The following is a 130367-nucleotide window of genomic DNA, read 5'->3' on the forward strand; positions in this document are numbered from 1 at the left end:
TCAGGAACAGGGAGAGAGAGTCAGGGGCCGTTTCCAGTGACCCAGAGAACTGATACCAAGGAAGAGACCGATTCTAGAGTTCTCCTGGGGCGCTTCACCCAACATTTATGCCTTTTCTGACAATACCACTCATTGGGATCGATCTCACTAGGGCTGTATTTGTTAGACATCCATTTTTAATATATATATGTATCATGTCTCCTAAAATAAACTACAAGCTCCTGGAAAACAAAACAAAGACTTAAAATAGTCCATTTTATGCAATGCACATTTTGCCTCCGTTAAACAGAAAACAGGTGCCAGCAAGGATGGGATGGTGCTTGCAGACTTCATGAACACCTCCCCGACTGGCTGAGCCAGCCCAGGACAGCGCACACTGCCTGCCTCCCCGCTCGCAGCGCTAAGAACAGAGCGCCTGGTCTTGGCTCTGCCACCAAATGCCATCAGACCTCAGACAAGTCTCCTTTCCCCTACGTGGGACTCAGTTTCCTCATCCAGAAATGGGCTCCTGGGCAGGACAGTAAAGCGGCTGGAGCCCAGGCTCTAGAAGGGGACAGCCCTGGGTTTCATCGGCTGCACCACGCCCTTGAAAGAGTTGAGAGCAACTGAGAACTCTGTTTGCGGAGGGCCACGGCTTGGCAGCTTCGCAGTAAGGGTGCGGGCATGCTCATCTCAGCCCCAGCCACTCCTCACGACGTGCTGAGAGACAGGGGCCACTTACAAATGGGGAAACTGAGACTCAGAGAGGTGACACGACCAACGTCACACCGCAAGTAAGCTGAGGAGGTGGGATTTGAGCTCAAGTCTGTCTGCACCAAGGGCCCGCTAACTCATCGATGGCAGTCTTATTTAATTTCCAAACACCCCACTGATGAAAACAATCCCTCTAGTGCTGGAGAAAACCGAGGGAGGCCGACAGGCACTGATCCACTTTCCCTGTGCCCCCTTCACAGACAAGGAGAGAGGCGATGGGACGGCCCCCAGTCACGCAGCCGAGAGGGGGCCCAGCCAGGATGCGAGTCCATTTCAGGCTGACCCAAAGGCCCTTCTCACTCCCTCGCACGTAGAAGGCCCTCCCTAAGTATTTACTGACCGTCCAACTCATGTGCTGGCCTGCCCGGTGCCTCCCATCCCACCGGGGGCCCATCTTATCTCCTCCCAGCCAGGACTCACCTTCAGCCCAGTACAAACGCTGACTCAGAGCACTACGACAGGCAGATACAAATACGTCACAGCTGGGAGGGTATAAAAGTTTTCCCCACCGACGTATGTCCCCCCAAACTTTCCCCCTAAAAATGCCTGGGAACCCCCTTTAGAACATCACTTCTATAGGGCAAGTCTTTATGGAAACAGGTTGTTATTGGTGTCCAGTAGCGCCCAACTACACTACTTAATACTGTGTGGCTGTGAGGAAATCACTTTCCCTCTCTGATCCAGTTTCCTCATCTGTGAAGTGGGAATATTAACTGGCTCACTGCAGTTGCTGTGAGGATTAAATGGAAGGACGCATATAAAGTGCTCACTGCAGTGCTGGGCCTGTGCCACCACTGGGTGTGTGGTAAGGATGCAGTAAAAGTGGCTATTGTTAGTATCATTATCTGCAAAGTAGGATAAGTATGTCACAAGGCTGGGGGGAGAACCAATGAGATGGCAGGGGTGAGGGGCTGGCCACAGTGCCTGGCAGGCAGTAGGTGCTCAGTAAATGTCAGAGGTCAGAGCCCCAAGGGGAGGCCACTGAAAGGAGGGGCAGGTCCCTTGCAGACACTAGCCTCCCACTAAGTGAACCTCCCAATTCTACCTTGGGCCAGCCCTGTCCCCAGGCACCCAAGATGTGGAGGGAGGGCAGGTGTGGGCAAGAAACCTGGACCAGGAATCAGATTTTAATCCTGACTGTACGGTTCCCCATGCTTTCACTGTGCAACCTTAGGCAAGTCAGCTAACCTCTCTGGGCTACAGGTTCCTCATCTCACGAGGGTTTGAGAAGACCTGTCAGGTGCCTTCCGGTCTCAGCACTGTAGGATTCTATGACTCAGAAACCAGCACTTGGCTCCAGAGGGAACTCTCCACCCACCTTTCAAAGATGATAACAATAGCTCCCATTTGGAGCACTCGCTATATGCCAGGAACCGGGCAGGGCACTTTCCAGTCTTCCCAACAGCATTACAAGGGAGGCAGAGGGAGAGACAGAGGCCCAGGGGACTGGCAGGTCTTCTCTCAACACCCACCACGCCCAGGCCAGCCCAGTCAGATGGACATCTGGTCAACAACCAGAAAGCTCTCCCTCCTCACCAGGAAGCAAACCCTTCCTGGGCAGACGCAGCCCAAACCTTGGTTTCGGGGTGGGATCTCAGGGACCAGCTCTTGATTCCTACACAGACACACGGACACACGGACACACACACACACACGCACTTCACAGATGGGGAAATGGAGGCCCAGAGAGGACAAGAGTTCCGTCCAGGGACCCTCTGTACAGCCTCTGGGCAGACAACGAAGCATTCTCAGAAAATGGCTGTAAAGTCAATCTCTAGATGCCCCAGCTCGCGCCTCGACACCAGCCTCCTAACACACACACACACACAACTCAGAGACAAAGGAAAGTAAGTCCTGGGATTCGGCAGCCGGCAGCCACCAGACGCCCCTCTTCCTCTCTTCTCCTCTTTGTTCGGGGCAAAGGGGGAGGGGGCTGCCTGAACGAAGCTCGGGTTTAATGAGGGGAAGAGGGAAGGAGAAGGGGCCTCCGCCAGGGTCTGGCCGAAGCTCCTCCCCGGTGCTGGCTGCCCCCCAGGTCCCCGAGCCCAGGCGACCAGGTACTCCCTCACCCCACGGACCCCAGCCTCCCTCAATTCCTGGGTTTTTCAAGCCAGAGCTGGGCCCGGGCGGCACCCGCACCCACCGCACGGAGGGCGGCTTAGAAAGGCGCAAGGGGCTTCCTCCACACCCCGCACTGTGGCTCCGGGGCCCAGAGGGGAAGTGTCTGGGGCTCGCTGGGGAAGTGGCCAGGAGTTAGCCTGAGCCAGACTGAATGAGGCAGACACACGGACGCAGAGAGACAGACAGACTGGACGGGCGGACAGACGGACAGACACCGAACCATAGACAGACAACGACAGATGGAGAAGCGATGGATGAACAAAGACAGTCGGACAAACGAACAGACAGGGACAGCCATCAGACAAATACAAATGGACAAACGGAGGCAGACGAACAGGAACAGACAGACTGACGGACAGACTGCCAGAGGGACAAAGAAGGACACACGGTGGAGAGAGACGGGGAGCAGGCAGCCCACAAAGAGTCAGAGCGTCCGGGAGAGAGATGGGAGGCGCACGGCGAGGGTGTCCCCAAGTTGGACGAAGTGAAGCCACAGCGCCCACTCCCAACCCGGGCTCGGAGCCTCAGTCTCCCCAGCTCCCCGCAGGGGCGCCGGCCGAGGGCACTCCCCTCCCCCGCCCGGGCGCGCCCCAACCCCTCCCCCGCGGTAACCCGAGCCCGGGACACCAGCTGTCGCCGGCGCCCGCAGGCCTGGGACGGGGACGGGGACGGGGCCCGAGGGAGGGGGGACCCGAGGGGCGAGGAGGCGGGCTGCGGGTTCAGAAAGACAAGTTTGGAGGAAGGAAAAAGAAGAAACTATTTGGAGGAAGAAGACGGGACACAAGCGCAGGAAGGAAGAAGGCGGCGGCGGCGCGGGGCGGACGCGGGGCTGGACTCACGCAGCTGAGCAGGGAGCAGGCGCCCAGGCAGGCCCCCATGGCGGCGGCGGCGCGGGGCGCGGGGCGCGGGGCGCGCGGTCTGCTCGGGATCCTGCCGCCCCGCCGGGCCCCGCCCCCAGCCCCGCCCCGCCTGGCCCCGCCCCCGCCCCGCCCCGCCCCACCTGCCGAAGCCGCTGGTCACTTTCCGGCGACTTTCTGGGCCTCCCGGGACTCACCTGGAGCAGGTGCATGGGCGGGACCCGTCGGGGAAGTCGGGGTGCCTGGGATCCCCGCGGCCACGAGACCCGCGCAAGTGGTCCCAACTCTGGCCCAGGCTCGTGTCCTGGTCCAAAGTGAGGGTTTGGAAATGGTGACCCCTGGGTTCGCAAGGCCACAGCTTGAGCTCGTAACGCTGTTACCCCACTTCAGGGGGCAGAATCCAAGAGATAGTCACCCCTGACTCGGCGCTTGACGTAGAGTCTCTGCCCAAGGCGCAGGTGTTGAATAATGAATAATTGGAGAAAGAAACGGACAAGCCACTTCGCCTCTCTGAGCCTCAGTTTCCCCATCTCTAAAGTGAGGATGCCTACATTATAGGGCTGTTACAACACGTGGTAGATGCTTGACGAATGTGAGCTCCCTGTCGTCCCTGTTTCTCCTGAGACTCCTCAGCACTCTTTTCCTGTTCTCCCCTCCATCCACCTGCTCCTCAAGCCCTACTGACTCCTGTCTTGGGCCACATGCTCCCCCGAGCCACCCTACTTGGTGGCTCATTGCTCCCCATGGATGCCCTAACTCTGGGCCCCAGCTAAGGGGATCAGAAGGGGTGGGTGTGTCACATTCCTGGCAGCCCATCCCACAGGGGTAGGTGGGAGAGACCCAGGGGCGGGCTCTGTAATTAGTCTCTGTCCCCCTCTAGCCCTCTCCTCGCTCAGCCCTCGACAGGATAATGTTAGGGAAGGAAGTCTGGGTGCCTCGCAGCTGACCCCGGGGCCAAAGATCCAGCCTGACTGCATTCTTGGGTGATTCATAATTAATGGGGCCAGGCTTAGCCATTAATTGTGCCAGGACTGTTCTAGAAACATACCCTACAGTTTCCTCCCTCCACACTTTGGCCCACAGGATACCTCTCCCTGGAAAGCCCTTCTTCTCCTTGTTCCCTTTCCTAGCCATCGAAGCCTTGCTCACATGCCATGTCTTCTTGGTGAAGAGAACCACCACCCCAAACCACTGCTTGGCCCCCTTAGGAATGAGTATCCTCCAGTTTCTCTGTGTTTCAACATGGGCCTCCGTTATGGCCTCACAAATAAGTAAAGTTACCACAAAGCTTGAGCACGAACCAAACCCTGTCACCTGCATGGTCCCATCCAAGCCCCCACAATAACCCTGAGAAGTAGGTTAATTCCCTACCCCGCCCCAATTTGCAGATGAGGACACTGAGGCTCAGAGAAGCACAGTGACGTGCTAGTCATAAACTGAGCTGTGACTATTGTCGTTGCTGTTATTGTTGCTCAAGGACACACGGCTCAGAAGGCAGAGCTAGAGGACCACCGATCTGGCCTTGATCTCAGAATGCAAGGCCCGTCCCTGACATTCCACTGCCTCTCCTGGAAAGTGGAGGTGGCAATACCCAGTCCCCCTCTTTTGCTGTCCAATAATGTGTTCAGTCCTTCCCAAGTCTGAGACCCTTAGGAGGCTGTGAGCCGCCCAAGGACTGTCTGATTCACCTCTGGCTGCTCCCTCCCCTGCCCTGGGTATAGCACGGGGCCTGGCGTAAACGTTTGATGAATGAATGTCTGAACTTTTACCACAAGCCCAGGTTCCTCGTTCTGCTGTGACTGACAGTCTGATCTAAAACCTGCCCCTACATGTCACCTTCTACCCAGCAACCCTCCGTGCCTGGAATGCCACCCAGCAGTTGCGGTGAGCCTGTCTCACAGCCCCCCACCCCAGGGGTCAGCTCCTTTTGACACTTCTGCCCCAAGGGCTGAATTTTCCATCCGTCAACACCTCCCTTTCCCATGACCTGGTCCAGAGAAAGTGCCCAAGACGAGATGAGCAACGCCTGAGACTCTTGCTCTGTCCCAGCCTCTCACACCCTCTGCCGTCCTAGGGGGGGCCACTTCCCCTCTCTGTCCCTCCATCCCCCCCCCAGAGATGGGGGTGGTTATCCTGCTTAACCTCCCAGAGCAGTTGGGAGCCTCGAGAAAGCGTTCCAAGAAATAGGCAGTGATCTGAACGGAGCAAGGGGTTAACATAACTCCGAGTGTAAAAGACGGCCTCCTGGTTTTAGATTGAAATTTTCCAGAGCAGAGTGACATGCTGCCATTGTCCTGGCCTCCCCCACCCAAGACCGAGGCAAGCTGGGCTCTCTGGTCCCCATGTCACCACACACAGGGGGGCAGACTCTGCAGATGACTCACGGTGTGCCCTTGTCCTGGTGACTGTTGCTCTTTCAGCCTCACACTTCTCATCTGTGAAATGGAGATAGTCATTTTTGCCCCAGCTATCTCAGGGGATTATTGGGGAGATGAAATGAGGAGGTGATAAAGAGGCTTCATTGCTCAGTGTCCAGACCAGACCACCCGCCTTTCTCCCAGTCTTGAACCTCAAGCATGGAGCCAGAATCACTCTCTCTCACACCTCCAAAGGCAAGGTCACAGTCAGCCCCTCCCCAGCCCCCGGATCTTGGCAAGTCACCCAACCTCTCTGAGCCTCGCTGGAGGGTTGGGATTCAGGGTCACCACAGCCCTTCCAACTATGTCACGTCATGTAAACTATGTCCACGGAGAGAATCATGCAGGGGTCCTTTGGTCCAGCCCCCTGTGCCTGTCACCCAGCCCAGACAGATGCTCAACTCCCCAGGTCCCAGAGGAAGTAGGCTCTGGCTTCTTGGGCCACTCACTCCAAGGGTTCTCTAATCTGATCTCATTGGGCCTCAGCTTTCAAATCTGCAATATGGGAACGATTCCCTGCTCAAGCCCCCAGGGCCCGCCAACACCCCCAGTTCATTCTTGCCCTATCCCTTACCATCCTGCCGTCCATGGGGACTCAGATGCACTCTGGCTTTCAGCCTCCCGTTCCCTGGGCCTTGCTGTTGGCACTGGCCTCCACTTCCTGCTTCTGACCCATTTACAGAGAGGGCTGAGGCTGTCCCTTATGAATATGCATGTGGGATAATGAGGGTTTGGGATTGGGGGAGCATCTGGAGAGAGGCATCCACGTAGGCCCCATCCACCCGCTCTCCCCATACACAGACCCCCGGCGAGGGCACCCTCCTCCCAAAGTGTGCATGCGAATTTGGGGCAAAGGCTGAAGAAACAACAATAATAATATCCACAGTAACTATTTTTAAGTGCTTACAACTTGCCAGGCACCCTGCTAAGAGCATCTCCCTTAAGATGCTTTTAAGGTGAAAACTATTTTCCCCATTTAACACATAAGGAAATTGATGCTCTGAGAAGTTGGGTGACGTGCACGTAGACTGGATGTGGAACGTGCACGTGGTTATGTGCAGGGCGAGGATGGAACCCAGGTTGTGCCGGACTCCACAGCTGGCACTCTTAACCTCTGCCACCCAGGTGTACAGGGCCAAGCCAGGAGCCCTGAGCGCGTGGTCCTGGGGCCACATCTAGAGCTCACACTCCAGCAGACGAGCTCACAGTGGCCTTAGGCAACCCAGACTTTAGGAAAGAACCCCAGGTCCCGCAACTGACTCCATCTGTGCAGTATGGAGATGGGCATACAGGTGTGTGCATGCAGGGCATGTTCACATGTGTGTAGACACACGTACCCACGGTGTGTTGTGCATGTTCGGATGTAAACATGTGTGACAGGGGTGTCCCCGAGGCTGCCAGGTGTATGCACTCCTATGCCACTTTTGTTCCTTCTTCAGCCAACACTTAGAGAGGAACCGCTGCGTGCCAGGTGCTGGGGATGTGGTGTGAACAAGGCCAACGGGGTCTCTGCCCTCCTGAAGCGACAGCCCGGTGGGCTTTGTACCCATATGTAGTAACACTCCAGAGGGAATCTTTGTGGGAGGTTTTCTTTGTGGGAGGTGGCTAGGAAGTGAGAGAAGACAGTGGTGAAGGTGGAAAAGGTGGGACACGCGGGGTGGGGAACTCCAGGGGAGCCCCTGACATTTGCCAGAAATGAGTGGTGGGGGGGAGTAAGCCAGGACCTGGCATGGACTTCACAAGGGTCACAGGTCTGAGGATCCTAAAAGGTCTCTGGATGCTTCCTTCACAGACATCAAGGATCTGCCGTGAATGCACATGTGGGCACCGTGTGTGTGTGTGTGTAGCTTTATATGTGTGTGCACAGGTGATTGTGCGTGGTGTCTGCATATGTGGATACATGTGGATATGCGTATGGAGTGGACATGTGTGAATTGGGGGACATGGGTAAATCACATGTGGTGTGTGCACATGGGGGTTTTACATGAGGGGTGTGCGTGTGAACATGTGTGCAGCAGGGCCTGTTACTGTGAGGGAGAAGGAGAGAAGAGAGTGCCATTTGGCCCAGGCCCCACATTCACAAGCCTCAAAAATGCATTGAAGAATGAGATGGATAGATGGCGAGATAGAGAGACAAACAGATGGAAGAATGGATATGGATGGAGGGATGGATGGATGGAAAGAGGGATGGGTATGTGGCAAAGCAAATATGCACAATGTTCATTGTAGATTCCAGGCGGTGAGGATTGGGGTGTTCACTGTACAATTCTTTCAACCTTTCTGGGTGCTGGAAATTTTTCATAATAAAATGTTAGAAAACAAGGTACACACTCAAAGGGGGCTGGATGTCTAGTCCCAGAGAATCACGCACAAGATGGAAAGAGCAGCATGCTCATCATACGATTTGACACTTAGATCCCACCTCCAGACCACACAGCACTGTGAACGCATATCTTTTATAATTCCTGCAATTAGCTTATGAATCTCTCAATTGCATTGCATTGTGTTTGTGAGTACGTGTGTGTGTTAAAGATACTAATTTATTAAATAAAAACAATGAAACAAAGCGCAATTGTGACCAGCCTTTCTTCATTTCTTCATTTTTAACTTATGAAGAGCCTCAAAAATCAGAATTGCTTGGGCCCCTCTTGGCCTATGAGGGCCCCCGCTGTGGGAGGAGTGCGTATGCGTTTGCACGTGAGGATGTGAGAGCACGTGGGTGGGGGAGGCCGACTCCCGTGAGAGAGCCCACCGCAAGTCAGCCTCCTCCAAGCCCCCATGAGGCCAGCACCCTTCCTGGGGGGGAAGGGATGTCTTGGAACTGAGGAAGGGCAGCCACCAGCCCCAGGGAAGCCTTGGGGACCAAGAAAAATGTCATCTGAGGCTTGGACACGCTCAGGCCAAGCGGCGTCCCCTGGCAGCAGTGGGCGTGTGGGCGGCTGAAAGTGGGGTGTTTCCGGGAGGAGCATGGGGCCAAGGCCCCGCGGCTCCTCCTTTCCTCCCCATCCATGTGTTACCTCCTGTCTAAAGCCACTCCTCCTCCCCGCCCAGTGCCTATACGCCCCAACTCTCAGCACCCCCTCATTGTACAGATGGGGAAACTGAGGCCTGGAGAGAATAGAGCTGCCCAGGCCACACGGCAAGTCAGCAGCAGAGTCAGAACTGAGGGCCAGGCTAAGTCTTGTTCTCTGTACCCACTGTCTGCCACCTCTGCGTCTCCTGCCTTCAGTCACTGTAGGAGGGGGCCAGGCCCAGGGTACCCAGCAGATGAGGCCCCAGAGTTTCCTCCTGTCTGGGTGGGTCACATACAGGATGCAGGAGGCCCTGTGGGCACCAGAAACAGTGCATGGCTGGGAGGCAGGACCATGGACCCTGTCCGAGGGACCCTGGACAGCTCCCTGCCCCTCTCAGGGCCTCAATTTCTCCATCTGTAAAATAAACAAGGTGAACCACAGCAGTAGCTTCCACGTAATGTTTCGAGGCAGAACCCCCAGCAGCTACAAGAGCTGCCGCCCTGGTCGATGTAGGGGAGGCAGGTAGATGTCCGCGCCCTCGGCCTCCTCATCTGCCCTCCACCAAGAAGCTCACCAGAGGAGGTCCCATCCAGTCGCAGAACCAGTGGATAAGAGATCAGGCTTCAGGACAGAGGGGCCCAATTCCAGCCGGGCCACTTCCCAGCTGCGTGGTCCCAGCCAAGGCTCTCCAAGCCTCAGCTTGCTCCTCTGGAAAATGGGGTAACAATACCAACCTCCTAGGACCGTGTGAGATGAAATGAGATCATTCGTGTCCAGTACTTGGCACGTGAATAACGTATTAAAACTTGAAGCCACAGTGGCCGTTATTACTAGTTATCACCAGATGAGAACCATGTGTGAGCCCATTGGCTTCACAGCCAGTGGTGTCTGCTGTTCCAGACCCTAAAGCCAATGCATTTTGGCAACTGCTACCCCAAATTCCTCAGCCCACCTCTCTCTGCAGCTGCTCCAGGACAGCTGGGCCTGCAGAGGCTGCTTCGAGGCCAGGCCCGGGCCCCAGGGAGAGGAAGCACAGGGCTCCCTATAATCAGGACAGGCCTCAGGGAGACTGAGGCCCCAGAAGGCCATCATTAGCTCCCCCACCCCTGCCCTGCCCCAGGCCCTGACCTGGCTGCTGAAGCCCCAGAGAGAGGGCAGTGAGTATTTAGCCAAAGCCTTTCATTTCCAAGGGCCTCCCCAGGCCGCAGGGTTCAGAGAAGGGTGCCTGGTGACACAGGCAGGAGGGAGAGCCTGTCTGGATCCAGGGTCCCCATCCCCCCAGGCAGCTGTCGGCCCCATGGGAGGACAGAGTCGGCACTGAGAATCCTGCAATGCTGGAGCTAAAGGAAGCTCAAACCACCTAATGTCTATATGTACCGTGGAATATTATTCAGTCTTAAAAAAGGAAGACAGTTCCCATACAGGCTACACCATGGACGAACCTTAAGGACATTGCGCTGAGGGAAATAAGCTAGACACAAAAGGACAAATACTGTATGATCCACTTCCGTGAGGTGCCCGGAGAAGTCACATTCAGAGAGACAGAAGTCGAAGGGCGGCTGCCAGGAGCTGGGAGAGAGGGAAACGGGGACTTATTGAAGACAAACACACAAAAAACCACGTCGAGCGTCTCCTCTCACTTAACAGATGGGGAAACTGAGGCCAGAACAGGGGAAGGGACTCCCCAAGTGCACACATGGGTATGGAGAGGTGTTCCCTGGCTTTCTGCTCCCCCTCAAGTGAGCCCTGTCCCACACCCTAGTCTGCCCAGCTGCTGCGACAGCCTGCTCCCTGGACCCCAAGCTTCCAGCTGGTTCCTTGGCGCACCTACCAGAGCAATTTTATTCGTCTTTTTAAAAAATACTTCACAGGGCCTGCCTGGTGGCGGAATGGTTAAGTTCGCACACTCTGCTTTCATGGCCTGGGGTTTGCAGGTCAGATCCCGGGCGTGGACCTACACACTGCTCATCAAGCCATGCTGTGCTGGTGTCCCACATACAAAACAGAGGAAGATTGGCACAGATGTTAGCTTAGCAACAATCTTCCTTAAGCAAAAAGAGGAAGATTGGCAACAGGTATTAGGTCAGGGCCAATCTTCCTCAACAACAAAAAAATCTTTTTACTCCTTTACTCTGGGTTTCATTTCTCCCACTTACAAAATCATACCTGTTCCAGGAAAGCAGGGGCCTCATCTGTCTGGGTCACCACAGGACCCCACCTCCCAGATTGGCCTCTGACAGGATATTGCACAGGTTGAGCATGTGAATTTCAGGAAATTGGGAAAATAGAGGAATGCTTGAAAAAAGTAAAAAATCACCTGTGGATTCCCACCCTCAACATGTTTTAATGTAGCTTATTCTAATCTATTTTAACACTTAAACGCTTTTTAAAAAACAATCCGGACTCACACTACATAAATCGTTTTGTTCCCGACTTTTCCGTGTAACATCTACCATGAGCATTTTTCCTTGCCACTAAAATGCTTTCTTAACAGCGTTGAGAGTGGCTTTGTCCGTGGATGTCGCCCCTCGGAAGTCACCTTCTCAGCAAGGCTCCTGGACCACTCAGGCTAAATTAGCCCTCCACTCGCATCACTGTGCGTTCTTTGTGACATTTGTCACTATCGGAAATTACCTGATTCTGTTCACTAGTGTGTTGTCTGTCTGCTTATTAAACTGTCCGTGGGCCGGCCCGGTGGCGCAGCAGTTAAGTTCGCACGTTCCGCTTCTCGCTGGCCCAGGGTCCACGGGTTTGGATCCTGGGTGTGGACATGGCACCACTTGGCAAAAAGCCATGCTGTGCAGGCGTCCCACGTATAAAATAGAGGAAGATGGGCATGGATGTTAGCTCAGGGCCAGTCTTCCTCAGCAAAAAGAGGAAGATTGGCAGTAGTTAGCTCAGGGCTAAACTTCCTCAAAAAAAAAAAAAAGTCACTCATCATCAAATAAAATCAACTCCTTTTGAACGTGCCCCCTGTCGACCATGTGGCTCAGAGGACCCCAACACACCCCCCCAAGTACCTGGGAGGACAAGGGCACAAGCCTGATGTGTGTGGATTAGTCATTTCCAAAGTTTTGATATTGCAAACCACACTTTTTGATAATAACCAAAAAATTACTTTTGTTTTAATTTGTTTGATTACTAGTGAAGTTGAACTTTTTTCACACGTATTTTTATTTTTGTAATATATATATATGTATTATTATTTATATTTTTCATATGTTTATTATTTGTATTTCTTCTTAGGTGCCAGAATGATCTTTTTAAAAGAAAATCTGATCACACCCTTGTTTAGGACTTTTGGTGGTTCCACACTGCCCAGGGAATAAAGACCCAACTCCCCAACACGGTCCACAAGGCCCTGCGCCATCTGACCTCTGCCCCTCCTCTCACCATTGTCTGGACAACTGGCAGTTTCCAGAAAGAGTCCTTCAATCTCTCTCCTCCTGCCTTTGGCAATTCGTGAACATCACCTCCTCCTGGATGACTCCCAGGTTTACCTGCCACCACACGCATCCTGGTTCTCACACAGGATAATACACTCCTTGACCTCAGCGTCTGTCCTACCCCCTCTGTGCCCCCAGTGCTTGGCAGATGCCAAATGATGAATGCCCAAAGCGTATGAATGAGATGAATGAATGGATGAGAAGGGAGGGAGGGAGGGAGGGAGGAAGAAGACTGGAAGAAATTAATCTGTTGCATATTCCAAGGAGGCCCTGGGAAATGGGGAAATTTGGTTGCTCCGGCCCCAGCGGAAGCCCCAGGACCTGGGGAGGCGGGAGGTGTAGGAGATGTGCCTGGTCTCTGGAAGGAGCTGCTTCCCTGACGGGGGCAGAAGAGGAGGGCTAATTAGTGGCCTCGGAGGGGAGTGGGAGGTCAGGCCAGGAAGTGGAGGGGAGCCAGTGGGACAGCTTGGCTAAGGTCCAGGCCATCAAGGTTGGGCGATCTTAATGACTCCAATCAAAATGGCTTTGCCACCACTGGGCCAGTCCCCAGGGCCTCTCACTCAAAGGTTAGCACCTCCCACCTGGAACCCCATCAGCAAAAAGACTTCTCTGGGCCCAGGCCCTTCACCCCAGCCCACCCTTGGCCCCTTTACCCCAGAAGCTGGATGGTCTTCAGGGTCCCAGGACCAATAAGAGGTTAGAAGAGGCCGCAGCAGCGGGTGACCCAGCTGCCGTGGGGTGAAGAGATAATGACCTCTTGGGGTTTATGGGCATAGGGCTTGGCCCTGCCTGGCTCAAGGGAAGAGGCCTAGATGGTTGCACACCCATTACAGAGTTTTATCTTGCCAATATGGGCCCCTCCACCCCACCTTTCGGTCCCTCTGCCTCTCTCTCCTTCATTCCCACCCTCCTCGCCACAGTGGCTTTCTTTCCAGCCCTTCACAAGTCAAGCTCTTTCCCATCTCAGGGCCTTTGCACTTGCTGTTCTCTCTGCCTGCAGTGCTCACCCCCAGATCTCGGCACAGCTGCTTCTTATCATCAGGCAGGTCTCGGCTCAGAGGCACCTCCTCATCGAGGAAACACTGTAAGCATCCTCCCCAGCTGGATGCATAGCCGTCCCTTCTCTACTCCATGACCTTGTTTAGTTTTCAGTCTGCCCAGGTCAGAATCTCGCCCCAATTATCTACCAGCTTGGGTAAGTTACTGACCCTCTCTGTGCCTCTATTTCCTCACCTCTGAAATAGGTGTAATAGCAGCACTTATGTCGTTATGTTGTTGGAAGGAGTGAATGAGCTGACACAGGGCCTGGCACATAGTAGGGCTCCATAAACGGCAGTCTGTATGACCATCACTGTCTGCCCCCTCCAGCTCCCTGGAGAGGAGGCCTCTGTCCACTTGCTCATAGCTGCCACCCCCGGGCCTAGAGCAGTGCTTGGTCCACAAGAGATACTCCTGAAATAGGTATTGAGGTCATCGATGTGCTTGTTTCTCTCCTGGTGTTTTGCCCTTTTCCTACTTGTGCCCCACCCGGTACAAGCAGGTGGGCTGTTCAGCAGACCAGAGGCCTCCCCAGGCGGGAAGGAACAGAAGGATGGAGCGAGTGGTGAGGGCAGAGACATCACAGGCCCTGAGAGGGCCCCGCAGATGGCAGCCAGAGCCCAGAGGGGGACTGACCAGAATGACCCCAAACCACAGTGTGACCCCCAACCCAGCAGAACGACTCTAGTGCCCTCCTCCAGTGTAACCCACACATGGAGAGCCATGTGGGCCCCAGAAGGGCCATTCAAAGCAAAAAGGACAACGGTGTCACTGAGGTGACCCAGGAGGACCCCTGGCTGGGAAACACACAGGCCTCCCACGCCTTAGCTCTGCACAAATTCATCTCCCACCCCAGCTTAGATAAAAGCCAGCACTGAAGGAAAAGAAAGTTCCGCTTCGCACACCCTGAGTCATGGCCCAGCAGTCATAGCTGGCGCTCAGCTAGAAAGTTTCCTTGTTGTTGCTCACGGCCTGGCCTCTCGGAGCCTCAGTTCTGTTGCCTGTAAGCAGCAGGGCGTTTCATGGCCCCCAGGACGCTGGCACAGGTTTCAGTCCTGACAGACAGCTCCCCAGGGCGTGCTGTGCCATCTCATTTAATCCTCTCAACAGCCCTGTGAGAAAACTCCTCTAATGTCTGCTTTACAGATAAGGAAACTGAGGCACAAACAGAGGTCCGAGGCTGAGTGGCTGGTCTGGCTGGAGCGGGACTGTCTAACCCCAGGCCCGCCCTCTCCACGCAGACGAAGCAGGTCACAGAGAGTGTGACGGTGTTTCCCAAACCACAAAGACCCGTGCGGATGACAGGAGGGCGGCGGGGAGGGTGGGGCCCCGGACGGAGCAGCGGGGACCGGCAGGGCGTGGCTCAGCACTGGTCAGTGTCCAGGGGCAGGTGCAACGCTTTGCCGGCTGGGAAGGGATGGAGCAGCCCCGCCCCGCCCCCTTCAGCCGCGCAGCGAACGCTCCTGATTGGCGTCCAGGGGCGCAGGTCAAGTGTCGGCCTTGGCTCTGGCTCTCACGGTGACCTCGGCAAGTCCCTGTCCTTTCCCGAGGCCTCGGTTTCCCCGTCTGGCCCGAGAGCGGATGAACAGTCCCGGGACGGAGACAGCGGGAGGCCAGCTCTCCCAGCTCTGTGCTGCCCTCTGGTGGACAGACGGGCGCACGCCTCCATCGGCTCCAAGACCGGGACCCGCCGAACCAGCCCACTGTCTTGACCCCTGGCCCTGAGCGCTCGGAGGAGGCGCCCACAAGACTCATTTCCAGGCCCCAGACGAAGGGGAAGGTCCCGAGGAGATCTGCGCGGGCCAGGAGAATTCCCTGGTTCCCAGGACTCTGGTTCTGCCCCTCACCTGCTATGTGAGTCTGTGCTCACCTTCCTCTCTCTAGGCCTGTTTCCCTGTCTCTAAGAAGGGAGTTAATAGGATGAACCCTGGGGTCGGACAGCTGGCGTAGTGGTTAAGGTCATGTGCTCTGCTTACCCTGCTGGGGTTCACCGGTTTGGATCCCGGAGGAGACCTATACACTGCTCATCAAGCCATGCTGTGGTGGCATCCTGCATACAAAAGAGAGGAAGACTGGCACAGATGTTAGCTCAGGGCCAATCTTCCTCAGGAAAAAAAAAAAAAAACAGCAAAAGGATGAATCCTAATCTGGGAGGCATAAGGCTTGGTTTCCATCCTATTTATGAGTCGTGTGAGCTTAAACAAGTCCCTGCCCTTCCTTGGGCCTCAGTTTCCCCATCTGCACAAGTTGATGTGACCAAATGACCTCAGGACCCCTCTGGCTCTGACATTCAGGGGTCCAAGTGGGAACTATGTGTTTAGGGAAATAAAGAGGAAGTGCAAGGGGCCCCAAGGAGAGCTTTCTTGAGGGAGGGACTGGGTCAAAATCATCTCCGAGGACAGGAGGCCACATGGCATTAAATATATATTCAGGTTTTTAAATTTGACATATTTATGGAGAATACATGGGGTGCCAGACCCTGCACTGGCCACTGGCCACACGATAGCATACAAGACAGACACAGTCCTTGTCCTTGAAGGAAAATTTACAGCCTAGTCAAGGGCACTGATTAGTAAACAAACATTCACACTCTTGTTTGAACAAGTAATGACAGGAATATGGACAAGTCATACAATAGCACTGTTGGAAGGGGAGAAATCAGAAGGGAGGGGTCGTGTGAGTAGGGTTTTAAAGGATGAAGAGGAGTATAACAGGCATTGCACTCTTTTAAATTTAAACCGTTTTTCCTGTGACATTGGCTTGTGCAAGGATATCAATGACCTTAGTGAAAGTTCTGTCTTTCCCTGGGAAAGAGGACAAGCAAGTTGTCACGGGGATGGAAAAATCTAACAAGAAAGTCTGCTCCTCTGGGGTGAAAACAGGGAACTACTCACCGTGATGAGTAGGGGGAGTCTCAGACACAGAGTGGGGTGCAGAAGGGGCTGGGGCCAAGGGCCAGGGAAGTCTGTTGTGCACTTATTAATAAAAACAACAATCTCCCATTTTAATGTGGAGGAACCAAAATGGCCATGTCAAACTGGCCATGTTGATGTGTGCTGCCCTTGAATTTGACAGTCATTGCTTCAAGTTTCTTCCTCTGCTCCAAGGCATAAACCAGCTCAAATCTTCCAGGGGCAAAAGGCTTCACCACAGTCTCTCCAGGCCTGGGGACTCCTCTGTTGACGATGTCCCCGGGATGCCTTTGGGTGGAGACAAGCCCAGCAGTGCGCCAGAGCTGGGCTCACCCCAGCTGGCAAGAGCCTGTGGCTAATGTTTCAGGAATTTTGCAAACCAGTTGTGGAACAGTCATTATTAAAAATTAAATTGTATAAATTTGCAATTAAATAAAATATATGAAAATAAAGATAATACTCAAAACTCATCACTTCCTGGTGATTTTACTACATTTCACTATTATCTATTCTCTTGAGGTTGTCTACAACTATCGTGTCTGGATAGTGGAACGCTGACATCACGTGGGCTTCTGACAGCTCCTCCCCACTCTGTGTTCGGTGATAATTACATTGGTGACTTGAAATCAGCCAGGGTGGGAGTATTTACAACACAGGAACGGGCAAACACCACAAACCAAGACTTGATTTATTGTTTTGTTGACTTTCTTTGTTTTTTTTTTTTAAAGATTGGCACCTGAGCTAACATCTGTTGCCTGTCTTCTTTTCTTTCTTCTTCTTCTTCTCCCCAAAGCCCCCCAGGACATAGTTGTATATTCTAGTTGTAGGACCTTCTGGCTCTGCTCTGTGGGACGCCGCCTCAGCATGGCCTGATGAGCGGTGCCATGTCCGCGCCCAGGATCGGAACCTGCAAAACTCTGGGCCACCGAAGTAGAGCGCGTGAACTTAATCGTTTGGCCACAGGGCCGGCCCCTTTATGACTTTCCAGACTAAGAAAAGTGATGGACAAAATGCTAACAGTGCAGACTAGACTGAAGTGCTGAAGCTGGGAAAGGCCTCAGTTTAACAAATATATTTATAGCAGAGTGAGAAAGAGTGTAACGGTAGATGATATATCAGATTTAATGACAATAAATTTATTGGGAAAAGAGTTAATAGACTGGAATGCAACTCCATTTCAAATTTTGGTTGAATTGCAACCATAGGTTAACTACAGTTACAAGAGTTTATCAAAAATTAACAGAAGCATTCTGTGAGAATCAATTGACCGCCTGGGACTTACCATCAAGAGTTCATACATTGTGTTGTTATCAGTAAAATTTGGGCTACACATCCTTTATATCAGTAAAATTTATAATAAACATATGTACATATATCACGTATTCCTTGGGATTTCTGAAGAGCCAGCAGTCAGACCTTTGCCAGCACACCACTGCACAGATCCAAGTTTAATAAAGTCCTTTTCCAAGCTATTTTCTTGGGGGGGAGGCCATCTCCACTATGGGAAATATCTTCAGGACAGAGAGACAGGTGACCTCATGCTTCCACTGAGGACACTCCCGGGACACAAGTAGCTTTGTGGCTTTGGGGTCTGTCATTTTCAACAAGGACAATGAAACCAACACCTTCAAGAGTTTTGTGGTACTCCATTTTCTTTGACATCTTCCAGTTTAAGTGCCTTAAATAAGGCTATGGGACTACAAGTGACAGCAGCTTCTCAGGGTAACTGAAAGGAAAGCGGGAGTGCTAAGGATGGGTGTGGGGGAGGAGCAGCCACGGTGGCCATCAGCGGGAGCGCCCGCAGCTCCCTCCTGCTCCCTGTGTCTTCATCTCCACTTCATTCTTCTCTTCCCCTGTCCACAGCTTCCTTCTTTCCTTTTGTGCAAACAGCAGCTGCTTTGCAGTCAACAAGTTTACCTGTCCCCAGGACAGGGACCAGCTGGAGCCAGCTGACATGCCATCCACATTCTGCAGACAAAGGATTGGATTGGCCCTTTTGGATCAGGTAGAATTCCTGGACCAATGAGTCATGGCCAGCAGGTTGGAGGGGCAGGGTCACAAGACAGAGACAGGGCCTCAGGGGCCACAGCGAGTGGGACAGGCTCCCGAAAGTCTATGATATTGAAGGAGGTCACACGTGAGGCCAGAGGGATGCCCAGGACTCACTAGGTAGGGTGGGTTTTCTTTCATTCCTGCTAGGGAGAAACTCCTCTAGATAACAGGCCACCATGTGGACTGCCCATTACGCAGCCATGCTCCTTGTTATCAGTGAAAACGCCTCAGTGATATAGTTGACATTTTTGTTTGTAAAAAGTTTAAAAGGAATACGTCTCTCGCTCAGACATCTTCCAAATATTGAGATTGTAATATAAGAAAGTCATCTGTTTCTGCAGTCTAGTGGCTACGCTGGGGCTCCCGGGGTCGTCCATGATCCCAGTCAAGGTGATGCTGAGTCAAAATCATCTTTCTCTTCATTTCACAAGAGGTCCTGAGCTCTCAGGCGCAGGCTCGGGAACCACTGGGTCCACTGTGCCTGACACGCTCCTGGTACCGAATGATCGCAACAACTGACAGAGCAGGCTCTGTGGAGCAGATGGCCTGGGTTCAAATCCCGCTCCCTTACTAGCTGTGTGATCTCAGACAAGTGAATCAGCCTTCCTGTGTCTCAGTTTCCTTATCTGTAAAATGGGGACAAGTAACAGTCCCTACTTCATAGGGTTGTGAGGATGAAATACGTCAGTATCTATAAAGTGCCAGAACAGCACCTGGCACATGGTAAGTGTTCGACAAGTGTTAGGTATGATTATCATTATGATTGGCATCTCACTCTCAGCACCGCCCCTGCAGGCTGGCACAAGGAGTGGGCAGAGGGGCTGGCATTGCCCTCTCCTCTATCATCCACCCCCAAACCAGCAGGCAGGCTGGTATGTGTGGGGAGGAGCTGTGTGGAGCAGGAGAGTAGAAGAGAGCATGGCAGCCCAGACGAGGGGTGAGTGCAAGGGCACTGTGGCCACCCTGGTGGGGGCGGCTAGACCCACCCCGCTGGGAGGGGCTCTGGCTCACGTGAGGCTCCAGCAGCACAGGGGCTGGTATGGCTGTGTGCTCCTCAGGGGAGGGCAGTGTGTGCTCTCAGTGGGGGTGGGTCTAGGGGTGTGAGTGCCTGTCTCTGGGTAAGCATGTGGCTCTAGCAGGATGGTGTGTGGGACTGTGGGTCCCCAAGGGAATGGTTTGAATGTACTGGGGATGCGACCAGCTTCGTTGGTATGAGACACATGCAGCTGAACAGGGCCCTACGCTCAGAAGGGCCTCGCTCTTGGTTAATGCTCAGCTGTCACCATCTTGAACTTCTTCAGAATTTTTGAACAGGGGGCCTACATTTTCACTTCGCACTGGGCCCCACCAGTTATGTAACCAGTCAAGAGTGGAGGATACATGTGTATGTGTGTGGTGTGTGTGTGAGGTCGTGTGGCTTCTATGTGTGTGCGTGCATGTGCGTGTCTGGGATGTCTCTTCCTCTGGGCTTGGGGACCAGAATGCTGGTCTCTGTAGGAATTCCATAAATTACAAAGCAAACCTACCCCATCCCTACCCCAGACCCAGGGAGAAACCTCAGTCTTCGGTTCCTCCCTGTGTCACCCAGCCCAGGACCCCTCTGTCTCTGCAAAGTCCCAGTGCCCACTGCACCCTGATCCCACCCCGTGGGACGATGGGAAGGGCAATTGGAGACCTCCGAGATCACCAACCCCGGGGAGAGCGCAGGACAGGCAGAGGGAGGAGAGGAAGGGTAAGTGACGCTGGCCAGGCACACACTGGCACCACACCCTCCACAGGGGTCATCTCCATCCTCCCCCGCCCGCACCCAAAGGTCAGGGAGGGGTCAGTCTCCCCACTTCCCAGACAAGGCCACTCCCTGCACTTCCCAGTCAGGGCTCCCTGTGAGGAGAAGCTGAAATGGTGGTCAGGAGGCCTAGTTCTGATCCTGACTCCGCCCACAAGCTCTTCTGGGACCCTGGACAACTGGGCACCCCTCTTGCCTCTGTTTCCCCATCTGTAAACCCAAACTGTTGAATGTAATGGTCCCTAATTTCCCTTCAGCGCTCACATCCTACAACTCTCAGGTTTCCCCCGGCCGTGAGAGCCAGTGACTCTGCACAATGGGACCCAGGCCCAGGGCCAGCACCAGACCCCTGCCCCAGACACAGTCACTGACTCCTAGACTGAGAGCATCTGGTCCCCTTAGACAAATGAGGAAAGTGTGGCCCTGAGAGGAGACAACACACACCAACTTAGCCTCAGAGCCCAGGCTCAAAAGAAGTCTTCCTGCCAGTTCCGCCCCACCTGCCCCGACGCCCTCCATGCCTCTGATGCTGTGCCCACCATCACTGCCTCTGAACTTCCAGCAGGATTCCATCTCTCTCAAGAAACTCAGCACCTACAACACAATCTCCACCCCCTCTCCACCCCGTCTTTCCTCCAGCCACAGATGAGAAAGGGTTTGAGGACATCATCACATCCATCCCTTATTGTGCAGATGGGGAAGCCGAGCAGATCACTTAGCCCAGTGGCATCAAGTGCCTCTTGACTCCCAATCTCGTGTTCCCCCTCATTTCTCCTTTCCTCATCCTCCTACTCAGGACTCCAAACCCTGCTAACCCAGAGGCCCTGGCTCCTGAGGGACCCAGGGGCTTGGGGTGAGACCACCATATTTTCTTGGGTAGGGCCGGCTCCCAGGGATGGGAGGGTAACCTGGGGAGGGCGCTGCCTGCTCTTTGCCACAGCTGCTTGGGCACCCACACCCCCCACCACTCCTGCCCAGGCAGGGGTGTGCCAGCCAGGCCTGCTGAGGCCCAGAGATCCATTTCGGCCCTCTTTACAAGTGCCTCGCCCCACATAGGTAGGTCCCGGCTTCCACCGGTACAGCTCCCTTTTGTTTGTTTCATCTCCTGGATTTCCACCCAAGAATTTGTTGGAAGACAGATCTCTGGTGTAAAACAGCTCTCAAACCAGGGCCCCCGGCTCCCGTTACTCAGATGGGGAAACCACGTCAGGAGACAAGTGGTTTGTCCCCGATCACAGAGCAAGGCAACACGGGAGGCTCGCCTGGGACCCAGTCTCCTGCCGCCCAGCTGGGCCTCCCCGCCCAAGGCTGCCTTTCAGATCTCCCCGGAAGCAGGGCCTGGTGGGGGGCTTCGTGACTGCCGCGGCAGGAGGCTGAGCCTGGAGTTCAACCAACGACCTCTGACAGCCCAACTGTTTTGTGGGGGCCCAGGTGGCGCCCTGGGAAGGCGGCAGAGGGAGGAAGAGGGCACCGCGCCTGCCCTCGGCAAGCTCTGCATCTGGGCCTGAAGATGGGCAGAAGGGGTCCCCCCAAAGCTGACTCTAGACCCCTCCCCGCTCACTTTAAGCTCCTCGTTTTCCCTGCCCACGAGCCCTCAATCTTACCACTCTGCCTTTTCCCTGACGTTGCTGTGTCTCCCCCGCTCCTCCCTCCCGCCCCAATCCTCCTGGGCTCACTTCCTCTCCTTCCCACATCAGCTCTCCTATCTCACCCTGTTTTACAGCCAGTCGCCTGGGAAACGGAGCGCAGGCCAGAGGAGGGAGAAGGTAGGAGGGGCAAGCGGCTCAGCAGGACGAGCTGCGATGCTCCCCCTTCCCAGGAGGGGGCGCCCTGTCGTGGGCGTGACCCATCCCTCCCAGGGCTCCGCCCCGCAGGTGCAACCCACCTCCAGAGCCAGGACCGACCTCTTCACAGTCACGGGGCAGGAGGGCAGGGATAATGAGCCCCAGCTTCCAGATGGGGATCCCCAGGTCCAGAGAGGGGCCAGTGGTGGTTGGGGGTCTGGGGTCACCAGCAGCTATGAGTCTGAGCCCTGCTTCCGGGGCCCTTGACTCAAAACTAACCACCTCCTGCTGGTCCTGGGAGAGCTGCTATCCTGCAAGAGGGCGGGGCTCCGGCTGGGCTTCCTCTGAAACTCCTGGGCCCACGCCTATCTTTTCTTGGGCCATCTAGTCTTCTTTTTTTTCTTTTCTTTCTTTTTTTTTTTTTTTGAGGAAGATTAGCCCTGAGCTAACATATACTGTCAATCCTCCTCTTTTTGCTGAGGAAGACTGGCCCTGAGCTAACATCTGTGCCCATCTTCCTCTACTTTATAGGTGGGACGCCTGCCACAACATGGCTTGCCAAGCGGTTCCATGTCCACACCCAGGATCCGAACCGGCAAACCCTGGGCCGCCAAAGTGGAACATGCGAACTTAACTGCTGTGCCACCGGGCTGGCCCGCTGGGCCATCTATTCTTGAATTCCCTCCAAAATGGACCTTTCTTTTCCCAGGATTCCCATGACCTGCTCCCAGCACCCTCTGCCTCAGCCAACCACTGGTTTGAGGGATGGGGGCGGAACGGTCCCGGCTGCCCCAGCCATGCGTCAGCCCCTGTGGGTGCCTCAGCTCTGCCAGGGGACTCAGGCTGCACCTGCCCCCGAGCACCCCCATCTCTCAGAAACGAAAGCCAGCTCTGGGCCCCGCGATGTGCCAGGCTCTGCTCTGAGACCCGGTGTGTTGGCTCACTGTACCCTCAGAGGAGGCAGCTGAGGCCCAGAGAGGGTAAGTGACCTGCCCACATGGCTGGTAAGCCATAAGGTGGCGCTTAAACTCAGGAGATCTGATTTCAGAGAGAGACTTTAACCACCCTGTCAGAGACCTCCAGTCCCCTGATAACCATTCTCTCCTTTTTCTAGACCAACAGGCAGTCCAGAATAACGTCCGTGTTTCCCAGTCTCGCTTACAGCTAGACATGGTCAGGAGCCTAATTTCTGGCCAAGAAAGAGATGTGCACAGTTGCCAGGTCATGCCTTTAATTGGGAGAGGTGTGTCCCCCGCCTTTTCCCTTCCGGCTGGCTGCAGCAGGGGTGAGAAGCCCGGGACAGCAGCCGCAGCCTCCTAACCGGTCTCCAGTCCAGCGTCCACACAACAGCCGGAGAACTCTTCCCATGATGCGGGTGAGATCAGGGCGCTCCCCTGCCCCAAGCCCTCAGTGACTCTCTGTTGTCTTCAGAACAAAGGGCAGCCTCCTCGATGATGGGCAAGGTCTTTTCGTCTCTGGCCCTAAACCGTCTTCCCAGTTTCATCACTTGCCACTTTTGTCCTCTGCCCTCATCCCAGATCAATCATCAGGAAAATCTCATCCTTCCTTACCTACCTCTTCTTCCCCTGCCTTCCCAGTTCCTCTCCCCACATCTGGCACTCTCCTACGTATCCTTCAAGACCCAGCCCAAAGGGCACCTCCTGTGTGAAGCCTTTCCTGACCCTCCTGGCAGAGTGAGCAGCTCCCTCCCTGGTCTGCCGTGGTCGTTGACAGCCCTCTGAGATAGTGATAGCCTTTCTGTATTGTCACAGTCCACAGACACATTCACCTCTCTATAAGAGCAGGGACCAAGTCTGGTCATCTGTTGGTAGTCAGCACCCAGCATGGGGTCAGGCACCAAGCCAGTGGCAGTCAAGTTCAGTGAGTAATAAAGGAGAGAGAGGGAATGTGTGTGTGTCTGTCCCCTAAGCTGGCTGGAGGCCCAGGCCAAGGAGAGAGGGAGGACATCTAGAAATAGCCACATCCCCAGGCCCCAGATCAGGCCTAGTGCCCAGATAAACTGACTCTGAGTCAGGGGATGGTGGCCCAAAATGGGCGGGCGGAAACTAAGAGGTGTGGCTCAGGCAGCCCATGGCCCTGCAGCCCTCTGGGGTCTGCTAGCCAAGGCAGATGGGCCCTGCCTGCCTGTTGGCATGCAGTCCTGGCACTCAGACCTCAGTGACCCTCAGTGACAGTGAGTATTTCAGGCTGGGGCTGAGCATCACCTGTTCCCTTGGCCCCACAGCTTGTAGGGCAAAGGGTAGCCTGCCAGCCCCCCACTGTGGAGGGGGCAGTGTTGGGGCAGGGACACTGGAAACATTTGTCCTCTCCCTATTCTGGCCCACCTCACCCTCTTCCCCACTTGGAAGTTCCTTTCCTGAACTACCAGTTGCCAATGCTTAAAGGATTAGTGGGATCATCTGGTGAACCCGCTACCATGGAGCTGGGGACACCGAAGGGAAGAGACTGGCCCAAGGTCACGGAGCAAGGCAGGGCGAAGACTACGACAGGGAAAGGCAATGTGGAACAGCAGTATGCCGCAGAAGATCTAGAGCCGGTCTCCCTGGGTCCAAATCCTGGCTCTCCTCTGTAAATTGGGGATGGGAGCATCACCGAGTTATGGTCAGATAACTAGAGTTGAAAGAAAGCTGCTACGTCCAGTGCCTGCACTCGATGAGTGCTCATCGATCATTAGCGATCATTTTCCGCACCACACTTTACAGCATACAATGCTTCTCTACACCCACTATCTCCCTTGTTCCTCCCAACAGCCCTGAAAGGTAGACAGTACAATCCCATCACACAGCGGAGGAAACAGGCAGAGGGACTGGCTGGCCAAGTTCACACGGCTGGTGTCATGTCCCCCAACTGCCCTGCCCGCGGTCTCTCCACCTGCTCCCCCTTGCTGCCCGCAGCTCATACGCTGCTTCACCCAGCGGAGAGGGTGACTGGGCAGGAGCCAGCCCTTGGCTCCAGATGCCACCCTGGGCTCCTCTTACCCTTGCACTGGACAACCCCATTACTCATCTGCCATCATCCTCCCCTGACCCTGATCCCATCCTTCAAATCTCCTGGTCTTCCCACTTCCCACCTGTTGAAGGGGAAATCTCTCGCCATAGGCTCCGGTCCTGGTCACCCCTCAGCCCACCCAGACCCTCCGCAAATGGCTCCTTCCTTTTCCTATCTAGCGTCTCTGTTTACTACAGAGCCCAGAGAGGCTGCCCCCCACCAACTCCCAGCCAGCCCCAAGATCCCAGGTCCCCAAAAAAGCCCATGCCAGGCTGACAGCCTTGGCTCTGCACCTGCTTCCTGGAACACACCTGGCCCCAGACTCCTGAGGCCAAGGTCTACTTCCTGCCAGCCCTCCTGCCATGGCTTGCCAACTCTCCTCACCTAAGGACACACAGTGGTCACCTGTCCACACCAGCCTGGCTCATCAGGCTCCCAGAGCTGCCCGAATCTTTCCAGAATCTTGAACAGGCTGCTCCTGAATGAAGCACACTCTGGGAAACGACCATTGAACCATCGTTTGGTGGCAGGTCACATGACACGTGAACACGCCACAGACCTCAGGTGAGGTGCTGTTTTATAAGCATTAAGTTTACTTTTCTAATTCAACTTTACCTAATCCAGTATTGTTTGTATTTTTGCAGAGGCAAACTTTTCATTTGAGAGAGGAGTAGTTTGGGGAAGGCGCCAGGGGCAGCCCTGAGTCTGGGATCCAGTCTGATTACCTCCTGGGAACGGCCCTGTCCCCAAGAAAGCTACTGTTGAGACTCGGGCCTCACTGATGCACCCAGGGCAGTGCTCACCTGGGAGGACGTGGGCCCCAGGGCGCAGCAGAAATGGCCCAGTCTCATGGCCCTCGAGATGGAGTGAAAAAGAGACAGGATACTTGGCAGGAGGACAGTTGAGGTGGGGGGCGGGCAGAATTTTCAAACAGAGAAAACACTGAAGAGAAGTGACTTTCTTTGCTCCAGAGACTGTCCATCCCACAAATCCGTGCCAGGCCCTCTACCAGGCTCTGTGGACACGGCAGAGAGCTCTCGCAGGACTTCCGGTGTAACAGGAAGGACAGACTCCGAAACAAATGGACCACGTGAAAGCAGGACAAAGTGCTAAGATAGGAAGATGGGGCTTCCTGGAGGAAGGGACGGAAAGCTAAAAAGTGAATAGGAGTTAACTAAAAGAGGAGGGGCAAGGGAGGAAGAGTATTCTAGGCAAACGGCCAGAGAGAAACACGGCCCCTCTTCAAGGTACAGAAAGGGCAGAGTGGCCACAGGGTGGAGAGCTTGGAGAGGCAGGCAGGGGCAGAGCCCGGGAGCCCTGGGGCTGGGGCAAGAGATGTGGGTCTGGTGTGGAGGGCCATGGACAGCCAGGAAAGGAAGAGAAACAATTAACCTCTGTACTGCATTCCCAAGCTTATCCCACCTTATCTTCCCAGAGTCTTGGGAGGCTGGCTGGGTGGGAAGCGTAATGTGCTTTTTGCAGAGGAAGAAAACGAGACCCAGAGAGATGGTGACTTGCTCGAGATCACACAGCTGGTATGTAAGTCACCGGGCAGGACTGGAACCCAAGTAAGTCTAACTCTGAACCCCTAAAGCTAGAAAGGTAGATAGAGTCACTCACTCACTCATTCATTCAATACACTCATTCATTCAATGTCCAATATTCATTCCTGCCTACTACCTGCCAGGCACTCTTCCTGGAACAGGATTTCAGCGATGCATGAGACCAATGAAACAGACGGGACAAGGCTAGAGTTTGGACTTTATTCTGTCGGTAGCAGGAGTGAGGGCGCTGGTTTCTGGGAAGGCAGAGGTGACTGCCCCTCCACTCTGAGCTGCCCACGCCTCTCCTCCCTGCGCAGGGAGAGCCACTGTTCTTCCAGAGAGCATCCTGCCCCAGGCAGCAGTTTCTCAGAAGCAACGGGTGTGGAGTAAACCTCTGTCTTTGCCAACATTTGTTCTCTCAGCCCTACAGTACCTAGAACTCCTGGGGAATAAGGAAGCGATTTCCTGGTGGCAGAAAGAACGCTCCATTCCACCCGCTGTGACTGCACTCCCCCCACAGGTCCAGGGAAGGCAGGCCCTCCCGTTCACCCTGGCTCCCCACTGAGCCCGCACAGCGCCTGGGCGCCTGGGCGTAGGAGGTGCTCAGTGAAGATTGATAGAAGGGATGGATTATACAAAGAGAGAGAAAGGGAGAGCTGAGGAAACTTCTCTGCAGTGTCTGCAGGCACGTGATGACCTCAGTGAGGAGGAGATGGAGATATACGTGGGCCGTTTCCTATTGATTCAAGAGAGAAGGCTCATTCTTGTGTGCCTCTGGGACAACCGCCCTGGGGAGGACACCCAGAAGGGAGAAGGGAGTCACTGTTCATTGAGTATTAGTGTGTGTTAGGCTTTCTGTAAGTTCTCTCTTTTAATCCTCGTGACAACCCTGAGAAGTACACGGCCTTCATCCATTTGGGCGAAAGGAGACTCAGAAGGCAGAAGGGACTTGCTCTGCGTCTCTAGCTAGTAAATGGCAGGCTTGGGATTCAGAACCAGGACTCTTTCCAAAGATACTCCTTCTGAACATACATGAACCAAGGAAGGGTATGGAGGGTGTGGAGAGAGGGTTGTCTAAGACTTGATTCCACGGCAGAGACAGACAGCCCACCAGCACTGTCAGCCAAAGAGAAGAATTCCCAGTTGTAGGTACTGGGGGTGGGGTGGGGTGGGGATGGTCAGCATTAGGTCACAGACTTAGGCCCTGAAGGGGGAAAGGGGGTCTCCATATTCCTGGGTCACTGGAGCCTCCAGCTCAGTTTCTTTGGCCTCTGTCTCTTGCATCTCTCCCCGTGCCAGCAGCACATCCCCTAGTGGAGGCGTCCAGATGGCAGGGAGGGTCCAGGGAACAGCTGAAGATGCTGAGTAGGCCTCCCGCTCCCCTCCTGCTCATGGCCCCATGGATCATCCGGTGCTGCCGGCCCATCTCATTGGCTCTCTCCTGGTTACTCATCTCTCCTCTTCTCCATCGTCCCAGCCTGTGGTTGCCGTGGAAACATAGAACAGTGACATCACCATAGGGCGAGGGCTGGGGAGATGCCGCTCTTGGCAGCGACTGGTCCTGCTGCCTGCCAGATGTTATTATCAATATCTGGATCTGCCAAGGGCAGGACAAGGGACAGGGCTCACCTTCCCTCCCCTTTCCCCCTTTTTCCCCAGATAGTGAACATAACAGGGCAAGGAGGATGCGGGTAATCAGAGGGATGAGAAGCTGTACACACTTAGAAGGGAGAAGGAGGAAAACCAGGTGTAAAGGAGATAGGGTGCAGCTTAGGAGTCAACTTTGGTGACCAGGTCCGAGGGGTGGGGAGATGAGGGTGGGGCAGCAAGAATAGTGGGTCTGGGGTTTGTCTCAAGTTCCTCAAAGCACCCTGCCGCTCACCTTAGGCAGGGCCCAAGAGAGGGAGCAAAAGGACTTTGTGGCAGTGTCCCTGCCAACCCGTCCTGAAGACCTCTACAGCCCCTTCCTCACAGCTGCAGCCATTTCTAATCCTGTCTCAGGAATAAGAAAACAGGATTAGAGAAGCAAGGCAACCTGCCTCGGTGGCCCGGCAGGTGAGGGCAGAGCTGCGAGCAGGTCTGGGATCCTGCACGGCCCTCGGAGACAATGACGAAAACAGCAGCAGTGGAAGCAGCAGGGAACATGCAAGTCTGTCACGCTCGGCATTTGAAACATCTTATCTCATTGGATCCCCGATCGCCTCTGTCAGGGTAAACATCGTCATTATCTCCATTTTCAAGATGAAACTGAGGCTGACAGTGGCTTAAGTGAATTGCCCACAGCCACCCAGCTAGCACCCGATGGAATGAGAACTGGGACACAGATCCACCTGCCGGCAGCTGTCAGCCCAGCCCCAGCTCTCCCCCACGGCGATAAAGGGAGCACGCGGAGGCAGCTTTGGTCCCTGGGGCTCCAGCACCCAGTCCTTGGGAGAGGAGGCCCTGTGTCCAGTGGCTGTGACCTTCAGTCACAAACCATTCCACACCCCTCCTCCGCCTGCACCTGCTCCGGCAGTGAGGTCACCAGGGCTCCATGCCCAGCCCCAAGGCCTGTCCCTGCAGCTTTGGCAGAAATAGGCCCCTCGGCATTCTGGCAGGTGGACCTGTCCAAAAGAACCGAGACATTGGGGGAGAGAGGGCTCTTCCTCCCTGGCCTCCTTTCCAGAGAGTCAGGGGAAAGTGAGCTAGGGGCAGACGTCCTCCACTTCCACACGGAGAAACAGAGGCCCAGGGAGGAGGGAGGAGGGGGGAGGGGGGATGGAGGGCCCGCCCCACTGTAGGTGTGCGGCAGAGCTGGCGGGGCCCCATGGCTCCCGTGCTGTGGCTCCTGCCTGCCCCCTGGATGCACCTCTGTCGGCTGAAGTTCAGTTGGGTGTGACTCCTTATGTTGGGCCTCCTTCTATCCGTCAGGACTTCGCTGGCACCACACTTCCCCTGGGAAGTCTCCCTGAACCCTCAGATCAGGACAGGTCTCCCCCTAGTCACCACACTAGTTTTGGGTCTCCCCACCCAAAGGGGAGCTGTCTGCGTCTTATTCATGGTGGTCTCCCCAGAGCCCAGCCAGGGCCTGGCACAAAGTAGGTACTTTAATAACTGCTGGATTCAGAAATGAATGGACTCCTCCAAGCTTTGGTTTGCTCATCTGTAAAACAGGGAGAATAACAGCAGCTGCTTCATGGACTTTGTTTTACAGGTTCAACAAGACAACATATTTAAAGCCCTCAGCATGCAATAAACATCAATACAAGGTGGATCTTATTATATTAAAGGTGCTTTGTAAGCTCTAAAGTGTCAAACGCCTTTGGCAGGCTCTTTAAAGCAGGTGACTGACGGTCTATGGAAGCGCAGGAGGCTTGCCAGGGGCGCAGAGGTCAGAGAAAGGGCGGCAGGTGGGGGCTGCGGCAGCCAGGTAGGTGGGGAGCTGCCCTTGGGCCTTGAAGAGCTGGCTGGTGGGACAGAATTTCCGAAGGAGGGTGACCTGACCAAATGCTGAGAGCTGTGCACAGAGCTCAGAAAAGCCTCGAGCACTGGCAGGTGGATGGGGAGCTGGACTGCAGGGCGGAAAGGCGCGCGCAGGAGACATTCCGAAGGGAGGGGCGAGCACGCGTGGGGTGGCGCGGCGCGGCGGGAAGGGTCACGCTGCCGCCGGAGCAGACAGAGGGCGCAAGGGCAGCTCAGCCGCCCACGGTGCCCCTGGTGACTCTCCCCGCCAGCGGGCAGTGGGGAGTGGCAGGAGAGCGCGAATTCTGGCGCAGGCTGGCCCAGGTTTGCAATCTGGGCTCCAATCCACTCTCTCCTTATTTCCTGCGACCTTGTTAGTTCCCCTTTGAGCCTTGGACTCCTCACCTGTAAAATGAGGACCAAGATGCCTGCCCCGCGAGAGTCAGCCAGAGCCTTTCCGGCGTGGGCATCCGCTCGGTGCGAGTTTCCTTTCTCCTCTAGTCTCTCATCTCTGCTCTAACGCCAGCCTCGGTGACTGACGATGTCCGTGGCGTGCGCCCCAGTCTGCCGGCACCGTGCCCCCAGCTGCTTCCTTCTCAGATTCAAGAGCTCCTTGAGGCCGGGAAAGAGAGCAGGTCCGGCCACCCCAGGGCAGCGCCTTGGAGGCCGGGTAACCGCGCCGACGCAGGCGAGCCGGGCGTTAGTGACTGCCCCCTCCCCTGCTCGGCCGGTTGGGGGATGGGCGGCCAGCCCCGGGCGAGTGAGCTGCAGCCTGCGGCTTCCTATTTCGGGAGCCCGGGTGTGGGCCACGCCTCATCACGTGATACAAGGGCTATTTAAAGCGGCAGCGCGGGCCGAGAGCTTCGGGTCCCGGAGTCCTTACACGCCTGCTCTCTTGGCTCTTCTTTGTTGACCTAGGACAGCCTCACCATGGTGGACGCCTTCGTCGGCACCTGGAAGCTAGTGGACAGCAAGAATTTCGATGACTACATGAAGTCAATCGGTGAGCGCAGCTTGGGATGCTGGGCTGGGGAGGGGCTGGCTGCGTGCCCAGCCCAGCGCAGCCCTCCCGCCCTGACTAGTACCCTGCTCGCCGGCTGCATCCCTCCCGGTCAGGGCTGGGGAGTAGGGAGACGCGGAGAAGGTGGCAGCCTGGGCCAGGGCATACGAGGCCTGTTGAGAGGGGGCTTTCACAGTCTGAACCTGGCGTGAGGGATTCCCAGGTAAGGAGGAGCGAGGAGGAGGCAGATGTGCCGGGCGATGTGGGGGCAGGGAGGCGCTTTCGAGGAAGAGGGGTATATGATCTGGAGGAAGCGGGTGGGTCTGGATAAAAAGAGCATTGATCGCAGAAGGTGGAAAGCTGGCTAGGGGAGGAAAAGAAGAGGTGCATGGGTGGTTTAGGAATTGGAGATGGAACACAGAAAGGGAATGGGGCTGATAGGGAGTGTGCTGTGGCTCAGAGAAGTCGGGAATCCCCAAGAGGAGGGGGAGGAAGAGTGGGGAAGCACGGGGAGTGGGATGTGAGGAGGGGGTGAGATGGGGCCTGCACAGTTAGCAACAACCCCTGCCCCTCCATGTTGGGTTAGGGAGAAGGATTGTCGCTGGAGGATGCCCTCTTTCTCACCAGCCGGCCTCTGACCTGGCCCTGCAGTGGTGTGTAACCAGGCTTTGATCGCTGTCAGTGAGCCTAGTGGTAGGATGGGGCTAAGGGCCCATGACCAGCTACAACCCAAGGCTCGGGCTGCTCGTGGGGACGGACTTCTGGGGTGCAGCACAGAGCCGCAGAGCAAGGCCAAGACCTGTTAAAGGCAAGGAGGGTCTTTGGTGTAGGAGAGTGTGGCATTGGGATGGGGAAGAATAAAGTTTCAAAGAACCTTACAGGTGAGGTCCTTGGAGATTCCCATACCTTGCCTAGTTCAACAGATGGGGAAACAGACCCAGAGAGAGGTGAACCTTGTCATATCAATTCTGCAGCAGAGCTGATATGAAAACCCAGATTTCTAGATCTACAAGGCAGAACAGGTCCCACTATGGGCCCTGGGGCTGGGAGTGGTAGGGACTGCTTAGCTAATGATTGACCTCAGCCCTTCCCCTCCTGGAATGGGCTTAGATGGAGCAGGTGATACTCTCTGAAATCCTCAGCTATGAGATTATCCTAGTCCCCCAGGCTGGGACAGGGAAAACCAAAATGTTGTGTATGGTGGAGCTAGGTTCCATACCTTCCTCCCAGGGAAGGGGGCCTGGATTGTGACAGATACCCAAAGAAGGGGGGGGGGGGTCCACTCCAGACACCTCTCACCTCTGTTCCTAACCCTTTTCTGAAATAGGGACCAAAGCCCTCCACTGCCCCTACCCTATGCTGGGCACTCTGCCCAGTGACTCCAGGAGCGGAGCCATTCTTTAGAAGCAGGGGGCCCCAGGCAGCTGTTGGGCAAGTTGGGATGCCCGGGGTTAGTTCCTCCTCCCCAAACAGACATTCTAACTGAAGACCTGAGCCCCTGAAGTGGCTGCAACATCCTTGTCACCCTTGTTCCATTATTTTGCCCCAACTTGGGCTAGGGGGCTGAGAATCCATCCAGCCTGCTTTTCATGTGTACAGATGGAAAGGATGAGGCCATGGGGGAGAAAAAGACTCCCCTCGGCTCTCTCAGTAAATAGCTTCAGCTTCATTTTTGAGTAGAACCCAGCTCTTCCCGAGTCTCCTAAATTCTGTAGCTCAGTTTTCGGTCATAGTTTCTCTTAGCTTAGTCCCTCACTCACCCCCAGTGGCTTCCTTCCTCAAACACTCCATACCTCTGGGTAGGTCCTAAGCAAACAGAGCTCCTTGTGCGTTGCAAGGCCCTGCTCTGTGCCGGGGAGGGGACGGGCCTGACTCACTGTGATAGCAGGGGCAAGGCTAAGTCCCTCACTGCCAGGCAGGGCAATAGCACACTGCAGAGCTGCCCGTGCTCCTCTCGTTTTAGACCAAGGGTTCTGAGGGGCAGAGGCCCAGCCTGGTTGGTACCAGTGACCACAGGCACACCCGGTGGCCTCAGTGCCCGGATGAAGTATGTGCTGGCAGGCAGAATGGTCCAGGATGAACAATGAAGTTTTGGAGCCTAGACTCAAACTGAGATCACTCTTTGACTTTGGGCAAATCACTTCACTCTCCAAGTCCCATTTGTAAATAGGAGAAAATAAAACCTGCCGTTGAGGGCCGTTAGGAGCAGTAAGTAAAACCACCTGTGTACCGCACAGGCCAAGTACCTAGCTTCCAGCAAGCACTAGGTAGCCAGGCATGTGCGGGGACTTCACACACACCACATCGCCACACTGGGCTGCTCCAGCCTCACCTCTGCCCTGGGGGACAGCTCAGCATAGGCGGCTGGGGGCAGAGGCGTGGGGCAGTCCTGATGGGAGGTTAGAGGCAAAAGGACAGATCTCAGGGAAGCCACAACCTGAAGGGCTGAAGGCTTTCCTAAGAGCTCTGTTCCACACACTGGCAGGACACTGAGGGCCTCGCCCAGCACCCAGGGAAGCCGAGCTTGGGTTGGGAGGGGAGTCCCCGCAGGGCCTTAGAATAAGAGCCAGGAGACCTGGATTTGAGTCCTGACCACGCACCACTTTAGGCCTCTCCTACATCTGTACACTGAGACAAACACTCCCGTCTGCCTCCCTCCTAGATCATGGATAAGAGGCTTTGAAAACATCTTGTTGCCATATATGGGGGACAAGGGCACCAGTATGTCTCAGGGCAAAAAATTCCAAAGGTGGAAAATTCTTATCCCTAAGGCTTTTGGAAGCCAAAGTCCACATTTCTCTTCTTTCCTCAGCCTGTGGCTTGGAAGCTGCTCAGGTGCCCTGGAAGGGAGCCCTGTGCTCCAGCCTTGGGACGCTGGACAGCTGAGCAGTTAAGTGAGCTCTGCCGTCAAACAGTTCTGGGTTTGAATTCCAGACACGTGATCCTGGGCTTCACCTCTCAGTGTCTGCATCTGTAAAGTGGAGATCAACCCTTCAGGGAGACTAGGATTGAGTGAGAAAACACAGTGCTCACCACACAGAAAGCACTTTAGCAGCTTATTCTAATCTCAGCTCTGCCAAGACCTGCTGTGGCATGCCTGTCCCTTAAGTTTCTCATCTGTCTAATGGGCTCAATAGTGTCTCTTCATTGCATAAAGCTAACAGGAAGACTGAATTTAAAAATGGCCCGGTGGCGTAGTGGTTAAGTTCATAGGCTCTGCTTTGGTGGGGTTTGCAGGTTCAGATCCTGGGCGTGGACCTACACACTGCTCATCAAGCCATGCTGTGGCGGCATCCCACATACAAAATAGAGAAAGATGGGCACAGATGTTAGCTCAGCAACACTCTTCCTCACCAAAAAAAAAAAAGCCACGCAAAGTCTTTGAAAGTTCTCATCCTCCTTTTCCCTCTGCCCCACACCCAGGCCTAAGAGTTGTTCACTGAGCTCCCTGTACCCTGCCTCTCCACTCCAGCTCATACACTCATAACCTTCCCTCTGCCCTCAGGTGTGGGTTTTGCTACCAGGCAGGTAGCCAACATGACCAAGCCTACCACAATCATCGAAGTAAATGGGGACACTATCACCATAAAAACACACAGCACCTTCAAGAACACGGAGATCAGCTTCAAGCTGGGGGTGGAGTTTGACGAGACAACAGCAGATGACAGGAAGGTCAAGGTGAGTCAAGGAAGCAGGCCTGGGGAATGGAGGGTGTTGAGACTCTGAAGGCGAATAGGATGGTAGTCTTGGCGCCCTATTTTTGCAACCTGAGGGGTAGGCTATTATGCAGGATTAAAACAAACAAGGTCCATAAAGCCTGTGCAGTGCTGCAATGTCCTCAGCACTAAACGCTGAGTCCTGTCCTCTTGTTTTGCACCCTCCATTCTTGGGAAGCATCTGCTAGCTGCTTCAGAGAATGGGCAGCACAGGGCCAGCATGTTCTTCTGACCTCAGTGTCTGCTCCAGCTCCAGCCGGGTGACCTTGTGCATGGCACGCAATAGCTCTGGGTTTCTTTCCCCTTCCATAGATGGGGGAGTTATGTTGCCATGGCTGTGACCTCAAGTGCTTTAGGAATGACACCCAGGGGAATTCAGAGCTCTACACTGAGTGAGCAGGTCATCCTGACTTCCAGAAGCAAAGGAGGCACCTGGGGACAAGAGGTTGAGACCTACTCAGATGCTTCCTCTTCTCCAACCTCCACCTCCCAGGCTTGGCCAGTGACGCTGAGGAACTATTTCTGATGCTGCTAGCCCACAGGCAGGAAAAGCTACCTTCTGGACGGGGCATTGTCTCTGGTGTGTTTGTAGTGTCTTCCCGCTGAGTCTTGGTGCCCCTCCTCCCAGGGAGGGAGGGGATAGCCACCCCCAGTCTCAGGGCTTGTCAGGCTGCAATGGCTATCTTGACAGCTTGCCTCAGGCCTCCCAGCCCCTGGGCCAGGCATGGGAGAGAGAGAACTAAGGGCTTTGACCTCTACAGGGTGTCCCTACAGCAGTGTCCTCCCACCAGACCCTGTCACTCAGCACTTCAGCTGTTTCCTCTTCCTCACGGCTGCCCCCCAGGAAGGACAGGGGAGGGTCTGGTCTCCTCCTTGTGGAGGAAGCTCATTCCAGGATCACATAGGATCACATAAGGAGGCGGGCAGCAGAGCTGGGATGGTGCCCAAAGATGGCAGCCTACCTTGGAGAGGTAGCTGCCCTACCACATGCCTCTACCTCCTTGGAAAAGCCCACCTTCTTGAGGGACAAGAACCCCAATTAAACACAACAGTAGTTCCCTGGGATGCCTAGGCTAAAGTAATCTGCTCTGAGTGGGCAAAAAACTAGAGGCATGGGAAGGAGGAGTAAGGTGGTGGTGAGGATGCACACCCAGCCTCCACCCAGCCCCAAACACACACACAGCCTTCTCAAGATTCTCCTACTGAATCCTGCTCAGTTAGGGTCCCCTAGCCCGGCCTAGAGCCCCCAAATTCCTCGAGGAGAGGGACCTGGGAGAGCTACCAAATGAGAACCAGCTGATGTAGGCTGGCAGCACCCAAAGACTGAGTGGGCATTTGACCTGGGCTGTGGAACACACCAAGGGCACCCAGTCCCAGGACCTGGCAGTCGCTGCCCACTTGTCAGCTGAAGGGTCACGTGATGTGGACAGAGAAGAGGGGTAGGAATACAGGGCAGGAAGTCTAACTTTCCAATACCTCCCATCCCCAAGCCTACTTGAGACATTATGTGTGGTCACCACTAGGCTGGAGAGTCTCAGGACTCCTCCTCACCAGTCTTTCTTGGGGATCTAGGCTAGTACATGCCCCCTCCGTTTGGGGGTGTGGGGCTGTGGGCATCACCTAGAGTACAGGCCAAGTGCCCATCTTGAAGGTTGGTGGTGCCTTTCAGAGCGAGGCTGTCTGGCTCCACAATACTGCCTGCCTCTGCCTACTTGTCCAACACCTGAAGGCCCCTCCCCCGACCCGGTAGTAGTGGAGCAGAGGCTGGTGGGGAACTGAACATCCTGCAGGGTTGGGTTGGAGGTGGGCTGCCTGAGTTCTGTCCTAGCACCATCATTAGTTTGGGTCAGAGGCTGAGTCCTCTGTGGCCCCAGTGGCTGAACCTCATGCTGTCCCTCAATTCTGGCTTGGATCACAGCTCAGGCTCTACCCTTTTTCCACAGTCCCTTGTGACACTGGATGGAGGCAAACTTGTCCATGTGCAGAAGTGGAATGGGCAAGAGACAACACTCGTGCGGGAGCTAATTGATGGAAAACTCATCCTGGTAAGATGGACAACTGTGGAGCCTCACCCAACTGGTTACTACTACTGCCCTTTCAGCCAAGCCTGCTGTAGAAAGCCAAGGCCTCTCCCTGAGAGCAGTGGAGGCTGGGACGATGGAGGGGGAGGCAGGGTCGGGTGGTATAGGTGGGAATTTTCTATGTAGTGGCTTTGGACTCAACCAGGCCTCGGTTCAGATCTCAGCTTATAGGCTGTGTGACTCTGGACAAGTCACCCTCTCCAAGCCCAACTGTAAGGAATGGGTATTACTAACATCAGCCTTGCCGGGCTGCTGGGAAGTCGAGGAGACAGCGGAGGCACAGCACAAGGCATCCCTGAGTGGGAGGATCCAGCAGGTGCTCCAGAGCCTTAGCTTCCTCCTCTGTGTTGCCGCCCTGCGTCACCCCAGGGAGTAGAAAGCAGGGCTGACTGGGATCCCAGGCCCCGAGGAGAGGCTCCCATCTCTATCCCAGCCTTCCCTTCCCTCCTCTCCCTAGGACTGCACTCCCCAGGCAGAGCCTTTGGGTAGGGACAGGCTGGTGACGGGGGGCACTGACTGCCAGCACAGTCCTTCCACTTCACTCCAGCCCCCCCTCCTCTCAGTGCTTCCTATGCCTGGCCTACTGCAAGTACCTGACTGCAGCCTGGAAGGAAGTAACAACCAGGCTAGCAGATCTCTCTCTTTAGGGACAAACTTGGGGACTTCACTCAGAGAATGTAGCCTTGACTGAACACCCCCAGACCCAGGGGCAGAGACAGCAGCCACCTGCAGTCTGCCTCCTAAATCTGTAAGGCCTCAGAATCTTCACTGCAGACCTCCTTGGGGCAGTGTAACCTGCTCACTGCATTCTTGCGTTCACAGGGGGCAGGGGCCCGGCAGAGTGAAGACTGAGGTGCCTGGCTTTGGTGGGAATATGATATGCAGGACCAAACACTCACTGGACAACTGGGCTATGGGTGGCCGTGGGCCTGGCTCTGCAATGCCAGGCTGGATGGTGGGGTTCAGGCCTCTGGCCCTGGCACTACCCTAAGTAAGGGAAGGAATGGAGAGTTGGTGCCCTAGCACAGTCCCTCCCCAAGAGTGTCTGGACACTTTTATTGACCTATTGTCTACTACGTGCCAGGCCTCACCTTGAGCACTGGGGATGAAGGGAGAGGAGTAGTGCAAGGGAAAAAGAAACGCTGCAGTCTTGACCAAGTGATTTCCTCTCTCAAAGCTCATTTTCCAAAATCTCTGAAAGAGGAACTATAATGCCTAACTTAAAGACCTGGGGTAAGTATTAGAAAAAATACATGCAAAGTATCTGGCATAGCAGGTAGTAAATGAAGACTTAGGATAAAGGTAGGGGACTCTCCCCACGAGAACGGAGAGTGCTCCCAGTACCTCCGGTGCCCTCACCCTGCCCTAACCTGTCTGTCTTTCCTTCCAGACACTCACCCATGGCAGCGCAGTGAGCACTCGTACTTACGAGAAAGAGGCCTGACCTGCCGGCTCCTTCACTGACTGCGCCTCTGCCAAGTGGCTGCCTGTGGACTCAGCACCAGATTGCCTCATTTTTTCCTCTGGCATTTTGTATAAACCCAGCTTGGTTGGGGAAGTTCTTCTGGGCTCAGGGGGCACCAGCCTGGATCTAGTTCCAGTTCCCATTGTGTATGTGTGTTTTTTAACTGCATGCAGAGTGTGCTCTGAAGTCAATAAAGCAGAGCTAAGACCACCCGGTTGCCTTTTTGCCTTTGGTGACATGACTCTGGGAGTCTCAGTTTCCCTGTGTGTCAGAGAGTGGGCAGAAATGACTGCCTGAAGGCCAGTCAGGAAGAGCACTGGAGACTGAGATGGATAGTCTCAGGGACAGTGGTAGCTGACCACCTTACACATGATGATAAAACCGCTGGACCTACACCTCGCCTTTACACTGTCCCCTCCCCGTGGCCAAATGAGCTGGTCCAACCTGGGGTAATCAACCAGTGATGGGGCTTCCCCTGGCTTGGCTACCGACCTGTCCCCGCAGGCCCATCCCGCACTGAATGCCCCTGGGTCTGGACAGTTGCTCCCTCTGTGGAATGCTGTGGTCTCTCTCCAGAAGGCAGGCTCAGGACACAGGATCCAGGCTTGTACCATGGTGGTGGGAGAAAATGCCCACTGGCCAAGACGACTGCTGAGCTCCCACCCATGCCCCAGGCCACTGCTCATGGTTACAAATGCTTACTGGTTCTCTAAGAGCTCTGAGGGCAGAGATCATCTGATCATTGCAGAAGGGAGGGGCTTATAAGTGATCTCCTGAGAAGACTGTGACCTGCGGGTGCCTCTGGCCCTGTGCCTTAGCTGGGCTTCCGTCCAAGGTCTAAGGTAACATATTAAATGCTTTTCTGTCAACTAATGCAGACTCAGTGACTTTTAAGTCTGTAAGTTACCCGGGAAGAGGGATTATATCAATAAGAACTTGCAGTAAATTTAAATCCAAACACACGTCCATTTAGTGCCAGGGATTGAAGCAGAGGCCTGACGTGGAACCAAGTGACTCACAGCAGTAAATACAAAGGGAAGCAATGATCTTGGCTTGAGCTGCCTGGTTCAGTGGTCTGGCAGAACGTCACACACAAGCGCAGTCACTGCAAACAATAGTCCTCTGGCTGTGACCACTGGCTGTCACTTCTAGCACAGAGGAATCATGTTAGGGGGAATGGAAAAAGTGAGCACCACTTCTTCCCATGTTCTCCCTCATACTGGCAGTCTCCCTCTGCCCCGACGCTGGATGCAGCAGCGATCAGCCACCCATCAGCCCACGGCAGACCAACAGGGAGGGCCAATCACTCTGCTCTCCACCCACAGCCAGACGCACCTCCACAGCAGACCCTGTGGCTCCCGCCTGGACTCCTGTGCAGGAATCTGGCTTTGGCAGTGGCAGCTGGAGAGGGTAATAGGACCGCCTGCTGAATGAAGGAAACTGGGTGAATGAATGGGTGAGCTGCAGGGGTCACTTGCAAAGGGACCAGGGGTGATAAGGAAACAATTCATTCGGGCAGATGCTTTTGACATCTAACTCCCAAACCTGCCTGCTGCATGAGGGGAAGCCACCTCCCATGGGAGAAAAGTCAGTGGGGTGGGAGGCCATATTCTCACTATCGAGTCTTTCCAGGAGCCAGGGCTTCAAGGCACAAGGCTCCTGATCCCTCTTCTCTCAGCCACCCCTCCACTCTTTCCACTCTCATTCCTTGTGCTTCTTCTTATGCTTCTTCTTCTTTTTCTTCTTCTTTGCTGCCTTGCTGTCTTTTGATGTGTGTCTTGCCTTCTTGCCTGTATCACTCTCAGAGTCTGAGCTGTCAGAATCAGATGATTTCCTGTCTCTATGTTTCTTTTTCTTCTTTTCCTGAAAAGAATTTAAAAAACCAACATTGTTATGTGTACATTTGCTTTAAAAAATCATGGCATGTAATCAGTAGGGGACCACTTAATAAATTAGAAAATGTTAATTTGAAACAATAAATTAAATTTTCAAGTAATGCCCAAAACAAGTTAAGTGGAAGGATAAGTCATAATACAGTATGTATTTTAGATTGCATTGTTTAACATATATATGTGTGTGTGTGTGTATATAAATACACACATAGATACATGCATACCATATAATGTGTGTGTCTGTGCACACGCGTACACATATATATCTACCCATTGTTCTTGTTAGTGCCGTTGAGTCGATTCTGACTCCTAGTGGCCCTGTGGACTACAGGGCGGAGCCCCGCTCAGGCTTTGTGCACCATCCTCTCCTCTCCCAGCGCTCTATCAGACAGTGCTCCGCTGCTATGCAGAGGGTTTTCATGGTCAATGTTTTTGGAAGTGGGTGGCCAGGTCCTTCTCCCAATCTGTCTCAGACGGGAAGCTCTGCTGAAACCTGTCCACCATGGGTGACCCTGCTGGTATGTGAAATACCAGTGGCATAGCTTTCAGCATCACAGCAACACAAGCCGTCACAGCATAGCAACCCACATACAGGTGGTGTGGTTCCTGAATGGGAAATGAACCCAAGCCACAGTGGTGAGAGCCCCGAACTTTAACCACTAGATGACCAGGGCTGGCTATCTTTACACACGGCTGTATATATTTAAAATACACAGAAAACAATGGAAAGGACACAAATTGGCAACAAGCGTTACCGTGGGAATTAACTGAATAGGGGGAAGGATAGAGGTCTTTCACTTTTTACTTCATAAAATTCTGTTCAGTTTGATTAAAAATCAAACAAACACATTTATTACTTTCATTTTTTAAAAGCACAGGATATTAAAGCTGAAAGGAGTCCTTATAGATCACGTAGTCTATCTACAGATAGGGCCTCACCTGCCCAAGGTCACAGGATAAGAGTAATAGATTTAGGACTCCTGACTCACAGTCTGGTTTCTATTAGACTCTGCTGCCGGGGAAAATAACTGCCATCAATTAATAAGGCTCTACCTGCTCCCCTTGAATATTTATCATCTCTAACCTTCACAACAACCTTATAAGATTATACTGATAAAGAAAAAAGGTCAGAAAGAACTTTCTCAAAACTATACCCTCCACACCATGCTGTCAAAGTAACAGCACAAACTCATACAAAGGATGGGAGGCAGATTCCCAGGCTTCTCTGGGGTGCTCTGTTTTTTAAGCACTGCACAAGTCTTTTCCTTGAACTGCAAATGTTTATATTGCCTGAGTAAGGTTTCTAAGAAGGAGGAGAGATTACAGGAGGAGAAAGAGACAGAGCAGAAGAGGGCAAGGCTCCCGCTCCCCCTATAGGCTTCCAACCAGCAGCCTAAGAGCTGTAAGTTTGCCTGACTGATACAGCAGGTCTTAGGAGCTGGCTGTGAGAAATGGTGGACAGAACACTGAATCAGACCTGAGTTCTCACACTGTCACTTACTATCACTATTCTGTAACCATGGGCATGTCATTCCACCTCACCTCAAATGTCAAATGGAGATAGGAATAGCACCTATGTCATATGGCTGTGGTGAAGATTTAATGAGATAGTATCCGGCTGGAGAAGTTGAAAGCCACTTGCCCCAGAGATCACACAGGCAGGGTTGGGATCTGCATGTCGATTATACGACTGGAGATGTGAGTTTTCCTCTGCAGCCCAGGGCCCCTCTTCCTGTAGAGAGATGGGAAGCCTCATGCTATGGTAGTCAGAACAATTTTGGGATAAGAGAGAATTAAGTTCAAATTCCACCTCGGCCACTTACTAACTATGTAACTTGGAACAAGAGACTTTAACTTTTTTGAGCCTCAGTTTTCTTTTCAGTAAATTGCAAATAATAAACACCCATTTCAAAGAATGCTATGAGGATTAAAGAAGAGAAGTACTTACTATAGTGCCTGATACATGGTAAGCACTCTGTGATAGCCAGAAGTACTGTATTATTCTCTCATTTCAGAGAACTCCCAGAATGTTCTGACAGTCTGGCCAAGTATCTACAGCAAATGACTCAAAGTTTTGAGAGGACATTAAACCAAAATTGTTCCTTGGAGTCTCCAATGGAGTAGAGGGGGGAAGCTCCCCAGACTCACATTACTAAGCTGTAGGAACCATGGCTGGGAGGAGCTGAGAGCTGGCAAATCAATGGTTTGGCTTATGATGTTGCACCCTCCCAGATAGCAAGACCATGGAGCCCACCAAAGGCTACATAGGCGTGGGAGCCTTACCAGGTCCAGCCCCGTAGGTAGGCCAGGGTCCTAGGAAAGCAGATAAGCAAATGCAGAGTCTGGCACCAGTTCCCCCCAAGCCTGTCCCAGCTAGGATAAATAAATGAGGAAGGAGAGTAATAATACTTCCTCGCATCCAAATAGCACTTTAGTTTATCAAGATTTCTGTGTCCCTTATCTTATAATAATAATCTGGTACGGTAAAAATTCAGGAATTATTATTTCCATTTCACAGATGAGAAAACTGCAACTCAGAGAAGTAAAGCAAACTGACCACACTAAAGCGACCTGAATGTGCACATTCTAACTCAGAGTCTGGCGTTATTTCTGTTCTGCTCTCTCTCAAAGACAAGGGCTTAGGAGGAGAAAGGAGAAAAACAAAACACTAGAGAAGCCTGGCATACTGGAACGTGGACTCTGGCTAGCAAGGGGGACTGGGACAGGTGGTCTTCTAGACCTCAAGCCAGATGCAAAGGCTCTTTTGTAACCCGAACAAAGAAAATCCAGTTCTCCAGCAGATGGCGTGCTTTTCATCGTATATTTAACCTTGAGCTGGAGAACAAAGAACAGTGACTTCCGAAGTTGCAGACCAACAGGAAAGCCGAGAGTCAGGGTGAGGGGAGAAGATGGAAAGCCAGAGGTGAAACTAGCTTTTGGTGCCTCGACTGCATTCAAGGGAGAAGTGGAGCAGAAGATACAGGGTAAAAAAAAATGACCCAGGGGTGTAAGCCACGGAAGACAGGCCAGGAGGGGCATGGGAAGCAAGTCTTTACTCAAAACTGCTCTCTGGGAAAAGCACACGCCCTGCACTGCAGCAGCTAGCCCACTGAGTTCCTCTACGTTCCGAAACAGGAGAGCAGCAGCCCTGCTGGAGAGGAAAACAGAAGCAAACCTGAGACAGAGGAGTAACAGCAGCTAGGATTTACTGAGACCTTAGTTTTCTAAACGCTGGGCTGGGCACTTCACAGCCATACCTCATCTACCTCCACAACAAACCTGTTAAGCGGGCATAATTATGCCTATATTTTCAGGAAAGAAAATTATAACTTCAGAGCAGTTGACTGAAATAAAATGACTTTACCACTTACTTGCCCAAGTGGTAGAACCTGGATTTGACTCAGGCCGGGTCCCAAAGTAGGTGTTCCTTTTAGCCCTGCCAGTATTAAAGGCAGCACCTAACTTAGCACCTCCCAACTAAAATACACTGATTTGGCCAGAAACCAATCAAGCAAACATTTTTTTTTTAATTTATTCTTAAGAATTATTCTTGAGAAATGACTATTCTTTTATTCCTGAGAAATGACTGATTGTCAAAAGATGATTTGATTCTCAAACTGACTCTCTGGGGTGAACTTTTGGGAAGTAGGACAGAGGGCAATTCCTGGCTAGAAATTTACCTATAAGGCACCAGTTCATCATAGCTTGGAGAGGGGAAGACCAGAAGAAAAAGGTATATTAATCAACTCACAAATATTTACTGAACTTTAGTTCATACAAAGCACTTTAGAGAGCCCTAGTTACATACAATGTTGCTTAGGAGACAAGGAGAACACACAGATTTTTAATAGAATTCAGACAAACAGAGAGTACCCACCAGTGAAAAGCAGTAGTAGGCGATGCAAAGTAAACACACTCCACAGTAGAGCCTGGCGCCATTCCTCCAAACACGAGCCAAGTTCATCACACAAGGGAAAGAGCAACTCCTTATAACCACACAGTATACTCATTCAACAAATACGTACTGAGTACCTTCTAGGAGCCAGGAATTATCTATTAATTAATTTGTCTCTTATAATGGTTGAGTGAGGTAAAAAATCAGGGATCATGAGCCTTCAAGGAACAAATTATCTAATTAAGAAGAAAGACTAATTAAAAAAGTACAAAAAACATGCCATGGACACACAAGGGAAAGAAATCGATTATGTCCGAGGAATTGGAGGATGGCTGCATGAAGGACACGTCACGTGTTGTACTTCTGAAGGATGAATATGGTTTTGGCAGGTGGAGTGGTGGTGATAGTGCTGATGCAGAAGGAAAGTGAGGGCCTTCCAGCCAGAAGGAAGACAGGATGAGGCAGAGGCTTGAAAGACCTTTCAAGGAGTGACCAATTATCCTGTGTGGCCTACTGACTAGGCACTGGATCCCACCCCCTCTCTACTCAAAGACATTGGTCCAGGAATTGTCCCCTTTCTCCTGCATCACTTTTTCCCTTTTTACTGGCTCATTCCCAACAATAAAAAAATATACTATAATAGTTCCCATTTTTAAAAAAACTCTCCTGAACAATTTTAACCAGGTTGTCACCCTACCACTCTAGTGAAACAGCTCTTGTCAAAGTTACCAATGACCTCCACATGGCCAAATCCACGGTCAATTCTTGGGTCTCATTTACTTGATTGATTAGTTGAATTTGACACAGTCCGACTTCCTTGCAACACATTCCTCACTTAACTTCCAATACATTCTCTTATTTTTCTGCTGACATCCCTGACTGTTCCTTTTCAGTCTCCTTTGCTGGTTCATTCTCATCTCCATAACCTCTAAAATTTGGAATACTCTGGGGCTCAAGTCCTCGAATCCCTTCTCTTCCCTATTTTTACTCTCCAGGTGATCTCATATATGAACTTAAATACCACCTATGTGTAGATGACTCCCAAATTTATATCTCTTCCCTGGGCTTCTCCTCTGAACTCCAAACTACACATCTAACTGCCTCCTCTACATGGCCACGTGGATATCGGATAGGCATCTCAAGTCTTATGGCCGTCCCCTCCCAAACTATTCCCCTGCAGCTTACTCTCCCATCTTCACAGACAGCAACTCAAACTAAACCCCTGGCTGCTCCCCACTCATGCTTACTCCTGCAATCCTTCTCCTTCTAACTCAAATCTTCCAGTCAGTCCCAAAACCTTACAGTCATCTCCAACTCTTCTCTTTCCTACCTCACAGCCAATCACTCAACAAATTCTGTCAAGTCTACCTTCAAAATAAATCCACACTTCAACTCTCTTCTCACCACCTCCACTGCTATCATTCCAGTCCAAGCCACCATCATCTCTCACCTGGATTATCAATAGTCTGCTAACTAGCTTGCTGCTTCCAACCTTGCCTTCTGACCACCTAGTTTCCACAGAGCAGCAAGAAAAATTCTCTTAAAAGGTAAGTCAGATCATGTCATCCCTCTAGTCAAAACCTCTAATGACATCCATCTCACTCTAAGTGAAAGCTCGAGTCCTCATATTCTCCTGTAAGACCTTCCATGATCTGGTTTCCTTGAACTTCCTCTCTTATTCACTTCACTCTGGCCACAATGGCCTCCTTACTGTTCCTTAAACATGCCAAGCTCATTCTCAACATCCGGCTACTGCACTTGCTGAAATGCTCTCTCTCCACTTATCTGAGTAGCTTGTTTACTGTCTTCCTTCAAATATCCACTCATATGATGCTTTATGAGAAAGGCCTGCGCTTACCACCCTATCTAAAATGGAAGTCACCTATGCCCCCAACCACCAGTCCAGTCCTCCCTATCTCTCATAACCAAATTAATTTTTCTCCACAGCACTTATCACTATTTGACATATTAGTATTATTTGATATTTGTTTACCAGTTCATTGTCTGTGACCCCCATTAGAATATAAGTACCATTAAGATAGGGATTTTACCTGTTTCATTCACTATTTTGCCTGCAGCAACCACAACAGAGCCTAGCACATAGTAGAAGCTCTTTTAATGAATGAGGTTGGAGGACAGTGTGTGTGGGAAGGGACTGGTGAGAGATGATGCTGGGAAGTCGACAGATTGTGAAGTCTTAAAGGAACTCAGTCTTTATTCCATAGAAGAAAGGGAATCACTGAAGGTTTTTGAGCAGACTACACTGGACAACTCTGTGCTCTATCAGAACAGGCCCAGGACTAGCAGCCTCTCTCTCTCAGATAGGTACCAGAAGAAGTTCTCTGGATAACAGGACAGAGCCAGCGCTGTAGCCAAGGAATGGCATTCCTATTTCTGTTCTATATACAGTACAGCAAAGAGTAATTATCGTAGCCACATCAAAAGAAGAAAATCATGTTCTGGATCAAATATAGCTAAACTTCACTATAATCAGTGGGCAGCCTGATTCCCGAGGCAAATGCTTTTCATAAGATAGCACTGATTCAGAAAGACCCATAACGGCATATGATAGGCGAAAGAAGTTAGCAAAGCACAGACCACAGGTTCATGGAAAGATTACCCAGGGCTTCACTACAAAAACGTCTATTCCTATTTTACCAACCACTTCATATCCCATTTCCATTTTCATTTGCACAATCCTGCCCAACAAATATGACTTTCACTTTTCAGACACAGGGACAAAAACTATCATGGTACTGAATAGGTATATAGAACTAGACCAATGCATACTCGATTTGTGGACAAGGGTATGCCTTCAATGCATGCATCTTTGATAAAGAGGTGAGGGGCTCAAGGCTAGGAAGATCTCTTACTCCTGCCCCTCCTCCTTCACTATTACCTACCGGCAGCAGCAGGAGCCAGTCCCTATTACTCTCCAAACTGAGGGCAAATCTCACGGAGTGAAAGAAGCTGAGGAGCTACAGATAGCAGAGATTATGGAGTCTATCTATTCAAAGGTAGCTAGCACATGCCTATTATGTGCCAGGAATTATTTGGAACAAGTGACATCCCTTCTCTATCCTGGTTCCCCAATATGCCTAGCACCTACTCCCGTCTTAGAGTTTTTACATTAGTCATTCTTTTCCAGGAGACTCCAGAAGCAAGTGAGACAATGAAGAAACCTTGTGAAGCAGCAGAGATGAGAACCCAAGAGCCTGTTTCCAACTTTCCAGTTCCAGTTCTGGGTGGCCCAACCATACTTTATTTCCTGTCATTGGACTTCTATGAGATACAATATCCCCCTTGGAGTGAGTGTCTATCCTTTGCCACCAGATATACCTTGAGTGCTTATCTTTCTCCTTATGCTATTAGCTGCTTGAGTGTAGGTGCTATGTATAACCTTTATTTCATGTGACTTGCCTGCCACACCCTAGGAGTTCCTGCTACCAACTGACCTATTCAGCAACATGGACTGCTGAAGGCATTTCCCTCCAGATGAACCTATTCGGTTCCACATTTGGCGCCCAGAGGCAACTAGTGCTGGGACAGGTGTCAGAATCTGCCACTCTCATACACTCCAGAACATATATCTGGGGTAGAAGATTTTACTGGTAAGGAAAGCCAACCTTCTGCTGGAATCAAAGATTTAGAGGGTGAAAGGAAATAGACAGGAGGCCTGAAATCTTGACTTATGGTTGTGAACAGAAATAGATCAACAGCTAACATCAGATGGTTGCCAGGGGTAGCTGGTGACAGAGCAAGAACTGGCAAAAAAGTGACCTTATGAGCCCTGTTAAGTCAAGCACCTAACACAACGCACAACAGACATATATGAGACACTCAATACACATTATTTGTTGAGTAAATAAATAATTGAAGAGCTAAATGAATTAATGGTTGAAGTGTGGTATATAGAAAAGAATACTGAAGACCTGGGTTCTCGTTTCAGTACTATTTCTTATAGTTGTATGACTTCAAGTGAGATCATTTCTCTTAATCTCCATTTTCTTAATGCGTAAAATGGGAGAATAATAATATTTACTCTGGCTACTTCACAGAATTGTATAGGATAAAACAAAATAAAAAATATAAAGATATTTTATAAACTATAAGTACTCAGCAAATATAAGGCATAAAAGACAACGAAGAGATTAACAACGAGGTGAAAAGACAACGATGCTAGATGCTATCTTGGTAGAAACAGTGGGCATCAAAGGGGAAGTTTTAACGGTGTCAACTCCCTAGAGCACTTTTTAATCAAAGAGAACTCATGAGTTAGAAGTTCATACACACAAAGGTACTTTAAAAAATAATAGGGCATGGTGATTATTACTGCCATTGTTCATCAGACCATTCCTCTCCTAAGTGAAGACTGATGGAGGCTAGGACAAAGGGTTGACTAAGCAGGTCTACAGAGCCTCATACCTAGCAGATGCTTAATAACTGCACTGGTGAAGTGAAAGACGTATCTCAAAGCAGCTTTAGAAATAAAGCAATAACTACTTTCACCAGATGTATTAAACAATACAAAAACAACTTAACCAAAGACCCACAGAAGTGAGATATCCACAGAAACGCTTTAGAAATCTGACAAATATAATTTACCCTCTAAAAGGTTAAAAGAGAAAGAAAAATGCTTGGAACATATAAACAGAATCATGGTAAAAAATCTAGCTCTACTAAAGAAGTAAATTTACCTGTTTGCAGACAGAATCTTATGTGTAGAAAATCCTAAAGATTCCACCAAAAAAACTGTTAGAACTAGTAAATGAATTCAGCAAAGCTGCAGGATACAAAATCAACACACAAAAATAAGTTGCATTTCTATACACTAAGAATGAGCAATCTGAAAAGAAAATTAAGAAAACAATTCCACTTACATGAGTATCAAAAAGAATGAAATACTTAGGAATAAAACTTACACTGAAAACTACAAAACACTGCTGAAAGAAATTAAAAACAACACAAATAAATCTCAATGACATTTTTTGCAGAAATAGAAAAATCCATCCTAAAATTCGCATAGAATTTCAAGGGACCCCAATAGGCAAAATAATCTTGACAAAGAACAAAGTTGGAGGACTCACATTTCCTGATTTCAAAACTTAACACAAAGTTAGTGTAATCAAAACTTCAAGTGTGGCACTGGCATAAAGACAGATACAGCCCAATGGAACAGAATAGAGAGCCAGAAACAAACCTCACGGACACGGTCAACTTTTAACAAGGATGCCAAGACCATTCAAGGGGAAAGGACAGTCTTTTCAACAAATGGTGCTGGGAAAACTGGATATCCACATGTAAAAAAATGAAGTCGGAACCTTATTTTACACCATATGCAAAAAAACCTCAAAATGGACCAAAGATCCAAATGTAGGAGTTAAAACTGTAAAACTCTTCGAAGAGAAGGAAAAGCTTCATGACATTGGATTTGGATTTAGCAGTGATTTCTTGAATATGACACCAAAAGTACAAGAAACAAAAGAAAAAATTAATAAGTTGGACTTCAAGATTAAAAATTTCTGTGCATCCAAAGACACAATCATGTGAATAAACTTAACACTACTACTGAACCGTACGCTGAAAAATGGTTACGATGCTAAGTTTTATGTGTATTTTCACCACAATTTTTTTTAAATGTAAATCTGGAAAAAAAAATAGGCAACTATCAACAGAGTGAAAAGGCAATCCATAGAATGGGAGAAAATATTTACAACAAGTCTCATACCTGATAAGGGATTGATATCCAGAACATATAATGAACTCCTTGAACCCAGCATCTGTACTTGAGCGCAGTCTCTGACTCCAAAGCATCTGTTTTTAAGCAACACCTACTAGCAGCGGACACACACTGGGCTTTGCTTATGCACGGCACTGTGCTCAGAGGTTTACAGGCATCATCTCATCTTAACAACCTTAAGAAGTAGATGCTTATTATTCCCATTTTATAAATAGGGAAACAGATTCAGAGAAATCTAGTAATTAACTTAAAAAGTTCCACAGTGAGGAGGTGACCAAGCAGAGATTAGAACCCCGGCAGTCTGTCTCCACAGCTCAGGTTCTTAATTACCATCCTCTACTGCCTCCAAAAATGCAATTCCTCAGCATCCATCTGATGTAATATTTTTAGACATCACAAATGACTATTACAAGACTGAATGGCAAAAATGGAAAGATGCCTATAACAAAGGAAAACAGTAGGCAACAAAACTGTCCATACATTTTGATTACATCTAGTAAAACATGCATTTGAAAACAGCTGGTAGAAAACATGTGCCATCATAACATAGGTTCTGGTAAAGTAGTGAGATTATGGGCTGCCTTTCTTTTGTTTTATATTTAAATGAGGTTACATAGCAGAAACTTCCCTTTTTCCTCCTTAAATCAAGTCCTCAGACCTCTATGAGGAAGGCTCTAGAATCACTAGCATCAAGAATAAAGGTATGTAAGGCCAAGCCGTGTACTCAGAAATAAGTGACACGGCAGGCAGGGTGGGCCTGGGGCTGCCTCTGAGAGGACGCTGGGCTGCATCCAGCAACGCCGAAGGTCTGCAGAAGGCTTCCAGAGGGCAGCACTTCGAGCAGGGGCTTTCATCAATTTCTATTTCTTTGGTCCACAGGAGAATAGTACCAAACTAAAATAATACCTCTACTGCTCTAAATCAGCGTTTTCCAAGTGCCACTCATTCCTATAAATTGCCACAATTTCTACTCCATGTGTTTACAACCTACTTTCTTAACTTAAATTTTTTCTTAAAATTTGATTGTTTCTCTTTTTACTTTAAACAGTTTTACTTAAAAGGGAAACTGTATAACACAATTGTAAATAGAAAGCTTGCACCCCTTGCCTTAAGTAGAAGGTAACTGTAAAAATAAATACTGTATATGAAAAAGACAAAACAAGGTTTTAGCTTACATAACTTACCGCCTGCTAAAGGCAGCGGCTGAAGAGGTAGGGTTAGACAGTTTGTTTTCACAGGAGGCAGTTCGGATTTTAAGTACAATGGGGAATCACTGAAGGATTTTAAACAGGAAGAGACATGGTCTGACAATATTTTAACAACCCTCTCCCAGGAATTAAAAAAAGAATAAGAAAAGACACAGAACAACTGAACAACACCGTCATCTACTTTTACCTGTTTATAATTGTAAACACCACACCCTACAAGAACCCTTGTGCACTCTTGGTGGGAATGTGAAAATAGTGCAGTCACTGTGAAAAACAGTATGGTGGTTCCTCAAAAGATCAAAATAGAATGACCACATGAGCTAGCAACTCTACTTCTGGGTATACACGCAAAGGAATTAAAAGCAGAGTCTCAAAGAAATATTTGTACAACTACGCTCATAGCAGCATTATCCACAATAGCCAAAAGGTGGAAACAACCCAAGTGTCAACGACAAATGAATGGATAAACAAAATATGGTATATACGTACAATGGAATATTCTTCAGTCTTAAAAAGGAAGGAAATTCTGACACATGCTAGTACATGGACGAACCTTGAGCACATTACATTAAGTAAAATAAGCCAGTCACAAAAAGACAAGTACTGTATGACCCACTTACATGAGGTTCCTAGAGTGGTCGAAATCACAGAGACGAAAGGAGAGTGGTAGCTACCAGGTTCTGGGGGTTGGGGGTGAGGGTGGTAGACGAGGAGTTACTGTTTAATGGGTATAGAGTTTCAGTTTTGCAAGATAACAAGAGTTCTGGGGATGGATGGTGATGACGATTGCACAACTATATGAATGTACTCAATGCCAAAGAAATGCACACTTAAAAACAGTTAAGATGGGGGCTGGCCCCATGGCCTAGTGGTTAAGTCTGATGTACTCCACTTCAGCGGCCAGTTCTGTTCCCAGGTGTGGACCTACACCACCTGTTAGCAGCCATGCTGTGGCAGTGACCCACATACAAAATAGAGGAAGACTGGCATAGATGTTAGCTCAGGAGCACATCTTCCTCAGCAAAAAAGAAAAAATAAGGGGGTTAAGATGGTAAAATTTATGTCACTTATATTTTACAATCAAAAAACCCCACTGGGGCCGGCCCAGTGGCACAGTGGTTAATTGCACACATTCTGCTTTGGCAGCCCAGGGTTCGCCAGTTCAGATCCCGGGTGTGGACATGGCACTGCTAGGTGGGCCATGCTGTGGTGGGTGTCCCACATAGAAAGTGGAGGAAGATGGGCACGGCTGTTAGCTCAGGGCCAGTCTTCCTCAGGAAAAGGAGGAGGATTGGCAGCAGTTAGCTGAGGGCTAATCTTCCTCAAAAAAAAGAACCTCACAATTTAGGGGCTGGCCCAGTGGCACAGCAGTTAAGTTCGCACGTTCTGCTTCGGCAGCCCGGGGTTTGCTGGTTCAGATCCCGGTTGCACACATGGCACCGCATGGCAAGCCATGCTGTGGTAGGCGTCCCACATATAAAGTAGAGGAAGATGGGCACGGATGTGAGCTCAGGGCCAGTCATCCTCAGCAAAAAGAGGAGGATTGGCAGCAGATGTTAGCTCAGGGCTAATCTTCCTCCAAAACAAAAAAAAAAAGCCCCACTGGGGGCTGGCCCCATGGCTGAGTGTTTGAGCTCTCACGCTGTGCTTTGGTGGGCCAGGGTTTCACTGGTTCGAATCCTGGGTGCGGACATGGCACCGCTCATCAAGCCATGCTGAGGCGGTGTCCCACGTGCCACAACTAGAGGGACCCACAACTAAAAAAAAAAAAATACACAACTATGTTCACGGGGGCTTTGGGGAGAAAAAGGAAAAATAAAATCTTAAAAAAAAAAAACCCAAGGGCTGCCAATTTGGGCTTCAGCATCTTGGTGAATGGTGATCTATTCACTAAGATAGGGCAGACTGTGGAAGGCACAGCTTTGGGAAAATTAAAGAGTTTTGAGATGTGTTAAGCTTGATGCAAACTCAACAATGAGATGCAGATTTCAAGAAGGCAGCTGGGTATCTAAATTTGAAGTTCCAGAGAAAAAGTCAGGGACAGTATTACAGATTTGGATAAAAATAAGAATACAAGTACTTAATTTGGGGATTATTAGCATATAAATGGTACTCAAAACCAAAGGACAGGATGATATTACTTAGGGAGAAGTTAGAGAAGAGAAGGGAGTGACAAGACAGCCTCGGACACTCCAACATTCAGAGTCAAAGCAGAGGGTGAAAAATCATAATAATGAAGAGAATCCAGCAGTAAGATAAAGACAGTGCTTTTAAAAAAAGAATCAGATGCCAGACTCAGGCCCTGTGAACTTGGCAATAAGAGGTGGAGGGCAAACAGGTATGTTTAAAGTCTCCCTAGGCTAGTTCAACAGTCCAAATGTGAGGGAGAGGCACAAGGGATGAAATGCACAGTAGCAGTGGGAGTGGAAGGAAGAAACAGAAGCGAGATACTTAAAAGATCCCACCGACAGGACTCGATGACTAACCAGACGTGGGATGGAAAGGGGAGGAAAATAAAGGACATACTGGTTTCTTTCTTGGGAGACTGGCAGGTTATTGCTGTCATTAAAATAAGTAATACAAGACAGAAGGCTAGAAACCAGAGTTTTGGTTGTTTTCATAGTGGCAGGGGTGGGGGTGTGCAGGGAGAAAGGCTGAAGAAGAGATAATGATAGTCATGACAGATAGCATTAATTAAGCACTTACTCATTAGCGCTTTCTATCTGTTTTTGGGACTTGGGCATCCCTCTGCAAGGAACACTGTCATCAGAGATCACAGCACCCTCACTTTGAAAATTAAGGGACTGAAGTTAGAGAGCCCAAAGTTACACGGCTGGTCAGTAGCACAGAAGGGCCTCAAACCTAGGTCTGATGGACTCCAAGCCAAAGTGTGAGGTACCTGTGGGATACCAGTTAGGAATGGGGAAGTCATCAAGGCAGCTGAAGTCTTAGGACAGGTGTGATCACCCAGGAAGAGAATACACAGATCAACAAATTATTATTCATATACTTGGCTAATTCTTACAATGGCACAGCGGGCTTTTTTCCTCACCTATAAAATGAGGAATACTTAATTTGTAGATAACACCCACTGAGGGCAAGGACCTTATCAGTTTTTGTATTCCAACGTTTGCAATGCCTGGAACAAAATGATGGCTAACAAAAGTTTGCTGAAGCTTTAAAAAAACACAGCAAAACAAAACTCCAAAACTTAGTAACTGGCCACAATTAGAAAAATACTACACAACATAAGAACTACTTCCTGATCAACTGTAGCATGGTTTTTTCATTTCATCTCTGTAGCAGGCTACAAATGCACTGTTTTTTTCCATACCACAATAACGTCTGTTTTACAAATTGTTCTGCTGTAAGTAGTCGACAGGAGACAGAACCCAGTGAGACAGGCTCTCTCAGCCACTGCTCAGTGCAGATGCGTACTTTCTGGAAAGACAATTTGATAAAATGCATCAAGAGCCTTAAAGCCCTAACTCTTATTTAGGAATCTAGCCAAAGAAAACAATCACAGATGTGGCCAAAGATTTAGGTTGAAAGTAATCAAAAATATCCAATAGTAGAAAAATTATTAAATAAAACATCATACAGCCATTGGCTACAATATCATATGTTGCTCTTGAATCAAGTTTTTGAAGAACATTTAAGGATACCAGAAAATGCTTTTGATAAGAATAATGAAAAAAGCAGGATATAAACTACACCTAGTAAGACTGTAATTTTGTGTTTATATGTATATATAGTCAAATATACATACACAAAATTATTATTACCTAGAAAAAAGGTTGGAATATACCAAAAAATACTATAAGAGTCCCTCTCGGTTGGAAAGATTACAGAAGATCTCAATATTCTTTATGTTTTTCAGTATTTCTAAAATTTCTGCAAAAAGTACCTCTTCGTTTTAAAACTCAAAAAAATGTGATAAAATAAAGGCAAGCCAGCACTCACCTTCTTTCTTTTTCTGGAAGAGTTCCTTGTGGGGTCAGGCTTCTCCAGCTCCGCCGACTCTGCCTCTTCCTCCGCCTCTTCCTCATCAGGTATCAGAGAGTATTTGGTCCCACCTGGCTGCATGAAACAATCCTTCGCAAAGTGGCCTGCAAGAGAAGCAGACGAGGTGGGGAGGGGAGAAGCAGTCTCTCCTCTCAGCAGGTGCGCCTTCCCCAGTGGCTCCCGAAAGGGGCTGGCGGGCTCAGGAGATGTCACTGCTCACTCAGAGCAGCTGCTGGGTTCAGGGCAGATTTCCTGTCACTTCAAGATGGCACTGCTCACTCAACCAGAGCCAGATCAGCAGCTGGTCCTAGAGCTGTGGGCGCCACTGGCACTGATTTGGAAATGGCAGAGGATATGAGGATGCAGGCTTGCGTTGCCCTCCATTAGCAAAGGGGCTTAGTATTTTTTAAAGGTCTATAGTAATTTATAAAGGTCTGAAACGCTGCTCCAGAGAGCAGAATGCTTAGCAGAGGGAGCTGAGTGGCAGGCCAAGCCCTAAAGGAAGATAGCTCTTAGGCAGCTGGCAGGAAGGCAGCACTCACAGCCAAGCTAACACACAGAGAGACGGGCACAGTCACCCGGGGACACTCAACATTCACAGACTGTCAGGTCTGGCAAGGGCCTTAGTGATCATCAAATCCAACAGTGTATTTGCAGAGGATATGAAGGCCCAGAGCAGAGAAGTAGCTCAAGGTCACACAGATAGCAGCAGAGCTAAAACTTACCCGGGGTCTTGTGCCTCCCTGCCCTGTGCTCTTTCTGCTGCACCAAAACCAACCACCTTTGGCCTGACCTTTGCTGACTGGGCCAAATTCCATCTCTCATTATTCTTCTCTGCCTCATGTAACACCTGGTGGACACAAGTTGAAGGTAAGAGGACCCCACCCTCCCTGAGCCTATAGTACTATCAAGGGGCCCTTTAACAGATGCTACAGAGCTGTTTTCGTCTGAACTTCTTGTAGATCTGGTCACAGGGACACAGAGCATTTGATGAGATCATCAACAAGCTATGTGTAAATTACTTTGCAACTCTGAGTCCAGAAGCTGGACAGTGCTTGGAAGGGAAATACAGCATAAAGTTCTCCAAAAATCTGGAATGTTTCCACAACTCCCCCGAGGAAGTATTCTTCTCTCAATCTCATTTTTCCATTCCTCCCTCTACATTAACAATAAATAGGGGCTTAAACCCCACAATCTCAACCAGGACACAAACCTGCTACCAGTCATTGCAGAACAATCAAGACAGCAGGGTAAATGGAAGGCTAGGGAGAAGGGGTGACAAATTGAGGTCACTTTGAAAATGAGAAGCCTGGCAGTCCCTCTCATTATAGCTCCAACAAGGGAAGGGAGGCTGAAAGAGCTCTTTAATATTTGAGTAAGACTAGAAGAAACCTGAGGAACAGAGCTAAAAGGAAGTGACTAGCTTGTATTCTTTATTACTAAAAGGATATTGTGTTCAGAACTCCGAAGTTAAAGAGAAAAAGATGAGCAAGAAAGAGTTGGACATGGATCCTTAAGGATTATATTTCCATTTAATTTTTGTAGCAGAACAATAATGGTCCTTAGAGATAAAAATTTAGAGTGTTAATCCTAATCAACCCTCTTCCCCCGCCTGGCCTAGTACGTGGGGACCTTGCCGAGGCAGGGCATCCGTGCAGAGGCAGGAGTGGTGGTGGTGGGGGCGGGGTGCTATAGTATCCAGAGGGCCAGCATTCAGAAAATGAACCAGAAAAAGCGTCAAGCCACAAACTCGGATTTGAGTCTAGTAGGAATAACAGCATGAGCAGGTGAGGCCGTCACTTGACTAAAAAACAGGGTGGGCAAAACTCACACTAGCTGCCTCCTTCATCCAGTAAGGGGTCTGTCCACAAGGAGAGAGACGGAAGTGACAGAGGCGTCACCTTACCTTTGCAGCCACACTTCTTGCAGGTAGTGTTCAGGACAGCCTCAAGGGTGATCTTCTGCCCGGTGTAATCCTGGAAAGACCGCCTCCGCCTCTCTTCCTGCCTGTAACGAGAAAGATTCTGAGTGTTGGCCCTCTTAAGAGATGTGGCTGGAGATACTACAAGGTAATGCTGCCTGTTGGTTTTTTGTTTTGTTCTGGCAGGCAGAAGAGAGAAAGAAGGAAAAGCACTGGGCACAAGGAGACAGGCAGTGAAAGCAATGACGTGAAATAGACAATTTTTTCATTCAGGTCAAGGCTGTGAATTAATCACTGAGACTAGACCTCATGTCACAGAAGCACAAAGGATGAAGATACACTCACCTCACTAAGCCCACTACAGCCCCTACAAGGTCACTCCTGGGTTAAAAGACTTCCAAAGATTTCCTTGAAAATCAAGTCCCAATTCCTTACCTTGGTGTTTGAGGCCTTTCCCAGTCTCTCTCTAACCTATTTTCCAGCCTCATCTTTACCTGTACAACGTGCTCCAGCCAAGCAGACTATTTTACCTCTCGAGATGGCTCACTGCTTTTGCTCAGGCAGCTCCTCTCTCTCAAATGCTCTGCTTCCCCTCTTTACTTGACACCTTGCCACTTCGCTACACTCAAACATTTCAAGGCTCAGCTCAGTCACCACCCCTCCTCCTATCAAGTCTTCTTCCCTGAGCCCCTCAGCCAGAATTCATCTCTTTTTTCACATTCCCACAGCACTTTTTTATCATTCTAAACTGCTGACCAAAGTATTACATACAGAAAAGTGCTCATAAGTACACAGCTTGACTGATTTTCACCATCTGAACACGTCCACCAGTACTGAGATCAAGAAACAGAACATATCAGCACCTCACAAGCCCCTCCAGTAACGCTGCCTCTCCCAAGGGTAACCACTATTCTAATTTCTAACAGCATAGATTCACTATACCTATTTTCGTAAATTATATAAATGGAGTCATAGAGTAGGCACCCTCTGTGTCTGGCCTCTTCTGCCTGTTTGTGAGATCCAACCATACTGTTGTGTGTAGTTGTGGATCACTCATTTTCATGCTGTAAAGTACTCTGCTGTTGATGGATATCAGAGTAATTTCTCTTATAAACACGGCTTCTATGAACTGTCTAGCACATGTCTTTTGGTGAACATATATAGATGCATTTCTTTTGGGAGATGCCTCCTTCCCAGTGGGGAACCCAGAGCGGACCACTGGGCTGTAGGACATCAGCTTTAGCAGACACTGCCAGATAGTTTCCACAGCGTGTTTACCAATTACACTCCTACCAGTAGGGCCTAAGCGCCCCAGCTGTCATAGCTCTTATTTTTACCTTTACTATAACACACAGTCCCTGCACACAGTAGGTACTCAGAAAATGTTAAATTGAGGAGTATCACCCTCCATCACTCTCTTTCAAACTAACTGTATCCTAAACACCCTTCGATCCTAGCACATATCCCACTTTATTGCACCATATATTTCTGTTTCTTCTCTAGCTCAGGAGCCCTTTTTATAATATCTGACTCGTATTTGTCTCCCTCACACCTCAGCCCAAGGCTTGGCAAGCATTAACAAATGTTTGTTGAAATTTCTTTGCTCTTCACTCAAAATATTTTTTCTTTACCCGAACCTCTTTAACCTTGAACTCTGAATTTGCCTAAGATTTTTCAATCATTCACCAGGTCTCTATATATATAGAGTCCAGCAAAAACAGAGAAATGTTCTGCCAAAAGAACCACATTACCCAGAGAAATGCAGGATAACAACGTCAAAGCAGAACAAAGCTACCCACTTCACATATCTTAGCCAATAGTTTCATAGGATATGCGGGCTCAAGAGAGGAAATGCAGAGGACAAAGTTACTCCATGTTCTGTCCCATTCATTCTTCAAAGTTCAACTCAAATATCGCATCTTCTATAAAAATCCCTGCTGCCACAGGCAGAGTTAACTACTCATTTTATTTTGCCAGATTTGTCTACATTTCGCCTCACTCTCTGTCCCATGAGCAGGACTTCAAAGGCAAAGTCTATGTCTTATTCTTCTCTCTACCTGAGCAGGGAGCACACCATCTAACACACCATTGTACAACAGAATGCAATGATGGATATATTCTATAAACATGTCTGTTCTACTGAACATTTATGTCTGATTATTTATGTCTGTGGCTATTGAGCACTTAAAATGTGGTTAGTGTGATTGAGGAATTAGATATTACATTTTAATGTTTAATGTTTGGATATTAATTGGATATTAAATTTATTTAATTTTAATTAATTTACACTTAAATAGCCATATGTGACTAATGGCTACCCAATTGGACAGTGCTGGCAAGCATATGATTTAAGTTCTGAAAATGTCTGCTCAAATTTCTAGTTTTTGCTCTAGAAGAATCTTACTCAAAGAATAGGGGGTCATCTGTCTGGTACGGGTCATAGGAGAGGGTTGTTCCAAAGAGTGAAGCTTGAGTAACAAAAACCAAGGTGCAGGGTGAGGAGGTGGAGAGAAATGGGGAATTACTTATCAACTGGCATAAAGTTTCAGTTAAGCAAGACGAATAAATTGTAGAGATCTGCTGTACAACATTGTACCTATAGTCAACTATACTGTATTGCACCCTTAAAAATGTAAGAGCGTAGATCTCATGTTAAGTGTTCTCACCACAATAAAATTTTTTTAAAAAACGAGGCAGGATCTTTGGGACATAATTTGAACAAGTCACCAACTCCATGGCTTTCAGGCATCCTTATTTGTAGAGGTGAATTTCAAGTAGCTGTGAGTCGCATAATAAAACCCTCATTATAATCAATTCCAATATTCTGTGGATTCTAACATACTACAAGCCAAATCATACCTCTCACCTAACACTCAATTCCTCACGTCACTCGCCACATCTCCCTTTCTGTCCTCAGTGCCACCATGCTAGTCTAGGTTTCATGACATTTCACCTAAACAGTAACAATCCCCTCATTGGTCTTCCTGCCTCCAACTTTCCTCCTCCAATCCATCCAGCACACAGAGTTGGACTAATCTTTCTTTTTTTCAGTTCAACGAATAAGTGGCCAGCGCCAGTGCTAGTACCAGTGATATGAGTAAGTAGATTCGAATGATAGGACGTGGTCCTTTTCCTCAAGAAGCTTATAGTCTAGCAGCAGAGGCAGACATATAAATGGGTAATGATAGTGTGGTGAATCACAAATGTTCTTTCTAAAGAATATGTTATGCTGGCTAAAACCAACTGGAAACTGCCTTTAGCCCCTTTCCATTTGCAGACTTACTTTTTCAATTACCTTGTTAACACTTCGGGGCCTGAGGGAATGAAATATATGAAGGCCAGATTTTGATGGAAAATGAAAGGTAGCTGACAAACTGTGGGTGGCTAGAGACAGCCTAAGGATATTGATCATAACACGGTGAGGCCAGAGAACGGGGTACTCGGAGAGATTAATCTGATCAGGAGCCCCTCCCACTCAAAGGCTTAAGAAAAATTCATATTCTTTGAACTTCTTCTTCCTTTAAACAAGACTCCCAAATGTGCCGTGTGCTTCCCTGACTCAAGGCTTTCCTCAAGCCCTTTCTTCTGCCTGGAATACCACTGAACCAGGGAGCCCTTTCCCTTCCCTACACTTGTTCTGAGAAAGAGAGGCAGCTCTTTTATCTTACTTGTTTTATGTTTTACCTTTGTGAAGGTGGCTTTGGGAAATGTTACTGCTTTTTAATGAGTCTGTATAGCAGAGGATTCTTTAGAGCAGGAGCAATTTATTACAATGCAATCAGTAAGTGCCAGACTTAAGTAACATTTCTGAGCTCTGAGTTATAAAAGATTTCTACTGTAACTGGAAAGTATTTTGTCAATAATCAGCTCTATAAACATGTCAATATTTAAAGGCTAAACTACAGAAGCACGAAAAACTCTCTAAGTCACATGCAACATCTAGAAGCATCACGTGGTGAAAATTCCACTAGCTTTACTGGCAGGGAGACCTAGATTCAAGTCCTGACCCACTATAATTTACTGTATAACCACAGGCAAGTTATTTATCACCAAGCATCACGCGAGAAACTAGGACTATAAAGCAAAATGGAGATAAGATCCATTTTGCAAGTTGTTACGAGAATTAGATGCACTAAAGTATATAAACTGCCTTCCGTGACGCCTGGCACTTGGTATGTATTCAATAAATATCACTTCTCTTCCTTTTAGGTAAAATTCCTTCACATCCAAAGTGATTTTGCTCAGAACTATAAACATAAGGGTTTCCAAACTTTTCACCACCAAGATCCCACTCAAACAACATTTATTATTTTTAATTTGTTTTTTAAAATTAATCAATAACATAGCCACTGAGGGCACCTGATTAGCATGATAAACAATGACATTTTATCATTAAAAGCCACAAAATAATGTCATAGTTAACCTGAGGATAAATGTATGATTTGGGTTGGCTTTCTATAACACTGGAAACAGTTCATAAGCCCCCAAGACTCCTTCAAGGGATCTAGGGATCTAGGAACCCCTGGTTAGAAATCACTGGAATATATTCAAGAAAGACTTTGAGACGGACAGCAATTTCCCTCTATCACGAGACACTATCCTACATAGACAGAAAATCTTCCATTTCTAAATGAAAGGTCAGAAGAGCCAATGAAAGTAAGGTGTTGTGTTCAGAACACAGTGTATCCCAAGACGCAGGAGTCTAAACCCCACTGGACTTGCTCCTAGATTACCCTACCCTCCCACGTGGTCTCTGCCTCTCTTCAACCCCAGTTTTGAGAAGCAGGTAACAGGTACTTCATGAATGCTTGCTGGCTAACTGGCTAAAGGTCAGAAGCATAAAGAGAGTAAGGGGAAGGAAACAAAACTGCTGATGGAGCATGTCTATGCTGGGAGGGTTATATGGTAGCATTTCATCTTAGAACTCTACGTGGCAAAGTGTTATCTACAATACTCTATACCTCTAAAAACCAAAGATCACAAAGGTTACACACTCATCAGTGTCAAAGTCTATAAATGGTAGAGCTCCCAGGTCAGCCTGATTCTCTGGAGCATTCTGTGGTGTGAGAGGAAGTAGGATTTTAGCCTTTCCAAACCTTTTACCTACTCAATGATAACGTTGTTGGGGTCGAGGTCTTTCCCAGTCCCTTGGTTCACAACTTTCATAGAGAGGGATACTTTTATCCTATCATTTTTCATCTGAAAAAGACAAAGCAAGGTCACCAAAAGCTCAAAGTACATCATTTAGACTGTTGATCTAAAATTATCTAAGAATCGAAGCTTTTATTATCATAACAAACAGTGAGCTCCTCTCACAGCGGCGGTCCTGGGTTAGGAACCTTGGGGGTGTTAACAGGCATAACAGGCAGATCCTGTGGCAGAAGCATTTTAGTTAGGAAATGGTTTTCATCTCACTCTTGTCCCCCTGGAGGGGAAAGACAGAGTGGTTGCTCAGAAATCCAAGGTCTGTGGAGATAACTAGGCAGAAAACAAAAGCTGTTTCTTCCAGTAAGTTCAGCATAATGATCGGTTCAGAGATCCAGGAACCCAGAATGGGTTTCAGAACATTCCAGTAGACTAGATCTCCTTTTGGATTTTGCTCTAGAGCTTCTTTAAACATGAAGACAATTTTTAGCCACCTTGGTCTTCTTTCGCTTCCTCTAACACTTGAAGCCCATCTTCACTTCGGGGTCTTTGCATGAGCTGTTCTCTTTGCATGGAATATTCTTTTTTAATCTTTTTTCTTTTTTTAAACATTTTATTTTTTATTTTCCCTTCTTCTCCCCAAAGCCCCCCCAGTACATAGTTGTCTATTTTAGTTGTGGGTCCTTCTAGTTGTGGCATGTGGGACGCCGCCTCAGCATGGCCCAACCAGCGGTGCCACGTCCGTGCCCAGGATCCGAACTGGCGAAACCCCAGGCCACCGAAGGGGAGCGCACGAACTTAACCACTCGGCCATGGGGCCGGCCCTGCATGGAATATTCTTATCCCAAATTTTCATGATTCATTCCCTTTCCTTCAGGTCTCAGCTCATACACCATCCCCTCAGAAAACCTGTTCCTGACCACTTTATTTAAATCTACCTCCAATATTGTTTGAACCCATTATAGCACTTACTATAATCTGCAATTATTTTTTTTTCTTAAGATTGGCACTTGAGCTAACATCTGTTGCCAATCTTTTTTCTTTTCTTCTTCTTCTCCACAAAGCCCCCAGTACATAGTTGTATATTCTAGTTGTAGGACCTGGCTCTGCTATGTGGGATGCCACCTCAGCATGGCTTGATGAGAGGTCCTAGATCCGCACCCAGGATCTGAACCGGTGAAACTCTGGGCCCCCAAAGCGGGAGTGTGCGAACTTAACCCCTTGGCCATGGGGCCAGCCCCTGCAATTATTTTTTAATTATTTTAGTTTGTTTACTTTTTATTTGTCTCTTCCAGTTATATTCTATATAAGCTCCACAACAGCTGGGATCATTTACGCCTGGTTCACTCTCGTATCCCTCAGACCTTTGAGGACACATTAAGCACTCAAATATTGTTGAGTAATGTCTCTCTCAGATCTGTCTCCCCGGCCACTCTCTGGTACAAGAGCAGGCCTTGGCTACGTGCACATTCTTCTGTGGTCTGTCCACACACGGCCCGCATGCCCTCAAGTGAGTTGTAGTTAACAGCGTCCTTCAGTGCTTTCTCACTTCCCTCATGCTGCACGGTGCCAGGTGTTAGGAACAACGACTGTAAACTCTATGTCCTTTTTCAGTTGGTCCAAATTGAAGTGTCCCTGGTAGGTATTCCTTGAAGTTTGTAATAAAGCCTGGTCCCAAGATTAAGTTTCCCTTCTCTCTTTTTGGTTCTTTACTTTTTTGGTTTTTCCTCCCATCCACCACTCGGGTCAACTTCAGGGAGGGAAGTTTTATAAACATGCACCTGTGCACCACATTTACTGTAGTTCACAGCGTTCCTTCGGAGTCTGCAGGACAGACAGCCAGAAGGCTGAAATTCAGGTCCGATTATAGTGGTAGGATTCAAAATAATGTTATGAGCCACACTTAACAACATATACACACTTACCATTATAAAATACCAAGAAAATCTCAGCTTTTCCCCATCTTTTCTAACCACACGAAAGTTGCCCAGAACTTTACCTCTCGGCCAATAAGCTTCACCCACACCTTGTCTCCGACATCGACAATCTCAGAGGGCTTATCCACACGACAGGACGACATGTGAGTTCGATGGACCAGACCTGGGCACAAGAAGAAGAAATAAAATAAAGCACAGGCTGCGTCTGGTATTTATACTCTAAATAACAATGTAAGAAGAAGGTGGGAGTTGGGGATTCACTGAATCGTTAATTTAAACCCAGTCATTAATTTAAAACTGAAAATTAAAACAATTTGAGACTGCTTTTCATACCTAATCAACTAACAAATATTCTTTAAAATAATGGCCAATGTTTGTAAAAATGTGATAGAGTAACTACACTTATGTAATACTGATAAAAATACAAGTTGGTAAAATTCTTTGAAAGCAGAGGGCATAAGAATATTTATACTATCTTTGATGCAACAATATCACCATTGGAATTTCTCCAAAAGAAAAAATTCAATAGAGGCAACAACCTATAGGCATACAAAAATACTTGCAGTATTGTTACCTACAAAGGTTAAAAATAAAAATTACAAAACAAACTAAATGACCAATAATTGGAAAATAGCTTGGTAAACTATGATATATCTATCATAAGGAAGAATAAGCAGCCATTTAAATTACAGTCAAAGAAAATAATTACCATAGATGCTAAGTTAAAAAGTAAATATAAACAAGATGCCATTTTTAATCTATTAAATTAGCAAGATATTTAGAAAATAGTAATAAGCAATGTTGATGTGAGTAAAGTAAAATAAGAAATACTGCTAGGGCTAGTATAAATTTTTAGAAACCATTTAGCAACAGCTATCAAGAGTGACAAAAATATTTAATAAAATTAATTTACAATGAAATAGTTAAAATATAAACTAATTATTAAATAACTTCCTGCCTGTCCAAGGTCCCTTCCCGGGAGAACCACCTTCCTCATACTCTAAAATAATCTGGTCAGTCCGTGTGATTGGTTGGAGCTGGCCTAACCCCCAACCGTGGACGCATGACAGTCTTGGTCAATCAAGGTACTTCATCCCCTGGCCACAGTAAGCAGTTGGTTCAGGGATAGAAACTAGCTAATCATACCATCGTTCTCAAGACTTTTGTCAGGATTATAAACTGCAGACGCCAATGCCCATCTTTACCACCAGATGGCAAGAGTCAGCCAGAGGGAAGCGAGAAAGAGCATCAGCAAACAAGAGCCCTGGGGGTGTGAGCTGAGCACCTGATACAGCCCTGGCAGAAGCAAGGTTTATCCTGCACTGCCCAGCAAAATTAGCCAAAACATAGCTCAGCTGTTTCTCTCCCTTGCAACCAAAGAGTTCTGACTAGTAATTAATTTGACAGTAATCACTTCTGGAACTCTGTCCTAAGAAAATAATCTTTTACATGGAAAAAGCTGTATGTACCTGGAAAAGCAACCTACGTCAAAACATTCGTTGTATTTTTGAGACAGAAAAATTAGAAACAACCTAATATCCGACAACAAGGTAACAGTTCAGTGAACTATGGTATAGCCACTTGGTTCATTAAAAACGATGTTCAAAAGATTATGTAAAACACATCAATAATTCATTCTTTAGTAAATATTTATTGATGGCCCACTATGTGCCAAGCACTGTAGGCAACTAGCATTTTCCCCTATAAATAACAAAAATACAATGAAACATTATATAGTATGATTATGAATGCTTAAAATGGATCTTAAAAATTAGAAAGAATGATCCAAAATGCTATAACAATGGTTATACTAGGGTATAAGATTACAGGTTAATTTTTTTCTTTTGTTTATTTTCAAATATTTTAATAGAGAAAACCCGTCTATTCTGGGGGAAATTAACATAATAAACAATTATTTTGAATGAACATAAACCAGGAATCTAAAGCAAAACCTGATATGACAAAGACTTATGACTACAATAATCGCCCTCCTTGAAGTTACTTAGTAGAATTACTAACCTTAATTCTTTCTCTCAATTTCTCTCACACTCATGCATCCACAAGGATATTGGCACATGCCCATAACTCAAAGTATCTGCCCTCTCTGCTTACCAGAAGCCACTGCCTTCTATGACTACGGTCACTTAGTCTCACAGACCTCCTTCAGCTGATCTGGAGGTCGATAGCCCATCTATCTGAATAACTCTGGGGCCTCTAAAATACTTTATATTATTATACTATCTATGTTTTTAATTTTAGACCATCACATAATCTCCAAATTGGGTAAAATTCATGAAGCTGGGTTTTTTTGTTCCCCATGATAGTGTAATGAGCAGACCAGCCTAATTGGAAAGTCTGGAGAGGAAATTTAGATGCCCTAAAGGAAAATCTTTCATTTTGACATTTTTTGGCTGTAACTGTCCTCTGATTCTAAAATTCACTTCTTTTCTCTATTGCTAATGGAAGTTGTGAAATTACTGTTGAACCTAATATACTTGAAACAAGTCTATTTATTGGAATACCACAAAGAAAGAAATAAAGGCATTAACCATTTGTCCTTCTCCAACCTGATCCCAAAGTAGGATTTTTTGGTCCAGGCATTTCTCCTGGTTAAATATGGCATTTCTCAAAGTAGTCATAGCAAAAAATTGGAAACAAAAGGGAATACAAAGTTATGCTAGGGTGCAGGATTTTTATAGTTGAGACAGTAATGGCTTACTAACAAAAGGCCTTGGCTTATAGGGTAAATTAAACAAGGGGAATGGTCTAGCCCTCAGTCTTGAATGCAGATGTCAGATAGGCAGTTGGATATGCAAGTCTGTAGCTCAGAGTTGGGGTATGACTGAAGATGCCAACGTAGGCATCTTGGGCATGCAGATGTTTGTATACCAATATATTAATCAGACTGTCGATTTACTGATTGTTTTAGGGAAAGACACAATTCACAAATTTATTAATTTACAATAGAGGATACACTTTCCTTACACCTGGAAAGTTCCCAGTCCTTATCTAGTTAAACTACCCATGGCCCCCAGTATCAAACACTTGCAAAGTTAGTGATCAGAAATTGCCTCAACATGGAATCAGAAAAAAAGGGAGACAAATGTTGTGAGACACATTGCCAGTCCGTGAAGGTTTAATGGACTATCACTTCCTCATAAAAGAATCCATCTTTCTAGTCTTATCATCAGATTCATTTCTGCCCTAGATAAGGCAAGAAAAACAGTGCCAACTTCAGACTCTCAGCCTTTCTTATACTCTGTTCCAGGCTGACAACTCCCCACCTGTTCATATAATCTCTCTCTAGACAGAACGATGTAATCAACTGGATTTCAGTCTCCTAAATTCCAATTTCATTCCCATCCCTTTCCATGGAATCAGAGCCAGATTATCTTATCCAGGTGTTGAGTGCTCCCATCTCTTCAGTCACACATTTACAGATAATTACCTGGTATATTTCTACCAACGGCTGATCCTACAGTCTGTACGGGGGGTTCCTCACCACTTTCACTCTCAGAAGACAGTCTGAATTCTTGGGAAGTACTTCATTTCTCCCACATACACCACCAACAGTTGGATCGAGTGAAGGGCAGAGAGAACCAAATAAAATATTGGAGGGCCCCCTCACTGTGCTGGGTACCTTACTAAATACAGTACACCAACCCATTCACTTAATCCTTACATCAACCCTGTGACATAGGTTCCCATAAGGAAATAGCGTAGAAGTTAAGTAAATTGTCCAAGGTCACAAAGCTGATAAAGAAAGAGCTGCAATTCAAACATCAGTCTGTCAGGTCTTCTACGACACACTGATATTTCTCCATTTTTTTTCTTTATTATTGATCTGTGTTATCTTTTCATTAAAAAAGAGAAAGATGAGCTCATCTACAAATAGTAGAAACACACCTGATTCTGTTTTAGCATGTGCTCCAAAACGAAACAAAAACAAACAAACAAAATGTTTTGCTCATCATGCCACATGGAAGGGAGTTCTGAATTCAGAGCTGTTTGTGCCTGGATTTCTGACATCAAGCCAGAAACACCCGAAGGCCTATCAAGTCTGTCATCATGTTCAACAAACCCAACGTGACAATGAAACAGAATGAGTCTCATCTGAATGTCTGCTAGTAAAAGAAGAAAAAAAAATCTGACAACTTGGAAAGAGTTAGTATTTCAATCACCATATGAGAAAAAGAGAGTCTATTATGGTTCCTTTAAACATATTCTCCCAACTGCGTTGTTCTTTCACAACTTCCACTGACAATAAAGGAAAGAGGTAAAATTACAAATCATTAGAGGACAGCTGCAGCCAAAAAACGTCAAAATAAAAGGTCTCCTTTACGGGGTCGGCCCCGTGGCCAAGTGGTTGAGTTCATGCGCTCTGCTTCAGCGGCCCAGGGTTTCGCTGGTTCAGATCCTGGGCGCAGACACGGCACTGCTCATCAAGCCATGATGAGGCGCCATGCCACATGCCACAACTAGAAGGACCCACAACTAAAAATATACAATGATGCACCAGGGGGCTTTGGGGAGAAGAAGGGGGGGAAAAAAAGGTCTCCTTTATCTTTGGGGATGTGAATTCCCCCTTTAGACTTTTCAAATAAGGTATCTCTAAGCAACAGTATATGACAATAATGTAAGCACATAAGTTAAAGTGCTTTCACATCCTTTATCTTGTTAGGATTATGGTTTCATTCAAACATTTACTATCACACACTATATTGTAAGCAAAAATGGATCCAAGGATGAATAAGACATGATCCTGCCAGTCAAGAAACTCTAAAAATGCACATCATTCCCATTTCACAGCTAAGGAAACTAAGGTTCAAGGACTGAGCACTTGCTGAAGTCAAGAAGCTGGTAAAGGATGGAGCTGAGACTAGAATTCACGTATTCATTTAATAAAATTTACTGAACACCCACTATGCCTCAGGCACTGTCTAGGCCCTGGCATCCCAAGCCCTGACTACTCCACAGCTCAGCAGATAAGTGCAGCCTCACTCATTCATTACACTGCACTGTCACTGATTTACATCTCTAGACTGTGAACAATCTGAGAGCAGCAGGGACCATGTTATCTTATCTCTGTGTTCTACTTAACACAGTGACCGGAAAACAGAACTCAGTAATTATTTGCTAAACGGAATTCATTACTAAAAATATTTGAGCTTCTATCATAAGCAAGGCACTTTAAAAAGCCTAACATTGAACAAATAAGCTCTGTTCTCAAAATTTCCTGGTTTAGTGCTGGTGGGCAGAGGATAGTGGAGACAAAAAGAACTTCATAAGCTATTTTAAGTTTAAATTTAAATTAATTAAAATAAAATTAAAAAGTCAGGGGCTACAATATTGGACAGCACAGATGTGGTATAATACAAAAATATATTTGGTCTTTGTCCCTGATTCCTACACAGAACTCCTAAAACTCTTGGAATTTCCCTAGTAATAGGAGAGTTTTTTGTTATTCATAATAAGCCCCTTGTGATCACACCAGAGTTAATGCTAACGAGGTGATTTAGGGTGGGACCCCGAGATAGTCTCTGGATGGGGCTGGTGACCAGCAAAACCAAATAATTAAGAGGACTGAACCTTTCAGCCCCACCAACCTCCAGGAAAGAGGGTGAGGGACTGGAGACTGAGCTCTATAAAAACTCTCAAACAATGAGATTCCGAGAGCTTCCAGGTCAGTGAATTCACCAGCTTACTGGGAGGGTGTGTGCCAGAGAGGAAATGGAAGCTCAGAGCACCCCCCTCCCATACCCTGCCCTATGCATCTCTTCCATTTGGCTGTTCCTGATTGTATCCTTTATAATAAACCAGCAAACACAAGCAAAGTGGTTTCCTGAGTGCTGAGAGCCGTTCTAGCAAATTATCAAACTTGAGGAGGGGATCATGGGAAACCTTGCTTCATAGCCTGTCAGTTAAGAAGTACAGGTATAGGGGCTGGCCCTGTGGCCAAGTGGTTAAGTTTGCATGCTCTGCTTCAGTGGCCAATGGTTTCACCAGTTCGAATCCTGGGCATGGACAGGGCACTGCTCATCAAGCCATGCTGAGGCGGCACCCCACATGACACAGCTAGTTAAGGACCCACAACTAAAAATACACAAATATGTACCGGGGGGCTTTGGGAGAAAAAGGAAAAATAAAATCTTTTAAAAAAAAAAAGTAGTACAGGTAGCTCGGACTTGAAACTGGCATCTGAAGTGGGGGCAGTCTTACGAGTCTGAGCCCCTTTAACTTGTGGGATCTGACAGTAACTCCAGGTAGATAGCGTCAGAATGGAATTGAATTGTTAAGCACCTAGTTGGTGTCCAGAGAAGTGGAGAACTGGTTGGTGTCAGAAAATACATCAGAACAGATAAAGAGGGGCCAGCCCAGTGGCATAGTGGTTAAGTTCATGCTCTCCGCTTCAGTCACCTGGGGTTTGCAGGTTTGGATCTTGGGCGTGGACCTAGCACTGCTTGTCAAGCCACGCTGTGGAAGCATACCACATAAAATAGAGGAAGACTGACACAGATGTTAGCTCAGTGACAATCTGCCTCAAGCGAAAAGAGGAAGGCTGGCAACAGATGTTAGCTCAGGGCCAATCTTCCTCACACACACACAAAACAACAAAAACAACAAAAAAAGAACAGATATAGAACATTTCCATCATCACACAAAGTTCTATCAGACACCATGAGAGGGGAAAGAAAATCTAGTTTAAATCTGAATACTTAGAAGAAGTCTTCAACTCAGTAGTGGTTAAAGAATTCTGAGAACAGAAATCTGAGAAAAATAACTCAAATTAGAGTCTACCTTCCTGAATCAAAGATGTTAAAATCTGGAGACCAGTTATTTCCTAAGTCAGTCCTTTCAGGATGGGACTTAATAATCTTCCCCCTTTAAGGACAGAGAAGCTAAAATACAGTGTAGGAAAGTTAACTGCTTAAGTTATCCAATAAACCTACGGAAGAGCCCAGGATTAGAACTCAGTTTCCTCCGAATTGTTTGGCTCCCTGAGCTCCCCCTCTGAGGTTCGTCTCAGCACAGCTGTCAGACAGATTCTCTGGAAGCTGCCAGCCACAGTCAGAGGCATCACCTGACAGGGTACGGACATGAGTGAGTTGAAGACTGACTGCTGGAAGGTGGCAGGCCTTTAATCCCCAGTGTCACACAAATGCTCAAGTGAGGATGGGATCTTCAGGTACTGGCAGCTATGGCAAGTACACTAACAAGACTATCTGTCTGAGGGGCACGCCTATAGGGATGGGGAGGAGTTCCACCTCATTAAACCCTAGCCAACAAAAAATGAGAAACTTTATTATTGCTGACTGCTGGCTGGAAACTACCGGTAAGCCATTTCTAATGCCAAGATGCGATTTGCAGCACAGTAGTCTCCAATGCTAGAGATATGGCTTTATTAGCCAAAGGTTAGCTGTTGTTTTTTTTGAGGAAGATTTGCTCTGAGCTAACATCTGCTGCCAATCATCCTTTTTGCTGAGGAAGACTGGCCCTGAGCTAACATCTGTACCCATCTTCCTCTACTTCATATGTGGGACGCCTGCCACAGCATGGCTGCTTGATAAGTGGCGGGTAGGTCCCAACCCAGGCTCTGAACTGGTGAACCCCAAGCCACCAAGGCAAAGTGTGCAAACTTAACTGCTATGCCACCAGGCCGGCCCCTGAATTTTTTTTTTGGAGGAAGATTAGCCCAGAGCTAACATCTGCTGCCAATCCTCCTCTTTTTTTGCTGAGGAAGACTGGCCCTGAGCTAACATCCATGCCCATCTTCCTCTACTTTATATGTGGGACACCTACCACAGCATGGCTTGCCAAGCAGTGCCGGGATCCGAACTGGTGAACCCTGGGATGCCAAAGCAGGATGTCCGAACTTAACTGCTGTGCACCAGGCCAGCCCTCCATTACCATCTTTAATAAATCTTTATTTTAGCACAAGGACTTAGCAAGTTGAGTCTCTGGATCTACTAGCAGTGTGATATAGCAGAAAGCCCACTTGGCTAGGCATTAGGAGGCTTGGGTTCTAGTCCTGGCTGTGCCATTACCTAGCTAAATCACTCTGAGTGAGCCATCAGTCTGTGGAACTTGCCTTTTCTACTTAGCACCATTGTTTAAGAAACAAATAAGATCATAGATGTGAAAGAGATTCTCCAAAAATGTTCTACAAATGCCGATCCAATTACAAAGAAAATTTAAAGCATTATATATACAACATATATTTGTAGTGGCTACAATACTATTTCCATTCCATGTGCTATATACTAGAAAACTCACAATGTCAACCTCAGAGTAAGTAGTTGTCCTCCCCCAAAATCCTAAGATTTGGGACTTGCCTAGGGTGGAATTTAGGTAAGAGCTGATTCCAGAAGTGAGCCTAAGTGGCTATACCCCAGGCCTCCCCCCAAGTCAGAGAGCACCATTCTTCTGAGTTAAGATCTGCTAAAAATGAACTGTTATCATTTGCCTGTATTTATATCTCCACACTAAAAACAAAAACAAGAACAAACTACTGTCTGAAAAATGTAGAGCTTATAATTGGGATGTGGTGGGAGTAACAGCAGAGAGCGGAATGGCAGGGCTGAATTTCAAGTTATAGGCTCCCACCTTGCTTCCGACAGCCTGGGATTTTGATAAAGGCTCCATAGTCTGTCACCATAGCAACCTATAAAAACAAACAAAAAAAGAATCAACGTCACACAAATGAGAATCTCTCCTGTGTAGCATTTAACCTAGTCTCCCTGAATTTCTACTTGGTACTGACTGCCTCTGTCTACTGCAAAACTGACTAAAAGTGATGTTCTGTCAAACATTCTTTCTGTTCTTTTTGAAATTTAGACTGACAGGTATGTGTGAACACATTAAAAACACTGGTGAGATAGCACTGTCGTCAGATGCTATGACAGTACCTAGGAATGCCCAAATCCCACACCTTGGGGATTTCCAAAGGAGGTATATGAAGAAAAGAAATAAACAGCAGAAAATCAGGAAATAAAATTACACTTTATATTAGCTGGGACTGCGGCCTCCAATCCCAATACAGAGAACTTTAATACTGTGCAATGGATCATGTAGGACATCCCTTTTTCCTAAACTTCAAATCAAACCAAACCATACAGCCTGCTCTATTTCACTCCAAACCTGTCTTGGGTTTTATCAAGACAATTAGAGAAAAAGCCCACACACAGACATCTGACAGAACCTGAAAAGATATGATTAGAGAGAAAAAGGGTTGCCCCCAGGTCTTTTGCAGAGCTGACCTCAGATGGAGAAGTGAGAGGCTTGATGCATCTATGAAATATCTAATAGCAATGAAAGGCCCAGAACCCTCAAGATAAATCACTATCCCAGACCACCTCTCCCTCTCATCCATCCTCTAGCCCACCCCCAACCCATGGATCGGGATCAAAGTTGCCACTGCATTCTATATTTATCACTCAATTCATTATTACTTATAAAATATTCATTACAGTCTTAAACATATAAACGTTATTTTCTTCAGTAACTTGAATTAGTTGTTTCATCTAATCTAACAGAGGCAATCACTGTTTCAGCTTCACCATAACGAAAACAAGGGGACTGAATAAGACAATCCCTACCACACTGCTATTCATTAACATATACTGAACACTCACGACACGCAAAACCCTCTTCAAGAGCTTTACATAATCTCCTGACACCATATGATGTTGGCACTATTCTTATACTCATTCGATAGATGACAAAACTGATGACTAAATAACTCACCCAATGTTCAAAGCTAGTAAGTAGCAGAGCTGGGATTTGAAAGCAGTGAGTCTTAGCTACACTAGAGCTGCTCATGGGTTCCCTTTAACTATACAATCCTAACAGCCAAAAGCAACGTGACAGAGGCTGGCCCCATGGCTGAGTGGTTAAGTTCACACACTCCACTTTGGTGGCCCGGGGTTCCCCGGTTCGGATCCTGGGTGCGGACACGGCATCGTTCATCAGGCCATGCTGAGGCAGAGTCCCATATAGCACAACTAGAGGGACCTACAGCTAGAATATACAACTATGTACTGGGGGGGTTTGGGGAGAAGAAGAAGAAAAACAAAAAAGAAGACAGGCAACAGATGTTAGCTCAGGAGCCAATCTTTAAAAAAAAAATTGTAAAAAAATGCAATGTGTGGGGCCAGCCCACTGGCACAGGGGTTAAGTGCACATGTTCAGCTTCGGCGGCCCAGGGTTCGCCAGTTCAGATCCCGGGTGTGGGCATGGCACCGCTTGGCAAGCCATGCTGTGGTAGGCATCCCACATATAAAGTAGAGGAAGATGGACACGGATGTTAGCTCAAGGCCAGTCTTCCTCAGCAAAAAGAGGAGGATTGGCAGCAGATGATAGCTCAGGACTAACCTTCCTCAAAAAAAAACCCAATGTGACATTTGACATCTTATCTGCTCCTGGCAACAACCTTCGGAAGTACATATGGGTATATACTTATGTATATATATGGATATATGATAAGTATATACGGAAGTATATACAGTAGGTCCCCATGTTGCAGATAAGGTGGAATAGTATAGGTACAGAAAGAGCACAGGATTTGGAGGGAAAACTGTGGCTTCTACTCCCAGCTCCGACACTTCTTATCTGTGGAATCTTGAACACAACTTGCCTTTCAGGGCCTAAGTTCCCATTTGTGTTCACTTTGCTGCTACAGATAATAAATGATGTGCATATAGTACCTCGCACTGGTATCTGGCACCTAATGTGCATTCAGAAAATTGCAGCTTTTTAATAATTTACAGTCCAAGATACTGAAGCAGAAAAAGGTTAGTAACTAGTGGAAAGGCACGCAACTAACTTAGATACAAGCTAGGCAAAGAACCTCGATCCCATCAGTCCTAGTCCAATGCCTCCTACTTCACTAAGTATCATCATTACTCACTTCAATGTTAGGATGGGAATAGATAAAAACTTCCATTCTTCTCATTTTTTTAATGGCACTTGAACTAACTCTCCAAGATACAGCATTAACAATGGGTTAAGACCCAAAAGTTCAAAAATCCTGTTTTACACTGATGAATATGCTATGCTGGGGTATAGACCAGGCAGTCCTAAAGAAACAGTACAATCAGGCAGATACTAGTACTTAAAATCAAGGCAAGGGGGAACTGGAGGAAGGACTTTAGAGAGTAACCAGTCCAATCCTGCCATTTTTCAAATGAGGAGAGTGAAGACCAGAGACACGAAGTGCTTACCCAAGTTCACAAAGCAAGTTGTTCTCTGTAAAACAGGGCCACACGGATAAAGAAGAAAAGACTTTAAACTTCTAATTACAATAAAAGCAAATCCTTTCTTTCTGGACAAACTAAAGACACTTTGGCTTTTGCTCCAGGGTTCTAGAGAGAGGGTTGAGATGTCTCATATTGTATAATAACATTATTAAAGGGCACAATTATCTACCAAAGTTAAAAGTAGCATCTGGAAGTTGGAGCCCAAATCACCTTGCTGGTGTAAATTAAGACAATCTCACTTCTCAATCCTGATGCTCCACTGTCACATTAGAATCTTTTGAGGAAATATCATAACAGATCTTAATTTGGCCTCTCCCAAAAGGAAAGGTTAATGTGCTCCAGAATGGATGCATGCAACTGTTCAGTTAGGAAAAGGCATTCGTGCCTATTTCCAGCACCAGGTGTTTCCATCGCTGTGTCTCCTAGGGTGCAGTCAGAGTTGAAATTAACAGAATGGCACCTGCTGCAGATGATCACACAGTCTGCCTGGTGTCCCAAGAATAATTAGTCAAATAGCTCAGGGGAAAAAATTCAGTAATTATCTCAACTGAACTCAGGGTTTGGGCAAAATGAATTTACCATCTTCAGATTAGAGGTTGCAGCGGCCTTGAAACCAGGTACCCACATAACGTAAGTGAGAAACTGGAGGCTCAAAGACCTAAGTCACCTGTCCCAAATCACAAAGTTAGAAAGTAGCATGGCTAGAATGGAAGTTTTTGACTTCTATTCCAAGGCCATTTCCACCTTAGCAACACCAATCTCCCCTCAGCATTTCTTCGGCTAAGGCTGGGCTGAGCGAAATCCCAACTCGCAGTGCTGTGCTTGTACCACTACCATGCTTAACCGACTCCAGCACCTAAACGCCTCTCAGAGGATGAGAGAAGGATGAATACTGGCTTCTCAGCTATTCGGTCACTGGGCCCCTCAGTCCTGCCAAGCCTGCTAAGAGAAGAAGTGCTAGGTATGGGCTGTGCCACCAGTTTCTGGAAGGACAATTCGTCCTAAGAGGCTTGGGTTCAACTTCATTCAAACATTTACTGAGCACCTATTTGCAAGATACCAAGTCAGGTACTGTGAAATAAAAACAACTTAAAAAAAGAGATGCCCAGCCTATTTTTAAATGAATTTCAAGTAGTTACCAAGATACTTGAGACAAAGCATGGCTTCTGCCCTCCTTAGTAACTCACTATCTAGTGGAGGAGACAGGCACTTATACAAATAACAAGAGTACACAACAGACTGTGATAAATGCCATAATTGAAGAACAATGACTGGGGAACAACCAGATCTACCTTCCTCCTATACCTCAATTCAGTCAAAAGAGTTCTTACAGGTCTTTTGGTTCCTCCATGCGTTTACATACAGCTGGACAATCCCAGGTACAGTTTAGAAGAAAGTAGACTTGGAGAGAGGACTTGATTTAAAATCCCTGTTTTGCCATTTATTAACCACTGGGCAATTACCTATCTTTTCAGAAGAGTTTCCTTATCCATAAAATGAGAGTAACAGTTTCTTTGAAGAGAGTCAATGACACAGAATGCATGACAATGCTGACATACAATTAGGCTTACAAAATTATTTTTGAATTTTAATGTAACTGAGTCTTACTTGTAAATATTAGGCACTCATTAAATGTTTGTTAGATGAATATTTTGAAAAAATTTCTTCTTTGCAATTTATCAGGAAATTTCTATTTCCCTAATTCTAGTCACCAGTTTTTTTTTTTTAAAAGATTGGCACCTGAGCTAACAACTGTTGCCAATCTTTTTTTTTTTTTCTGCTTTTTCTCCCCAGATCCCCCCAGTATACAGTTGTACATATTTTAGTTGTGGGTCCTTCTAGTTGTGGCATGTGGGATGCCGCCTCAACATGGCCTAATGAGCCGTGCCATGTCCACGCCCAGGATCCGAACCAGTGAAACCCTGGGCAGCCAAAGCGGAGCACGCGAACTCAACCACTCAGCCACGGGGCCACTCACTTCTAAATGATGTTTCAAAATGTGCTCCTGAATACTACGCTAGAACTATAAAGTTCTCTCTGAACACTCCCCTAGCCCAGCCATCTTCGACAGCAAAATATAAAACCTACACTAACTTAAGCTCCCCCTTATTTAAGAAGAAGCTGTAGGTCAGGAGTCACTTTAGAACTCTGAGTGAGTCTGTGGAGGGCAGAGCATGCTTGTCTTTCCTTCGTGCGACACCTGACAGGTGAAGGCTTCACGATCAGAAAGATCAACTTCATCTTCAGCACTGCTACTTCTTTCTGAGCCCTGGTACTTCACTGACCTGTGGGGATTCCACGGGCCTTGAAAAAAGAAGACAGAGGCTTCAAGAGCAGAACTGTTTGTTATTTGTTAGAAAGTTACCCTTTGTATCTTAACTGTTATGTTACCAGTTGGGATCGACTTAACAGAAGTCGAGTCACGATTATCTATAACCGACTGACAGTTACAAAGTCTGTCCTCAAAAGCCTCAAATGATTAGAAGATGAAACTTTTGTCAACTGTAAAGCAAGTACGAATGCCATAAGAAAGATAGAGCTAAAATACTACCTGCACTCCTAAAGATGCTGAAAACAATTTTTTGGCTTTAGTTTTGCTTCAAGAAGAGGGAGATAATATTAAGGAATTCCTACCATGTCTCGGGCATTGTCTTTTTATAGATGATAGCTTATTTAACTATCATGGCAATCCCATGGAAGCAGTTAGTATCTCCACCTAACAAATGAGAAAACTGAGGCTCAAAGAGATTAAGTGACGGTCTCAAGAATCACACAGTCAGTAAGCAAAAGAGCTAGGACTGGAATCCAGGTTTTGTCCGGTCCCAAAGCCTCTGCTCTCTAAACAAATACAATCCTTCTCCTTCAAAGGTTGATCATTCACACAGTCATCAAAGATGGAATGAGTACCTATTATTTTCTACCCTCCTCCCCGGGATTGAGACATACACCAGTGAATAAAACACACAGGGTTCTGTCCTCATGGAGCTTAGAGTCTTGTGAAGAAGACAGATATTAAACAAGTTCACAAATAAATACAGGGTGAGCCTATTTACTTATGGTGGGAAGAAGATCACAGAGGAGATGACATTAGGGCTGAGACACAAAAGATAAAGAGAAGTGGTGGGAGAGTGGGGTAGTTAGCAGCAACTCTGCATGTGTGAAAGTCCTGAGAAGGAAGCAAGCTTAGAATGTTCAGAGCTGTAAGGAGACCGATGTGGCTGGAGTATGAGTAGAGTAGAACAAAACATCATTGTCAGGGTAAGCAGAGGCCAAGCCATGTAAGGGTCATGAAAATGAGTTTGGATGCATTCAAATACAGTGAAAAGCCTAGAGGAGCTGTGAGAAAGCAGCACAGTCCAACCTGTTTTCAAATGGCATTCTGGCTACAATGTGAAGAACAGAGTGGAAAGGGGCTACAACAGAAGTAGAAAGCCCAGTCAGGGCCAGGCAAGAGATGAAGAGCTTAAACTAACGGGGATAAAGAAGTATAAAGAAGTATTCAGACTAGTGATATACTTAAAAGGTAGAAACGGACCAAAGTGGGAGGGAAAATCAAGATCAAATCAAGAGGACAGATCAAGGATGATGCCCAGTTCTAGCATGGGTACTTGAATGGATAGTGGTTCCATTTGCTAAGATGGAAAAGACCAGAAGAAGAAGAGAATTGGTGAGAAAACCAAAAATTTAGTTTAAAACATAAATTAGAGGGGCTGGCCCCATGGCCGAGTGGTTAAGTTCGTGCGCTCAGGCTGCAGGCGGCCCAGTGTTTCGTTGGTTCAAATCGTGGGCGCGGACATGGCACTGCTCATCAAACCACGCTGTGGCAGCGTCCCACATGCCACAACTAGAAGGACCCACAACAAAGAATATACAACTATGTACCGAGGGGCTTTGAGGAGAAAAAGGAAAAAATAAATAAATAATAAATAAATAAATAAATAAATAAATTAGAGATGCTGTAAGGTATCCAAATGAAGATGCCAAGGATGCAATTAGAAGTCTGGAGCTTAGAGGAGGCACATGTGGTAGCCAGACACTCCACGAGCCCTTCCCATTTAAACTGTAATGCCCAAGATATTCTCAAGCAGACAGGAGCTCAAACCCAACTGCTTTTCACCCCTAATCTATGCTTAACATAAATGGCAGATTTTCAAAGCTGAAAGAATATACCTCTCCTTGGAAAATAGTGTAGAGAGCAGGCAGGTTCTCCATGGTCTCGGGTCTTCCTGAATTCATCCTTAATGTTCTATGGCTCCTCCATTTCTCTTCTGCTAAAGCTAATTCAAGTGTCCTGTCACAAAGAAATAAGACAGACAACAATTTGAGAGACATCTGCATTAAAGAAGAAATGTGCAGACAATCCGCAGCTAGTCTCTGCAGAATAATACCATTAGATTTAATGCCATGTACTCTTATCCAAGTGTCTCTTGTCCACTCTAATTGTGGAAGTTTTGGAAGCCTTGATCTTATTTCTTTTCACTTTGATACTTACCCATTAGTCTACTGTTTTGTTTGTTTGTTTTTAATTGCTATTATTGCTATTCTTTTGCCAAGGGAAGGCTTTGGGGCGTGTATGTGTGTATGTGAATGGATTCTAAAAAGGGGAATAATAATAGTAATAAGAGTTAACCTTAATCAAGCACATACTATGTCCAGGCACTGGACATTCAATATCTCATTTATTCCTCAAAACTCTCAAGATGTAGGTTCTATTATTATCGTACTTTATAGATGAGAAAACCAAGGCTTCCAGAGGTCAAATTACTACGCCTATTTCAAAAAGCCAGCAAATGGTAAAGGCAAACTCTGGTTAACACCAGAGTCCACACTTTTAACCACTATGCTAGGCGTTAAACCTGAAAAGATTTCAAAAAGAAAGAAAATAGCTTACTTTTTTTTCCTGGTAAAATTAAAAACGCACATGCTCATTTTAAAAGTTCAGACAATACATTAACGATGAAAAGAAAATCATCCACAATTCAATGTTATTTATGTGCTCTGACTTTTTTATATGTTGAAGTGTTTTTTTTAGTGGAATCATAAAATCACTAATTAATCATTAATAAGTCATTTTCTTACTTAATATGTTTTAGCAATTCATACACACACACACCCCTTTAACGCCTACAAAACAATCCATTGTTGGATGCATCAAGTTTATTTAACTATTTATGAATCATGTTAAAATGCAGATTGCAGTTCAGCAGGTCTGAGGTGGTACCTGAGATTGTACATTTTTAACAAGCTCCCAGGTGATGCTGTTGCTGTCCGAGTAGCAAGTCTTAGAGCGCTGGATCCAGTCAGAAGGGACCTTGGAGATACTCTCACTCAGCCTTCTGGTTTTATCCAGAGAGGAAACTACCAATCTAGTAGCTCTTAATCATGCTCGTTTACTCTGCTGGATAAATCACTGCTACATAAAGATAAATCGAATGGTGCTGCTCTCAGTGCTCTTTTTCCTCCCAATTATACCTGACAGCTATACGACTTGAAACTCTATTGTCCTTGGGTTATCATAAGCAAATACTTTCTTCTCTCCTCAGCCCCCAGCACACTCCCTCACTTTCAGATGATGACTACAGGTCCTACTTGTGGAAAGTCTTCCTGACTTACAATGAGCATCCATGAACCGAACCGCCTCACTTGAAACAGAAATGAATGAAAAGTCTGTCAGCCTTCTGGAGCTTAGTTCTAGTACCATCCCAAGGCCCAGGAACATCCCCATCCTTGAGTTCCACAGGACAACTTTGTACTGTATGATAAACTTGCCCTTTTCTGCTTAGGTCAGCCAGAGGTGGTTTTATTACTTTACTAATAGCACATAGAGAGAGTGGATGCATGTTTGTCAGTTCTTGAGAAATGGCTGATAAACAGCTTAAATCCAAGTATCACAGCCTGGTTGGATCCTGCCTCTTCCATGTCCCAGCTACACAGTCTCATCTCTAGTCCTTCCCTTCCTGCTGCCCAGCACCCTTCACCTCAAAAAACCATCCCAGAACAGAGGTTATTAATCTGAGGCCAATGGCTCTATCAAGACACCTTAATTATCCCACCAACTCTTGGAGCACTAGTGAGGTACAGCATCCACAGAGGCATCAGCGGCTAGGACATCTAAATTGGGCTCAAACATCTTAGTCTGCCACTTGTTCCTCTCTACACAAAGGTCATGGAAAGAGCAATAAAAGCGGAAACAATCTTAAGTTGTTTCTTACAGATTTCTGCTGTGATAAGAGTACGAACAGCTATGTTTAGGGCTCTCCTGTGCTCCTTCTGTAGAACAGCAGCCTGAGAAGCCCTATGCAATTCTTCAAGAAGGAAACTGATATGCATTTTTGAGGGAAAGCCTGAAATACCACAGTAACAGGTTTACAATTTCAGGAAAGTAAAGGGTTGCCACTTTCTAAAAAGGGATTTAAAATTTTTTTTCAAATGTTGTTCCACAGAAACCTAGGGTTCTATGGTGGGTTCTAGGGTTCTATTAGAGGCAGGGATGCACTGTTAACTTCCTGACTTCAGTAGTCATATTGTGCTTATACAGAATGTCCTCGTTTGTAGGAAAACTATTCAGGGGTGATGGGCATCAGGTCAGCAACTGGACTCTCAAATGATTCATAAAAAAATATTATTTGTACTATACCGCCATAATTTTGCGGTTGCTTCAAAGTTTTTTTTTTAAAAAGTGCATACAATTAGGAAAAAACATAACCACACCATGTCCTCCCTCCTCTCGAGCAATGAGAAGTTCAGAGAACAAGATTAAATTGGTAAGATACTTTATAGCCTCTTTGGAGTTTCATTTCATGTGTCACCTTACTGATCTGGCCAAGATTTTCTTTGCTTTTATTGCTGCTTTTGTTTGTTTGGATTTAGACCTGTTGTTATTACTTCATAGTACTAATTGGATAGAACTCTGAGAGTAAAGGGATTTTAATTTATCTTTAACCCAGGTATAAGAATTGAGGGGAGAGGGCCAGCCCGGTGGCACAGTGGTTAAGTGCGCACGTTCTGCTTCTCAGCAGCACGAAGTTTGCCGGTTTGGATCCCAGGTGCGGACATGGCACCGCTTGGCAAAAGCCATGCTGTGATAGGCTTCCCACGTATAAAGTGGGCACGGAAGATGGGCACGGATGTTAGCTCAGGGCTAGTCTTCCTCAGCAAAAAGAGGAGGATTGGCAGTAGTTAGCTCAGGGTTAATCTTCCTAAAAAAAAAAAAAAGAATTGAGGGGAGAATCAGTTGATAGGTGAAAATACTGGGGTATGAGCAAAGGCAGAATAATGACTCCAGGGCCTGTATTCTCAACCACTATTCTACACTGCCTCAAAAAGAAGTCGCAATCCACACCCAAATTTTGCAGAGTACAGCTCTAACACTAACTGGGTCCCAATATTAGAGATTCCAATGAGGAGTAATCAGAAGGGCATCAACATGGAGGTGGCTGCGATGAGCAGGGTCTGGATTCATTCATTCACACACATAACCAAGGACCATTTCTTATTTGGTTTTGTGTTTCCAGTGCCTAGTATACAGCAGGTACCCAAAGTTTTCTCAAATGAGTGAACAGAGCCTTACTATGTGCCAAACACAGAGAAAGAAGGAAGAAAGCATTCTGATCTAAAGAATGTAGGAGAAGGAACTGAGTTCCACACAATATGCTGGACAGGTCAGAAGACAGGAGACTCAAATGCCAAATTAGTGGCCCAGTCTTCCTCACAACGTTCCTCCGGGGGGCCTCTCTAGCTCTTTCTTCTGTTTCTCTTGTAGGCTCATCCTCCTGTTCTTGGGCATTAAACGTTGGAACTACTCAAGGTTCCAACTTACGTGCTCTTACCCACACTTATGGCTCAGTTATCACCTATATGCAAATTACTCTCAAATTTCTACTTCCAACAAAAATCTCTGCGTTCCAAAGCCATAATTCAAATTGCCTCCTGGATGTCACGAATGACCTCTCCCTTCCCCTGCCAAAAAAAGAACTACTCGGTTGCATAAGCCAGAAACCTAGGAGTTACCTTTGATTCCTCTCTTTTCACGCCCTGCATCCAACCCATCACCAAGTCCTACCGATTTTACCTCCTACATATCTCTAGAATCTGGTCATTTCCCTGCAGTTTGTTCCACCCATACCTCAGTCCACGGCGACAACAACAACGCTCACCTAAGTGTCCTATCTACATCTAACTCTCTTCAGATCAGTTCACACTACTGAGCCTGAGGGATCAAGCCACCTCCTCCATCACACACTCCTTCCCCGTCAAACAGAAAAAAGGAAAAAACCCTCAGTGGTTTCCCATCAGTCTTAAAGTAAAAGCTACAAAGTCCTGCAGGGTCTGACCTCCACCCGCCTCCACCTTCATGGTGTACCACACTCCCCTTCATCCTCTTTGTACTGGTCACAATGGCCTCTTTGAGCTTTTCAGTCTTTTTCCTCCCATTTGCCACAGGGCCTCTGCACAGGCTATTCTATGTGGAATATTCTGCCTTCCTCTCTTCACTCAACTAATTAGAATTCTCCCTTCAGGTACCAGTTCAGGCGTCTTTTCCTCAGAGCTGCCTTCCGTCTTCTTTCAGGCACTCATAGCCTCAGGTACCTCTCCTGGATAGCACTTATTTTACGTTTCTTAGTGGGATCATGGTTTAACATGTCTTCTCCCCGCCACACTCGAGCCCCTGAGGTCAGGGCCCATGTTTGGTTCATAATGCATCCTCAACGCTTTGCACGGTAAACAGCAACAGGACGATTAAAGAGAAGGCCTCGTTCACAGGTAGAAGTGCAAATTTCTCAATAAGACCGTGCTCTGGAGAAGCCAGAGTCGGACGTTTCCTTCGTCCCTGTCTCTCTCGGGGACATAGAGCAGGCCCTAGTAAAAGGCTGCAGAATCAGCGGCAGAAACAAGCCGGTCTCCTCACTCAGAGAGGATCCAGGCCTTGTCTCCCCGGGAGCGTCCGGCACCGGGCTGGACACAGCAGGTGCCCGCTTAAGAAGTCAGCCGTCGCGGGCCCCAGCAGCCGCGGAGACCCCCAGGCTCTGCTCTCGCCTGGAGAGGGGACCCAGGCCACTGCACGCCAGACCCAGGACCTCGGGGCCCGCCTCTGCCCTCTGCCAACAAAACTTCAGCTGAGAAGGGCCAGGCTCACACCACACCGCTGAGGCGCCGCCTCCACATTCCGCAGCCACCCATCCCGACCTTCCTAATACTCACTCTCCGTCAGCTCCAGACCCCTCGGCCGCAGCATTGCGCGAAACGCCACAACCCAGTCAGCGCGCTGCCACCCACAAGACACAGCGCGCCTAGGCGGGACGCCACCTCCATCCACCAATCCTGAAATCCTATTCCAGTGACGTCAGAGAGAGCGGACCAATAACAGAAGACTGTCCAGGGGGCGGAGCATAGGGGGTATTGGAAGCCGATTGGTTTCTCCAAGCCGGAAGTGCCGGGGGAAGGAGTAACTCGGAACCAATCGTGTGGTGGCTGAGGGTGTCGGCGCGGTCTGTGGCGGCGTTAAGGAGAGCGGCCGCCGCCATGATAGAACAGCAGAAGCGCAAGGGTCCGGAGTTGCCGCTGGTTCCGGTCAAGCGGCAGCGGCATGAGTTGCTGTTGGGAGCCACGGGGTCGGGCCCCGGAGCAGGGCAGCAGCAGGCGGCTCCTGGAGCTTTGCTGCAGGCGGTGAGTGAAGTAGAAGCGGCCTTCCGTCCTCGGCTCATCTTCCTCTCGGAGCGCTGCGCCGGGCGATGCCGCGCCGGCCCTTTCTCCGCTCTGTGGGGGCGGAACGAGGATTTCTATTTGGAGTTAAGGCCGAAAAATGCTGTCCAAGCGGCCCACAGCCCTCAGAGGCTGCACCCGTTTCCCGGGTTGACGCCGGTTTCGCCGTCTCCACCGCCCGGGATGCGGCGTTAGAATTAGAGTTAAAGATCTTGAACTCAAAACCGGGACCGGGGCTTTCGAATCCTAAATCTTTCAGGATCCAGCATAGGGTAGACATCCAGAAAAGTTTGTAGAGTGGTTGGAGGAAGGAAGGAAGGAAATGAGTGATACTGGTTCGCTTTGGGACTTTGGACGAGTTGCTTTTCCCTTTATTTCTCTGCACTAGCGCTGTTAACAATTGAATAATCGCTCGCGGTCATTGAGCCCGTGTGCCAAGTGCTTTGTCTGTGAAAACTCCGTTAATCTTGGTAACAGCTTAAGAGTAAGGAACTGTTATTATTGTGGAAAACCAAACTCTTTTTCTAGTAAGTGATAGGAACAGATTTTAAACCCAGAGTCCATGGTCTTAATTACGTTTCTTGTAAGATGGAGGTAGTGATCACACCTCTCCTTCTGTGCTGTTAGGGTCAGATGAGGAAATGTGTGTGTCCACTCAAGCAGGGGTCAGTAAATCCTATTTGGCACCGTCCTCAAAATATATGCAAAATTGCTACCACTTCTCTCACCTCTATCTTAGCTTTGAATCTATTACCTCATTATTATATTATTATTATATTATTGTTTCATTATGGCAGTAGAGTCCTAACTGGTATTCCTGTTTCTGCTCTTAAATGTCAATCTATTCTCAATCCAGCAGCTGGAGGAAGCCTTCTAAACATCAGATCGTGTTACCCTCTGCTGAAAACTGTCAGTGGCTTTCCACTTCACTAAGAGTGAAACCAGAATCCTTACATTCTTTTGCACGCTTTTTTTTTTCCCCTTTACCTCTCTGATCTACCAGTTTTCTATGGCTCGCCCTGCTCCAGTCACACTGGCTTCCATGCTCCTGTCTCAAAGCCTTTGCATTCGCTGCTCCCTCTGCTCTAGTGCTCTTCTTCCAGATGTCTGCACGGTTTACACACTCAGCTCCTCCAGGTTTTTGCTCACATCTCACTTTTTCAGTGAGGACTTTCCTGACTACCCTATTTTAAATTGCAGTACCTCGTACTCACTAACTCACATTGCTGCTTTGTTTGTCTCCATAGCACATACCACCATCTGTAGGTTTTACTTCTCTCCCTCCATCCCACTAGAACATGAACTCCATTGTTTATTTTGTTCACTGCTGTTTTCCCAGGGCTGAGAACAGTCCCTGGCATGTGGTATTTTTTCTGATAAATGAGTAAGCCGGAAACTACTGAAGAAATTTGAGGATTATTGATATGGCGTATTTATTCTTCCACTAAGAAGTAAGGGTATCAGCTGAGATTTCAGTGAATTGCCCAAGCCTAGGCTTAGTGTCAAGACCATAATCAAAACTACTTTCCCCAGAGGGCCACCCTGGTGGTGTAGTGGTTAAGTTCACATGCTCCGGTTCGCAGGCCCAGATCTGAGGTGTGGACCTACACACCTCTCATCAAGCCACGCTGTGGCAGGCGTCGCACATATAAAATAGAGGAAGATGGGCACAGGTGTTAGCTCAGGGCCAGTCTTCCTCACCAACCAAAAAAAAACTACTTTCCCCAATAATCTGTGTCTTGCAGGTTTGTTGGAAAGCTCAGTTCAATCATTCATTCTTTAATTGAGCTAGAGACAGAAAACAATGTTGAATGACATAGGCAGGGGCCCTGCACTCAGAGAGCTTCTTTTCTAGTAGGGAATAAAGACAAAATGTGTAAACATACATAAGGAGGGTGATTTCCAGTAACAGTAAGTGCTGTGAGGGAATACAGTAGGGTTCATGGAGTAGAGGGGCAGTGGGGTGCCACTTGAGTTTGAATGATCCAGGAAACACTTTCTGGAGAGGAAACATTTGAAAGGAGCCAAACACAGGAAGCTTCAAGGGAAGATCTTAGAACCAGTGCAAAGATCCTGAGGCAGAAATGAGTTTAACTTGTTTGAGCAATTAAAAGTTGGCTATGGGACAGGAGCCGAGTGAGGAAGGAGGAGGTACACGCTGGAAACTTTAGTAGGAGAGTGTCGAATTGGAGGCGTAAGTTATGTGAGAAGAGTTGTCTTTCTCTAAATTGAAAGAAAGCCGTTCAATCATTGTTTTCCTTGTCTTCTTCCTCCACCCCCCACTCCCCTGTTTTGCAGCCACCTTTGTCTGTATGCAGTGACTACCCTGTACTTCTCTCTCTTTTGTTTAGGGCCCTCCCAGGTGTTCCTCCCTTCAAGCCCCAATCATGCTTCTCTCGGGACATGAAGGGGAAGTGTACTGCTGCAAGTTTCACCCCAATGGATCCACCTTAGCGTCTGCAGGATTTGACCGACTAATACGTAAGGCTTTTTGGTTTTTTTGGTGTTTTTGTTTTGAGGAAGATTAGTCCTGAGCTAACATCTGCCAATCCTCCTCTTTTTGCTGGGGAAGACTGGCCCTGAGCTAACATCCATGCCCATCTTCCTCTACTTTCTATGTGGGACGCCTACCACAGCATGGCTTGCCAAGCGGTGCCATGTCCGCACCTGGGATCCAAACTAGCGAACCCCAGGCCGCCGAAGCAGAACATGTGCACTTAACCGCTGCGCCACCAGGCCAGCCCCATAGTTTTTGAATTTGAAGTAACTGCCCTCTGCCCAATAGTGATTATTTTTTAAAACCTTCACTGCCACAGAAGGTATCGGTCTGAGTTGGTCACATCATAAACTACGTGGCTAACATGCTAAAATAGGGTCATGAAAATGCTGAATGGTATTGGGTATAAAACTTGGGGTCCATCTGGTAAATACAGAAGGAATTATGGTAGTAGTTGGAAAGCGAGTTGCTCTAGTTTGGGAATATCTTCCTCATGGAGGCAAATCATGAGCTAATGTAGCAAGACAAAGAGATCCAGATTTAGTGGGTTAGCGGGACTGATAAAGAGAGAACTTTTTCCCAAAGGTGTGAGGCTCTCTCTTGATCAGAACCTTAGCATATAGGAAGGAAGGAGGGGGGTTGCTAGAGTGACGACTCACTTGGATAATCTACCTGTACATCATTAGGATCTGCTACCAGATTCCCAGCTACTAGTCAGGAATACCCATTTTTGAGAAATAGGTGGAAAAAATCAGTTTGGGGTCATTAGAAAAAGCAAGAGAGGGGCTGGCCTAGTGGCACAGTGGTTAAGTTCGCACATTCTGCTACTCAAGCGGCTTGGGGTTCGCCGGTTCGGATCCTGGGTGCGCACACGGCACCACTTGGCAAACACCATGCTGTGGTAGGCGTCCCACGAATAAAATAGAGGAAGATGTGCACGGATGTTAGCTCGGGGCTGATCTTCCTCAAAAAAAAAGAAAACAAGGGCCGGCCCGGTGGCGCAGCGGTTAAGTTCACACGTTCCGCTTCTCGGCGGCCCGGGGTTCGCTGGTTCGGATCCTGGGTGCGGACATGGCACTGCTTGGCAGCCATGCTGTGGTAGGCGTCCCACGTATAAACTAGAGGAAGATGGGCACGATGTTAGCTCAGAGCCAGGCTTCCTCAGCAAAAAGAGGAGGACTGGCAGTAGTTAGCTCAGGGCTAATCTTCCTCAAAAAAAAAAAGAAAACAAAAAAAAGCAAGAGAAAAGATAACGAAAACATCTGACTTTTTTTCTTCTGGCATCATTTGCCACATTGTGAGATGAAATGAGTCCTTTGGCTCTGTGCTTATAACCCTCTACCTCAGGGTGGATGATATCTGTCTTCACTGTCTGTTTTGATTTAGATGTTTTAGTTCTGTGATCCTTAAATTTACTGGTTGGCCAAGTATCTGGAAGGCTTAGGGACCTTTGCAGAACATCCTTGAGTTGCTGATATGCTTAATTTCATCGAACAAACCAGGAACAGTTTTATCAGCAGAAAAATAACTATCTGTGTGTGCTCCTTAATAGTGCTCACCAAACTTCTGTCCTTGCTAGACCAAGCTCCCTCAGTATAGGAACTGTCTATTCAGTTACCCCCTTTTACCCCAGCGCCTGGCATGTAACAGGTGCTTAGTACATGTGGAACAAGTAAATGTGGTATAAAATCATTGCTGTGTGACTTTCAAGTCAGTTGCAGCTCCCTAGGTTTTCCATAAGTGCCATCATTTTGCAATCTGCTTATACTCATAGCAGACAAGTAGTAGTGAGTGTCAACTTTTTTTAAATTACAGGAAAAAAACTTAAGATTTAAAAAATTATATCCATTAACTCAATTTTTTTAACATGAAAAGTGAAAATATTGTGTTATTTTTGTTTTAGTATCAGGAGAATTGGTCCAGCTGGTAGAACTAATAGTGTTCCAGTATAATTTCAGAACTGTTGTGGTACATTCCTAAGTCCCCATTCCGTGGCAGATAATGAGTTTCCTTTTGCCTAGTAACGTTCACAGAACCCCTGTCTCCCTCCAGTGCTGTGGAATGTCTATGGTGACTGTGATAACTATGCTACGTTGAAGGGACACAGCGGAGCAGTGATGGAACTGCATTATAACACAGATGGCAGGTGAGGATTCTGCATCATCGAATGACGGCTGCTTCTCATACTAATTCTTGGCATCCTTGAGCTTTCTCTCAGGGGCCATGCCGTCAGAAACTACTCCATTTTGGGCAACTGCTTTGTTACCCTAGCATCGTCACACCAAGTGGGCTGTTTATTGTTCCATGTGCGCATTTATGCATACATCATCTCTGCCATCTAAAATCTCAAGAGCCCAGACAAATTTGTTTCTAAGATGCAAAACAAAGTATAATTTTTATATGTAGAAATTAGCTTTTTCTATTATAAAAGTAATGATATTTATTGTGGGAAACTCAAAAAAAACCCCAAAGAAATAGCCCATATTCCTACCACTGCAAAGATAATCATTGTTAATATTGTGATACGTTTTTCTCGAGCCTTTTTCCTACTCAAAATTGTTTGGTTTTTACGTATATGTTGAGCTACATGTATGATCTTGTCTGCTGTTTTTTTTCCCCTTAACCATATTCACCTATGTATCTGTTTATCATAAGCATTTCAATGATTGCATAATTTTAGAATAACTAGATAATATAGAAATGTGGTTGTACAAAGTTAATGAATCCCACTAGGTATTTCAGTAAACATTCATTGTTTTACACCTCTGATCTCTAAAATCTTAGGGTTCTCTGAATCAACTGGTACGTAGCCTTGTATACATTGTCCCTATTAATATTGGAGTATAGAAAGCATTCTAAAATCAGTTATAACTTAGAAATCATCCTCAGAGACAACATGAAAGCTTTGATTTTTAAAGGAAGGGTTGGAATTATGGAGCCATTGGGTCTGGAGTTGCCACAGTCTGTCTTCCCTCCACAGCAGGGAGGGGTTAAACCTTTTCAGGTGGGAGGACGTCTTATGCATAAAGTGTTGTCTGTCACAAAGGAGAGAAGGATTGAGAAAACTGCTTATTCAGTGTACAATATGTCATGGGGACTGTCAGAAGGAAATTTCTTTCACAGTTCATAGGGTGGACCTCGTAACTGGGTCTAGGGGACCAGTAGGATTTTAGTAGGTAGGGTGAGGCGTTCCAGCATCACATGCCAAACTGTCAGAGCACGAGACATCCATGATCTTGAAGAGTTTGGCACATGTTGGCAAGGGGGAAAGATAGATTGCTATTGTCTGTCGTCACTGATTTCTTTTTTGTTCTTCCTCTTACTTTCTAGTATGCTCTTCTCAGCATCCACAGATAAAACTGTGGCCGTGTGGGATAGTGAAACAGGCGAGAGGGTTAAAAGGCTGAAGGGACATACTTCCTTTGTGAACTCGTGTTATCCGGCCAGGAGGGGCCCCCAGCTTGTCTGCACTGGCAGTGACGATGGCACAGTGAAGGTAAGTGTTGGCTGTCTGTGTGTGGCAGCTTCTGAGGTGACGTAATGTGAACCTGATCGTGCCTTCCCACCTGTGCTGTACCCTCCTCTCCAGAACTTTGCCCTAGCACTCGTTTCCCAAAACAGACACTTTTTTTTTTATTGAGTTATTGATAGGTTACAATCTTGTGAAATTTCAGTTGTACGTTAATGTTTGTCAGTCATGTTGTAGGTGCACCACTTCACCCTTTGTGCCCACCCCCCACCCCACCTTTCCCCTGGTATCCACTAAACTGTTCTTGGTCCATAGTTTTAAATTCCTCATATGAGTGGAGTCATACACAGATTATCTTTCTCTCGCTGGCTTATTTCACTTAACATAATTCTCTCAAGGTCCATCCACGTTATTGCAAATGGAATGATTTTGTTCTGTTTTGCAGCTGAGTAGTATTCCATTGTATATATGTACCACATCTTCTTTATCCATTCGTCTCAAAACACTTTTTAAGTAAGGTTAAAATAATTAGCAGTTTTTTAGGTATCCTATAGAATAATACTAGAACCATATGGAACCATTGTGACTTGGAATAGAATGGACCGCCTGAATTGGATTCTTGACTCAGCTGTTTACTTAGTTGTGTGATCTTGGGCAGGTCACTTTTCTGATCCTCAGTTTCTCAATCTTTAGAACAGTGACAGTAATATACATGTCTTACAAAGCTGTTGTGAAATTACAGTCAGTGTGTAAAAAGGTCAGTACATGGTTTAGTAACACAGAATGGGATCTTAAAGGTTATTTAGTCCAAAGATTTCCAACCTGTCTGCATATCAGAATCACCTGAAGAGCTTGTTAAAAATACCCAGATTCTGGTTCAGTAGGTCTGCAATTGGGAATTTTTTTAAAATTAAGACTTTATTATTTTAGAGCCATTTTAGGTTCATAGCAAAATTGAGGGGAAAATACAGAGATTTCCCATATACCCACTGCACTCAAGCATGCCTGGCCGCCTCCGTTATCAACATCCCCCACCAGAATGGTACATTTCTTACAATTGGTGAACCTACATTGACACATCATCATCGCCCGAAGTCCATACTTTACATTAGGGTTCACTTTTAGTGTTGGACAAACCTGTGGGTTTGGACAAATGGATAATGACATGTATCTATCACTATGTTGTTATACAGAGTATATTCACTGCTCTAAAAATCCTGTGTTCCAGCTATTTATCTTCCCAACCCCTGGCAACCACTGATCTTTTTACTGTCTCCGTAGTTTAGCCTTTTCCAGAATGTCATATGGTTAGAATCATACGGTATGTAGCCTTTTCAGATTGGCTTCTTTTCGCTTATTAATATGCATTTAAGATTCCTCCGTGTCTTTTCATATCTTGATCATTCATTTCTTTTCAGTGCTGACTATTTCATTGTCTGGATATACCACAGTTCATGTATCCGTTCACCTACTGAAGGACATCTTGGTTGTTTCCAAGAGTTGGCATTTATGAATAAAGCTGCTATAAACATTCATGTGCAGGTTTTTGTGTGGAACTAAGTTTTCAACTCCTTTGGGTAAATACCAAGAAGCACAATTGCTGGGTCATATGGTAAGAGTATGTTTAGTTTTGTAGGAAACTGCTGATCAGTCTTCCAAAGTGCCTGGACCATTTTGCATTCCCACCAACAGTGAATGACAGTCCCTATTGCTCCACATCCTCGTCAGTGTTTGGTGGTGTCAATGTTTCGGATATTGGCCTTCCTAGTAGGTGTGTGGTGGTATCTCATTGTTGGTTTAATTTGCATTCCCTGGTGACAAATGATGTGGAGCATCTTTTCATATACGTATTTGTCATCTGAATGTCTTCTTTGGTGAAGTGTCTGTTAAGGTCTTTAGCTAATTTCTTAATCAGCTTGTTTGTTTTTTTATTGTTGAGTTTTAAGAGTTCTTTGTATATTTTGGATAACAGTCCTTTATCAGATGTGTCTTTTGCAAATATTTTCTCTCAGTCTGTAGCTTGTCTTCTCATTCTCTTGACGTTGTCTTTCGCAGAGCAGAAGTTTTTAATTTTAATGAAGTCCAGCTTATCAGTTATTTGTTTCGTGGATTGTGCCTTTGGTGTTGTATCTAAGAAGTCATTGCCATAACCAGGCTCATCTGGGTTTTCTTCTATGTTAGCTTCTAGGAGTTTTATATTTTACGCTTTACATTTGTGATCCATTTTGAGTTAATTTTTGTGAGAGGTGCAAGGTCTGTGTTTAGATTCATTTTTTTGCATGTGGACTTCCGTTTGTTCTAGCACTGTCTGTTGAAAAGACCACCTTTGCTCTATTGCATTGCCTTTGCTCTTTTGTCAAAGATCAGTTGACTGTATTTATGGGGATCTATTTCTGGGCTCTCCGTTCGTTTTTTTTTTTTTTTAACGATTTTATTTTTTTCCTTTTTTCTCCCCAAAGCCCCCCAGTACATAGTTGTATATTCTTCGTTGTGGGTCCTTCTAGTTGTGGCATGTGGGACGCTGCCTCAGCGTGGTTTGATGAGCCGTGCCATGTCTGCGCCCAGGATTCGAACCAACGAAACACTGGGCCGCCTGCAGCAGAGCGCGCGAACTTAACCGCTCAGCCACAGGGCCAGCCCCTCATTCTTTTCCATTGATCAGTTGGTCTGTTCTTTGGCCAGTACCACAGTGTCTTGATTACTGGAGCTTTAGAGTGAGGCTTGAAGTCAGGAAGCGTCAGTCCTCCAGCTTTGTTGTTCTCCTTCAATATTGTGTTCGCAATTTTGGGTCTTTTGCTTTTCCATATAAACTTCAGAATCAGTTTGTTGATCTCCACGAAATAATTTTCTCGAGTTTTGTTTGGGATTGCATTGAATCTATAGATCAAGTTGGGAAGAACTGGCATCTTGACAATATTGAGTCTTTCTATTCACAAACGTGGAATCTCTCTCCATTCATTTAGTTCATCTTTGATTTTGTTCATCAGAGTTTTGAAGTTTTCCTCATATGGATCTTGTACATATTTTGTTAAATTTATACCTATTTCTCTTTTTTTGAATGCTAGTATAAATGATATGGTGTTTTTAAAAATCAGAATTTTAAACGTGTTCCTCAAGTGATTTGATGTAGCAAGAATGACATTTTAGGAACTGTTGATCTCATCCAGCATCTTCATCTTACAGATGAGGCAAATGAGACCTAGACATGGTACCTTATTTCAAGAACACACTGCTTTGTAGTACCAACCATTTTATTCTTTCTTTGACACTAATTTTGGACTCTGGGTGGTGTTTTCACGATTAAACACGGGGGCCTTCAAAGTAGTACATCTGAGAAACCACACTAAACTTGTGATTGTTGCTTTTTAAATGAATTTGATTTTTTCCATAATTAGAGGTGGTGACACCGACATACTGGATTATCTGCTTTGAAAAGTTTTTCTACTAACTGGTTTTTTTAATAAACCTAATCTCTTGGGGCCCCCTTGGTGCTTGGCTAGGAGGAGAGTCTGTGGCTTCAGAATGGTTCCACAGCCCAGAGCTCTTAACCTATTTGTCCTACAGTTGGAGAGGCTTAACAGTAGCTGGTTCGATAATTGGCATTTCAGAGGGAAGTCAGAGATGAGAGTGCCCTGATGAATTTTGTTAACAGACCCTTATTGAGGGCCTGCTGTAATAAACATCTAGGAACTTAATGTTAATTTTTGCCTTTCCTTCCTTTACCTTTTCTCTCACTAGCATTTTGTCTTTTGTTCTTTATATCTGTCCTCCTGTTTCTCTTTCTGTCTCTCCTTAGCTTTTTCTTTTTCTACTACACTCTCTTGTGAATATGTCTGTCTTTTTTGTCCTTTGCTTCCTTCAGTTTCTTCTCCCTTAATTAAACTTGATTTGAAATGATTATTTTAACTTTATTACTCAAGGTAATATTTTTTTAAATGTGCAGTATGTCACATCACCTAAAGGTGACTGCTTTTTGACCAGTTCCTTATTTTTAATTTCAACATATTATTTCTAATTAATGCTTCATTGAACAGCCTTTTACATATGCTTTTAGGTACTTGTCAAGTTGGAATGCTTTGTTATTTTCTGTTACTTGGTTTGTAAGTACAGGAATTTAGTAACAGCTGCTTATCTAAGGGGGAAAATGTCATGTTGCTTTTTACTTGTCAGGGTTCTCAACAGAAAGCAAAGGCTTCAATAACTCTTGCATTCTCAGTCTAAACGTGATATCCTGGGCATTATCCATACTGATAGTTTGCAGACTTTTTAGCAGTTCATTATTTTTTCTAATAAAGCAATTAAGTGAAATCATAATATGTGTAAATTGTTCCCTTTCTCCAACAATTCAGTCCTAGTGCCTTTACATAAACCAAAGAAGGGAAGGCTATTCGAGTTAGGTGAGGTGGGCCAGAGTGGCCCAGAGTGGGGTGTCAGAGCCCAAGTGAGGTGAGGAGAGCATCCATACAGGATGGGGCAGTCAAGTATAGGGAGATGGGGACTGAGGAGGGTAAGGAGGGCATCCACACAACACAGGGTAGGTATTGCGGTGTGGAGAATTAGAGGGGGAGCAAGAGGGAGCAGCCCAGCATGGAGAGTCAGTGCTCTAGCGGAGTAAAAGGGTCATCTGCATGTTGGTGGGGGAGACAGTCTGGGTGTCAGAGCCTGAGCTGAGGGTGTGCCCACACAGGGTGGGAGCAGTTCAGGTAGGGAGGGTGACGCTGAGCAGGATGAGGATGGCATCCCTGGGGAAGGGCAGCCTGGAGATGGTTATTAGAGCCAGACAGAGTAAACAGGGCATTCACACAAAGAGATGATCCAAATAGGATAGGGAGGGGGTCCACATAGGGTCAGCCCCGAATGGGAATCGCAGTTCAAACCAAGGAAGGGGGACATCCATGCAGGAGAAGGATGGAAGAGGATATGGGAGATTGGTTACGTACAGGAACCTTGATCAAGTAAGTAAATGTAATAAGTATAATGGGAGGCAGATTTCTCAATACCGAAAAAGAGAAAACTAAAGTGCGTATTCTATTGTTGGTGTTGAATTGGAAGTCTCAGTGTGAACTTAGAAAAAATAGATGTAGACGTGAGTTTACAGATCTGTGTGTGCCTCTGTGTACACGTATTGCCTAACTGTCCACTGAGAGTTTAGGAACAACAACACCCCAATAGCAATGAGTGCATCTGCTGCACAGGTCTTGGCCTATACCATTTTCTGCTAAAAGGAACCAGGGCTCCTTAATTTAGGACTGGGCAGAAAAAGTACATGATGAGCCTGGAACATCTTGTGCAAGAAAGCTTGTCAAAAGAACATCTTATTCAGATGATCAAATTGAACATTACCAGTAATGGGACAAATCAAAATCGTGAGCCACTCGATAGAATGTGGTGAAAATGCAGCATCACTTCAGTGATATTCTGCAAAGATTTGTAACTTGACTGTAATCATGAGGAAACATCAGACAACCCAAAATGAGGGACATTCTACAAAATAACTGTCCTATAATTTTGAGAAGTGTCAAGGTAGTGAAACTCAAGGAAAGTCTGAGACTCTTCAGGCTGAAGGAGACTACCTGATAGCTAAAGTCAACATGTGATTCCGAACTAAATCTTTCTGCAATAAAAGACATTACTGGGACAAGTGCTAAAACCAGAAGGAGATCTGAGGATCAGATGGTAGTAATGTGTCAGTGTTAATTTCTTGATTCTGATGGTTGTGTTGACATTATGTAGGAGAATATCTTTGTAGGATAGACACACTAAAGTATCTAGGAACGATAGGCAGTTAGGTCAGCAACTCTCAAATGATTTAGGCAAAACAAATGTTCTCTTCCAACTTTTTTTTTGTCAATTTGTGAATATTTCAAAGTAAAATAGTCTTTTAAAAACGATGGTTGTCTAGAACTAAAATTCTGAAATATTTGAATCAGATTTTAAGTGGCTGCCATAGCTTTTAGAATAAAGACGAAGATTGATTTGACCTGAGTAGAGAATATCTGTTAAAACAAAGATTGTAGTAACTCTGTTAAGATATGTGGAGCTAGATTATCAGGGCCTTGAATTCCAAGCTAGGAGGTCTGGGCTTGATTCTGTAGCCAGAAGGATTGAGGTGCAGGGGTTGGGTCTCTAGAAGAGGAGAGAAGCACTCTTTTTGGACCATTGATCTGAGTAACTAAACCTAAGCCTTTCTAGCTCATGTTTCCATGAATGAAGTAGAAACTACGTTTCATCCTAAACTATGAGAATTGGGAGGAAGAGGCATCTTGGCACAGAGACAACGCAGTCTCTACTTGTTTACCACAGGATTGAATTTAATCCCGTGGCCTTTACTGAGATTCCATGGCTGGTCCCTTCCTTTTTTATGACAACCTTTTAAAACACAGTCACCCCAAAGTCTTTCTCTTCTGAATGAAATGACCTATACTCTTAAAACATTTCCGCGTGGCTCATCTTCTCAAGTCTGTAGTCATTTATTGAAACATCTCTAGGCCCTCTCTATTATCCTCACTTTAACAATGTAGACCCTTGTCGTATTATAAGCTTATTTTTTAAAAAAGAGAACCAAATTGTTTAAAGTATGGTTTTCTAGAGTGGTTATACCTAATCATCTTCCTTCCTCTCCTTTTATTAATAAATCAAGCAGCCATTAAAAATAATGCTAATTTTCTAAAATAAGCATATATTACTTCTGTAATTATAAGAAATTAGCGCACATTTTAATACTTTTTAAGTTAATACAACTTTAATGTAATAGAATCTAAATAGAATTTAGAATGGACTAAATTCTAGTCCTCGTTTTGCTGTTGAGTTGCCGGGTGTTCTTCAAGTCAGTTCTTTCTTTGAGCTTTAGTTCCTCATCTATAAAAGTTGGGGTTAAACTATATCGTCTAAGCACAGTAACTTTTAAATGTTTTTTATCACAGCCCACATTAAGGAATGCATTTTATACTGTGACCCAGTATATACTCCCCTCAGTACATCTATATGCTTTATGAACCAACCCTTTCTATATGTGACATTTGCTATCTTCCTTTCTGTAATTTTTTTGAGATAAAATTCACCATTTCAACCACTTTAAAAAGTACACAATTCAGTGGCTTTTAGTACATTCACAATGTTATGTGACCATCACCACATTCCAATACCAGAACATTTTCATCACCCCCAAAAAGAAACTGCATACTCATTAAGTGGCCACCGCTTTTCCCCTACCTTCCAGCCCCTGGCAGCCACTAATCTGTTTTCTGTCTCTACAGACTTGCCTGTTGTGACTATTTCATATAAATAGAGTCATACAATATGTGGTCTTTTGTGTCTGGTTTCTTTCACTTAGCATAATGTTTTCAGAGTTAATCATATTGTAGCATGTATCAATACTTCATTGCTTTTTGTAGCTAAACAATATTCCATTGTCTGACTACACATCTTTTGTTTATCCCTTCATCAGTTGGTGGATATTGGATTATCTCTACTTTTTAAAACTATTGTGAAGAATGCTGCTACACACATTCATGTACAAATTTTTGTTTAGTCATCTCTTTTTGTTTCACTTGGGTATACATCTAAGAATGGGATTGCTGGGTCATATGGTTATCTGTGTTTAACTTTTTGGGAAATGTCCAAACTTATAACCAGCCATATCGTTTTATATTCCCACCAGCACTGTATGAGGATTCCAATTTCTCCACATCCTCACCAACACTTATTTTCTTCTTTCTTTCTCTTTTTTTTTTCCTGCTTATCTCCCCAAACCCCCCTGCACATAGTTGTATATCTTAGTTGCAGGTCCTTCTAGTTGTGGGATGCCACCTCAACGTGGCCTGACAAGCGGTGCCATGTCCGCAGCCCAGGATCCGAACCCTGGGCCGCCACAGTGGAGCATGCGAACTCAACCACTCAGCCACGGAGCCAGCCCCATTTCTCTCTCTCTCTCTCTCTCTTTTTTTGTTTTTTTGGTGAAGAAGATTGGCCCTGAGCTAACATCTGTTGCCAATTTTCCTCTTTTTGCTTGAGGAAAATTATTCCTGAGTTAACGTCTGTGCCAGTCTTCCTCTATTTTCTATGTGGGATACCGCCACAGCATGGCTTGATGAGCAGTGTGTAGGTCTGCGCCTGGGATCTAAACCCACGAATCCCAGGCCTGCAAAGTGGAGAACATGAACTTAGCCACTCCACCACTGGGCTGGCCCCAGCACTTGTTATTTTCTGTGTGTGGTTTTTGTCTTCTGTAATAACCATTCTAGCGAATGTGAAGTGATATCTAATTTTTGGTTTGATTTGTATTTCCCAAATGATTTATAATGTTGAACATCTTTTCATGTGCTTTTTGGCCATTTTTATATATCTTCTGAAGAGAAATGGTTATTCAAGTCTTTTACCCATTTGTTAATTGGGCTTTTTGTATTTTTCTTGTTGGGTGTAAGAGTTCTTTATTCTGGGGCCAGCCCCATGGCCTAGTGGTTAAGTTCGCACATTCCACTTTGGCAGCCCAGGGTTTCACCGGTTCAGATTCTGGGTGCAGACATGGCACTGCTCACAAGGCCATGTTGAGGTGGCACGTCACAACTAGAAGGACCCACAACTAAAATATACAACTAGGTGCTGGGAGGATTTTAGGAGAAAAAGCAGGGCAAAAGAAAAAAGAAGACTGGCAACAGTTGTTAGCTCAGGTGCCAATCTTTAAACAAAAACGAGTTCTTTATTCTGGTTACTAGACCTTTATCAGATATATGATTTGCGAATATTTTCTCCCACTTCCAGTTGTCCTCTCATTTTCTTGCTACTATTCTTTGATGTACAAAAGTTTTTTATTTTTATGAAGTCTAGTTTACCTGTTTTTTCTTTTGTCGTTTGTGCTTCTGCTGTCATATCTAATAATTCATTGCCAAATCGAAGGTCATGAAGATTTACCCCTATGTTTCATTCTAAGATTTTTATAGTTTTAGCTTTTACATTTAGGTCTTTGATCCATGTTGAGTTAATTTTTACATATGGTCTGAGGTAAGGGTCTAGCTTCACTGTCTTGCGTGTGGTTATCCAGTTGTCCAAGCACCATTTGTTGAAAAGACTGTTAATTTCTGTTTTTCTTCTGTTTGAGCCATACTTCTTTGCTCCTTTACATGCCTCAAAGTTTTTTGTTGAAAACTGGATGTTTGAGTAGTATTATGTGGCAACTCTGGAAATTAGATTCTCCCCAGGGTTTGTTGTTGCTTCTTGTTGTAGCTGTGTTTGTTTCATTAATTCTCTGAAGTACTTTTGTGAAGTCTGTATTCTTTGTCGTGTGTAGCCATTGATGTCTCTGTTTGTTTAGCTTAGTCATTTGCTAATGGTTCGGCAGAGATTTTCTTAATGAGGAGGAGGTGCTCTCCTGGTCTTTGCAGATTGGCTCTGTGTGTGTGTGTTGGGGCCGTTTACTATGCTGCATTAGCCTTCACTTCCTGTTGTGCAGAGCCTGTGGGCCAGCGAGAGGTGAGAGCGTGGGGCCTTCTCAGCTCGTTTCTGAGCATTTGCACAGCCATGGGCATGCGAGTGGCCTTCTAGAGTCCCAGGAATATGTCAGAGCTTTTCATGGCCCTTATTCTCCGAATTGTCCCAGTCCCCAGCCTTTCCTTCCTAGCTTTTTGGTTTGTCTTTTGTTTGCCCCAGCTGTTACCACTCTGCCCTGGGAGAGTTCCAAGTTAGGCAGAATAAAAGCAGACCCTGAGCTCATCCTTCAGGGAGCCGCTAGACAGGTAAAAACAACTACAGTGCTTTCAGAATAAGGAATAAGGTCCATTCTTCTCCCTCCGGTACTGGGAACCTATATGGAGAATGTGGGCTCTTGTCTTCAAAGCTGTGGCTGAGTAGGGGGTGGAGCCAGGGTAAGTTAGAACACTACGGAACTCTTTCACCACGACTCGGGATTTTTTCCTCATCAGGCGTTTGCCTGGTTGCTATAAACTCTTGATCAGTTTCTAGAGGCCTGATAAAGTTGATTCCGCCAGGTTTTTTGCCAGGTAATTTTATGCTTTTGTAGAGGGACAATCTTTGGGCATTCCCTACTCTGCCATTTTTGCTGATATAACCTCCTGTCTCCCTGTGTATTTGTTAATGTAAATGAGTTAGGATCTACAGTTTGAAAACACTGGTCTAGTATCCTTGCTGTGCTAAAAATATGTGAACTAAGCAAGTAAAGGATTTCCACTCTAAGAGAATGTTGATTAAGTGTGTTTATTCAAGCTTTAACAAAGGAGCCTGAAAATATAACCCAAGTGATTTGTTCCACCAACCTTTAGATATCTTGGCAAAATTGTGGTCATTTCCCACCATCCTGCTAGGATCTCCAGGCAAAATTTCTGAACGGTGCCCCTATTAAAGATGTGCTCACTTCCACAAAGTCCTTGAACTTAGGGGTGTACTGTGCAATTACTTTTTAGAGTAATGTTGCTATAGACTCTGCTGTTCCTCTATTTCAGCTTTGGGACATCCGAAAGAAAGCAGCCATCCAGACATTTCAGAACACCTACCAGGTGTTAGCTGTGACCTTCAACGACACAAGTGATCAGATTATTTCTGGTGGTATAGACAACGATATCAAGGTATGTTTGGTATTTATGTTATGTTTCTCTTTCATCTGTCTTCACTCTCAGAGGTGAATCTTCTCAAACTTCTGAGATTGTAGTAGCTTTACACTTAATAGCAAACTAAGAGGAAGATAGTAACTTAGATCTTGTTTTCTTTCTGTCCTGTCCTTGATGACTTCCTAAGTCAAGGCTTGCATTATAGCACATACAAATGCCATCAGGGACCAGGCAGTTAATGTGAAGTGTGAAGCCCCTGTGAGGGGACTCTGTGAAAATGAAGAGTGCATTCCATGTCTAAAGACATTTGAAACCTTTCTTTTTAACTACGTTAGCCTAGTGAGATAGCAGTGAACCAGTTTGGGATTCTCTACCCTAAGCTCTCAGTGTGTCTTTCCCTCTGAGACTATGAAAGGAACGTTGTAGGAATCTGTAGCTAAGAATGAGAGAAGGTAATGATGCTGGAGAAAGAGGCAATGGGGCAATAGGGTGTAGCTTAAGCTTTCAAGTAGTTGACGTGGATTCTAATCCCAGTTCTACCGTTTTCTAGTTGTTTGCAACTTCAAGCAAGTTCTTTGCCTTCTTTAAGCCTCTGTGTGCAGCGGGGGTAATAATAACAATAACATCTACCTCATAGGGTTGTTGTGGGGATCTTCCTTCAACTCTACATCCTCTTGTTACTGCCCTGTCAGTCCTCCCCTCATAGCCAAACTTGCTTGAAAGATGGTGATGGTGGTGATGATAATGGTATTATCATTGTCATCTAACACTTACATAATTCTTACTTTGTGACAGGCATTGTTAAAGCTTGACATTATTAATTCATTCAAGCTTCACAGTAACCCTGTGACATAAGTGCTGTTAATGCCATTTGACAGATGAGGAAACTGAGCTAAGAGAGGTTCAACAACTTGACCCAAGGTTATAAAGCTAATAGGTGATGGAATCTCAGTTCAAAACCTAGAGTTTGGTTCCAGAGTCGTGCTCTTAATACCTATGAGAAATCCCCTGAAGATTTTTCTACACTCACTGTCTTAATTCCCTGTCTCCCTTTTATTCCTCAGTTCTGTGTCTCTCGATCACTCCTCAACAGCCTGACTTTCACCTCCATTGTTTCATTAACCGTGTTCTCTTCAAGGTCACCAATAATCTCTCTGTTACTAAATCCAGTAGATCTTTGTATTCCTTTTTTTTGTTCTTTTTAAGTGGCTGTGACAGCATACTCTCCTGCCTTCTGACATACACTTTTCAGATACCTCTGCAAGCTTTCTCTCTGTGCATTCTTTAAATGTCATTATTCTCCGGAGTCCTTTCCTAGGTGCCCTTCCCTCCATATACCTTTTCCCTGTACAGTTCTCATCTACTTCCATGACTGTAATTGTCCTCTCTGTGCTGATGACTCTATAGTCCCAGCCCAGATCTTCAGCTGCAGAGCCCTGTATACAACCAGCTGCTCGGCATCCCTCACTTAGATGCCACATAAATACTTCAGAATTCCCCATTTCCAGAATTCAACTTCCCATCCCTTTTCCACAATACAGAGAATGTGGAATCAGAGCATGGGAACCTACTTAGATCATCTTAAGAACTAATGTCTTATTTCCCATGGTGAAGTTCGGCATTAGCTTTAGAATCACTAGAGGGCTTCCTGTACACGGGAGAGTAGGTTGGTGACATTAAGCTATGACAAGGTATTTTCATACTTCTAAGGATAGTGGTGGTAGTAGTAGTAGTATTTAAATTTGCATAAAGTGAAGTACAGTTCTATGAATTTTAATGCTTGCATGGATTCATGTGACTACCACAAACGGTCCAAAACAATTTCTATCACCTCACAAAATTTCATAGTGTTCCGCTATGTCAGACCCTCTCCCCATCCCTAACCCCTGCCAATTATTGACCTGTTTTTTCCTCCTATAATGTATCATCTAAATGGAATCATACAGTAAGTAACCCATCAAGACTGGCTTCTTTTAAGCTAGGAGAATCTGATGCCCTCACCTCCACTGTGGGAATAGACTAGCCTAAGAATAATACTCTTGTGCTGGTAAGGTCTTCTTGCCACAGATAGTATGGCTTACTCCAGGCTCTTTCTCTAGACTGTTCTGAGCCTTCTGAAAAACAGATATATTCAATTGTGCTGTACTCCTGAAGGGAAACCCAGTCCCTTTTTAGAATTTGAAGGTTTTCCATGTCTTTTGAGACACATCCTGGATGTTATACCTTCTCTTAGTGTAGGTCATTTCTGCAGATAGCTTATCCCAGTTGTTGTCTGTGATATATACCAATTCTGTTCTGAAATCCAAACTAATCTCAAATATTGGGAGTGTATAAAGATAGTACCATGAGTACAGCAATTATGTGCAGCATTAGCTTGTTTCTAAAATGTTGCCTTTCATATTTCCTTGAGAAGTCCTCTGGTTCTAGTTTTGTATAATTTGGTGAATTAGTTCCCAGTCACTCTATATATTTTATAACTTTACATCATAGCGTTGTAGTCTTTATCCTTCTAAACCTAAAAAGTCTGTATTCTGTCCAAAAGCATTCAAATTTTTCTGCCAATGCTTTGTTTTCAAGGATTTTTTTTTTGTTAGAAGTGAACACAGTATCCCCAAAACTGGGCCATCCTTATTGTGTACCTGATCAAGATGCCTGCCTTCTCTTGTCAGCATTGAGAGCTCCCTATTTGTGCACTGTGTATAGTATATCTTATTTTCAAAACCAAACCTCAGGATAGACTTTCCTGATTTGTCTACTTATTGACCTTAGAAGTTTTGCACAGATGTAAAAATTGCATTCAAATGAATATTTACTAAATCAGCTTTATTGGGAATAAAATTATAAAAATTAAGATAAAATTATTTGTTACAATTTAAATGTTTTTAGTAATAGAAATGACAGTTTTTTCAGTCACTCTTGATGTTTCAGTATACTTCTTCCCAGTGTTTTCCTGTGCCATAGTGTTTTGTATGTAAACATCTTAATATTCACACTTTAGATAAAATCTTCTATGAAGCTCTTTTCACTTAATAACAGTCCCTTGTCTGGAACAGCCCTGCCCTAGATATTACCCTGGCTAACTCACTCTTGCCTTCAATCTCAGCTCAGGTATCTTCTCTTCAGAGAGGATTCTTAGACAAAACTAGACCTTCCTGGTTCGTCTCTATCACATCACTCTTACCTTATTTGCATTGTAGTTAAAGTCACGTAGCATTATAGTTAGGATCTTTTTTCTCTTTTTTTCCTCTAGTTTTATTGAGACATAATTGACATATAGCATTGTATTCATTTTAGGTGTACAACATGATGATTTCATATGTGTATGTATTGCAAAATGATTACCACAATAAATTTAGTTAACATCCATCACCATCTTTTTTCTTATGGCGAGAACTTTTAAGGTCTACTCTCTTAGCAACTTTCAGATATATATACAGTATTGTTAACTTTAGTCACCATGCTGTACATAACATCCCCAGAACTTAGGATCATTTTCTTGACTCTGCCACTTAATTGCCAGCTATGTAATCTTAAGAAAGTCATTTAAGAGGCCGGCCCCATAGTGTAGTGGTTAAGTTTGGTGCACTCAGCTTCAGTGGCCCAGGTTTGTGGGTTCAGAGCCTGAGTGGTGGTACTCAGGTGTAGGCATGGACCTACACAACTTGTCAGCCATGCTGAGGGAGTGACCCACATACAAAATAGAGGAAGATTGGCAACAAATGTTAGCTTAGGGCAAATCTTCCTCACTGAAAAAAAAAAAGAAAGTTATTTAACCTCTTTGAGTTTCCGTTTCTTATCTCTAAATGGGAATAATCAGCCTACCTCATGCAGTTTTTATATGGATTAAATGAGTAAAGAATGTACTACTCCCAGCAACATGGCAGTTACATAGTAACTGTTCAGTATGTCAGCTGCCATTATCATCATCATTTTTCTTTTCTTATTAGAATATCCAGTAATGTAGTAAACTAATAACCATGTCACTGGACATTGAGACTGTTTCATATGTATCATTATCACAAATTATACTGCTGTGGATATATTTGTACATGGAACTTTTTCCGTATCTAATTATTTCCTTAGAATAGATTTCTAGATAAAAATTCATGTGTTAACAGGTATAAGGATGTTTCCTATTTTGGATACAGGTCACCAGATTGTTTTCTGGCAATAGCAGTTAATAGAGACAGTATTTGAAATAAGGTTGCTATAGTTGTTTGACTTCATTTTGCCCCTGCATAACTAAGGGGAGTGCTGGAGAGATGTGACACCGTTAGAATTTCAGTCTTCTCCCTATCTAACAACACCAGTTCTTACATGCTTACGGAAGAGTAATGGCCCCTGGACCCAGAAAGACTCTTTATTGTCCTCTGGCCCTCATAAATTTCCTTAAAAATGCAAAAGAGAGGCTCCTCTTCAATCAAAAATAGACTCAGAGAATATCAAACCTGAAAAGGACCCTAGGCATGTAGTCATCCGTCTTATATTACAGATGACTAAAGCGAAGCCCTAGGAGGGTAAGTGATTTGCCAAGATCACAGAGTCTATCACTCCGTCAGTGGTAGAGCCAGACCAGAACCCTGTCTCCAGGGGCGAGGAATCTCTCCACTCTGTCAGATTGCCTCCAGTCCCTTAACAAGGGCCTCTGAAGCACTTCAGTGCTTACCAGTCTCGAGCACGTGTTCGACAAGCCCCTGCGCTCCCTCACCACACTGGGGTGCTCCTGGAAGAGCATGGTGTGTTTGCTTCTCAGTCTGTCACAGAGCACTGCCTGTTCTCAGAAAGGGGTGCAGGGAATGGGAGCCCCTGGTAAAATCTGAGGGGAACAAGTTCCATGTGTGTTTGTGAGCAAATATGCTCTTCCTGCCAACCTCACAACTTTCTTCTGGGGACAGGATCAGGGAGTCAGAGGAAAATGAACAAAAGAAGGAAATGTGCCTCTGCTTGATGGCTTGAAGGTCCGACTGGTACTTCTTTGGCATTTCTTAAAATCCTGAGCTCTAGTCAGAGTGGGAGTTCAGTCAGTGGAGTTTTTTTGTTCTTTGTTTTGTTTTGGTTTTTTTAACGTAATGGATAAGGGGGTAGAATAGATCCTCATTGGTTTTCCAGGCTTTTCTCTCATCCCTTCAGTTATCTGGGCCAGAAGGATCTTTCTAGAATGCAGATCTGGCCAACTCATTCCACTACTCTGAACCCTTCTGTGGTGGCTCCCCAGTGAGGGAGATAAAGTCCAAGCCAGGCATTCAGAACCTTTCATGAGCTGACTTCTGCCTGCTTACCTCTCAAGCATCGTCTGCTACCTCTCTTTGCCTAATGCCCTACAATCCAACGATTTTTTAGTGCCTCTCTGCTTTTACATATTATTTCTGCCTGGGAATAATCTTCCCCTTCATCTAAGGAAAAAATACCTCTTTCTTCTTCCATAGCCTGCCGACGTGCTTCATTCTCTGTGGAGCCTTCCCTTTCTCACTCCCATCCCTGTACCACTGGAGAGTTAACCCCTCTGCCCTCGGTGCTGTTGCCCCTCGTACAGGCCTCTCATCACGTGTTTCCATGTCTGTTTTCCCTACTAGACTGGAAGCTCCTTGAGACCAGAGACTGTGTCATTTTTTTTTTAATCTCCAGCAGTGCCTGTCATTAATCAGATGCCCAAATGTCCACTGAACAGCTGATTAGGACATTTGCAAAGTGTTTTGCTTAAATTAGTGCCCTGCTCACTCTCTTTGTGGCAAATCCCAGATACGTTTTGGCTCTGCACGAACAGTGTATGCAGGCCTCAAGGAAGAAAGTCTGGAAATAGCACCCACGTGCTGTGAGGGACGGCAAATTTCATTCTCTCCTAGTTGTTACGAAGCTAAAGATTTTGCCAATGCCTTCTCTGAAGAGGAGGAACACAGCTTGAACAAAAAATGTCGGCCATTTCAAGCTTTCCTGATTATTGAGGCAGCAAACATCCTGACACGAAAATGATTGTGTATCAAGTATGTTGGGTTCCACACATGAGTGAGTTATTGATGGAGAAAGTGGAGTTGTCTGTCTTATGTGTTGCTTTGACATAAAATGCTGATCTCATTTCTGGATGAGGAAAGTGCCTTGATTAAAGGGACAGCAAAAATAATTTTTCAGTTAGAAAATCTGCATGGCAATATTACATCAAATTTGGAGGAAATTTTGTGGAATACCAATGACCTTTACAAAATTGCTGTTCTTTTTCTATGTGACATTCCAGACCATTTCTATTGTCTTTAATCTATTTTTTACATAATTGCAGTCTATGTAAATATAAATACTGTTTTGTATTTTCCTTATTTACTTAATAGCTTATTATATAAACATTTTTACATTTAGTCTTCAGTTATTTTTAGGAGTCACTTAATAATAGCTACCAATTATTGAGGGCCTGCTGTGTACCAGGCATACGGGCATATATGTGCTAAGCATTCTATTTGTAATCCTCACAACAGCCATAAGAAGTAAATGTTGTTATCCCCGTCTTACAGACCAGAAACAGGTTCAGAGGGGGTCAGTGGCCCAATAACCATAATTGTTAAGTGGCAAAGACTGGTTCAGTCTGGCCCTAAATCTCCGTCTTTCCATTCTTCTGTATTACCTCTAGCATGGGAACTCATAGTGTTGCAGTGTGCCAAAATGAGCCATAACTTAATAAACCGTTTGTGTTCCCTGTCTGACATTGGGTTATTTTCAGCTGAACTGTTTCTCTTACCTTTCCTACCCAGGCAACAGTGAATCTGCAGTTTATTTTTGTTTAAATAATTATGCTTTTCCATGGTGTGTATATATGTATATGTGTGTGTGCAAAAACATATTATGACATTAAATGAACATTTTTAAGCCTCTGTATTTTTGCATATTACCTTGTTGTATACGTTTTACCTGAAATCATGCCCTTTTCAAATGACATGTTTACTTGTTTTATATAGTTCGAATAATTTATTTTTAATTGCTAAGAATCATAGTTAAAGCATTTTAAATGCTACTTAGTTTTTAATTCCTAATACATTTTGTTATGATTTGAAAATAACCTCTATAAATTCTATTATTTTTTGTTGAACTTTACCTTAATACTTGACATTCATTAGTTTGTCTCTATCTAGTCAAACATAGTAACTTTGATTCTCTTTTTAGAAAGATAAGGATTTTTTCCTTTGATAGAAATCATCTATTTTGCGGAAACCTAGTACTTGGCCCAGAGCCAGATTAAGAAGGGATAGCAATTTCTCCAGGCAGTTGACTCTGGTAACTTTATTTCTTTGCTGTTCACGATTTGATTTCTGGGAGCACCTTTTTGTTTTGCAGGTCTGGGACCTGCGCCAAAACAAGCTGACCTATACCATGAGAGGCCATGCAGATTCAGTGACTGGCCTGAGTTTAAGCTCTGAAGGCTCTTACCTCTTGTCCAATGCAATGGACAATACAGGTAACTTTGGAGAGGAAAGCTCTCCAATGCCCAGTCTTTGTGGACCCTAAATAAAGTGGGCGTGGGGTGCTAGAAATGTGTGTTGGGATAAATGAGGGTCCACAGAAAGAGACAAGGATGGCTTGCAGGTTTGTTTCCACCAGGGCAATTAGGAGAACATATTGTAATAGAAAAACTTTGGAAGAGATAGTCAAGAAGCCAAGATTGTAGTCCCAGATCTGCCGTCTAATCCATGAGCAACTTTGCGCATAGCACTTCTCTCTGGGCATCAGTTTCTGCACTGATACTATAAAAGGACTGGACTTTACTTTTAAGGCCCATTTCAGCTCTGGCGTGCTATGAATCCAAGGCTGTGGATTCAAGCAGGGTGCAAGAAACTCTTGGTGATTCGTGTATTAAAAAAGGCAAGAGTCTGGTGGTGGATTCAAGGTGGTTCTCAAGCATTTTCAGAGAGCGTCAAGCCTGGGTGATCAGTAGACCTCTTGATATCTCAGTGGTGCTCTTTCTGCTGGTGTGTCTTCCCTGCCTGCTCCAAAACATTGATGTGATAAGAGGGCCTCATTAAAACACTTCAACAGTCTGGATTTACACAAACACACACTCTTGTCCTTTCTTTACTTGTTTTTGAGTTGTTGGGTGGGAGAATGGGTCTACATAGCAAAAAAGGAGGATGACTTGTTGGGTTATATGCTTAATTGGGAGAGTTTGGAAATGCCCCTCTGGCATAAAAATTTATAGGTTTGTCAGGAACTAAAATATTTTCACTGATATTTTGTAACAAAAATAGTGCCTAGCACTCAAAGGGTGCTCAATACATATTTGTTGAATGAATGAACATCCTTACCTTCTAACTGTGTTCTCAGCTCAACAGCACACTGACATGCATAGCTTCACCTTTTTATGCCTGACTTCAAAGATTGTTGTCATTTTGTTCACACTCAAATAAAACATCTCTCAAATTCCACTATAGGTATAGCTTTAGTTAACAATGGCTATAGCCACTACTTACCATGGGTGTTTATAAACTATCTTGGTTTCAATGGATTTCCCATTGATTCATTCTAGCGTTGTTCACAGTAAGGAAAGGTCAAATTCCCTAAGTGGTTATTAAAATAATAATAAAGTTTTCTTTTTTATGGCTATATAGTAAAATTACAAATTCTTTATTTTTGTTTATTGCCTCCAATCTTTTAGAGCCCTTTCACATATATCATCTTATTTGATCCTTAAAATACCCTTTAAAAAAAAAAATCAAGTGGTTTTCTCATTTTACGTAGGAAACCAAAATACAAAGAACCTCACTATTTACCTGATGTCACTTGTATATACCAGGGCTAAAATCAGACTCAAAGTTTACTCTTTCTGCTTCTTGGTACATTTGACAATTTTAGACTGTCAGGTGCCCCTATGAGCAAAATTAGAAAAGGTGAGTCCTGAGTTTGGCTTTTATAAAAGATTGATTGTCATAATAGTGGTCTTTAGGTTGTCAGATCAAAGCTTTGCTAGATGTGGCTCCTTGGGTTGGCAGAGGAATAATTTGCAAAATGTTTTGTTGAAATTAGTATTACACCCAACTACTTTCTTTGCAAATCCCCAGGAGTGTGTTTGACATTTTCCCTTCCTATCCCCTCAGCCTTCTTCTTTGCCCTTAGTTCCTGTTAATGGAACTTGAACGCATTTCATTCCTGTTAGAAAAAGAAAAGAACCTTTCCAGGTAGCAGGGTACCATGTTGGACCTCCCCTACCCAGGAAACAGCATCTGTCATTGATATCATTGATAGGATACTGATTTTAGCTGGATTCTCAGGAGGCCTCTGGCTGAATGCTGTTTTGCTTTATTTGTGTGAATTTGTAGTCCGGGTCTGGGATGTCCGGCCATTTGCTCCCAAAGAGAGATGTGTGAAGATATTTCAAGGAAATGTGCACAACTTCGAAAAGGTGAGTCCTGCATGGCAATGGAGTTTCACCATCCATTTGATTCAAGAAACATTTAAAATGATGCTAAGGCACAGTGTTTACATATATCAAGTCATTATGTTGTGCATCTAAAATGAATACAATGTTGTGTCAATTAAATCTCACTTTAAGCAAAACAAATAAAAAAAAGATGGTGCTAAGGATAGAGAGCAGTAACTACTAAGGGGCTCCATTCCAGTAACACTGTTCCCCATCAAAACTGTTCTTGCCAGGAATAAAACTCACAGAGGCATAGGGGGGAAGGCAGTCACAGAGATGGAGAGTGGTGGGGCCAACCCGCAAATACAGGACTTCTGACTAAAACCAGACAGTCTTATGCTTTTAATTCCTTGGAAACCATGACCCTCTTAGGTCAGTGTTAGGTTAGGCGTCCAAGGCTATTACCCAGATGGCCTTCCTCACCCTCCCAGTGACCAGCTATTAAGACCCCTGAGAATGCATCCCTCCCTTCAGTAAGCACCATGGCCCAAGTTCTGAGAGAGAGAGATTTTTTCTAAACCCTCAAATCCCTGGTCAGCTCTTGAAAGCAGATTTTCCTCCAGATAATTTGTTAATAGAGAATAATGTCTTTCTTTTGAGAGTCCATTGAGATTCAGTTTCACTTTATAAATCAAATCCTACTTTTTATTGGACTTGGTTTTATTTCTATTTTCCTTCAAGATAAATACACGTTTTTTTCTTTTTCTTTTTTGCTGAGGAAGATTTGCTCTGAGCTAACATCTGTTCCAGTCGTCCTCTGTTTTGTATGTGAGCTGCTGCCACAGCATGGCCACCACCGAGTGGTATAGGTCCACACCCGGGAACCAAACCTGGGTTACCAAAGTGCAGCACACCAAACTTAACCACTAGGCCATGGGGCAGGCCTCCCAGAAAAAATTTTTAGTGAGGATCAAGATAAACAGGGCAAAGGAGGCCTCCATTTGTAGGCAGAACAAAATTTTGTTGCCTGGTTCACTCTAATTTACCATAAATTAAGCATTTTCTACAGTTGGTTTTTATATGGTATGAAATAACAAAGTATGCTGTCTTGGGCCACAGAATACAAGATAATTGCCAGTCATCTTTCTGGGGAGAATAATTAAAACTCGACTTAAAAAATTTAAAGTCTCTCATTGATTCTCTAGTCTAATAAAGAGGGATTTGGTATGTTACTATATTTGTTGCACTCCTGCTTATTTGTCATTACAGAATCTTCTGAGATGTTCTTGGTCACCTGATGGAAGCAAGATAGCAGCTGGCTCAGCCGACAGGTAAGGGTCACTGGGTGTGAGGTGAGGAACGCTGTAGCTCTGCAGGTGTCTTATGTTTGGTACTTGAAGTGCCGGTACCGAGCTAGAGCAGATGTGGAGTTAGAGCTGTCCTTAGAGGTGAAACTGTGTGCGGTAGGAAGGGTTTAAAGATCATGTCAGCCAAACATGTCATTTCCACCCTCTTTGGACACATTTTAGACCTGGAGGGTAAACAGTTTCTTTGATTCTGTTGAATTCCTTTTGCCGTGATCATAAAATTCAGCAGGCGCCAGTTTTCCTCGTCAGGTTCCTCTGCGATGCTGCAGTTCATTCCGGAACATGCTGTGTCCTCACCTCCCCCATCCCGGCAGTGCTGCGCTCACGCTCGCGTGGAAGTTTCCCTCTTCTTTGATCCCGGTGCCTCCAGGCTTCTCTCTCACTTCCCCTCTTCTCCGTTGTCCAAACTCTGTATCTCTCCAGTAATCACCTCTGTTGCGTGTATCAACTTTCCCTGGCTGTCTCTCCCTTACCTCTTGGGCATAACTGATTGCTCTGTGCTGTCATCACGTTTTATACATCTAACCTTTATTAGCATTTATTACCTCTTACAGTCAGACATAGTGGGACACGCCCACTAAATTATCTGCTCCAAGAGGTCAGGGAATGAGTCTTAGTCATCTCTGAGCCCAGGGCAGTGCTTGACATAAGCACTTAGTGAATATTACATGAATGGATTCCTAGCTCAAGGATGGCAGTCGTGTTTTACCCTACCTCTCAGTTCGGCTCTGGGTCATGGCTGCCTCGTTGGGGACGGTTCAAAGCTGGGTCTGGTTCACTGGGGGAAGTGCCCTGATTGCTGGGTGGTGGGCGTGGCCACATGTGGGCCAGGTCCTTTCCTACCGTGAGCTGAATTAAGAGACTGAGGCTTTCTTAGCTGTCAGTTTAAACTGTCTAAGGCATTATGTGATGAATTAGAACCAGAAGGGAGAGAATTCTTCTGTCAGATGCTGCTGTATTTGGTATGTCTATGGCAACCTGTACTTGGGAGGAAGTCAGAGGTTGAAGAGTTGAACACTGTTGAATGGTGAGGAATGATGAGGCCCTCTAATGGCAAACTGTTGGTTTAACTTCCCATTGGGAGAGGTCTTAACCCTGTTCAGCCTAACCCTTCATTCTCCCCATTACAGACTTTCCTGCCTCTCTGCTGAACAGGCACCGTCCTGTAAACAGGACGCCTTGCCTGGGCGAGCTCGGGCTTCCAGCACATCCCAGGGTCTTCTGTTGGGGCCCTAGCACAGCCACAGGGAAGCCTCACAGGGAAGCCTTTCCGTTTGTGAACAGTGCTGAATGTAACTGAAGGTTCCAGAGTCCACCTTTTTTTCCTGGCAAGTTTAATATCTGGAAAAATCTGTAGAAAAAAGGGTCCAAGTGAAACAGTGCCGCATGGATGGTTTGAGTCCTGGCAGTTTAGAGAGCTGCCTTGAAGAGGGAGTCTAAGGGATGTTCAGTTGTCGGGTTACTAAAGAAGACCTTAAGAAACGGGTCTCCACAGCCTAAGGTGTCTTGCATTCTGATAGAGTATTCTAAGTGTTTTTATACAGTTTTCAGCAGAGATATTGTATCTTTCCTATGTAATTAGGCGTTTCAGTGATATTTGCATAAGCTTTTCCTCTGAGCAGTTTATTTGTGACATTGGCCCTTTCTGACTTTCTGTGTCCTCTCCTCCCTCCCCACTGTCCTTTAAACCTTACGTGTGGACGCATGGCTCTGGTCTGGGGAAAGCCTGTGTGGCTGCCTGCTGGGGCTTGGCCAGATTTCACAGCCACCTCGCCAGCTAGCCCCAAGTCAGCGGGCAGCTGTGTTACATAAAGAGCCTGGTTCCTGCTGAATGTTGCCATGCCAAAGTGAGGGGCGGACAGGGAACCCCTCTAAATTTAGCATCTAATTGGCGGCCATGCAGAGGGAGGCCTTGAAGTAAACCCTTGGACATCTGGGGTTCTGCTGGCTTTTATGTGCCTGGGAAATGTACCCTCCTTCTCCGAAAACTGCTTTTCAGCTTGGCCTGGATTTGGCAAACTGCCCCTCTCTACTTGCAAATCACCTGGCTCCTCCTGTTCAGACTTGAAACCCTTTAGCAGTCCTATCAAGGACTGCGGGGAGCCTGGCCAGTCTCTCTGCCATGAGTCATTTGGTCAGCCTGTTGACTTCACGCGATTCTCTTTTGAGAGGACATTCATCATAACAGGAGCTTCATTAATTCTGTGTGCAGCACTTGGCCTACATTATCTTCTTATTTCTCTCCACCAAGCTGTGAGATCAGTATTATCTCCGTCATTACAACTAAAGAAAGGGAAGCTCAAAGAAGCTTAGTAATAAGTAATTGTCTGAGGTTACTTAGCTGTTACATAGTTGCATTGAGACTTGAACCCAGGTCTTTCTGACTCCAAGCTCATACACTTTTTCACTATGCCACACTGCCCTTAGCTGGATTAGTGAGGACCGTTACTTGTGCGTGGCAGGAAAGAAGACAGTGGGGAGAGCATGAGCATCACAGGAGTCTGTAGACAAATTGGGTTCCCGCTCCTCTTCCATCCTCTTGGAACTTTGATTTAGTTCCTGTGGAGCCTCCCCCTGAGAGCTAAACGGTGTAATTGAGACCAGAAGTGTAATTTCGCATCAGAACTAGGCATCAAGGACTCGTGACTATACCATTTAAGGTGGTTGACTGAATAAAATAAATATGTAAATAATTTTTGTAACCTGCTTGAAAACCACCAGCCCTTTAAATTTACCAACAGATTATTTTTGCATGGTTATATGAAGATAATCTCTCTTTATTTTACCCTTCAACTTGAAATGACCCAAGTACGGTTGAGGGCCACAGGAACTTCTTTTGGTGGGAGGAGCAAGGTGTTTGAGGGTGGTAAGAGAAAGAATACTGGACTATATTAAGAGTACTAATTTTAGTTTGGCCACTGATGGACTGCGTCACCTTGGAAGAGTCACTGTACTTTAGTTTCCTTGTCTATAAAATGACTTTAGCTGGTTTCCACTGACCACTTCCCCTGCTAGAATTCAGCATTCTTTCTGGCCATGAGTTCAGTGCAAGCTTTGGATTGTGTGTATATTTGGGCCATGTTTGTATAGCAGAAATGTCCCTTCCCTTCTCTGAGCTCTGTGCTTTGAATACAATACCAAGAAGTTCAGGTGGATCTGCAACCTAGGCTCCCACCCTGCCATGAATTGGGTGACCTTTAAGATGTGCCTGGATGCACATGAGGTTAACTACAGCCTAATTATATCGGATGTTCTTTGAAGAAGATTTCTGTGTGAAGTCCGTAGGGAAAACTGTTTGTCTTTCTTCTCCATTTTCTTTCCCAGTTCAGAAGCTAGTGTTTGAAAATACCAGTAATGCTTATATTTTTAGCTATTCCTATTTCTCCACCCAGTTACTCAAGGGCAGGGTCCATGCCTCATTCAAAATCTGTATTCTTAGGGCCGGCCTGGTGGCGCAGCGGTTAAGTGCACACGTTCTGCTTCAGCGGCCCAGGGTTCGCCGGTTCAGATCCCGGCTGTGGACATGGCACCGCTTGGCAAGCCGTGCTGTGGTAGGCATCCCACATATAAAGTAGAGGAAGATGGGCATGGATGTTAGCTCAGGGCCAGTCTTTCTCAGCAAAAAGAGGAGGATTGGCAGCAGATGTTAGCTCAGGCCTAGTCTTCCTCAAAAAAAAAAAAAATTTGTATTCTTAGTTTCTAAAATCTAGAACACAGTTCAATAAATATAGAGGCAATAAACAAATCATTGCTTCCATTTCCCTTAAAAAGCCATGCCTCTGCCCTACCCTCAGTTCTGGGAGGCCTTACCCTTGCTCTTCATGATGCTTGCAGGTTTGTGTACGTGTGGGATACCACAAGCAGGAGGATTTTATATAAGCTGCCCGGCCATGCTGGCTCCATCAATGAAGTGGCTTTCCACCCCGACGAGCCCATCAGTAAGTCTAGGGAGGGGGGAACTGTGGGAATCTCCCTAAAGGGGCCTTGAGAATGCAGGGACAGAGGTGGACGTCTGTTTTATGTGAATTTCCATCCAGTCTTGATGGGTGTCATTGACAGTCCCACCTTTGTTCTAAGTGGTGAGGGTAAGAACAACGTTCCATTTTCTTCTCACTCTCAAAGGGAGGTTGGTTATTCTTCCTATTTCTAGTTCTTTTGAGTTTACTTCAAGTCTGTGTTTCAATGATGTATTTGGATAAAAAGAATGATATTTCTTACTATTCAGATATAGATTGCAACTTAACATAGATTTTATTGTCCAGCTTAACTAAATAATGGGCCTTGAGTTTGAGGAGGAAGTGCAACTTTCCCCAGGGCTAAGTGTAGCAAGCAGAAGCGCATTTACAAAATGACTGCCACAGGCGTTGTTTCTCCTCTTCCAGGATGACTGAGGTCTTTTTCTGAGGGCCTGACTGACAAGGGACATGCGGATTTAGAGCCTGATGATGTATTCCCCTGAGTCCCGTCCACCCTTGTGGTTTGGAGAGGGCTTGGATTGAAAAGCCAGACTCCGGGTCCCTGTGAATGGTGTTTAGGAGGAGGGGAATTTCAGCCAAATCGAATTGCTCTTTTATACCAAAATTGGCTCTTTACACAAGAGCCCTCGAGCACAACGTCTCCTTGAACCTTCGTTATTCCCAGTTGTCTTCTCTGTTCTTTTCACCTCAGTTCTCTCAGCATCCAGTGACAAGAGACTGTATATGGGGGAGATTCAGTGAAGATACGGAGTGGAAGACTCCAAGGCTGCTTGACCTGGAGGCCTCAGACTGCGTAAGTGGCATCAGATGGTGCCCGGGCCAGCATCTTCCCTTCTGATGAAGCCTGTTACTAGCCAACACTGAGGAGGTGGCCGTGTTCCAACCACCACATGTCTCCCGTTTCACCAGGGTGACTAAGGCAAGCTTCCAGTGGCCTCTCAACACCACCTGCCAGATTTCAGGGACTGTTTGGTTTTTTCCTTTTTTTTTTTTAAATGAGTTTTCTTCAAAAGGACAGACATTGGTTGGTTCGTAATTTCCTGTTTTCTAATCCAGGCCAAAGACAGGGAATGTGACTGAAATTTGTTTGATGGGGATTTTTTATTTTTAATTCAATAACTGGCTTGTATGATATTTTCTTTCTGTATTTCTCTGAGTTATTTTGTATTAAAAGCCAGATAGATGCCTTTTGACAAGACTCGAGTGGACTGGATTTCTTGCCATCTTGTCTGGGAGGCTTGACCACCGTGAATCTGAGCGGGGCATGATGTGGCTGGGGTACGGTCCGTCTAAACTTCCAAGAAGCTATTTACTGGGATGTTTGAGGGGTTTCTTCCCTTCTCTGTGTTTTTAGATTTACTCACTCCTGTGAAAATGACAGAGAGATAATAATTATTTTTCAGTAACAAATCCCTTCCGCTTCCTAGAAGCATAGCAGTCAAGAGGGGATAAAGAAGGTCTGAAAGAACCCGGTTCTCACGCACAGTCTTTAATGAGCAGGGTCTTTGTCCTCTCTGCCTCCTGCCAAAGGCACTTTCCTGAGCAGCAGTCCCTACACTCAGGGTGTCTAGGGTGGGCAGACTGGATGTGGTCTCAGCTGGTGGAAGTGACATGGCTGGAATGCTGCACGGAACTTGGCTCAAGAGGAGTGTGATAAGGTTTTGGTGGAGCTGGGCCATGACATTGTCTGAGACTTTTTTATGATTCTCCTTGCTTGTCTATCTTTTCCTAAACCAACAGGCACATTGAGAAATGCTCTTAGTTGCCTTCTATCCCCGAGGTACAGGTTCCCGTCTCCCCAGATCACTGGCTGACTGTACCAGCTACAAACCAGTGGTAATGAATTCCATGTGGCAGTAGGGAGGGGAACGTGTCGTTTCCAGGTCTCCTGTCTCAACACGGAGGTCTTCACACCTCTAGCCTGGGCTGAAGATGGTTGATTTTATACTTTAGCTCACAAACCTGGATATTCATCTTAAGTTATTAGAGAGAGGATAGTTTTAAGTGAGCATATGTTCAAGTTCATTTAACTCATTAATGAAGGAACCAGTGTAATAATAAAGCCGTCAAACCAATTACTTTTAATAGAGTGAATGAAGTTTGAATAAAGTGCACTGGAAACAGAAAGCAATTTATTGTGCCTAGGAGATTTAAGGAAGTTTCACAGATTATGTGAGTATGCTTAGGTTGAGACTTAGAGTCTAGAGCTTTCTAGGTGGACAAAGAAGTGTGCATTCCAAGAACCAGCAGGCACATGCCTGAAAGCCTGGCAGGTTCATGAACCAGAAGAACTTAAGCATGGTTAGAGGTGGGGGCAGTAAAGTTGCAGAATTAAGTAGGAGCCAAATCCTGGAGAGCTTATACTTCGTGTACTTGATCCTATAGGTTGTGGTATCCTAAAGTGTATTCCACAGAACACTGTTTCCCAGGAATGTCAGATACATGGGGCATAAAGATCCCGTGCTCAGATACGTTTGGGAAAGACTGGGGTAAATAAAGCGAAACTGGTTTCTTCACTGCAGAACTGCTTGGAGCCTTTAATATACAAAGTATAGTGGGATCGTCAAAGGATGACTCAGATTTCTGGTCTAAGCAATAAGTGTATTTACAGTTATGTCTTTAACCAGGAGAGATTTGGCCAAAGATGGCATGCAAGCTGCTCTTCACGCCTCCAGCACTGTCCCAGGTTAATCCCCAATCCCTTTTAAACACCAGGTCCCCGGACCTCAGAATTGGTGCAGTCCCTTCCACCCACCTTCGTCTTCCTTGGCCTGGGGTGAAACAAGGCTTGAGCGTTGACACTGCACTTTTAAAAGCCTTGCGGTCCCTGGAGAAGTTGGCGATGATTGGGAAGCACCAAGCTCCTGGCGACTACCAGGGCTTCCCTGTAACGCAGCCTCTTCATCCTCCCAAGTGCCTGCTTCAAAAATTAGAAGCCCTTAGCAGGAAATGGCAGCACCACTCAGAACTTGAAGGGCCTAGAGGCCGTAGCCTGGGGAATAGAGCTTTGAGTATAAAATATCCCCAGAGGGTACAAATTGTATTCTCGCTTTGGGAGAGAGATCGCTCCCGAATGAGTAATGACATCTCTGGTTTTCAGTTAATTTCCGTTTATGACTTCCACGGTCTCTAGCCCTTAAAACTGTTGGCTCTTCAAGAGCCAAACCTCTAAGTGCCGAATCTTTTTCCCTGGGTGGTCGAGTTTTGTGGGTTGAATTGTCAAGGAAGTGGATTTGGACCAGTCAGGGCTCTTGTGGGAGTTGCTTCCTCACAGAAAACTGTGGTTATTTGTTCTCCCTCGTAGACCCAGAGTCTGCTGCTTGTTAATATCTCACAGGGTGTGGATGGAAAACTGAGGTAAGAGAGAAGAGCTCTGAAGAATTTGGGGCTGCAGGCAGTTGAGCCTGAGGGACAGGCTGTCAGGCCCTTTGGATTAGGACCGGATTGCTCCCTCCTAGAGCCTTTACGGCTTGACAGCTGCTACCCCAAGACAAAGGGAAGGGCCAGGCTTAAAAGACAACCCCTGTTCCCGTGGGACCAGAGGAAGCCAAGTCTGAGCTCTGAGCCAGCCCTCTGGTCACTTGTCTCTGCAGCCCAGACCCGTGTGATCCTTCTCTGAAAAAGCCCTGGGAGGGCACCCAGCCCCTCTGCATCAAGCCCTGAGCTACCCCGAATTCTCCTTTCTTCTAGGCCGCAACTTCTTTTCCTCGCTTGCTTCTGCAACCCACCTACACTCTTAGATTCTTCTTTAACTTACATTCTCTATAGCAGTAGTTCTCAACTTTGGGCAATTTTGCCCCCGGGAACATTTGGCAATGTCTGGAGACAATTTTTGATTGTCACAACTCGGGGGATGTGATGCACATCTAGTGAGCCGAGGCCAGAGATGCCCAAAGAATTAGGTCCTCCAAAACGTCATTAGTGATGCTCCTGAGAAACCCTGCTCCAGGGCAGCGATTCTCCAAGTGTGGTCGCTGCAGCAGCAGCAGTAGCATCGCTTGAGAACCTGTTAGAAATGCAGATTCCAGAGTCCCCCTGAGACCTACTGAATCAAACTTTGGGGAAAGGAGGTGTTCGGGAGTCTTTTAACAAGTCCTCCAGGTGATTCTGAAGCAAGTTTGAGAACCACTGCTCTAAAGGCTGGCAAAGTTTTCCTCTTTCCTAGGAGAACCACACAGGCTGTTTACTCATTAATAGTTGTTTGTTTGGTTGTTTTGAGGAAGACTAGCCCTGAGCTAACATCTGCCAATCCTCCTCTTTTTGCTGAGGAAGACTGGTCCTGAGCTAACATCTGTGCCCATCTTCCTCTACTTTATACGTGGGACGCCTGCCACAGCATGGCGTGCCAAGTGGCGCCATGTCCACACCTGGGATCAGAACCAGCGAACCCCGGGCCGCCGAAGCGGGAACGTGTGCACTTAACTGCTGTGCCATGTGGCTGGCCCCTAATAGTTGTTCTTAACTCTTTAGCTGTTCCTTGTGGCTTAGTGTTACACGTGCATTATCTCACTTGATCGTCACATACATGGCAACAGGTTCAAAGAGGAGAAGTAACACCCAAGATCAACCAGCTAGTAAATGGCAAAGGCAGGATGTGAACCCCATCACCACACCGGAGGCCTTCGTGGCTTTTAACCTTGAGTGCACGTTAGAATCACTTGGGGAGCTTTTAAAACTCCAGATGCTTACATCATACCCCAGACCAATTAAATCAGAGTCTCTGGGGTGATCAGTATTTTTTACAGCTTCCTTAGGTGATTGCAATGTGCAGTCAAGATTGAGGACACTAGTGTTAGCCGTGGCTATAACTGTAGCCAGAAGGGCAGCATAGAGCCAAGTTGATCTCTCCTGCCACCCTTTGGCTCTCAAGGAAACCGATGCTCTGACATGTGGTCTGTGTGAGCTTAAGAACATCTCCCAAAGCCCATGGCTGAGCTAAAATTTAGGAGCTTGACCAGAGAGCAGAGGTTGGTCCACTCTGCTCATCTCTGCCTGCTGAATATGGGCCTTTGTGTAGAAAAAAGACCACTTTCCTTCCTTGCAAGCGCTGAGTATAGCATCCACAGGTGCCAGAGCTGGAAAAAGGCCTTACAGATACTTAGGTCATCTAGTCCAGCCTCATTTTACAAAATGGGAAACAGAGGAGCAGTAGTTTTCCCAAGGTCACAAGCATATTAAGTCAGTGGTTTTGCTCATTCAGGAAGCATTTCTTCAACACCCCTCTGTGGCAGGCCTGTGCTGGGCTCCGAGAACACAAAGATGACTGAGTCATCACCACTTCTTTGGAGCCTCATGGGGCAGAACAGCAGAGACAGAAACAAAAATCAGGGCTTCTCAAACTTTTCCCCGTAAGCATCCTTAATGGCAGAGGAGAATAAACTGGGGCAGAAGGAGGCACTCCTGAAATTAATAGCTTTATTTTATTTATTTATTTTTGGTGAGGAGGATTGGCCCTGAGATGCCCATCTTCCTCTATTTTGTATGTGGGACCGCTGCCACAGCATGGCTTGATGAGCGGTGTGTGGGTCCGCGCCCAAGATCCGAACCCATGAATGCTGGGCCACCGAAGCAGAGCACGCAAACTTAATCACTATGCCACCAGGCCGGCCCCTGAAATTAATAACTTGAAAAGCTTACCTTAAATCTGTAAAGTGCATGATTCCCCTCCTCAAACTTTTCATTTTTAACAGTTTCAGACATAAAAATTGAAAGGTTAATATAGTGAATACCTATATATGCTCCACCTAGATTAAATTATTCAATAATCTCTACCTCTCTGTCACACACACACAGCTTCCAAGGACTATTGAAAGTAAGATGCAGACATAATTCTTCACTCCCAAATACTCCAGCAAGTAACTCCTAGGAATTTTCTCTTTCATAACCACAATACCGTTACCATACCTAAGAAAATTAACAGCAATTCCATAATACCATTAATGATCGTATTAAAATTTCCCCAGTATCAAAAATGTCTTTCATGGCTATATTTTCAATCTGGAATCAATCAAGTTTCATGCACTGCTACTCTGTCTCTAGTGTCTCTCGATCTAGAACCGTCTGCCCACCTCTTTTCCCAGTGAAATTGGCCATTTAAACGTATGTGCTTTGTGTGCTGCTTTATGGTACAGCTGTGCTTGTTTCCCATTAATAAATGTTTTAAATGACTGAGCATCAAGTAAAATTGACACTCCAGGAAGACATACCACATTTATGTGTGTTTTGTGTCTTCTCATGTACTTGTTTTAGAAACAGAGGTAAATAAGCAATTCAATACAATCTAATACATACTGTGAGAGGCATACCTACAAACTAGGAGGCAGTGCCTAAGGAGGAGTTAAAGTTTTACTGAGGCAATGACACTTCAAGGAGAATTGGAAATTGGGGAGAAGAGAGGGAGCTGGGATGGGGCAGGGGGCAGGTAAGTACAATCTAGGTCGTGGAAATAAACATGGACAAACAGCACAGATCACCAAATCTGCTGATGTGTTCAGAAATGACACAGCACGCGGTGGTAACAGCCTGTTTGGGGAGTGACAGATGAGTGGGAACCTTGGAAGCTGTTGGAGCCGGATTGCAAAGTGTCTCGAAAGCCTGGTCGGCAGTTCTAGGTTTTGTCCTCTGGAAAGGGAGCCCGCAGAGTTTCTCAGAGCTCTGCACGGGAGGTCAACCGTACCCGAGGATGCTTTTGGGCCTGGGTACCCTCTCAGAAGACCACTGTGGGGAGCAGTGGGAGGAACCAGGGAAGATAGATGAGCTCACTGTCTTCAAACGTCAAAAGGCTGCCTTGGAAAAGAGAAAACCCCTTACTCTGGGAGGCCTCGAAGCGCACAGTCAAGACAAAGAAGATGGTGTGAAGGCAGATCTACGCTCAACAAAGAAACCAGGGAATCAGAGCTGTCCATACATAGCACGGTAGAGAGTTCCTCCTCGCTGGAGGTATGCAAGCAGAGGCTGGGTGACCACTTGACTGGAACGCCTGTGTTGCATTGATTTAGAGGGATAGAGCTGCTCCTCAGAATCCCCAGGGAGTATGTTAAAAAATACCCGTAACCAGGTCCCGCCTCCAGAGATTGTGTTTGAGTTGGGCTGGCGTGGGGCCATGATTCAGGTGCAGGCGGTGTGCACGGTAACATCGGGAGCCACTGGATTAGAAGACCTCTGCGGTCTTTTCCAGCTCCACTGGTCTATGATTGAGATGCTATTTTCCTCAGATTCTAAGAGGGCAATTTCAGGATTCAGTGAATTATTTGCTGTGAAAGGGCACCTGGGTGAGGGCTTATGGCAAGCGATAAGGGGTGGGGAGCCAGCAGGGGATTGAGAATCCTATCAGGGCATTTGGGACCTGCTGGATGAGCCAGGCCTGAGCTGGCCCCATCTGTCTTCCTATCCCCAGTTGGCCCTTGGACAAGCCCAGTGCAGCATAGTACAGGCCAGCGAAGTATGGGGCCAATTGGAGAGGGCCTCTTGGTCTCTCAGTGTCCCCAGCTCAGCTGGCCTGAGGGCAGACTTTAACTGAGAGTCCGTGTGGCTGCCAAGGCCCAGTGGAAAGGGAGATTTGTCTTGGCTGTCAGCAGATTCTGCACTAGGGATTCTGGACCCCACAGCCCCAGACAAGGAGCGTCAACTTTCTACAAGCCACGGCGCCATCAAAGCTCTTCCGGGTTCCTGACCTAGACCCTGCCCGTTCACATGCCGCATTCTATCCTCTCCCTTTTTTCTCAACCATTCCTTCTTATCAGAGATTTTTTTTTCCTTTTAAGATTGGCTCTAAAACAGAAGATTTGAAGGAAGTTGGTTGGAGAGGGGTGGTGGCGGTAAGGAGGGAATAGAAAGTAAAAAGTACGTGCAAAAGTTAAAGAAGAGGGGCCAGCCCGGTGGCACAGCAGTTAAGTGCGCACATTCCGCTTCGGTGGCCCGGGGTTCACCAGTTTGGATCCCAGGTGCAGACATGACACCGCTTGCCAAGCCGTGCTTTGGTAGGCGTCCCACATATAAAGTAGAGGAAGATGGGCACGGATGTTAGCTCAGGGCCAGTCTTCCTCAGCAAAAAGAGGAGGATTTGGCAGCAGATGTTAGCTCAGAGCTAATCTTCCTCAAAAAATAAAAAATAAATTTAGAAAAAAAGTTTAAATTAAAAAAAAAAGTTAAGGGGCTGGCCCCGTGGCCGAGTGGTTAAGTTCGCGCGCTCCGCTGCAAGCGGCCCAGTGTTTCGTTGGTTCGAATCCTGGGCGCGGACATGGCGCTGCTCGTCAGACCACGCTGAGGCAGCGTCCCACATGCCACAACTAGAAGGACCTACAACGAAGAATATACAACTATGTACTGGGGGGCTTTGGGGAGAAAAAGGAAAAAATAAAATCTTAAAAAAAAAAAAAAAAGTTAAAGAAGAGAAGGGGTCATAGTTCCCAAAATGTACCTTGTTGTTCAACACTTCTGTGTCTGCATTTCTTTTTCTGTCGGCAAGCTTTATTTCAATCAGCCACCATCTTCTCTCTGAAGTTTTCCATCACTACCTGATCCCAGGCAGTCAGCCATTCTTTCGGCCCCTCCGTTTCTGTACTTCATAGACGCTATGCCATTCTATGTATCGCTTGTAAGTACCTGTTTCTATGTTCTGCCTCTCCCACAGGCCAAGAGTCACACACTCACATGCAATGAGGGGCCAGCGAGGAAAGGCAAGTGGGTGAGGCTGCTGGGTTTAAGGAAGTCAGTGGTGGACGACATCACACTGTTGACCAGAATGCTCATTCCCTGGGCCTTCATCCCAAGGATTCACAGGGGCAACTACCCTGTTCATCTCTGATTCCAGAGCTCCTCAGTCAGTGCCTAGCACAGTAGCAGAACTGACCTGGAGGTCCTGAGACCCAGCTCTGCCATAACGTGCTGTGTGACTTTATAGAACTCACTCCCCCCTCTGCCCTTTACATTCTCCCATTCTTTATCTCTACCATCTTCAAAAGAGGCATCTTGAGGGGCCGGCCCTGTGGCCTAGTGGTTAAGTTCGGCGTGCTCCACTTTGGCTATCTGGGTTCAGTTCCCGGTGCACACCTACACCACTCGGTGGCCATGCTGTGGCAGTGACCCACATACAAAATAGAGGAAGATGGGCACAGATGGTAGCTCAGGGTGAATCTTCCTCAGCAAATAAATAAATAAATAAATAAATAAATAAATAAATAAATAAATAAACCCTTGAAGACCCTCTAGGCCAGTGGTTTTTCCACTTTGCTCTTGAGAGACCTTGGATTGAGGGGCTGGTTGGGGCCCTTCACAGGAGGTGAGGGCAGGCTGAGAAGGCAGGTGCCAGTCTTCTTTCCCCACCAACCAGAGCAGTTCCACTTTTCTCTGTTTTAGAAATGTATCACTTGGGGTCAACCCCGTGGCTGAGTGGTTTTAAGTTCTCTCCCTCCACTTCGGTGGCCCAGGGTTTCGCTGGTTCGGACCCTGGACACAGACATGGCACCAATCATCAGGCCATGCTGAGGTGGCGTCCCACATGCCACAACTAGAAGGACCTGCAACTAGAATATACAACTATGTACTGGGGGGCTTTGAGGAGAAGAAGAAGAAGAAAGGGGGCTGGCCTGGTGGTGCAGCAGTTAAGTTTGCACATTCTGCTTCAGCAGCCCAGGGTTCACCGGTTCAGATCCCGGGTGTGGACCTATGCACCGCTTGTCAAACCACGCTGTGGCAGACGTCCCACATATAGAGTAGAGGAAGATGGGCACGGATGTTAGCTCAAGGCCAGTCTTCCTTAGCAAAAAGAGGAGGATGGGTGGCAGATGTTGGCTCAGGGCTAATCTTCTTCTTCAAAAAAAAAGATTGGCAACAGATGTTAGCTCAGGTGCCAATCTTTAAAAAAAAACCTCTTGAACAGTGAGATCCAGAGCAGCTTCAGGGTTGGCGAACCTGCTGGGAGAGTGGCGCTCCTCAACTCCACGGGGACAGAAGCGCCCAGGACCCTTCCAGACCTTGCCGCATGTACCTCTTCACCCGGCTGGTCGTTTGTATCCTTTATAATAAACCAGTAAAGTTAAGTGAAGTACCTTCCTGCGTTCTGTGAGCTGTTCACAAGCAAATTATCGAACCTGAGGAGGAGGTCGTGGGAACCCCCGAGTTACAGCGGGTCGGTGAGAAGTAAAGGGGACTGCAGACTTGCAACTGGTGTCTGAAGTGGAGGCAGCCTTGTGGGACGGAACCCTTAGGCTGGGGGTGTGCGCCCACTCCAGGGAGTTAGTGTCAGAATCGAATTGAATTGTTGGACAACCAGGTGGTGCTGGAGAATTGGTTGGTGTCAGAAAACACCCCAGAAACTAATCAGTGAGCACGTGCGGTCCTCGAACGTGGAAGGAGGAGAAATAATAGCTTTAATGTGTCAGCTCTCCTATGAGTGGACTTTCTCAGATGGCTTCAGTGTTTTCACCCACAGAGGGACTGTGATGGAAGATTCAGGCTCTCTGACTAGCTTGGTTTAGCGCAAGGGAAGAACTTCTTAACACCCCATGAATCTCATCAGTGCAGCAGCCCCTGCGGTGCCTCTCTTGAGGGCTGACCATGCTTCTGCCTTGTGCTCAGGAAGCGTGGGTATGTTCTGAATCATCTGTGTCCTTTATGTTTGAAGCCTACTTCAGTTTCCCCACAATCTTTCCCTGGTCCAAGGGTTCATCATTCTTCACGTTGACTACTACAAGCCCCTCCCGATGTCATCCCCAGCTCCTGACCCCACCCCCAGCTGCTTGCCAAAGATGTTTCTATCTGTTCCTACAATGAGACTGCCTTCCTCCTTAGAATCCTGGACTTCCAGGAGGTAAAGAGGGCACAAGGGATGCTGGGGCCCAAGGCCAGGAAGATCATTCACTCACCACTTATTTGCTGCCTCCTGACATGACCCAAGCCCTGTGGAATATAAAGATAATTGATGACACAGTCGCTGTCCTCACAGAGTTCACAGTCTATTGGAGGAAACCAACAAAATCAGACAAGTACAGCAAATCCCAGCAAAAGCTATCCTGGAGGTGGCACAGGCGACACGTGAGCCCAAAGGAGGGGCACCTCCCTCAGGTGGCAAGTGTTAAGGAAGGCCTCCAGGAGGAAGCGACAGCTGAACTGAGATTTGAACTTTGAATAGGAGTTCTCCAGGCTAAGAATTTGGATGGGAGATGCCTCCTAGACAGAAAAAACGACGTGTCAAAGCATGGAAGTGAGATGGCATGGTGCATGCGTGGATCCATCAGGGCAAGACTCGGACCAAATGAAACGCTCAGGGCCGGGAGCTAGTTCTGCTGAGACAGACGGACAGGCCGTCCCTGGTCCCATGGGACAGACTCAAGAGTGAGTCAGCCAGGCCTTGGGACAGGGAGCCGTAGGCATGATGTGATACAGCCAAGAACCTGGCAAGGGCTGGTCACCGCCCCAGTGGAATCCACGGTTACTATAATAAGGATTAAATGAAATGTATGTCAAGTGCCTGGCTCAGAGTGAGCACTCAATAAATGGTAGCTATCATTGTCATTATTACTGAATTGTATGGTTAGCGTCACAGAGGGCAGTGGCAGAGGCGCTGTCTGCGAGAGGCCCCAGAGAGGACCTATTACAGAGCTGTTCCATCTGGCCTGAGCCTTTGTGATGCTGGTTCTTGTTCTCTGGTGGGAGATGGACTCTTTGGAGAATCGGATGAAAGCGATGGACCCTCTCCCGAGAAGAAGGCCCATCTGCTCACATGAAGCTTCCCGTATTATTTCAGGGACTTCACAGACTCCTGAAGGCCTGTCTAGTCATGGACGCTTGTTGGACACAGCTGTCACTCACCGAGCATGGCTGAGAAAATGTCCCCCTGTTATCTCAGCTTATTATTCCAAGCGGAAACCTCAGCACATGTAGTGTCAGCTCTGTGAAATCAGCGAGGAACATCCTGTGTGTTTTTAGAGCCCCAGGTGGCGTGCTGAGGAAGGGGTGGAGCAGGGAGACTAGTGAAGAGAGCACTTCAGCAGTGCGGGGAGAAGACACGGCCGGCTTCAGGGGCACGCAGCCTCCGCAGTCAGTCACACGGGGCCCTCCCTGTGCCTGGTTTAGTGCTCTGCTGTGTCAGCAGCATGAAATTCTTGATTTTTTAGCAAGGAGCCTCGCACTTTCACTTTGCGCTGGACCTCACAAATGAGGTGACCACTCCTCAGAGGAGATGATAACGTACTTGAGTGCTTATTATGGAAGCAGCGCACGAGCGACGGTGCTGGGACAGGAACAGTTTGGGTCCAAACCATGGGTCTTAATCTATATCATACTGCCTTCTGAGTCAAGAGGTTGGTGAGAGTGGGAGGGAGGGAAAGAATAAGAAACATTCTGTTTCTGGGGCCGGCCCAGTGGCACAGCGGTTAAGTGCACGTGTTCTGCTTCGGCAACCCGGGGTTCACTGGTTCAGATCCCCGGTGGGGACATGGCACCGCTTGGCAAGCCATGGTGTGGCAGGCGTCCCACATATAAAATAGAGGAAAATGGGCACGGATGTTAGCTCAGGGCCAGTCTTCCTCAGCAAAAAGAAGAGGATTGGTGGGAGATGTTAGCTCAGGTCTACTCTTCCTCAAAAAAAAAAAAAAAAGGAAGAAGAAGAAGAAGAAACATTCTGTTTCTTCTGCCCGAACACTTCCCCACTCCTCTGCCTCTCCTTCCCTCCTGTTATCCTCTTGGTATCAATGTCATTTCCTCAAGCAGGCCTTTCCTAGTCTCCAAATCTAAATTGTGTATCCTTATCCTCTCTTTTACTCTATTATTCTTTAAGGCCCTCATCAGAATATATCATTGTGTATTTATTTGTATGTTTTAAAGACAGTTCCTCACGAGACTGTTCTCTGAGTGAAGGCAGATTGTTTCGAGTTCATCCTCTTGTTCCCAATGGCAAGCCCGGCACATAGTAGGTATTTCATAGGTACCAAATGAAAGGTAGTTTACAACATGTAATGACAGGTCAGAGTGGGGAGGGAAGCCGGGAGAATGACCCAGGGATTCCCACCTGAGTGAAGGGGATCAAAATGCATATAGGAAGCAGGGGTGGCGCAGGGATGACTGAGCGGAGTTGGGGTGTGTTTGGGAGTTTGATGCTTTGGGGAGGCAGCCCTTTCTTCTTTGTTTTTTTGTTTTGTTTTGAGGAAGATTAGCCCTGAGTTAACTGCTGCCAACCCTCCTCTTTTTGCTGAGGAAGACCGGCCCTGAGCTAACATCCATGCCCATCTTCCTCTACTTGATGTGTGGGACGCCTGCCACAGCATGGTGTGCCAAGCGGTGCCATGTCCACACCCAGGATCTGAACCAGTGAACCCCGGGCCGCTGAGAAGCAGAACTTAACAGCTGAGCCACTGGGCCGGCCCCTGAGGCAGCCCTCTCTGACTCCCTCCCATGGCAGCCCCTGGGCAGACCTCTGCCATCACTCTTCTCACCTCGCGGCCCTGGGAGCCTGTCTGTTCCCTGGACTGGGAAGCCCCATGGGTTCTGGCACAAACCTGCAGGGTTCATTTCTGGATCCCAGGGCCCCCAGGGTGCGTAAGCAGTTGAGGCTCAATAAATGCCAGCAAAAGAAAAGAGGGAAGAAAATGTGGCCAGGCACTCAGGAGGGAGGCTGGGATGAGGAGCAGATCTGGGAGTGGATAATAGAGGGCCAAGGTTGGAACCCGGAGGCCCTAGAGACAGGGTGGACAGAGGAGCGCTCCACCACCCTTAGGAGGCCAGGCCCAGGCCTAAGTGCTTCAGTCACAGAACAGTGACAACTCTGAAGCAGACAGTATGATCCCTACTTTAAGAAAACTGAGGCCCAGAGAGGGACGGCATTTGCCCAAGGTCACACAGCTTGTGGGCAGTGAAGCCCAGGTGTCACCCAGGGTTGTCAGCCCCCAAGCCTGCACTCTTCCCGCTTCACTCCCTGCCTCTCCCCCACTCCCCCCTTACCTTCCCCTCCCCTCCCCTCCGCTCCGCTCCCGCGGCCGCCCCGCCCACCCCGCCCCTCCCCTGCTTCCCTCCCTCTCGGTGGCGGCGGCG

At 46.6% G+C, this 130367-nt stretch overlaps 4 protein-coding genes and 1 long non-coding RNA gene across 9 annotated transcripts in view; 2 read left to right on the plus strand and 3 right to left on the minus strand.

Annotated features, from left to right (window-relative positions):
* The window catches only part of SERINC2 (serine incorporator 2), an 18227-nt gene extending 14379 nt beyond the window's left edge, over positions 1-3848 (minus strand). Inside the window, exon 1 of the mRNA XM_014837959.3 lies at positions 3714-3848. Coding sequence (XP_014693445.3) covers positions 3714-3752 — 39 coding nt within the window. The 5' untranslated portion in view covers positions 3753-3848. The remainder of the gene's footprint in view (positions 1-3713) is intronic.
* A 23090-nt stretch (positions 3849-26938) lies between these two features.
* On the minus strand, positions 26939-30717 carry LOC106829072 (uncharacterized). Its single transcript, XR_001397514.2, has 3 exons — positions 30580-30717; positions 28616-28725; positions 26939-28211 (listed from the first exon to the last, which is right to left on the minus strand). It is a non-coding gene; the product is annotated as an uncharacterized lncRNA (long non-coding RNA).
* A 256-nt stretch (positions 30718-30973) lies between these two features.
* On the plus strand, positions 30974-38646 carry FABP3 (fatty acid binding protein 3). The gene is made up of 4 exons (XM_044770230.2): positions 30974-31177; positions 34680-34852; positions 36834-36935; positions 38362-38646. The coding sequence occupies exons 1-4, from the start codon at positions 31105-31107 to the stop codon at positions 38413-38415; spliced, it is 402 nt and encodes a 133-aa protein (XP_044626165.1). The 5' UTR covers positions 30974-31104; the 3' UTR covers positions 38416-38646.
* A 736-nt stretch (positions 38647-39382) lies between these two features.
* ZCCHC17 (zinc finger CCHC-type containing 17) lies at positions 39383-84770 on the minus strand. 5 transcript variants are annotated; one of them, XR_006527742.2, is made up of 9 exons: positions 84636-84770; positions 79605-79725; positions 72784-72841; positions 64242-64342; positions 62205-62296; positions 57083-57183; positions 55135-55280; positions 39772-40299; positions 39383-39584 (listed from the first exon to the last, which is right to left on the minus strand). XR_006527742.2 is itself a non-coding variant. In XM_014837961.3 (9 exons), the coding sequence occupies exons 2-8, from the start codon at positions 79668-79670 to the stop codon at positions 41902-41904; spliced, it is 723 nt and encodes a 240-aa protein (XP_014693447.1). In that variant the 5' UTR covers positions 79671-79725; positions 84636-84770; the 3' UTR covers positions 39383-40299; positions 41871-41901. The 5 variants fall into 5 exon arrangements, 4 of the variants coding, with proteins under 4 accessions (XP_014693447.1, XP_014693446.1, XP_044626162.1 ...); XM_014837961.3 differs by adding an exon at positions 41871-42060 and having other exon boundaries at positions 39383-40299; XM_014837960.3 differs by having other exon boundaries at positions 39383-40299.
* Positions 84771-84872: 102 nt separating this feature from the next.
* On the plus strand, positions 84873-117535 carry SNRNP40 (small nuclear ribonucleoprotein U5 subunit 40). Its single transcript, XM_014837965.3, has 10 exons — positions 84873-85100; positions 87488-87617; positions 89686-89779; positions 90964-91129; positions 101557-101679; positions 108979-109099; positions 110955-111037; positions 112265-112326; positions 116197-116300; positions 117031-117535. Exons 1-10 carry the CDS (start codon positions 84957-84959, stop codon positions 117078-117080), a joined length of 1077 nt encoding a protein of 358 aa, XP_014693451.1. The 5' UTR covers positions 84873-84956; the 3' UTR covers positions 117081-117535.
* Positions 117536-130367: the final 12832 nt, after the last annotated feature.

This window comes from Equus asinus, chromosome 5, assembly GCF_041296235.1.
Source record: "Equus asinus isolate D_3611 breed Donkey chromosome 5, EquAss-T2T_v2, whole genome shotgun sequence".
In the NCBI taxonomy this organism is placed as follows: domain Eukaryota; kingdom Metazoa; phylum Chordata; class Mammalia; order Perissodactyla; family Equidae; genus Equus; species Equus asinus.

Bases quoted from the DNA above. Each gene is read 5' to 3' on its own strand.
- SNRNP40 (XM_014837965.3), top strand. From the start codon at position 84,957: ATGATAGAACAGCAGAAGCGCAAGGGTCCGGAGTTGCCGCTGGTTCCG. The intron at 91,130-101,556 runs GTAAGTGTTGGC...CCTCTATTTCAG, and splicing joins GTGACGATGGCACAGTGAAG to CTTTGGGACATCCGAAAGAA. The intron at 111,038-112,264 runs GTGAGTCCTGCA...TTGTCATTACAG, and splicing joins ATGTGCACAACTTCGAAAAG to AATCTTCTGAGATGTTCTTG.
- FABP3 (XM_044770230.2), top strand. From the start codon at position 31,105: ATGGTGGACGCCTTCGTCGGCACCTGGAAGCTAGTGGACAGCAAGAAT. The intron at 31,178-34,679 runs GTGAGCGCAGCT...CTCTGCCCTCAG, and splicing joins TGACTACATGAAGTCAATCG to GTGTGGGTTTTGCTACCAGG. The intron at 34,853-36,833 runs GTGAGTCAAGGA...CTTTTTCCACAG, and splicing joins CAGATGACAGGAAGGTCAAG to TCCCTTGTGACACTGGATGG.
- ZCCHC17 (XM_014837960.3), bottom strand. From the start codon at position 79,670: ATGAATTCAGGAAGACCCGAGACCATGGAGAACCTGCCTGCTCTCTAC. The intron at 64,343-72,783 runs GTGGGAGCCTAT...TCTTGTGCCCAG, and splicing joins CCCAGGCTGTCGGAAGCAAG to GTCTGGTCCATCGAACTCAC. The intron at 55,281-57,082 runs GTAAGGTGACGC...CTTCTCTTGCAG, and splicing joins CAAGAAGTGTGGCTGCAAAG to GCCACTTTGCGAAGGATTGT.